The 144,179-nt window shown below is 42.9% G+C and overlaps 1 long non-coding RNA gene and 1 other non-coding gene across 2 annotated transcripts; one reads left to right on the top strand and one right to left on the bottom strand.

The window, feature by feature from the left end:
• Positions 1-52,757: 52,757 nt before the first annotated feature.
• LOC103219051 (uncharacterized) lies at positions 52,758-111,970 on the bottom strand. The gene is made up of 3 exons (XR_005235159.2): positions 111,737-111,970; positions 109,477-109,637; positions 52,758-55,333 (listed from the first exon to the last, which is right to left on the bottom strand). It is a non-coding gene; the product is annotated as an uncharacterized lncRNA (long non-coding RNA).
• LOC119619260 (U6 spliceosomal RNA) lies at positions 68,024-68,127 on the top strand. Its single transcript, XR_005235662.1, has one exon. It is a non-coding gene; the product is annotated as a U6 spliceosomal RNA (small nuclear RNA).
• Positions 111,971-144,179: the final 32,209 nt, after the last annotated feature.

The raw sequence follows: 144,179 nt of genomic DNA, 5'->3' as shown, positions 1-144,179 counted from the left end.
AGCAGGAGTTCCTCCAGGTGTTTACTTTTGTGCAAATGGAAGAAGAATTATTCAGTTCTACTGAGAAACCAATTTCTCTTTCATTTTTTATTATTACTCTCCTTGATCTTAAGGGTGAGTTCTGACAGGTCCACTGAAGCTTCTGGTAATGGATTCTAAAGTGCTGAGCAGTCAGATTATGACCACAGTGTCTGTGAAGGCTGCTCAGGGAGAAAAAGTTACAGGAAATCTTTGGCATTCTTTCCAGGTAGCTGGGACTACATTCCTTGACCAGAAACCTCAGTTGCTGTAACCCCTGGAACCTCCAGTATCTCAGAAGAGTCTGGGAAAAGTCTAAAGCGCTTGGTTTCTGGGAAGACATTTGGATGTCCTAAAAACACCTGATATATAACTGAAGTCTGGGCCTGCTGTAAGGCTACCCTCTGGCCAATCTGTCAAAGGTGGGCTTGCCCAGAGCCATGTCAGAAGTTCTGTGCTTGCTGCAATTATCCCCTCCCCAGATCACCGTCTGGCCATGCTCTCTTTTTGCACTGCCCCATGTTGAGATCTTAGGGACGTTTTCCTCCTTCATTTCAATTCAACATTTGTCATCCCCAAGTAGTCTAGATTCTAGATTCTTGCTTCCTAGAAACACAATCCATGGCCCTAGGGAAAACCTGAGAAGTAGGAACCTGGGGGAGTTGACATGGACTCACAGGTAGACTCTTCGTGCATCCTCTGTAAGTCAAGTCTCCCCTTTGATCTTTGGTTTCTAAGAAAGAGTATAGACTCTCAAGGAGATTGAGGGAATTAAAGATGATGGGCAAATACAGAATGACCCGTGAGACACTACTCAGATGTGAGATGCATATTTCTACCGCTGGTGCTGGGATTTAATCAGCTCTGTATTCTCCCATCCTTATGCCTAATACAAAGTAATGGATCAAGAAACACTTGGTCTTATTAAAGTGAATTCCTGATACTCTTCAGAAGAAAGCATTTATCCGCATACACAAAAAAAATATGGCATTTCAAATCTTCTGCCTGTTTGATACTTTGAATAATGAGATCCACCCCCTTGCGTGAGTCTAGGAGACACGTTCTCCTAAATGGAGAGTTTACCTGGTTAGAAGTCCTTCTCTGGTGCTAGTTTTCTGGTACACGTGAGTAAAACATGAAGGACTGCATTTTACTTGGCAGCATAAATGATAAGGACAGGACCAGTGTAGCTCAGTCTTCAGTGTGACTGGAAGGAGCTGTAAATGTGCATGAATTTATTCCTCCTCAACAGATCAATTAGCCAGAACTTTGTCAGGCTGAGAAGCAAATACATAAATCTAGAAGCCTCTATTGAAAACACGATGCCCTGGTCCCTTAAGTCTTAAACGTCTAATGAAGCCGTTCCTTATATACAAAGAATCCTTAAGTGTTATTCTCAGAGGAACATTTGCACTCAAGGGTAAGTATAAATAATATTGCTTTGGCATTTAAAATTTTCCAGTGCACCAAAGGATCCAAAGATCTACTCTTTATAGACATACTTTTAGACGTGGGATGGAAGCGTTCACGAGGAAACTTTGAGGCAGGGCCACGTGAGATAACTATTTGCAAATTCCTCGAATTTTGAGGTTGAGGAACTAGACTGGCAAGAAATATCACTCCTTTAGAAAAAGTTGTGAAAGAAAAGGAGAAATAAAGAACATGGAGAAACCTTGGTCTTGTGCAAGCATTTCAATTTGAGACTCCTCTTAAACTGTGCTAACGGGGTCTGTATTCCCCTAGTTCCATCTGACAGGCCTTCCTTGAGTATCACCCCATTCTCTCCAGAGAGCCCAGGCTAATCCTGCCCAAGAGACAGTTGACCTCCTAGAACTTAAAGCCTGTCCGGGACCACGGCTGGCAATGCTGCCTCCTTGCATTTTTCTTGGAGTTTGGAGAGAGAGTTTTCTCATCCATGAGCTCAACTGCTTCTGTCTGTCACTCTGGGAAAAAAACATATTACCATGCCCATACCACCAAAAAGAAGACCAGCCATAGCCTGCCTATGCAAGAAGTGGGGAAAAGCCCATTTGCAATTATGAAATAATATTTAAACTACTAGGGATAAACGGAGTGAAGAAATTTCCTGTCACATTTATGCTTTTGGAAAACAGACTTTCCAGAGAGTAAGCAGAACCAAAACTAAGTATTAATTGCCTAATAGCCACAGTTTTAACTGGATGGAATTTTATGAGTTGCTCAAATTGAGCATGCCATGTTTTCAGGCAAAAGGACTGAAAATTGTTATTTTGATTTGTTTTTCTCAACCAATTCTAGTCTTCTCATTAATCTTTATTAATGGGATGGGTAGGAAATGGAAATGGAAAGCAAAGAGGATGCTTAAATTCCTTAGAATTAGAGAAATGTGACATGTAAATAAAAGTTCCCCCACTATCCATCTCAACTCCTACTAAAGTCTGTCTTGTTTAGGCAATAGAGTCATTTTTCTCTATTAAGCCAGGCTCCTCGAAAATGTCAGCATGGAATTAGAGCCACTGTGGGCAAAGCTGCATTGTGAGTAACTGCAAATAAATTGCTTTGACCTCAGGTGCTTTTTTTTCTACTTAGAATAGAATGAAGAGGCTGTGCTGTTTGCTGTACCAGTGTGGGCACATATTCATGGTGTACACTTCCCCAGAACTTCAGAATAACTGAAGTGCTTACCCAACCCCTGGTTTTACAGATGAGGAAATGTGATTTGAGAGGGTGGAAGGTCTTGACTGGGGTCATTCAGACCATGGCAACTGTGGGCCAGAATTTAAGGCTGCACTTCTAGCTCATATTGTGGTGTGTGTGGTGTGTGTGTGTGTGTGTGTGTGTGTGTGTGTGTGTGTGTGTCAAGGTGAGGCTGAAGCCAGAAAAGGATTTCTCAGGGGGTCACACCTAAGCTGGGTGTCAAATGGTGAGCAGGAATGACAAAGGTAGGGCAGGGTCAGAGTAGGAAATTTACCGCAAGAGAATAGCAGTGGCAAAATGTGACTGGGCTAGGGTTTGAAAGAATTGCAAGTTCAGTTTGGAAATGAGTAGAGATTGGGAGGGAGGAGGGCAGGAGCCAGATCATAAACTTTCACATGTATTCTAACCACCTCTACCTCCTTCATGCAAGCTTCTGACTCCTGAAGAGTGTAGTCAAATCCCCACCAGCTGTCCATCCTCATGCTGGGAAACTCACTGCCCACTCCTTTGGAATCAGCTGCCTCCAGGCACCAACACCTCTCAGATCTCTAGCTCCATCTGAACTAAATCTCCTTCTTGAGGTCTCCACGCACTTCTCCCCATCTGCTCTTTTGTAGGAGAAGAAGGACATGCTACTAGACATCTAGGGACAAAAAGGACAGGGAAGAGAAAAAGAAGAAAATGGAGGGGGAGACACTGGGGAGACCAGTGGGGCAATAAGGAGGTCTGTGCATTCCCTCCTGGTTAAGTGAGTCACGCCTTGGAGGAGCAGTCCCAGCAAACACTGGGGACCCTCTTCCCCTTCAACGTTTTCCTTAGGTGGGAGCCAAGGGAACCAAATAAGCTTCAGGCCTATCAAAACTGACTTGGGGAGCACGACTGAAGTTTGTGGGATTCTTTTCCAGACTTGTCAGTTGCTCCAACTCAGCCCTACAATACTGCCCTCCACCCCCACGCCAATGCAAGCAAGATGGTCACACCACACTAAGGTATGTGTTCAGTACTTGTATCATTGGGGTTGTGTTACTGGTGACAGATACAATGAGCTTTCTAGAGTTGATGGCTGCTTCAGAGTGTGACCTTTTATAGAAGCAAAAATAGTCCTGTCCTCACATGTGAATAGCAGCACTGTCTTTTTTCACTGTCTTCAATAATTTGAAAATTTTGAGTGGAAGACATTTGATTGCTTTGGAAGAAACAGTTACAAACTGCCTATAATTGCACTGGCTTCATCCATTGCTAGAGGGGGCTCGTGCTGGCTCTCAAAAGCTCAATGTGCCTATCTCTTCTCAATGGTGAATGACATCAACTTAGTTGCTTGAAGACAACCATGATAGGAGCATTTACACCATGGGTGTTGGCAAACACTTCAAATCATTTTCAGAGGGTTGGGGAAGGGCAGGAGTGTATGAGCCATCATGACATTTGTTTCATCTCACTCCTGGGAAGAAGTACACGAAGCTGGCACTCAGAACAGAAAACTAAATTCTTTGCACAGATGAAGTGCAGAATTATATTACTTTGGACGGAACTAAAATGTAAGAAACGTCACACCTTTAATGAGCACTCTTCTGACGACTTTAGAACAAACAAAAATCTGTTTTTTTTTTTTTTTTTTTTTTTTTTTTGCTCCAGGACAGGAATTCTTTCCAGAGTACAATGATAAGAGAGACCTGAATTCAGAATCAGAAAACATGGGGTTATGTCTGAGCTTTACCATTGATTAGATAAATGTGCTCTGGGTTAGTTTTTTGTTGTTGTTGTTGTTTTTGAGATGGAGTCATACTTTGCTGTCCAGGCTGGAACGCAGTGGCACGATCTCAGCTCACTGCAACCTCTGCCTCCTGGGTTCAAGTGATTTTCCTGCCTCAGCCTCCAGTAGCTGAGATTACAAGCATGCTCCACCACACCCAGCTAATTTTGTGTTTTTAGTAGAGATGGGATTTCACCATGTTGGCCAGGCTGGTCTTGAACTCCTGACCTCAGGTGATCCCCTGTCTCGGCCTCCCAAAGTGCTAGGATTACAGGCGTGAGCAACTGCACCCGGCCTGAGTTAGTCTTTGAATCTTAGTTTCTACATCTCTAAAATGAGGTTGACAAACTACTACCCACTTTGATTGTGAGAATAGAGCTAAATAATAGACATGAAATATAGAGTTCTAAGAAAACATCAGACAGTAAGATGAATCACAGAAGCTGGAAAATGTGAGAACCATCTCACAAACCAAGTGAAGAGCTCCTCTCTTCTTTTAAGGGGAATTGCATTCCTCCAGGTGGATTTAACATTTCTCCATTATTAACCTGGTACTTTCATCTGCATGCACTGTTGTAATCTGGACCGGCTCCAGAGAAGAGCTGTGAAAGTCTTGGGCAGGTGAGGAGTCTGCATCACCCTCCTTGCCCTCTCTGCTGGTGATGCTGGTGATGACTGTCTAAGGGCACCATCACAGCCTGATGTTGGCAAGGATGGCAGCTCTAGAAACTTCCAGCTGCAACATGTTTAATCACTGGGGATTTTCTAGATTCATTAAGAAATAAATCTAACTGTGCTGTGAATACATTTTCTTTCTCTAAGATCTCTAGAGAAAGAAGTGCCTATTGCAGTGTTCCGGTTTCACTGCTGCATGGCAAATCACTCCAAACACTTAGTGACTTAGAACAACCATTTTTATACGCTCACTGATTCTGTGGGTTGGAGATTTGCAAAGGGAACAAGTTTTAAGTTTTACCCTATTCCCCAATGTCTGAAGCCTCATCTGGGAAAACTCAAAGACTAGGGAAGACAAAGCAGATAGAGGCTGGAGGCATCTGGAAGTATATTCACTCACATATCTGGCTGCCAGTAGGGACCTCATTCTACAACTGAAGTTGTCACCCAGAGAACCTGCACGTGGCCTTTCTATGTGGCCTGGGCTTCCCCATAGCATGACAGCCTCAGGCTTCTTCAGTGTCAGCTCTGAGCTCCAAAGGCAAATGCTGCAGCCACAAAGGCAGAAGCTCCCTCCAGTCCCTATTCCTGATCTTGATGACCTAGCCTCAGAAGTCACTCAGTGTCACTTTCACAGCATTCTGTTTCTTCTGAGCAAGCTGGGAGCCCTGCCCAGGTTCAAGAGGAGAGAATTAGACTCTACTTCGCGATGGGGAAGTGCCAAGGTTCCAGAAAAACGTGGAATGGGAGGTATTATTGCTGTCATTCTTGGAAATTGCAATCTCCCACAGGTAGCAGCAGATATGTCTCATTCGAGGCCTTCACCTTTCTACCCATATAATGAAGATAGATACAGCTGCTATGTCTGGCCCAGGTCTTTTTCATAGAGGTTTGCCCTTTTCTAAGCCCAAGATTGGATCAGGTAAATTATTCCTCCATGTTTTTCCCATTAAAAACATTTTGTAAGCACCCTGGGGTCCAAAGTCAGGACTTGCTTATCTGGAGCCTCCCATCCATGTGCTGCTCCTGATACCGAATGGGACTCAGAAATATGGAATTACTGAATGGGATTCTTAAGTTATTTAGATTCTTATAGAATACAATGATGATCTGAATTAGCATTTGTATAGTGCTTATTAATGCAGGTACTGTTGTAAGTGTTTAGAGATATCAACTCATTTAATCCTCCAAGGAGCATTAGGAGGTGGGAGCTGATATTATCCCCATTTTACAGATAAAAAAGTCAAAGCACAGACAGGTTTAATGACTTGTCCAACATCAGGTAACTAATGTTAAATTATGTTTTGACTAAAGCTGCCTCCTTACATATTTTAAGCTCAACGCAAAGGTTTCTCTATATATCCTGAACTGTACAGAACTGGATGTGGGCCGGGCGCAGTGGCTTACGCCTGTAATCGCAGCACTTTGGGAGGCCGAGGCATGCAGATCATGAGGTCAGGAGTTCAAGACCAGCCTGACTAACATGGTGAAACCCCGTCTCTACTAAAAATACAAAAATTCGCTGGATGTGGTGGCAGGCGCCTGTAATTCCAGATACTCAGGAGGCCGAGGCTGGAGAATCACTTGAACCAGGGAGTTGGAGGTTGCAGTGAGCCGAGATCACACCTCTGTACTCTAGCCTAGGCGACAGAGCAAGACTCTGTCTCAAAAAAAAAGAAAAAAAAAAAAGAAAAAAAAGAAAAACCTGGATGTGTAAACAGACTGTAACCTATTCTTGTACCAATTAATTAATTACAGAGTTTCAGCCGATCCAAGGCAGCCAACTGTTTAAACTGTGTTCAGATAAGACAGACATCCAGCTGTAAGCCATCCAGCTGTTTCTGTACCTTACTTCCATTTTCTGTGCATCACTTTCCTTTTTCTGTCCATAAATGTTATCCAACCATGGGGTAGAGTTACTCTGAACTTATTCTGGTACTGGGAACTTCCCAATTCATGAATTCTTCTTTGCTCAATTAAACTATGCTAAATTTAATTTGTCTAAAGTTTTTTTTTCAACAGATGGCATCAGAAGTGGGTTTGAGGTAGAACTTCCAGCGGGCCCTAAAAGCATTGAATGACCAAGCAAGGTTCTCACTGGGCCCACTGTGTCCATTGCTCTCTCACGGCAGCAGGGAATGGTGGGTAAGTTCTCTCTTGGATTTTGAGGAGCCATAGATTTGTGTTTTGACCTATTCAAGTTTGTTTGAGTAAATCTTTTATCCAAACCGAGTTTAGTATTCCCCACAGAAACTGGCCTGGCTCTAGGATGAGATTGGATCCAGTAATTAACTAGATTGGATCCAGTTACAGGCCTAGGTATCTGACTGGGTCACACAAAAACTGGTAGTAAATGACAATCCTGCAGAAAATGCCTTGGGAACTCTAGCATTCAAAAATTTGCCGAGATTTTGTCTCCATACATCCCTAACTGTACGTAACTGAATGTGTAAACCTAAGCGTCCATCAATGAATAAATGAATTTAAAAATATATACAAGCCGGTTGCTATGGTTCACGCCTGTAATCCCAGCACTTTGGGAGGACGAGGTGGGCGGATCACTAGGTCAGGAGATCGAGACCAGCCTGGCCAACATGGTGAAACCCCATCTCTACTAAAAATACAAAAATTAGCTGGGCTTCGTGGTGCATGCCTATAATCCCAGCTACTCAGGAGGCTGAGGCAGGAGGATCACTTGAACCAGGGGGTTGGAGGTTGTGGTGAGCCAAGATCGCGGCACTACACTCCAGCCTGGCGACAGAGAGAGACTCTGTCTTAATATATATACACACATACAGATATATATCTTTCTAATATATATTAAGATATATACTAATATGGCTTTGGCCTGGTAGTTTGGGAAGGCAAGGAAGGCATTGACTCATTTTATCTTCACAGTCACCCCTCAAGGCCGAAACTATTAATATTCCCATTTTGCTGATATGGGAAGTGAGGCATACTGAGTTTTTTGTTGTTGTTGTTGTTGTTTGTTTTGACAGAGTCTCGCTTTGTCACCCAGGCTGGAGTGCAGTGGCACCATCTCGGCTCACTGCACGCTTCGCCTCCCAGGTAAGCCGCCGCACCTGGCCCCACTGAGTTTTAAGTAAGTTTTTCAAAGTCACACACAAAGTAACCTATTCTTGTACCAATTACAGAGTTTCAGCCAATCCAAGGCAGCCCACTGTTTAAACAGACATCCAGCTGTAACCAATCCTTTTTCTTCTGTGCTTAGGTAGGAATGAATTATTGGCTAAGTTGATCAAAGGGATCTGAAAGCTAAAGCCAAGATTCAATGTAAAAATAGTGAGACAGCCAGGTGAGAAGGGGTCCTCAGAGAGACCCCAGCCAGCCTGCGCACTGGGAGGAGTGCACACTGAGTTGAGCCACGGAAGTTCACACGGTTTGCAGCGGGGAGGAGCCTGGTCCCTCCTCTTCCTGTGTGGAACTTGGGATTCAAACTGCGAAGCTGGAAGCGCCCCAGCAGGGACTCTGGCTTTGCCGAGGGCCGCTGTTTCCCATTCTTTCCCTTTTCACGCAATAAAACCCTGCCTTACTCACCCTTCAAATTGTCTGCAAGCCTCATCTTTCGTGGCCATGAAACAAGAACCCCGTCTTTAGCTGAGCTAAGGAAAAGTACTGCAACAATACGACCCTTAATTTTTGAAGAACTGAGATCTCCATCTTCCAGCTATAGAAGCAGAAAACACTTACAAAGTTGATGAAATCTTACTAAAGATAATTTAAAATTACAGTAGAACATTCCAAATGAACAACGCTGCACTTTAAGAAAGGCATTTAAAAGTGAGGGCTCCTGAAATTAGGCTCATCCAGAAATGCCTAGTGATGGGCAGAAGCTTCTAAAAAGACTCTAATATTTTTATTATCTTTTTTAAAAGGCTTTTTGAGAGGCAAATAGAAAGTTTAAGCAACTAATTGATAAGAAAAATTGAAGCTGCTCACTTTTTGGCTTAGTTTCTATGCTGCCCTGAAGGTGAAAAGAAAGTTGGTTGTAGTATTTGTAAAAGGTAGGCCCTCAGGTAAAGTGGGCTCGATTCTTTTTCAGAGCTATCCTTGCTGAGTTCAGGCATAGGGAATGCTTTCCCTGCCCTATTCGTTAATGGGTTTCACCCTGAAGTCTGTAATTTTAGCTAAGAAACAGACACTAAGTTTAAAAGTCCACCTATTGAACTAAGTTGGTCTCCAAAATACATCTTTCTGGCATTTAGCTAGCTATTTTAAAACCATTTTATATTTTAAAAAATACGTCTATAAAGAAAATCTTCTATTTTAAGATTGACTACTCTGTGCACTGGGAAGAGAGGGAGGACTGAGTCTGAAAGGTGCTTTAGATTTACATAACATGTACCTTTAAGGTGATTTTCCTGGCCATCTTGTCTTAACTGGGCCCTTACCTACATCCTCCTTTGTTTATTTGAGCAAATGATGGTAGATGATTAGGCCTGAAGTCTCTGTGCTTTTGAGATACACATTTTCTCTCCTTTGTTTCACCCAAGAGGCATCCCTTTAGAAGTATAAATGTAGGGTTACGTAACTAACAATTACTTAGGACGATGAAATAGGTAATTGGAAAATGGAAAGTCTGAATAGAGAAAAGAAAAATTATTTGTAAACTGGCCAATGAAAAACCTTCATGAAAGCTATAAGACGTGCTTCTGTCTGTGTGTCTGTATATCTATGTATCTATATATGTTATGTGTATGTGATATTTCTATGTGTTCTAAAATGATACTGGCTAGATAAAACTAGTTTTAAAATTGTTGGTATAATAAAATAGGAATATCTCCAGACTTGTCACTATTAAATATAACTCAAACATTTTTGCCTGGATCTACTGATCAGACAGGTTTATGCTGTCTCTAATACATGTTTTAAGGTAACAAAATTGCTGCTTCTGTAATATTTTTGATACTTGCTTGATATTTCTGTAAGCTAAAGCTATACAGGCTGGCTGCTGGGCTTCCCTGAAGCCTTGCACACATCTTACTATGAGCTTACACAAGTATTTGGTTTTGAGCCTCTGGATACTGGGACATGGCCAAGTGGCTATTGTGGGCTTGGGGACACATCCTGTGTTCTCAGTGCCTGGGCCACCAGCTCCAAGGCAGAGCCAGACCCGATATGGCCCAGCTTTGCTTCTTAGTTATACTAGGAAGAGTCAGATCCTCCAGGCATTCTCTTTACAGCTCCATCCTGTGTTCTGACCTCTACACCTGTTGTGTAAATTCAGATTTCAGAAGGTCCCTGCCTTTCATAGCTGTCCTGCGTGCCATGTGGTACTCGAGACTCAGTATGATTAAAGAAGACATTCAGTAGTGTGCCTGTGTCATAGTTTGAACATTCTTTTCAGTAATTTAAAAATCTTAAAGACACATTATGTTAAATTAAGTAATAGATAATAAAATGTTTGAGTCATTTCTAAGTTATTATAAAATACCAAAACATTCATTATTAAACATAAGCTTAAATTTCTATACTTTATCTTATTTTACATCATATAGAAAAGCTAAATATATTTAGATCTGTTAGTAAATTAAAAAATTGAGGAAACATATCTCTTTTATTTGATTTTATCTTTATTTTTTGAAATGAGAGTCTTGCTGTGTTGCCCAAGCTGGTCTCGAATTCCTGGGCTCAAGTGATCCTCCTGCCTTGGCTTCCCAAAGTGCTGGGATTACAGGTGTGAGCCACCATGCCCTGCTGGGAACATATCTTTCTAAAAAATTATGAAATGGTTTTTATCTGTAAATACTGATATAAAACAGTTCAAATTACTTCCTAGGTTTTTCACTGGAAATTATGGTTACTAAGGGTTGAAATTGTAGTCAATTTTAATTGTAATAGTTAATTGTAGTTAAAACTACGAGATATAAAAGAAACAATTCTGTATACAGAGTGTATTAAGTGAGATATGGACAGAAGGAAGGGACACAACAGAGGCAGGTGAGAGCTGCTGCCCTGCCATAGCCATGACTGTGGTGAACTTGCCCCCCAGAAGAATATGAAAAAGCAGAGTGACTTGGTTAAGGGAAAGCACCAAGATGATGGACTTTCTGTTTCCTCCTGCAGGCAGAGGGACTTGGAGACCATTCAGCAGAAGCAGAAAAAGGCAAATGAGAAGAAGGTGGACCCATGCTGGGTACGGTGGCTCACGCTTATAATCCCAGCACTTTGGGCGGGCAAGGCAAGTAGATTACCTGAGGTCAGGAGTTCGAGACCAGCCTGGCCAACATGGCAAAACCCTAACTCCACTAAAAAAAAAAAAAAAAAAAAAAAAGCCAGGTATGGTGGCACATGCCTATAATCCCATCTACTCGGGAGGCTGAGGCAGGAGAATCACTTGCACCTGGGAGGCAGAGGTGGCAGTGAGCTGAGATCACGCCACTGCACTCCAGCCTAGGCCACAGAATGAGATTCCATATCAAAAAAAAAAAAAAAAAAAAAGAAGATGAAGAAGAAGAAGAAGGAATATCCAAGTAGGTTTGTGGCTCTGTGTTCAGCCCTCTTGCCCTTTGCCAGTGTGCCTGAAGCCAGTCCAACCAGACTCACATTTCCTCCTGTAGTGCTCACAGGTCCCAGCACTGATGGCACTCCCTTTGCCCTGAGTCTACAGGGCATCTCTTTTGTGCTTCCTGACCCTCAGGTAGCCTCTCTCCCTCTGGGCCACTCCTCAGGATCAAGTGGTTATCCCTTCCCAGTGTTTTTTATTCCTGTGGGACTCACTCCAAATTATTAAAAGTCACATTGTAATTCAAATAAATAAATAAAGTGAGATGTGTGTTTTTTGGTGAAGAACCTTATAAAAAAGACAAGAGGATGGGTATGTTGTTAAAGAAAAAGTTATTTTGTTTCTTTTTGAGGTTATGTAAAAGTTGTTTCAAAATGAAGGAAAACATGTTATAGATAAAACTAAATGAATATAAAAAGTTGGGGGGGAAAGATAAAAAGAATTATGTAAGAGATTTTAATCTTTTAAGATTATAAGATATTATGTAAGAGATTAAAATAGATTATTTTATAAAATATAAGGTGTCCATTGTATGGAAATCTTGTTTTTTGTGTTGAAAAGCTGGCTGAGATTAGATGTATTTGTTTATGAGGGGTATTTTGTTTTTGTTTTTGTTTTTAAGAGATGGAATCTTGCTCTGTCACCCAGGCTGGAATGCAGTGGGGCAACCTTAGCTCACTGCTGCCTCCAACTCCTGGGCTTGAGGGATTTTCCTTTTGCAGCCTCCTAAGTATCTAGAACCACAGGTGTGTGCCACCACTCCTGGCTAATTTATTTATTATTATTATTATTATTATAGACATAAGGGTCTTGCTATGTTACCTAAGCTGGTCTCAAACTCCTGGCCTCAAGTGATCCTCCTGCCTCAGCCTCCGAAAGTGCTGGGATTACAAGTGTGAGACACCATACCCACCCTCTGTTTATAAAATTTTCTTAAAATTAATTTTAGTATTGATAATACACTAATACAAAAGTAAAATTTGATTTTCTCCTTTGAACAAGGAGTTTGTGAAGTATTAATACACGAGACAGCAAAAGAAATACTGTTCACCCTTTAAGTAAGCTGCAAAAAAAAAAAAAAAAAAAGAGCGAAGAGAAGGAGAGACAGATTGTGTTTCATGCTATCTTTATTAGGTCTTTAGATTGTTTGGAAAATTGACTCTCCTTTCCATCAAAGAATAAATTTTTTTGCTTTTTAAAACCTTTTGATGCCTGGTTGCGGTGGCTCACACCTGTAATCTGAGCACTTTGGAAGGCCGAGGTGGGCGGGTCACGAGGTCAGGAGATAGAGACCATTCTGGTTAACGCAGTGAAACCCTGTCTCTACTAAAACTACAAAAAAATTAGCTGGGCGTGGTGTCACGTGCCTGTAGTCCCAGCTACTCGGGAGGCTGAGGCAGGAGAATTGCTTGAACCTGGGAGGCAGAGGTTGCAGTGAGCTGAGATTGCACCACTGCACTCCAGCCTGGGTGACAGAGCGAGAGTTTGTCTCAAATAAAACAAAATTCTGATATATTATCAGTCATAATTGTGCCTAATATGTTAAATTATTGTAAGCCACACAAATAAGCAAATTTTCTTGTCAATTGCATCTTTAACCATGACCATTTTAAGTCTTGTCCGCAGTTAATTGCTTAATGTTTATGCATTTTCTGAAAGCTCTTTACAAGCAAGTAAAATTCTAAAGTATTGTATCTTTGAGCAGGTTGGCTCCTGGAAAGGATGGAAAGGACCCTGACAAAAACTCTTAAATACAGATTTCTGATTACTTTAGGATCATTTGGACTAAGAATTCGTAGAACTCTAATGAAAAGATTGACTGGTTTATAAAACTGCTAACTCAAGCATGATAATAATTAAATACCAAAGAAATACTTTGCCAGATTTTCATGTTAAAGCAGCCATACCAAAATTATTAAGATATTCAATTTGAATGAGCTCCACAGTCCAAGGCAAATTACCTATGATAACCCATTTAATAAGCAATGTTATGTACCTGAATTGCAGAAACAAAGTTGGTATTTAAGAGGATATAAATCCAATGTTAAGCATGGATTAAGTGCAAATCGTTCTTTGCTCAATTAAACCCTGTTAAATTTAATTTGTCTAAAATTTTTCTTTTCACACTAATAAGTAGTCAAGCCAGGATTTGAACCTGGTGGTCTGGTACCTAAAACCCACTCTCTTAACCACTATACCACAGTGCCCCTGGGTTATCAGTAGCACCTCTTAAATACACAGGCTGTTAAGAGTCCAGTGGTGATTATGTCACCTTCTTGCACTTATTTAAATTCTTGCCCCTTTCTGAGTGTCCCTGTCTTCATCTGTAATGCAAAGGAGATGAACTAGATTTTTAGGGACCCTCCAGTCCTCCCGTGTGTGCTATATCTTCACAGGTGGACTAAACCAAAAACTAAACCTTTTGTGATGCAAGTTTTTATTGTCTGTTAGGAAGAACTTAATGGAGGCTTTCAAAGGTTATTGAGGACCCAACGTCCTGGGACAAAAAGCTGTAAACTAGAATATAACATTCATTTCAAGTCGTTCATCCTAGGAATGTATGCTGAGCACCAACTGGTGCTGGATTCAGTGTTATCCACTGGATGTCACAGTGCGTAGGAGCCACACCGGATCTTCCTTATGGAGCTAATAGCCTGGGGGTGACAGTCAGGCTAGGGGTGGGATCCACCAAACAACACAGACTGAGGAATTACACGGGAGATGAATGTGATGCTTGGGATGCCATGAGCAAGCATAGCAATGGGATCTGGCCTTATGAGAAGGATCAAAAGGACATGATCTTTTATTTTGTGACCATGGCCGGCTCTGAGAGTTTGTTCTCTAAGACTGCTGACAGCTCTGCATGAGAGACACAATGTTTTAGGCCAAACTTTCTTTTCTTGCTGTTATATGTTTGTCCAGCCTACTCTTATTGCCTGAGTAGCAATGAGAATAGGACAAATGACCTTAGGGTAATATTTGGATCCTTGCTTCTCATTTCACCAATACTGCAAAACCGCATGACAACTAGGAACACAACAGAAGGACTGCAAGTGCTTTGCCCCTCAGAGCAGTCATGACCAGGCGCCTTTCCACTCAAAAAGGGACCGAAAGAGGAGTGGGCAGGGTTGACCAGATGGGCCTGCAATAGGGAAGCAGCAGGCAGGAAGATGCTACAAATTGGAGCACTCCAGCCTGAGCTGCCTGGAGTGGGTCCTAATGCTGCCTGACTGCCCCATCAAAAGATGGTGAGGGGAGTTGGTGAAATGTAAATGCCTTCCATTTGTTTCACTCAGGGTGCTATTAGGAGCACACGGAAAGAATTTTGGTGTCAGATTTTTATCCAAAAAGCCTCACTCAGATAACGGGATATTTTCCTTACATAATAACCTGCTTATGATCAGACTTCCCTCATATTTTTTTAAGCTCTCCGACTTCAAGCCTCACTCACAAAAGCAAGCTTATCCAACCCATGGCGCACGGGCCACACATGCAGCCCAACACAAATTTGTAAACTCTTAAAATATTACGAGACATTTTTGTGATTTTGTGGTGGTGGTGTTTTTAGCTCATCAGCTATGAGTAGTGTTAGCGCATTTTTTTGTGTGGACCAAGACAAGTCTTCTTCCAATGTGGTCCAGGGAAGCCAAACAACTGGACACTCCTGCACAAAAGCAAAGCTTTGGTTTCTTTTTTCTTTTCTTTTCTTTTCTTTTTTTTTTTTTTTTTTTTTTTTTTTTGAGACGGATTCTCACTCTGTTGCCCAGGCTGGAGTGCAGTGGCGCGATCTCAGCTCACTGCAAGCTCTGCCTCCGGGTTCACGCCATTCTCCTGCCTCAGCCTCCTGAGTAGCTGGGACTACAGGCGCCCGCCACCTCGCCCGGCTAGTTTTTTTGGTATTTTTAGTAGAGACGGGGTTTCACCGTGTTAGCCAGGATGGTGTCGATCTCCTGACCTCATGACCCGCCTGCCTCGGCCTCCCAAAGTGCTGGGATTACAGGCATGAGCCACCGCGCTCCGCCCTTCTTTTTTCTGCATCCTTTCTGTCTTTCAACTTCACAACAATGGCAGCAACTCCATGTTAAGCTGCTAATGGGTGAAGATGACTCCCAACCCTCGGTACTTCTCAACAACCCTTTGACATCAGTAACATCCTTCTGCCCTCGTAGCTGAGGCTGCAAAGATTCAGAGTGACCCACTTGTCATGCATCTGGGTAGTGGTCAACTGAGCAAGGATCTTCCTGAAGCCACAGGCACCTACCAGCCCCAACACGCTGCTTCCCACCCCCATCGTAAGTGCTACAGAAATTCAAAGACACTAGAATCTTTATGGTTCTCCTGAGCTGATTCAATTTATAGTTCCTGGCCAGGCATGGTGGCTCATGCCTGTAATCCCAGCACTTTGGGAGGTCAAGGCAGGTGGATCAGCTGAGTCCAGGTGTTTGAGACAGCCTAGGCAACGTGGCGAAACATTTCTTAGCTGGGTGTGGTGGTGCATGCCTGTAATCCCAGCGACTCGGGAGGCTGAGGCAAGCCCAGGAGGCGGAGCCGAGATGGCACCACTGCACTCTGGCCTGGGCCACAGAGCAAGAGTTTGTCTCAAAAAAAAAAAAAAAAAAAAAAAAAAAGTATAGTTCCTATGTTTAGTCACTCACCACTAATGTTGTTTTTTTTGTTTTTGTTTTTGTTTGTTTGTTTTGAGACTGAGTCTCAGTCGACCAGGCTGGAGCGCACTGGCATGATCTTGGCTCACTGCAACCTCCCCCTCCCGGGTTCAAGCAATTCTTCTGCCTCATCCTCCCAAATAGCTGGGATTACAGGTGCCCACCACCATGCCTGGCTAATTTTTGTATTTTTAGTAGAAACAGAGTTTTGCCATGTTGGCCAGGCTGGTCTTGAACTCCTGACCTCAAGTGATCCACTCACCTCGGCCTCCCAAAGTGCTAGGATTACAGGTGTGAGCCACTGCGCCCAGCCTACAAATGTTTTAACATTGTTTGAGGACACTTTTAAATAGTCTTATAGCTTCTCTAAAACATTTTGAATTTTCCCCCAAAAAAGTAATTTTTCTAAGTTTAACTTGGGGCCGGAGTTTAGTTGTTGCTGTTATTTAATACATAGTGGGCTTTCTAACTGATTATCTTGTTGTTTTATTTAGTATCATGAAGAACTTGCTACATCTACTTCAAGGGAATAAAATTACGCCAGAATAGATTTATGGAAAATGAAAACAGGAACTGGCAAAGTCAATGCTATTTCACAACTATTTGCTAAAAGAGTTTGCAACACTCGGATTTAGTTGCTTTTTTAATGTTTTTTTTTCTTTTTTCTTTTTTTTTTTTTGTTCTGCTTCAAATGAATGGTTGGTATGAAATTAAAACATTTTGAATTTGCTAGAATGCCACGTGCCCAGCCCAGAGGAGGAGGAGAACTCTGAAAAAATTCAAGTATTCGAAAGCTGCTTCTTGCATGAGGCCTGCCCTGCTCCCATTTCTCCTGAATTGGGAAGCTGATTTCTCTGCAACACTCAACGAGCTTGAGTTGCCTCTTTAGAGAACAGAAAGAACAATATCCCCTTTTAAAGAGAAGCCACCCCTGCTATGGTATAGGGGCTAACCTCTGCTTGTTAATCTATGAACAAACGCTGGTGAACCTCTGGGCAAGCTGAAACATCTCTGAACTTCAGTGTTCTCATTTCTTTGACATTTCACTGTCAAAGAGTTTTAAATTCTGCAGAGCCCAGTGCATGTGAGTAACCGTCATCACAATTATAATGGAGAATATAACTTAATGTACAGGCACAACCCTAAATGCACCTCCCATGTTTAAATAAAATATTTTCAACAAAAGTCATTCTAATCCTGTCCTGGCAAACACATCATCTATGGTAAGAGTTCATTTTTATGTGTGATTCCAGGAATTTGTGATGATTCAGTCAAGGGCTTGGCTTAAACTGGCCTTTGGTACTGAAGAAAAATAAAAAACTCTCTTTGTCATTCCTTCATTCATTCAACAAACCTAGAGTGCCTTTCACAAAGAAGTTTAAGCAAAGCTTTCAGATGAGAAAGGGCTTAAGCATTTTAGAAGCACCATTGATGCAGGCTTTTCACAGGATTATTCAGAATAGGTGGGAAACTGCAACTGTTGAGATCATAGAAAGGTATATGCTCACTTTATAAATAATTTTGATCCCTTCCTTAAAGCAAGTTCCAGGAATTCTCCTCATTCACCTTTTTTTTTTTTTTCTTTTAATAGAGATGGGGTCTCACTATGTTGCCCAGGCTGGTCTTGTCTTGAACTCTCAGGCTCAAGCGAGCCTCCCACCTCGGCTTCCCAAAGTGCTAGCATTACAGGTGAGAGCCATCATACCTGGCATCATTCACCTTTTAATCCTTTATTTTAGGTCTGCATGAAGAGTTTAAAATTGTAAAGCACATTTTTGAGTTACATACAATAGTCACCTGTGACTTACCTATTTTATTCTAGTCTTTCACCAATTCTTTGAAAGTAGTAACACTTCACAATAAATGGAGGTGCAGTAGAGGGCAGGACGTGAAAGATACACACAAGCCATTTGGGGTGAAGGTGCCTGAAGGCAACTGATTCTCCCCCTTAGCAATGGCTGTGATTTCTGGAGGGTCTCCGTTTGTTTTCCTGTGGATGAAATTGTAAAAGATTAGGTTCCCTACCAGCCTCCCCCAAAGTATTCAACCAGTAACCTGGGCAGTCTGTAACTCTTAAGAGGATATTTGGGAGCCAGGCGTGGTGGCTGACGCCTGTAATCTCAACATTTTAGGAGGCTGAGGCGGGCGGATCACTAAGTCAGGAGATCGAGACCATCCTGGCCAGCATGGTGAAACCCCGTGTCTACTAAAAAAGTACAAAAAATTAGCCAGGCGTGGTAGCGCATACCTGTAGTCCCAGCTACTCGGGAGGCTGAGGCAGGGGAATCGCTTGAACATAGGAGACACAGATTGTGCCACCGCACTCCAGACTGGCGACAGAGTAAGACCCCATCTCATGGCGACAGAGCAAGACTCCATCTAAAAAAAAAAAAGTACCCGGTAGTTTTCTTGGACCCCATGAGGCTTTCTCTTCTCAACCGGGCCTCTCCCCATCCTTGTCTGCTTCCTGGGGTAAGGAATGGGATACACTGGGTGGTGCTTCCCAGCAAGCAGGTACTGACGTATCCTGCTCTTCAGGTGGTCACCTCAGAGGTCAGGAGGAGCCTCCTCCTTGTAAGGACACTGAGAATTACCAAGCACAGAGAAGTGAGGTAACCAAGGCAAAGGGAATGCAATTTTCTAGGTTTCTAGGTTTCAGCTGGGAAGCAATAAGGTGCAGGAGAAAATGAGCACACACTCTGGGATTATATAGCAGGGTGCTTTATACGGAGCATGTCATTTCACAGCTCAAGCCTCTTCACCTCTGCAAGTCTCAGTTTCTTCATCTGTAAAATGGGGATGGTAGTCATTCTTACAGGTCTGTTGGGAAAACCAAATGCAGTAAAGGCTGTCTGTAAAGTAACAAGCACTGTATCTGTACAGAAGAGTGGGCCTATAAATCATGGGTAACACCATAGCACATTGTACTCTTGGTTGTAAATGCCGATGCAGGCATGAGCCACTAGTGTCTCCCAAAGCATTGGGGACAACGGGACATGAGCCCACTGTCCAGTGAGCCTCTTACTGTTGCCTTTTTCTGGCACCTCTCTGCCTCTCTTCCCAACTCTGAAGCTCGTTCTAGGCATCATCTGCCTCCCACACGAAGAATCTTCATGTCTTCATTCTGCCTTTTCCTGCAAGTCCTTGTCCAAAAGTTACCAGACAAAAGCACCCACCCTTACCCTCAGTGAGCCCCACTCACAACTCCCCGTGGGTGCCCTACCTCAAGCCCCCTTCATCTCTCTCTTGTGCTGCAATACTGCCTCTTCTCTGATCTCATTGCCTTTAACCCTTCTCTTATCCCAAACTCTTCATCTCTATAATCCACAGAGTTTATCAAGCTTCTCATTTATAATTTCTGAAATGGGGTGCACACCCTATGTGGGGTGGTCAACCTGATCCATTGAATACAGAAAGACAACCTTAGGTTATCGTCTCCATTGTATTGTATTGTATTGTATTGTATTGTATTGTATTGTATTGTATATATATTTTTTTCTTTTTCGTTTTTGTAGAGATGGGGTCCCACTGTGTTGCCCAGACTGGTCTCAAGCAACACTCTTGGGCTCAAGCAAGCCTCCAGCCTCAGCATCCCAAAGTGCTGGGATTATGGTCATGATCAACCACACCCAGCCTCACCTCCATTTGAAAGATGAGGACACTGAAACTGGCAAAGTAGTCTCCGCTACTTAGGAAGCTAAGGCAGAAGGACTGCTTGAGCCCAGAAGTTCAAGGCTATAGTTTTCTATGACTGTGCCTGTGCATAGCCACTGAACTCCAGCCTGGGCAACATAATGAGACCCCCATCTCTTAAAAAAAAAATGATGGTGAAACTGAGGCATGGCTGTGTTAAGTAATGCCTGTGGTCACACAGCTGTTCAGTGTCTGAGTTGGTGCTATTAGAGTTATTCTGGTATCACTATTCTGCAATACATATGCATAACTTATTAACAAATATGCACAAATGGGGATGAGGTGCTCCAAATATATTTTTTGTTAGAGTTGTGTGATTTTAAGAGTTTGGATTAAATTTAAATTCTTTATCTTGGCTGGGCATAGTGGCTCATGCCTGTAAATCTAAAACTCTGGGAGGCCAAGGCAGGAGGATCACTTGAGTTCAGGAGTTCAAGACCAGTCTGGGCAACTTAGGAAGACCTTGTCTCTACAAAAAAATCAACAAGGTACCTGGGCATGGTGGTGCATGCCTGTAGTCCCAACTACTTGGGAGGCTGAGGTTGGGAGATCGTTTGAGCCCAGGGAGATCGTTTGAGATAGAGACTGCAGTGAGTGGTGATCACACCAGTGCACTTCAGGCTGGGCAAAAGAGCAAGACCCTGTCTCAAAAAAATAAAAAATAATAAAAAATAAAAATCTTTATTCTAGCCTTCCTGGGTTATTAATATGTTCTGGCAACTGCCTACCTCTCACTGTTCTAGCAACTTTCCTCCCCTTACAGAAACATGAAGCTTCATGCTTCCAGGCCTTTCCTGGTGCCGTTCTCTCTATCCAGATGCCCTTCCCTCAGGTGAGCTCAGGTGAGATTTGAACTGAAAGGGAAATTTTGCGCTTTAACGGGAAACTCTATATTGTCTAGAGAACACCTTCTAAGTTATCTGATTCTGATTCCAAGGGAGCTATTTTACAACTCTGGAAATTGTAGATAAGTGATAGTGATGCAAAATTATTCTTGTTTATGGACATGTAAATTCTCTTTTATCCACAAGGTTTCCATTGATTCCTCTTCCACTGTAAAGGAAGCTAGTTTTGTTTTCATTTGCATGTTGATTTCAATATTTCTCATGTATCCATGTGCTAGTTCTTCGGATTCTCCTTTGAAATTATTATAACACCTGCCTCATTCTCTCATTAATTAATAAGTTAAATAAAATATTTAACACGTGTTTAATTTCTACCTGTGTGAAAGTCATGATGTTAGGCCAAGAGTCGTAGCTCACACCTGTAATCCCAGCACTTTGGGAGGCCGAGGTGGGAGGATTGCTTGAGGCCAGGAGTTTGAGACCAGTCTGGGCAACATAGTGAGTCCTCATCTCTATTTTTAAATAAAAAGGAGAAGAAAAAAGAAAATCGCGATGTTATCCTTGTTTGGAAATGATTCTTTAACAGACTGAGGTCTGACCCAGAGCCCATGATCTCTACTCTCCTCCCCTTCATGCAGGAAACCTTTAGTGAAAACCTACATGGTGTTGGACCCTGTATTGGGTGAGGGGTGATAGGGATCTTCGATGAGTCAGGCATGGTTTCTGCCACCAGAAAACTCCCACCCAGGATAATGGGGAGGCATAATGACACAGACTGTTTGCCTGGATAAAGAGAAAGACAGAAGCTGGGAGCAAAGTGAGAAGAGCCCATCCCCAGTTGGGAGCATAGAAGGAGTTTCCTGAGAATCAAGGTAACAATTAATACAATGAGTTAATCACATTACAACAAATTCTAAAACTCTATTCAAAACTATTGGCCGAAACAAAATTTTATGTTGGATATTACTTGAATTAAGTGAACTAAACCTTGGCAACATCTGGTTTCTTACGAGATATGTTAGTAATAATACTTGACCTGTACTGTATTTGAAATAATGCTATATCCTACTCCAAAGAATGTAGTTCAGGGTTTCCAAATCCCATGGGCAGAACTGATTAGTTGGAGTTATTTAAACAATGTCAATCATCAAACAGCCATCCCCATGAAAAGGAAAATGCATGCATATATAACAATGGATCCAGAAGGCTTTTCTGAACACCAGGCAAAAGGAATGACAGCATATATTCGTCTCTCCACCAAGTAAACTGATTTTATTCATCTTTGTATTTCTTGCCCAATTCATTTGTTCATTCATTCATCCACCCATTCATTAATTCGAAAGTCTGCACCACCAGGGTCTATAGAAACTTGAGGGGATATAATGATGAAAGAAAGGTATAGTTCTTGTCCTCAAAAGATTTGCAGTCTTCTCACAGGGACGGGGTCAGGGCCCAAATATAAATACCCAGAATGCAATTCAATCGTATTATAAATAGGTTAAATTCAAAGTGCTATAGGAATGAAGAAGATGACAACTTATGAGATAGGAGGTGACCCATGATGAGGTAGATAAATTGTTTCTACCAGGGGGAAGACACAAGACTAGGCTAAGCTTGAAAAATCTGAAATGACAGGTCACTCCCACTTTTAGTATATATGTCATTAAAAGTATAATTGCTATGAAAGACTGTCATTAAAATATAATTTTTGAAGGGTTAGAAACATGACTCTTCTAAAAAGAAAAATAAAGGAAGAAAGGCAGGACACACAGTGGCTCACTCCTGTAATTTCAGCACTTTGGGAGGCCAAGGCTGGTGGATCCCTTGACTCCAAGAGTTCAAGATCAGCTGGGGCAACATAGCTAAATCCCAATTCTGCTTTAAGAAGCAAAACAAAATAAAACATGACTTTTCTACTTACATTTTAAAAAAACGCACACACACACACACACAAAAGTATCAAAGATTTTAATCAACTCTTCAATTAATAAGACATTAAAACCTGCTAAAATGAGAACTTAAGGAGCTAGGTATATGTGGGCAATGTAATTGCATTAGTCCGTTCTCAGGCCGCTAATGAAGACATACCTGAGACTGGGTAATTTATAAAGGAAAGAGGTTTAATTGACTCACGGTTCAGCATGGTTGTAGTGGCATCACAATCATGGCAGACTGCGAAGGAAGAGCGAAGGCACGGCTTACATGGCAGCAGGCCCTTTTTAAAACCATTGATTCACTATCATGAGAACAGTATGGGAAAAACTTACCCCATGATTCAATTACCTCCCACCAGGTCCCTCCCACAACTTGTGGGGATTATGGGAGCTACAATTCAAGATGAGATTTGAGTGGGGACGCAGCCAAAACATATCAGTAATCAAACAAAACTCACGGAGTTCATGCTGCCTGAATTGACCTCCATGGTATTTCAACAAAGTGAGCAGTGGATTTGTTCAGTTTGGGCTTTTTGGGGTCAGTCATAGCAACAGTGGTGGGACTAGCAGAATAAGCTGCTGTGCCAAATCTCACTAAGCTGCCTCCTCTTCAGAGCTTTGGGAAGACATATCCTGAATAGATGAGGAACAGGCAGGTGTTTTTAGGAAACATAAAGACATTTGTTATGACCGACAGTAGATTGGAGGTTGGGGGGATGGGTGGAGCACTATGGAGAAGCGTGTGAGTTGCGTTAAGAAGCATGCAGATTCTCAATTCTGGACTTGGTCGAAAGCAAAGATACCCCCAGAGGGGTTTAAACCAGAGAGACGCATGGTCAGTTCTGCATATTAGCAGGACCATACTGAGGAACAGATCAGAGCTGGAAGATTAGAATCAGAGGCTCAATGGGAGACATATGAACAATTCAGAGCCGAATGATGAAGGATTATGTGTTTCAGAGAAATACTGAAGTAGCAGCATTCAGAGTTGGTAACCAATTCATACGGGGAGTGAAAGCAAAAAAGTTGAGAATCTTGCTCGGTTTTCTAATGTGGGTATCTGAACAAGGCGATGCCATTTAAAAAAAAATAGGGACTGGTTTAGGGAAATGGGTTAAAGATTATGAATTTAGTTCTGGGTATAGTGAGCATTACTGGGCTGAGAAATTTCAGTGAACTGGATGGGACCCAGAAGGTCCATTGGGTCTTTGTTTTCATGGTGAAACTACCTCAGAATAACCTGTTCTTGAAAGTATTTGTAGAAGCAATGCATCTGAGGATCTCACCACAACAATTCTGGCATAATTAAAGCTTCCACCATTATTCTAGTATATTATTTATGAAGAATTGAATACCTACTGTGTGTCAGGCCTGTGCTGGGATGCAGAGGTGACCAACAAGTTCTTTGTCCTCTAAAAGCTCAAAGTATCTGAGCCTGAGAAAGTTAACAAGAGTAGGTAAGAATGGGGGGTGGGGGTGGGGGATGCAAGTCTTAGAAAAGAAGAGCCCACCCATCTCCTGGGTAACAGGTGCCCACCTTCTCTAGGGATACAAGGTCAGCAGGCCACACAGGTTATGTGCTGCCTTCATCTGATACAAGAAGTCGCTCAGAGGAAGAAGAGGAGAAAGTAACTAAAAATAACGTGGTTTCTGATTTGAGTATATTGCAACATTCTTTGGGTTGTTTTAAGGAACAAGTGCCTACGTTCTTTCAGGAAGAACTTGGAAATCAGCAAGAATAGATTATTTGAGTCATTAAATGTTTGAAGCCTAATCCAGGCTTCTAGAAATCCTTCAGACACTGCTCCTACCTAAGCTGAAAACAGAACTTAATTTTTCTTCTCCCCTCTCTCTTCTTCCCCTGCCCCATTTCTCTCTCTCATATTTTCTTGTCTCTCTTTCTAGAACGCAGTTGCTAAGAAATATTTTGTTTCATCCCTTTACTCTCCAGTCAACGGCACAATGTCACCAAAGTTGCAGGTTTAATATCAAAACCCTTTTTCTTTTCCCGTGCTACACTGATGTAGTGTCTGAACTCTTTTTTTTTTTTTTTTTTTTTTTTTTGAGATGGAGTCTCACCCTATAGCGCAGGCTTTAGTGCAGTGGCGCGACCTCGGCTCACTGCAACCTCCACCTCCTGGGTTCAAGCAATTTTCCTGCCTCAGTCTCCTGATTAGCTGGGAATACAGGCATGTGCCATCACGCCCAGCTAATTTTTTGTGTATTTAGTAGAGACAGGGTTTCACAATGTTGTCCAGGCTGGTCTCGAATTCCTGACCTCATGTTCCGACCACCTCAGCCTCCCAAAATGCTGGGATTACAGGCATGAGCCACTGCGCCTGGCCAGTGTCTCAGCTTTTTAAAAGTCTACATATCTTCTTTAAAAGCCCTTCTTATAAGGGGATAAGACTCCCCAATTACCCACCTTTCAGTCTTTCAAAAGTTGTCTTATCCATGAAGCCTCTTCCCAAGTGAACCTGATCCCTCTTTCTTGAAGCTCACATAGTGCTTGACATGCATCTTTCTCTGCTTCTGCTTTTATAACGATGACCTACATGGACAGTAACCTTCACTGTTGCATTCCTAGTGCCTGGCATAGTTACAGGAACATTCTTCGGCAGATGTAGGAATTTGTCCACTATATCCTCAGTTCCTATCACAGTGCTGAGTAACTAGCAGGCTCTTATTAGCAAACAAATACATGAACATAAACTCGTCTTTTCCCCCACGATCAGCAGGTAGGAAGGATTAGATGAGTCATTACTCTATGGTTCTCCTTATTTCCCCGGACCCTTACACTCAGCTTAGTTTACTATTTTGCACATGGTTAGTACTGGGTATACATTCCAAAAATGATTTTTGTGAGGAATTCTCAGTTTCTTTGCAACTTTTACATAAATCTGAAACTATTCCAAAATACAAATTGAGTAAGACAGTTAATTTGATCTTCCTTGGGAACTGATCTACCAGTGAACCACCGGAACTCTTGGCAAGTTCTTTTTTTTTTTTTTTATACTTTAAGTTCTAGGGTACATGTGCACAACGTGTAGGTTTGTTACATATGTATACATGTGCCATGTTGGTGTGCTGCACCCATTAACTCGTCATTTACATTAGGTATATCTCCTAATGCTATCCCTCTCCCCACCCCTCCCCACAATAGGACCCGGTGTGTGATGTTCCCCTTCCTGTGGGCAAGTTCCTTTTTATAGCTCTTTCCATTGAGAACTCTTACTTTCATCTAACAATTACACAAATTTATTTGAAAAACATTTGTATAACACTTACTATGTACCAAGAACCATTCTAGGTCCTTTCTAAATATCTTTCATTGACTCCTCATAATAATCCTATGGCAGTAGTAACCCCTTTCTACAAACGAAGAAAGTGAGGCATAGAGAAGTTAGGTAATAGTCATCAGGAGACATAAAACAGCACAAAGTCTGTTCATCACAGGTTGTAATTCCTTTTCTGGGACTTCTTTTTTCATTAGCTGAGGAATGGCTTCATTTCCATTTGGTCTGAACAAGACAGTGTATGGGATTCTGTCACTGGAGAAACCTTGGACAAGGGCAATATTCTATAGCTCAGAGAGAGCGGCTACCAGGTTTGCTTTCCCTGGGCATGTCAAGGAAGAAAGAATGATCTTTCTTTCCATTCTTCTGTACCTGAAACCAGCTTCATGTTCATCTTCAGCTGCTGAACCCAAGTCAAAGTCTAGCCAAGCTGACAGGTCAAGTCACTACTTTATTCTTTTTGTTCTTTTTTTTTTTTTTTTTTTTTTTTTTTTTTTGAGATGGAGTCTTGCTGTCACCAGGCTGGAGTGCCATGGCACAATCTCGGCTCACTGCAACCTCCACCTCCTGGGTTCAAGCAATTCTGCTGCCTCAGCTTCCCTAGTAGCTGGGATTACAGGCACCTGCTACCATGCCCTGCTAATTTTTGTATTTTTAGTAGAGATGGGGCTTCACCAGTTGTCCAGGCTGGTCTCAAACTCCTGACCTCAGGTGATCTGCCTGCCTCGGCCTCCCAAAGTGTGGGTGAGCCACCACACTCAGCCGTCACTACTTTATTCTTGCTGGTAAGATTGAGAGATGATTCATTTTTATAGCACATATACTATATGCTTTTCTAATTTTCTGGGTTAGCTTGTCCATTCCCAGATGTTTTCTCTACCTCCTCTATGCTGGCCACTCTCCCCAAACTCTGCCTCCAGGCTTCCCTTCTGAGATGCAGGCCTGCATATCCCTCTGCCTTGTACAGTGAGGGACCACCATCTCCTGGCCCTTAAGTCATCCCTATGGTCACCCATGCTGCCTTTGTAGCCTTATCCCCTGCTCCTTCACAGACTTTCTTTCCTGTCGCATCAATTCATCCGCAAGGTTTAGATGCCTCTTTTTCCTACCTGTAGCCTATGATCTTCCTTCTTTTCTTCCTGAAGTAAATTCTACACGTTGGTCCATCTGGTGGGTTTCTACTGCTTTATAGCTCATTCCAAATATCTTCTCCTCTTGGAAACCTAGGTTGCAGGTAAGTTGCTTTGCTGTTGCCTGACATTGACTGTGAAGTTCACCAATTCCCAATGCCACAAGCTTACTTACAAGTCTGGTCTAAAATGAATCTGTTAGCCAAACATGATGGTGTGTGCCTGTAGTCCCAGATACTCAGGAGGCTGAGGTAGGAGGATCACTTGAGCCCAGGAGGTCGAGGCTACAGTGAGCCAAAATTGTGCCACTGCACTCACTCCTGGGCAACAAAGCAAGACCCTGTCTCTAAAAATAAAAATTAGAGCGGGCACAGTGGTTTACATCTGTAATCCTAGCACTTTGGGAGGCAGAAGCGGGTGAATCACCTGAGGTCAGGCATTTGATACCAGCCTCGCCAACATGATGAAGCCCCATCTCTACTAAAAATACAAAAAATTAGCTGGGTGTGGTGGCAGGCACCTGTAATCCCAGCTTCTTGGGAGGCTGAGGCAGGAGAATCGCTTGAACCTGGGAGGCAGAGGTTGCAGTGAGCCAAGATCATGCCACTGTACTCTAGCCTGGGCAACAGAGAGAGACTCTGTCTCAAAATAATTAATTAATTAATTAAAATTATATTAAATTTAAAAATAAAATTAATCTTAACAACTTTTCCCAAGAGCGATTTTAATGGACAACTAAACTGCACAGCCTTAAATATATAATTAGATGAGTTCTGACAAACATAAACACTCATGAAGTAAATATCTCAATCAAGAATTAGAACATTATCATCAGCCCAGAATGTTCTCTCATGCCTCTTCTAGTCAATCTCCACCCCATCCCGTAAGTAACTATTGTTCCAGTAACTCCCACCAGTTTGACTTCAATTTTATGTAAATGGAATCATGCAATATTCTTTTCTTCGTTTTGGTCTAGCTTCTTTCACTCAACATGTTTTTTGAGTTTGATCCACGTTGTTTTCTATCTCAGTAGTTTCCTCTTTTTCATTGGTGAGTAGTATTCCATGGTATGAAGGTAACAGTAGTTGGTTTGTCCATGCTCCTGCTGATGGACATTTGGGTTGTTTCAAGTTTCATGCTACTGTGAATAAAGCTGCTAAAAATACCATTTTACACATCTTTTGTGAGCATATGTTTTTACTTGTCTTAGGTAAATATCCCCTGAAATTGACCTTCCTACTACCAACTTATCAAAGTCATTTTCTATCTCAAATGTTCTCATTGCTTCTCCATGGCTTAAAGTTGCAGTCCAAGTTTTCCCTTTTTTATTTTTTTGAGACAGAGTTTCACTCTTGTTGCCCAAGCTGAAATGCAATGGCATGATCTTGGCTCACTGCAACCTCCGCCTCCTGGGTACAAGCGATTCTCCTGCCTCAGTCTCCTGAGTAGCTGGGATTACAGGTTTGCACCACCATACCCAGCTAATTTTTTATATTTTTAGTAGAAACAAGGTTTCACCATGTTGGCCAGGCTAGTCTCGAACTCCTGACCTCAGGTCATCCACTTGCCTCGGCCTCCCAAAGTGCTGAGATTACAGGCGTGAGCCACTGCACCCAACCCAGTCCAAGTTTTTAAGGACCACCCTTTCAATAAAACTGTGAGGGAGCCCTAATGAACCCCAGCACTCAGAGGAGCCAAGAGATTTGCCCAAGATTGTTGCCCAAGGGACAAAAAAGGACTGGAAGATAAGAGTTTCTGAGCCCAAGCCTACTTCTTTCCCCTCTGGGAAGAATAATGCTACCAAAGGGTGGGTGTTTTGGGAGCAGCATCAGCCCAATTCCACCTTTGGCAGCACCTTCAGATTTGCCCACTTTTTTGCTTTTCCTTCCACCAGTGTTTCAGAGCCTCAGGCCATCCTAACAGTCCAGGTTATAAAGGGCAAGAACACCAAGCCCAACATCCATTGATCTGCTCTGTCTTCTTCTTGCTACCCCTGCAAGCAGATACTGACTGGTTTGCTACAGATATTCCGACATTCTTTGATAACCCTGCCCTGGAGGAGAGGGGCTGGATATTTGAGCCATCGAACTATAATTCACATGGTGCCAGAATCAATCCAAAGGAAACCTTTGATTATCTATTTTATACCAGATACAGGGACACAAAGATGGCCAAGGTCTAGTCATGAGCTTCAGAGCACTCACGGCCCAGTGAAGGCAGACAGATGAGGAAATATTGCAAACAAGACAGGTCTTGGCACTAGCTGTTAATGGTGAAGGGAGACTCCTTTCCCGGAGGAGTTAAGACTGCAAGTTTTCTTGGAGGTGACAGCATTTGTGATTATCCTTAAAAGTTGATTTATTAAATTTCTACACTTGGAGACAGAATAGTGTGAGCAAAATCCTAGAAGTGGAAGAGTTCAAAAAAGATAACGAAGGCAGTGCCAGGAGAGTGTGGCTGGAGTTGAAGTCTTATGTCAGTCAATAGTGGGAGGCAGAGGGGTGAGGTTGGCAACTGACTTGGACCAGGCCACTGAGAGTCCCAAATGCTGCCTCCACAGAGCTTGACTTTTCTTGATGGGGATCATTAGGCAGATCCATGCTTTAGAAAGATGCTGGAGAGTTGAGAAGATGGGGTTTAGAGGAGAAAAAAGGAGTGAAGTGTCCCCAAAAGAAAGATTCAGGTGAGAGATGACATAGCTTAGATGACAGAGACCACAGTGAAAAAGGCACAGAGGCACTTTTCCCAGCAGAGAAAAAGTGATGTTTTTAAGGACGGGTGTTAGCAAAGCAGGAAAGAAAATGACTCTAAGGCTGGGCAATATAGGTGGCAGCCTCAAGGAAAGAAGTCCTCACCATAGAAAGTGGTAGCATGGGACAAGCTTGAGATAAGTGGTGATGGAGATGTGGTCAGGGCCTGCTCTTGGGAAACTTGTACAAGCATGGGCGGTGAGCATAATTCTTCACTGGCCCCAAAGCAGCAGGCCTGGCAAAGCCAGCTAGAATGTTTTGTTTTTGTTTGTTTGTTGATTGGTTGGTTGGTTGGTTGGTTGGTTGGTTGGTTTTTGAGACAGAGTCTTACTTTGTCACCCAGGCTGGAGTGTAGCAGCACGATCTTGCCTCACTACAGCCTCTGCCTCTTGGGTTCCAGTGATTCTCCTGCCTCAGCCTCCCAAGTGGCTGGGATTACAGGCACAGGCCACCACATCCGGCTAATTTTTGCATTTTTAGTAGTGACAAGGTTTTGCCATGATGGCCAGGCTGGTCTCGAACTCCTGTCCTCAAGTGATCTGTCTGCCTCGGCCTCCTAAAGCACTGGGATTACAGGCATGAGCCACCGTGCCCAGCCTCTGTTTTTATGTTTGTTTGGTTTTTAAGCCTGTTTTGGGCAAACAGTACCTCATACTCCTGGAAGCCAAAATAAAGGGAGTCTCTCTTGAGGGTCTATCAACCACTGAAACAAAAAAAAGGGGAGGAAATACTCTTCCCCTCCTCACAACCCCTTTTCTAGCAGAGAGGGTGACAGCTGGAGCATAGGGAAACCCAGGTTTCAAGGTGACCATCTAACTATGTGATCTTGAAAAAGTCGCTTTCCACTTTCTCTGTGATCCTTGATTTCCTTCTCTGCGCAATGCCTGCCTAACTGTCCTCAAAGGCTTATTAGGAGGATCAAGTGAAAATGCAGGTGAATGCAGTTTCAGAGTATAGAGTGCTACTCAAATATAACACACTCTCTTTCTCATTACTATACTGCTATTATTACATGCTGCCTGCCAGGAGGGGAGAGTTAATTACCTGACCGTCTCTTTACGCTAGCACCCAGAAAAGGTAAAACTACCTTTTCTTGGTCCTGTTTTGCCCAAGAAAATTTAAATGCACTTCTGTGACCATAGCAGTCTCACAAATATGGCAAATGTTCCTACAACCCGCCGGACTTTCTGTAACAAGTGTAGCACCAATCCCACAAAGTGACACAGAATGAGATGGGCAAAGATTCTCCGTATGCCCAGGGAAAGAAGTGCTATAACAGGAAGCCAAGTGGCTATCATGGGCAGACTGAGCCCATTTTCAGGAAAAAGGCTAAAACTACAAAGAATATTGTGCTGTGACTTGAGTGTGTTGAGCCCAGCTGCAGATTTACGAGAGTTCTGGCTGTTAAGAGATGCAGGGATTTTGAACTGGGAGGAGGTACAAAGACAAAGGGCCAAGCGATACAGTTCTAAGTGTCATTTTTTTGTTTTATGATGAAGACAATAAAACCTTGAGTGTATGTTCACTTCAAAAAAAACAAAAAAAGAAAATTTAAATGCCTAGGGTCTATTGACCAGAAAGCATGACATGTTTTATTGCATTTTTCTCTGTAGCAATTGTCCATGAAAAAGAACCATGCCCCTTGGCTTGAGGGTTTTAAACAAGACTTACTCTTCTTTTTTCCTCTTAAAGAACTTCTAAGGGTTTCTGCAAACACCAAATCACCCTTGAATTCTTTTATTTCCTATTAATTATCCACACACACAAAATAATTCTGACTAGTATAATAGGCTATACCACTCTGGAGAACATGGAGCATTCATTCATTCAAACATTACTAGAGGATCCAGATAGAGCATGGAACATGAAGCCAAAGGAACCTCATAGGCTCCCCATCTCATCCTTTGATAGGGGTTGATGCCTCAAGGGGCATTCTGATGGAAAGGGGCTTTTCCTATTAAAGGAGTACACTTCTCATGGAGAAAGAAAACCAGACTATGTGCTGGGGGTGGAAAGTTGTCGGCCGTGTCTATAACATGGATCTGCGGAACACATACACCCTCCACCATTACCACTGCTAAAGAGACCCTATGGCCCATTCTCAGAGGAACTAAACAAGGTTCTCACATTCTCACACCAGGAGTTTGTAGAGTCCCTCGGAGTTATTGCAAAGCAAGCTGTTGACCATATAGCGCTGCACAGAAGGGCCTTAGTTGTGGGAATTTTCTGTTTAATTGTATTTTCAGTCAACAAGAATGTGACTCCATTACTTCAACATCAATTCAATAAGATTATCCTGCCTCTTTGTGTCAGATACACTGCCATTAGCCTTGCGGAAATGGGATCTATACAGCCCTGCCTGCTGCACAGTGCTTACGGCCCAGTGTCTTAGAATGACTGAGATGAAGGGCAAGATGTGACTATTGAGAGATTTCACACTTTGGAATGCTGCACGACTAACTTGTTTTTTGTTTTTTTGCTTTTTTTTCACCTGTTTGTTTGTTTTGTAACTCATGGTTACTCTTTTTCCAATCCAGAATGAAATAGAAATTGAGAAATAAACAGGTTAACTCAACCCTTGCAGACAGGGAAGCTGGTCAATGAGAACTCCCAACTGCACATGGAGTTGAGACGTTCTGTCCTGCTGCCCACAGTGGTCAGATTAACCTAAACCCATCAGAAAGCTAACCAGCCTTAGCCAGCTCAACAAAGGCTTCAGCTTGCAATGTAGGAAAATGCAGAGCAAAAAAATACTATGATAAAAAGAGTTTGGGAGAGATTCAAGGAAAAAACATGTAAAGACAGCATTGAGCAAACAGGCTTGCAAATCCACATGAAGGACACACAAGGGAATCCTTTTCAAGGTTGAATTGGTGACTAGACCAATTTTACCCTCCCTTAGAAAAACTGGCATTGATTAGTGAGTGTGACTGTATGGGCTATTTGGAGCTTTAGTTTTCATTCCAGGAAACTGGCAGCGTCTCTCACCACGGATCTCCCCAAATTGATGGATGGTAGCAATTATGTAGAGCTATTTATGTAATGTGTTGTAATAGCAGCACACGTTGGCTGTCACTTTGACCCACACACCCCCTTGCCCAGCTATAAAGAAACCCCATCACAGAGCCGCCTTCAACAAGAGGCCAAGAAAAAAAGAAAAAAAATCTCTTCATCCCACCCCGCCTCTCAAGGAAATAGAAAGTTTTAAAGCCTTCGAGAAAATAATGCCCCTTTGGTAGGAAGAGTTAAATTAATTGGTCTTTGTGGTTTATCAGTCCATCTGAGCACGTATATTTCTGCTCATTCCTAGAGCAAACAAAGGTTATTAAAGACTAAAGAACCTTCTTTCACTCAATGGATGTTTAATGACTTTTCACATTAAGGCCACATCATTGGTCTTGTCTGCAGGGGCATGCAAAGGTGAAATAGAGCCTTGGTGCTCAGGAAGCAAAGTGCCTGGTGTCCTTAAGATGAGAACAGCAATAATAATCACACCTTTCCTGTACTGTGTACCAGGCATTGTACCAGGTGCTTCAACACATGATCCTTTATAACACTCAGATAGGACGATCTCCCCTCCTGGGCCCCTGCCTCTTCTCACTGATCTCTTTTTGTTTGTTTTTGTTTTTGAGAGAGGGCCTCACTCTGTCTTCCAGGCTGGAGTGCAGTGGCACCATCACTGCTTACTGCAAACTCAGCCTCCTGGGCTCAGGTGATTCTTCTACTTCAGCCTCTAAAGTACCTGGGACCACAGGCGTGCACCATCATGCCTGGATAATTTTTCAGGTTTTTGGTACAGACAGGGTTTTGCCATGTTGCCCAGGCTGGTCTCGAACTCCTGGACTCAAGAGAGCCACTCACCTCAACCTCCCAAAGTGCTGTAATTACAGGCGTGAACCACACACCCAGCCTCTCACTGATCTCTTTACTCTTCCCTGAACACTGGATGTGCTCCTGCCTCGGGATCTGGCACTGTTTTCTCCAAGGACCATTATTTCCCCAGATATCCAGGTCTCACTCCCTCACTGCATGCAGGTTTCTGCTCCAGTGTCACCGTATCTGGCAAACCTTCTCTTGATCACTGCAGGTAAACTAGCAATGTTGTCACCTCATCCCACTTATTTGTCTTCACTGACCTTGTCCATTTGAAATTAGATATCCATTTGAAATTGATCTGGAATCAGGTAGTGGTGATGGTTGCACAACTTTGTGATATGCTAAAAACCTCTGAATTATGCACTTTCAAAGGGTAGAATTTATAGTATGTGAAGTCTATCTCAACATAGCTGTTTAATAAAATAGAATAAAAGTTGTTGCCATCTTTCTCCCCTGCCAGGAGACAAATAAGAGTTGTTTTCGTTTTGTTTTATTTTTATTTTTTTTAAACAAGTTCTCACTCTGTCATCCAGGCTAGAGTACAGTAGTGCTATCTTAGCTCATTGCAACCTCCACTTCCCAGGCTCAAGCAATCCTTCCACTTCAGCCTCCCAAGTAGCTTCAGCCTCCCAAGTAGCTACAGGTGCATACTACCATGCCCAGCAATTTTTTGTAGAAATAGGGTTTTGCCATGTTGCCCAGGCTGGTCTCAAACTCCTGGACTCAAGTGATCTGCCCACCTTGGCCTCCAAATGTGCTGGAATTACAGGCTTGAGCCACCATGCCCAGCCTGTCCTAGCTATTTTCTTGAGGTCTAGAGAATCATGAGCACAAAGCAGGCACTCAATAAATATTTGCTGAATGAGTGAACATGTGAGAAGAAACTTTGAAAACTAAAGCAACATTAATTAGCCACAAGGATGTTAGTGTTTTTATTCCACAGATACTGATAGGTTTCTTCTAGAAGTCAGAGCAAGATAACTTCTAGCACAGTTTGTCTGCTTCTCAAATAATTAGTTGGGCTTCTAGACTTTCTTCTCCTTCTTTTTTCTTTCTCTCTCTCACTATTTTTTTAGTCAATGTCATCAAGCTGAGAAGTAAAAAGAACACTTCATCACATAAATAGAAGCAAGGATAAAAAAAAAACCTTATGATCATTTCAATAGATGCTAAAAATTTAAATAAAATGCAACATTGATTTATGATAAAAGCTCTCAACAAACAGCATATAGAAGGAACATCTCAACACAATAAAGACCATATAGGACAAGCCTACAGCTAATATAATACTGAATGGGAAAAAACTGAAAGCATTTCCACTAAGATCTGGACCAAGACAAGGATTCCCACTTTCACTACTTTTATTTAAAGTAGTACTAGAAGTCCTAGCCAGAGTAATTTGGCAAGAGAAATAAATAAAGGGCATCCAAATTGGAAAGGAGAAAGTTGGATTATCCTTGTTTGCAGATGACACAATCTTATATTTACAAAAACCTTTAGGCTCCACCAAAAACCCTTAGAACTGATAAATGAATTAGTGAAGCTGCAGGACACAAAATCAACTTAAAAAAATTGATAGTGTTCCCATACACTAACAGCAATCAATCTGAAAAAGAAATCAGAAAAGCAATACCATTTGCAACAGACACACACACACACACACACCCAGGAATAAATTTAAGCAAAAAAGTAAAAGATCTCTCACTGATGAGAGAAATTGAAGAGGACAGAAAAAAAAATGGAAAGATATCCTACATTCATGAATTGAAAGAATTAATAGTGTTAAATTGTCTGTGCTACCCAAAACAATCTACAGATTTAATGTAATCTCTATTAAAATACCAGTGACTTTTTTTTTTACAGAAATAAAACAAATAATCCTAAAATTTATGTTGAATTAGGAAAGACCTCAAATAGCTAAACCAATCCTGAGCAAAGAGAACAAACCTGGAGGCATCATACTATCTGATTTCAAATTATACTACAAAGCTATAATAACCAAAACAGCATGGTACTGGCATAAAAACAGACACATAGATCAATGAAACAGGATAGATAAACAGTATACAAATCCACACACAGCCAAATAATTTTTGGCAAAGGCACCAAGAATATATATTGGGAAAATGACAGTGTCCTTAAATAAATGGCTCTGGAAAAACTGGATACTCATATGCAGAAGAATGAAACTAGATTTCTATCTTCCACCATATAGAAAAATCAACTCAAAATTGATTAGACTTAAATGTAAGAACCAAAAGTATAAAACTATTAGAAGAAAACATTGGGGAAATGCTAAAGGACCTCTGTCTGGGCAAAGATTTTTTTGGTGTAAGGCCTCCAAAGCACAGACAGCAAAAATAAAAATAAACAAATGGAACTAAATCAGGTAAAAAGCTTCTGCATAGCAAAGAAAATACTTAACAAAGTAAAGACACAACCTACAGAATGGTAGAAAATATTTGCAAACTATCCATCCAACAAGAGATTAATAACCAGAATATATAAGGAACTAAAACACCTCAAGAGCAGAAAAACAAATAATCTTCCTTAAACATGGGCAAAAGACCTGAATAGACATTTCTCAAAAGAAGAAATATAAATGGAAGCTGGAAGTGGTGGTGTGTGCCTATAGTCCCAGCTACTTGGGAGGCTGAGGTGGGAGGATCAATCGAGCCCAAGAGTTTGAGGCTAGCCTGGGAAGCATAGCAAGACCTCATCAAGAAGGAAAAAGAGAAAGGGCAGGGTAGGGAAGGGGGAGGGGAGGGAGAGGGTGAGAAGAAGAAAAAGGAGGAGGATGAGGAGACATATAAATGACTTACAGGTATATCTTAAAATGCTCAACATCACTAATCATCAGGGAAATGCAAATCAAAACCACAGTGTGATATCATCTCACCCAGTTAGAATGGCTATTATCAAAATGACAAATAATAACAAGTGCTGGTGAGAATGCAGAAAAGGGGAATGCTAGGACACTATTGATGGCAAAGTAGAACAGCCATTATGGAAAACAGTATGGGGGTTCCTCAAAAAACTAAAAATAGAACTACCATATGATTCAGCAATACCACTGCTGGATGTATCTCCAAAAGAAAGAGGATCAATATATCAAAGAGGTATCCGTACCCTCCTGTGTTTACTGCAGCACTATTCATAATAACCAAGATATGAGATCAACCCAAGTATCCATCAATAAATGAATGAATAAAGAAAATATAGTACATATACACAATGGTGTATTCAGCCTTAAAAAAAGTCTGTCATTTACAGCAACATGGCTAGAACTAGAGGTGATTATGTTAAGTGAAATAAACCAAGCACAGAAAAACAAATATTGTGTGTTCTCACTCATATATGTGAGCTAAAAAACAAAAAGTGGATCTAACGGAGGTAGAGAGTAGAACAGTAATTACCAGAGACTGGAAAGGGAAGCTGGGATGGGGAGGAGGAAGAGAAGTTGGTTAATGGGTACAGATATAAGTCAGATTGAAAGAATAAGTTCTAGCATTTGATAGTACAGTAAGGAAATTATAGTTAGTTATTTATTATATATTTCAAAATAGCTAGAAGAGAAGAATTGTAATGTTCTCAATACAAAGAAAAGATAAATATTGACTAGGTGCTGTGGCTCACACCTATAATCCCAGTACTTTGGGAGACTGAAGCATGAAGATCACTTGAGCCCAGGAGTTCAAGATCAGCCTGGGCAAAATAAGGAAACTCTGTCTCTACAAATAGTCTTTAAAAATTTGCCAGATATGGTAGCATACGCCTGCGGTCCCAGCTACCTGGGAGGCTGAGGTGAGAGAATTGCCTGATCCCAGGAGGTAGAGGCTGCAGTGATCATGCCACTGTACTCAAGCAGTGGGAGACAGAGTGAGACCCTGTCTTAAACAAAACAAAAAGATAAATGTTTGACGTGATAGATATCCTAATTACCTTTATTTGATTATTATACATTGTATACTTGTATCCAAATATTACATGTACTCCAGAAATATGTACAATTATGATACATCAATAAAAAATAAAAATAAACAAGGAACACTTAACTGACAGACATTTCTTGATTCATACACTGGCTCTGCCAATTATAGTGTATGAACTCAAGTGAAATCACTTATTTCTTTGAAACTCAGTTCCTGGATTTATAAAATGGAGATTAAAACATCTCACTGGGTCCTTATGAGGATAGAATAACAGAACGTACACGGAATAGTCTAGCACTTCTAGATATATAACAGCTAGCCAAGAAATGTCCAGATACCTGCCAAAACATCAGTGACAGATCTTGAGGGGACCCAAACTTGAACTGCAGGTTCAATAACCTCAAAAAATAAAAATCATTTCTCAAGAATTGTAAACCTGGATTTCAAAGCAATTAGAAAATGCAATGACTGCCCTTCCACAGGGTATCTGGTTACATCCCACTTCACCCCTCGTCTTCCATCTTCGTGAATGCTGATTTTTCTACTCTCGCTGTTGACTTCCCCTTCCATGCCAAGGGAATCACTTAGTACAAGAGTGGGGACACGGAGTGCTGGCTTTCCAGCCAGACAGGCCTATGTATGAGCCTGAGATCTGCCTCATTGTAACCTTGAATAAGAAGCTTAGTCACTCAAATCCTCAGTTTCCTTATCTAGTCAATAAGAATCATGTATCATGTGCAATTCTCTCATGCACATGCTTTCTCTATCTTTATCTCTGTCTCTCTCTCTGTTTCTGTAGTTGAGCCAAAGTGAATGAAGTAACAGACATGCAAATACAATACATATTACTAATAATGTAAGTGCCTCGGTCCCCTACCCCACTCACTGGATGTCAGCTTTGAGAACTGTTCAGAAATGCATTATTTCATTCATCACTCAATATTTAATGAGCACCTACTCTATGCCAGATGTCAGTTTTTTGTTTTTCGTTTTTCTGGGATGGAGTCTCGCTCTGTCGCCCAGGCTGGAGTGCAGTGGTGCGATCTCGGCTCACTGCAAGCTTCGCCTTACTGGGTTCACGCCATTCTCCTGCCTCAGCCGCAGATGTCAGGCTTTGAGGAAACAGGTTTACAAGGCGGATGTAATCATTTGTTCATTCCCCTATGGAGCACAGAGTCTGCAGGTCCTCAGGTGAAAGAACTCTCTATGCTGCCCTCAGACCACATTTCAAGAAGAGCAGTAAGACCCAGCTCTGTAAAGAGCAAGTAGCCCACTAGTACTTCTTCTTTTCCTTCTCCATAGTCCCAGAACTCTAGGAATTTGAATTCCTGGAAAGAGAGGTCTTTTGTCTCTCCCCTTGGTCACACAAATAAACTAAGGCAAACCATCTCTCTAGCTCCCAAAACATCCTGATTCCTCGAAAAGATGAAATCTGGGCCGGGCACGGTGGCTCACACCTGTAATCCCAGCACTTTGGGAGGCCGAAGTGGTTGGATCACGAGGTCAGGAGATAGAGATGATCCAGGCTAACACGGTGAAACCCCGTCTCTACTAAAAATACAAAAAATTAGCCGGGCGCGGTGGCGGGCGCCTGTAGTCCCAGCTACTCCGGAGGCTGAGGCAGGAGAATGGCGTGAACCCAGGAGGCGGAGCTTGCAGTGAGCTGAGATCGCGCCACTGCGCGCCACTGCTCGCCAGCCTGGGCGAAAGAGCCAGACTCCGTCTCATAAAAAAAAAAAAAAAAAAAGAAAAAAGAAAAAAAAAAAAAGAAAGAAAAGATGAAATCTGATTCCCAGTCTCAAAGGCCAATGATACAAGAAGCTGAGCTACCATCAGACAAGATCCCAGTCAGAGGGAGCTTCAAAGGATCACCAGATTGATCAGACTCCCTATCCACACTTGGAAGCAGTTCTTAGGTGTTATTAGGATGAGAAAGGACCTTCATGGATATACCATCTTCATTAACTTTCTTTGCAGCACTGAGGTTTTCTTTTCAAAAAGGAAGTTTCTCTTTCTTCCACAGACCAATAGCCTCTTTGAAAACAAAAGTATTAATCCTCATGGACAGTAAAACAATTTTAAGTTTTGGAGTGCAACAGGCAGGGTTTGACTCCCTGGCTCTCCTTGGGAAAAAAAAAAAAAAAAAAAAAAAAAAAAAGCCTGTGCAAACATCAGGGAACTTTATTTTATTGCTTGCCTTAATTACAATTTGGTGAGAGGAACACATCCTTCTTTCCAGGAGACACTGTCTACCCAGAGCTTGGAAAAAAAACAGAGTCCCCTTCTGACCTTTGTCATCAACTTTTTGCCTCTTCAGCGTTTTTGTTGTTGTTTTGTTTGGTTTGGTTTTTTGGGGTTTTTTTTTAGACGGAATCAGCTCTGTCATCCAGGTTGGAGTGCAATGGCATGATCACAGCTCACTGCAGCCTTTACCTCCCAGGCTCAAGCAGTCCTTCCACCTCAGCCCCCCAAGTAGCTGGAACTACAGGCATGCGCCACCACACCTGGCTAAGTTTTTAATTTTTTGAAGAGACAGGGTCTCCCTATGTTGCCCAGGCTGGTCTCAAATTCCTGGGCTCAACTGATCCTCCCACCTCAGCCTCCAAAAGTGCTGAAATTACAGGCATGAGTTACCATGTCTGGCCCATTTTTAGCCCTGGAAAGATGACTTTCCATGCTGTCACAATTCCCCCTTGCTAGGTACCATTGTATATCTATAAATTTAGACGCTTAGATCTGCTTTCACAGTTTCTGCTCACAATGTCTGGATTTAACATTTGCTACATAGATCAATTTCTCTCTTAAAAACATTGGATGCTTTCCTATCTAATAAATTATTTTACAATGCATCACCAATTGCATTATCTCATTTAATTCTTGTAGCAATTTTGTGAGGTAGGTATAATCCTTATTACAGAGGAAGAAACCAAGACTGAGCAATTTTATAGGGAGTTAGATGAAGATCCAAATCCAGGTCCTCAGATTTCAAGTTCAGTATTTTCCGTCGACTCCACAGCTGTCTTACATATATACATATATAAATATATATATTATATATATAATAAACACATATAACACTGCCCTTATTTTATAGGCAATAATAAAATTAGAAATCAGTGCACAGTTTAGCCACAGTGAAACAGAGAATAGAGCTCTCTTCTTTTCTCTACTTAGCCATTTTGCCATAATCTGGAAGATTTAAAGCAGTTTTAATGCATTGAACTTTCTTTAGACTGCTCAGTCTTTATCTGTCGATGCAGAATAAATTCTGTTTCCTACATTTATAAGTGAATCACTGCAAGGCCCAGAGAGTTGACTGAGGAGTGAAATGATCTGGGGTTCCAACAACAGCCAGAACCACTCTTGAAGGGTGAGGGTCCATGAGGATTGCCAGTAGAGCCACCAAATTCCCCTGTGGTATAAGGGTATTAGCACATACACACTCTTTCTTCATGATTTTCGGCATTAGGTAGCTTCTGGAAAGTTGTATGAAGTCACACGTTTATCAAGTCACTCAATAAGTATCTGTAACAGGGATCATCCTTTGGGGAAAATACAGAATTGTCTTTTCCTTCCCTTCTCACCCCACACACCGTTGTTCATGATTTTCCCTCTTTTTGCCTAGAGGCACATATTCCTTATTAAATTAAAAAAAAAAAACAACAATAAATTAAACCTAATTGAAAGGAGAAAATGGCTTTCTACATTGCATACTTCTCCATTACCTATCAAAACTCAAGTCTAGTGGACTTGGGATTGAGAGTTTCCTGCGAGCTATAAGGTAAAGGAAGAGAAACAGAAGATGCTCACAAGACAAAAACAAAGGAAGATGAGGGAGAAGGAGGAAGTCAAATGTCACCCCCAACTCCCTATAAGATTAAAAGCAATAGATGGGAGAAGAAGTAAAGGATAGTACCAAAACTCTTAATATAGCTGTGAACTCCAAATGTTGGCATAGCAGACAAGTGTCAGAAACGGTTGACATTGGTGCCTTGGACAAGGGAGTTGCTCTCAGACACATTTTGGAAAAAAGAAGATCCTGAGACCAAAGGGAAGAAAGAGCTCTGATAGAGAGTTTAGATTTGGAATAAGCCAAGGACATGTCTAATTGACTGTGAGTTAATCCAGATGAAAGTGTTTTAAACCAGAGAGACAGAGTTTCCCTTAACTGGCAAACTTCTCCTCCCCACCCATCCCCCAGGGAATGGGAGTGGAAGTTCCTTTGCAAAATAAGGTCATTTATTGATAAACACAGAGTTTATTTTTTAAACTGGGACACTTCTGAAGGTGAAAAGGAGCACTATTAATAATTTCTCCAGAATAGCAGGTATAAATCAGAACTGTCCCAAGCAAACTAGTTAGTAGGATCTCCCCAACAATAGAAAAACAAAAATGCCTCCTTTTATTTCGTGTCTTAGTTGTCATGTGTAAATATCTACCCCCACTCATTTAGTGTCTCTCCTGGACAAAACACAGTGGGAGAAGGGTTGCTTCTCTAGGGAAAACTAGCCCTCTACCCTGCTTTGCTGAATGTGGTACCCAAACTGTAGGGATGGCTGGAGGGAAACCACATCCTCAGGCTCTCAGATGGTAAAGGGCAGTGGGAATGTAGGAAGATGGAGACCCCTGCCCACTGGGATAAGGATGTCAGGAAACGTGCTGAGAAAAAAGGTACCCCAGAGACAGGGGGAACTTGAAATTGTGGAAATTAGAAAGAATATTAGAATGGAGGTGAAAATATTTCAGGATGAAAGAAGAGTATAAGCAGAAATGTGAAAGCGGGGTCCATGGATATGAACAGGGCACTACAAGGCATTTATTTTGGCAGCACAGCTGTGTGCAGCAGACACCGGTAATGACCATTCCTACTGCCATTTCCTTCTTCCTTTCACAGAAAACCCAACTTTGTTCTGAGTGACAATGGTCCCAGCTAAACATATGTGGATCTTCCTGGCTCCACAGTACTCTGACCAATGAGATCTCGTGGAAGTTCTTGTCCAGGACACTCTTTCCCATAGCCCCACTATGAGAAAGCCCTTTACCCATCACTCTTCACTTTTATTTTAGCCAGGCCGAAGCCATGCCTGGAAGTGCAGGAGCCATCTCATCTTCTGGGAAGAAAGTTATAGTCTGTGAATGGCAGAGCAGGAGAATAAAAGGAACCAGGGTTGCTGGTGGCGTACACACGCTGCCATACTAGCCCTAAATTGTCTACCTTGAACTTCCTGTTGCATGAGAAAAATACATTCCTTAATTGTTTGTTCCACTGTCAGTGGGATTTTCTGTTATTTTCAGGCAACACAGTTTTAACTAAATAGATGTAAAACGAATGTAAGACCAGTTGCAAATCAAATAGTGAGGGCCTTGAATACCAAGCCATGGATCTGTGGAGTGTCTTATATACCACAAATGATAAGCTTGAAAAAAATAAACAGTAGACAAGTGGAATCTGAGGACACTGTTATTAAGATTTATTTTTCATTGTTTGTTTTTGCTTATTGCAAATAGCTGGGATGGTCAATATCGTCCTTAAAGTCAGCAGCCAATCAAAACCTTCAAAAATACTTGAGTTTTGTGACTATTAAATTTTTTTAATTCCAGCATTAACTGAGCACACCCATTGTGGGCTAGTTTCCAGAGTAAAATGAACATTTTATGTCACTACTCTTAAAATGCAAAAGGTTGACATCTGTTCCCATTCTGAAATATCTTTCTCTGTTGGCTCCTGAATTTCCTGAAATGCATGATTACAGCAGAGTAAAACAGATTTTTCAATTATTATATTCCTGGTTTGAAAAGTTTAACCAGGTTTACATACTCAGGAAGTCAATGTCTGTATACCCTACCAAGATTCAGCTCAGAGAAAAGCATCACCCACAAAGTTCAAAGCTGATAAACAGCAGAAATCAGGCATCTCATAACCTAACCATCTAACTCAAACTGCAACATCTGCCGAAGAGAAATTTGCTGGAGAATGGGCTTATCAACAACCTCTCTGAACACTCCTTTTCTTCTTACTTCTCAAATACACCACGGTCAAGGCTCAGGAGCAAGAATTAACGAAAAAATCTTTTTTTTTTTTTTTTTTTTTTTTTTTTTTTGAGACTGGATCTTGCTCTGTCTCCCAGGTTGGAGTGCAGCGGCATGATCACAGCTCATTTCAGTATCCATCTTCCAGGCTCAAGGGATCCTCCCACCTCAGCCTTCTGAGTAGCTGGGACACTACAGGTGTGCACCTCGATGACTGGCTGATTTTATTTTTATTCTTAGTAGAGACTAGGTCTTGTTATGTTGCCCGGGCTTGTCTCAAACTCCTGAGCTCAAGCAATGCTACCAGCCTTGGCCTCCCGAAGTGTTGGGATTACAGGTGTTAACCACCATACCCAGCCAAAGAAAAGAATTTCAAGGAGAAGGAAATACCATGCTCACTGCTACCCTAGTGCCACATCCCATGGCTAAAGAGCATAGTCTGCTGTCCAACATACGCAACACCATAAAGTGATGTAGACAGCCATTCGTGCATGCCTTGAGTCTACAGCGTTGCCTCCAGATGATCCTTGCAAATTTCAGAGTGAGTGTGGCATGCAGTTGAGGACATATACTCAGAATAGAATTGCCTTGGTCTCAATTCCAGCTCTACAATTTATTAGCCGTTTGACCTTGAGGATAATAACAATGTCAACCTCACAGGGTTGTAAAGATTAAATAAATTAGCACGTGTATGATGTTTGGAAAAGTCCCTAATACATAGTAAATATTTCAAAATATGAGAAGATTAAAGTGGAGCAGTTCTAGGGAAGCTTGGGATAGAGCCCAGAGCTTTGTCTGTTGGGATTTTCCCCCTTGTCCCTCTCCAAGAGGCCCAGCCCCAAAGTTTACTCCTGTCTTAGAAAAGTCTCTCACTTAAGTTAACCAGATATTAGGGAGACTCTGTGGGTGGAGAGGGGTGATGACTGTTTAAGTCTCTGCTATGTTTTTATTTTTGTGAGTTCCCTCGACCAATATTCTGTATTTTTCTACTCCAATCCCCGATCCTAGTTTACTGAGAAGTGATTGTAGCTTTTTCCACTTTCCAACCTAAATTAGTATCATTTAATGTTCTTTAAATAGTTCAGAACTATGGTGATAAAAAGGAAAAAGAAAGCATTTCAATAATGCTACATTTCACGATTAAAATTCAACACGCACACACTTGTCTTTATTTAAAACCTCTTCCACAGTATATCTAAAATCTGTGACAGCTTTTCCTGCTCAGTATTTAAAAACAGTTTTATCTCCCTTTGAAAGAAAAGCTTCCCTGAGGACCAGCTATTCACTGCCAATGTCAAAACAGGTGAAATATGGAAATAGCTCTCACCAGCAACATGTTTTCTCAACATATGTTTGCTACACAGCAAAGTGTAGCAAAAAAAAAAAAAAGGTTGAAAATAAAAAAACCTGGACTTTGCAGACCATTTTTTCCTCTATTTATGATTTGTTATACAACTTTGGATAAGAAACTCTCTCTCTCTGATACTCAGTTTTTCTATTTTAAAATGAGGGGCTTAAATTAGAATGATGGTCTTTTCTTACTCCTTCTTTCTTGCCTTCCTGCCTCCCTCCCTTCCCTACCTCCCTTTCGTTTCTTCTTTCTTTCCTTTTCTTCCTCATATTCCTCCTTCTCTCCTCCTTTTCCTCCTGCTTCTTTTCCTGTCTTTCTTCCCTTTTTCTTTCTTTCAATAGTAGAGATCCCTCCCTTCCCAAAATGAGCTCCCATCCAGTTGGCCAGCATATTGCACATCAAGATGGAGCCTTCTTTAGAAGGTGCTCCTCACTGGTCTCCTCCTTGCTGTCGGGCATGCACCTGGCAGCTAACTGGCTCCCTAGGTCTCCTTAGGACCCAGTTTGGAAAAAAAGAAAAAGAAAAGAAAAGAAAAATCACCGAATTACAGGATGAGAAATCATGCCAATAGTGCAATGCACGTGCACTTTGGAATAACACAGGCTTCAGTCCCAATCCTTGTTCACATCTGCCCTTACCAGGGTATGATTGAAGAGTAACTTGACATGAATTACACCTTGGGCCCTCATTTGTTCATCTCTAAAATGGGAATAAAAACATCCACAGAATAATACTGTGAGGATTAAAGAGTATTTTAAAGCATGAGTTAAATTCCTAGCTTGTAGTAAGGGCTCAATAAATATCAACCTGTTTATTACCAGGAAGACCAAATGTCCCCCCCAGGACAGCCCTTATTTGCAGTTCTGGCATAATTATTTATTGAATACCCCTTCACTCTCAAAAGGTTTTGGTTTGGCAATAAATTATATGACTATTTATTACTATCTTCTTCTATTTTTTCATCTGTAGAGATAAATCTTGCTACATTGCCCAGGCTGGTCTTGAACTCCTGACCTCAAGAGATCCTCCCACCTCAGCCTCCCAGAGTGCTGGGATTACAGGCATGCGCCAATACACCTGGCCACCATCTTCTTATCTTCCCTCTCCAGCTTTGGTTCTAGGGCTTCCAAAACATGCAGGAGTCAGTTGGTTACGTCTTAGAATTCCACAAGAGGCCACAGGTAACCTAATGTCAAGGCACTAAGAATGTGGTTAGTACCACTGCAGGCAGCTCATAGGCAGAGGAAACATATACTTCACCAAGGGAGAGGTGCCCTCAACCCAATAACTAGCAAGTTAAATGGGCATACCCATTTGGAGTCACAGTGGACAAAAGTCCTGAAGAAAGCTAGCTCACCAGGAAAGCCAGCATTTGCTTATGTTAGAGGGCACGAGTTTAGGGGAAGCAGTCCCTCACTCACTTTATGTCTCCCTCCATCTGATGTTTTCTCTCCTTCTGAACACAAGCACACACAATTCACTCACATGGTCTGGAAAGAAAGCACTTGCATTGTAAATTCAGAGCTGAGAGTAAAAGAGCACAGATCCTAAGATGTATTTGGACACAGTGAAATGTGTGTGTATGAGTGGGTAGTGTGTGTGTGTGTGTGTGTGTGTGTATGCTTTGTGGTTATCATCAAGCAAATCCATTACAAGCTAACAAACATTTGCAAACTTTTTTTAGCCTTCGTGACTGTGTCCTCAAACCATTGACTTATTTGTGGAACTCACTAGTATCTTCATTAGAGCGAAGCACTTCAAAACTGCTTTAGGCTTCTCCATCAGCTTTGAGAACAAGAGAGTAAACACAGCATCACTTATCACTTTGGCAAGCTCAACAAACAGCATTTCAGAGTGTTAACAGCCCTTAATAAGGACTCTCACTGGTGTTAAACAAACAGCATTAAGTTGAGAGAAGCAATCAGCGGCCTGATCTCAGTATTGACTGATCATTATCAGGCTTGGCCTCAGCTGGCTTGGTGTGGTGCATGCCTGTCCCAGCACACTCTGATGAGAGCTGGTGTTACTGGCCACCTGGGAAATGGAGGCCTTATTATTTAAACGCTCAGGTGAAACTTGCGGTTATCAACAGACCTTTGTGTCACTTTCAAATGCCAGAGGTCATCTTGGAAATGGAATTTGAAGATTTAAATATTGGGATGTCTGGAATATTTTCATGACTTACTGCATCAGTGGGGCAGAAGTTTTAGAAAAATCCATGACCCTTAGTGACTGTACCTGGGAATTTGTCTCATTGGGAGGGAGGAAAAGGGCGTATGATCATGGGAAAGACAAGTAGTATTTTAAAGGCTTACAGGCAAATAACTATGTCATTTTAGAGTTGGATCTACTTTCAAAGCTGGGCTACCACTAGCTCTGTTTTAAATAACCTGGAGTTCAAACATTTGATGACTTAAACTGTCCATGTTCCCCTTTCCCCACAACTAATGAAACCCCACTCACTTTTCCCAATTTCACCCACAAAACCACTCACCTCCTCTAGGAAGTTTTCTCCTCACTCCACCTTCTCCAAACTCCAGAAGAAAATTGTATTTTATCCTCTAAACTTCCATAATGCAAACATCAGCTGGGTAAGAGTCACTGAGATGTTTGTAAAAATGCAGGTGCCTCTAATCCAAAGACTGGAAGTCCTGGCTCCATATTTCAATCACTTTGGGACAATTGAAAAACAAAACAAAACAAAAACACAAAAGCTCTCCAGGTGAATCCTATATCCCGACAGAATTGAGAACTCCTCCTCCTCCCCAAAGAGATTCTCATTCTGTTTACCTGAGGTAGGGCTCCAGAATTTTATTTATTTATTTATTTATTTATTTATTTATTTATTTATTTTTTTGGAGACAGAGTCTCACTCTGTTGCCCAGGCTGGAGTGCAGTGGTATGATCTCTGCTCACTGCAACCTCCACCTCCCAGGTTCAAGAGATTCTCGTGCCTCAGCCTCCTGAGTAGCTGAGACTACAGGCATGAGCCACCATGCCTGGCTAATTTTTGTATTTGTAGTAGAGATGGGTTTTCATCATGTTGGCCAGGCTGGTCTCCAATTCCTGACTTCAAATGATCCGCCCGCCTTGGCCTTCCAAAGTGCTGGGATTACAGGTGTGAGCCACTGTGCCTGGCGGAGAATTTTGGAGCAGAGATTCTCAGTCCACATTTGAGCAATGCTGCCATGCCCTTTGGGTGCTAAATGGGGCCTGATAACTAACACATTGCTTTATAAGGAGCATACATTCCGGAAACTGGGGGTCCTTTAGTCTTCTAACCATTACGATGCCTTTTGCATACATAAGATTAGAGGTTAAAGCTCAGGTATAGATTAATTGATCTACTTCATAAAAAAGAGTGCCGAATATGTGGGAATGGGGGAGGGAAGTGGATACTGGGATGGAAGAAACTGAGGCCAGCAAGGCTGAGGAAAAGGGAAAGCAGGAAACTCATGACACTAGCACATGACCGTGTCCCAGAACCAACCTTGAATGATGAAAATGTTGCAGAGGAATGTTGTAAATTGTTTGCTAAGGTGTGCAAAGCAATCTCCTTCCTCCGTCTCCCTTTAGAACTCAAGTAAAGAGAGGTGCTGGAAGCCTTCCCTACATTGGCAAGGGTGGGAAAAGGGAGGAGGGTCTGAAGAAGCAGAGCAAGGCGATGAAGGACGGCTCACATCTGGCTCACATGTGTGGGCTTCGTGTTCTAACACAGCCTGTTACACAAAACAGGTGTTCGACAAGTATTTGTGAAACAAATAAAATAACTACTAGAAAAAAAGCTCACAAGGAAGACTGTGGTTCTTACCACTGCAAAGGACTGACAGGGATCAAAACAGAAATAACCTTATCAGTTTGCAAAGGCAAATCCTGACCTTCTCAACCTCAAGCTAGCACAATGTGCAAATGTTTGCCAAGAAAGAGCTGGCAAGTTTGTAGCTTACAGAGTCAAAGAACTATCCGTGTGACATAAGGTAGGCTTTGGGTGTTTGGCTGTTACTGCTTTGGAAAAGTTTGGGGGGAAAAAAATAAAGGTGGCGTTCAGAATACTGGCAGAACAGTTTCCATGTGCCCTTCGATACTGATGTGCACAGCACTGGTCTTAAAGCAACTGGAGCAGGAGATTTCCATATGACACCCAGCTGGCGAAGTGAAATTTTGCCCTGAGTTCCATGTGTTTTGAGACAAAGTCACAGACTTTGCCTGGGGGTCCTACTTATAATTCAGATTCACACAGCTCAACGGCAACTTTTCCGCAAGTTATTTTACTTTGATTGGAAGCTATACGTATTTCTAAGCCAACAGAATTATCTTTAACGACTTTAGAAACAAATTTACTCGGACTAGGACTGACTCATAGGGAGACCTAGGGAGGAGTCAGGAGCAAATACCTCTTTCTCTAAGGTTCTTGAGGTAGATGTTGCTTTGTTTTTGTCTGCCCAGCATCCTTAATGCCAATGGAGAACCGCTGGTCTCCAGTCTGTGTCTTCCCAGCAGGGTTGCCAGTCTCCACATCTACCGACATCCCCTTCCTCAGCACAGAGTTGGTCATGTGACTCCAGATTAGCCAGTCTCAGTGCTCTATGTCTCTCACAACAGTGATTGGTCCAGGTGTAGTTGTGTAATCTAAGCAAGGCCAATCAAAATCTTCCCTGGATTGATAACTGGGTATTGGGAATTAATAAGCTGGAAAACATGTGAACCTGGAGCTGTGGGTGGCCACAGCCTGTCTACAGGATACAGCCAATACCCACAGGGACTGTGAACTAAGGGGTAAAGAGAAGCTGGGCCCTGATGTCACCATTGGAATCCCTGAATCCAGCTGTACCTAAAGTTGGTCTTGCTGAGTACATAAAATGTTATTTATGTGTTTAGGTTAATTTTAAGTTGAGTTTTGTTACTTATGACTAAAAATGTTGTAATGAATATACTGTGTTTATATTTCAGTAACCTTCATGTAGCAAAATGGGACAATAACTGCAATTACTTATTGAATGCCCATTTGGAGTTAAGGCCTGTACTAAGACATTGACAGCATCTCTCATGTGAACATTCTACTGAACAAATGAAGTCACCTGAGACTCAGAGAGGTTGCTTGACTTTGACAAAAATCACTGAGCTAATCAAAGGAGGACTGGGGATCCTAATCTAAAATTTAAGTTTACATTGACTCCACTCTCTGCTTCCAAAGGAAGAGTGTATAGGGAGCAACATCTCTTTTGTGTTAATTAACAAGATGTCAACACTTTCCTCCGAAGCTGAGGGCCACAGAATGACTTTTGTCCTACACAAGGCTCCAAGCTTCCAAACCGGGCTCCTGAGGGTGGCAAAACCCAGCTCAAAACTCTGGCAGCAACAAAGCCTCCCTAGGGGTTGTTTGGCCTGCCTGTGCCACATGCCAGGGAATCAGTGGAGACATGCTCTGCAACTGACACTCATGGGGCCTGAAAGCTGGAGGAAACACAAACACTAAGGCAGTGCATTTCATCCAGGACCTGCCACTTTCTTGGTCCATGGTGAGCTCATTCAAGCTAAAGTGGGGAAGTCAAGGAGCAGGATGGCTGTGATATATCAGTAACAGGAGTGGAACATATCCAAGACTGTCTCTGCACCCATTCTTTACTAACTTTGCTCATCCTCCTACACCCTCTCCTGCAGTTCCCTTGGAAGTAGCAGGGGAGTAACATCCTACATTCCCAAACCCCATTAATGAAAATGTCCTTTATTTGAATGTAAATTCCCATTCTAATTGTAAAAAAAAATGCATAATTTTTCTGATTAAGATCTCCTTGCCAAGTTCTGAAAAATGCATGGATGTAGCCCTGCACTACCATTGTCTACGTGACATGGGCAAGTCACATGGTCTCTCTGAGCCTCAGTCACCGCTTCTGAAAATGGAAATCATGCTGCCTACCTGAAGATATCATAAGAATGAAACAAGGTGATGTGCCATCACTCCTCCTGCTGCCTGGAATGCAGCAGATGTTCCCTAATTGTAAATAATGGCAAGGTTTCCTGAGTGTTCATGGGACCCAGTGCATGCCAGGCCCTGTCTCCTCTGCTAAATCTTGAGTTGCTGCCTATTAAATAGCCAGCTTCTTCCAAATAAAGCATGAAGTAATTCATAGCTTTTCCCATTTTCCATATTTCCTGACTCTGAAATCCCCACAAGTGGTGCCTGGCCTGGTTAGATGAGGCAGAGCTATCCCAAGGTCACATACACTGTGATGCTACGATTAACTATGGGTTAATCGTGGTGCTATCGTGATACAACAAGAAATACCTTGGACACCATGGATAGAAGTCTCAGGGCTCAGGCACTGTCTGTCTGCCTCCAAGTGAATCCCCAGGACCACAAACAGGGTGCAACTGATGAGATTAGGGCCCCTAAACACTTTCTAAGATCGACGCCTTCTTTGCTTCACTTTTCATTCTGTTAAGGTCTAGAGGTGTACACCACATATGCACGGCTAGGAAGGAGTGGTCACCCAGGCTCTAAGCCAAGCTTTTCCAATCTGGGGCCCATGGGCCACATGCAACCCAAGATGGCTTTCAATGCAGCCCAACACAAATTAGTAAATTTCCCTAAAACATTACGAGATTTTGTTTTTTGCAAATTTTTTTTTTTTTAGCTCATCAGCTATTTTTACTCTTGGTGTGTTTTTACATGTGGCCCAAGACAATCTTTCTTCTTCCAGTGTGGCCCAGAGAAGCCAAAAGTTTGGACATCTCTGGTCTAGATGATCACAGGTGCACTGAAGTGAAGAAACAAAAAAATGTGTTCTAGAGGTGCCCCATTTGTTCTTTGTGTGGATTCATGTAATATTGTGAAATATATATTTAATCTTCCCTCCTGTTTCTGGCATACAACTCCTAAAATCCTCGGAATCTGTAAAGTGATGTGTTTTTGTATGCTAATGAGTTGACGGATGGCTTGCAGGCCTAGGTAACTTCAGAATGAGGGCTAGTCACCAAGACACCATTAGAGGGTTGGGACTTTCAGCCCCACCCACAACCTCTGGGGTGAGGAGAAGGGTGGAAGGTCAAGTTGATCGCCAGTGGCCAGTGGTTTAATCAGTCGATCATGCCTATGTAATAAAGCCTTCATAAAAATCTAAAAGGGTGGAGTTCAGAGAGCTTCTGGATAGCTGAATGCATGGAGGATCCTGGAGGATGGTACACTCAGAGAGGGCATGGAAGCTCCATGCCCTTTTCCCCATGCCTTGACCTATGTATCTCTTCATGTGTATCCTTTGTAATACCCATTATAACTGATATGGTTGGGCTGTGTCCCCACCCAGATCTCACTTTGTAATAATCTCCACATTTCATGGGAGGGACCGGGTGGGAGGTAATTGAATCGTGGGGGCTGGTTTTTCCCATTCTGTTCTTGTGATAGTGACTAAGTCTCACGAGAGCTGATGGTTTTTTAAAGGGCAGTTCCCCTGCACATGCTGTCTCTCTTGCCTGCTGCCATGTAAGACATGCCTTGCTTCCCCTTCACTTTCTGCCATGATTGTGACACCTTCCCAGCCGTGTGGAACTGAACTGTGAGTCCATTAAACCTCTTTCTTTTATAGATTACCAAATCTCAAGTATGTCTTTATTAGCAGCATGAAAATGAACTGATACAATAATAAACCAGTAAACTTTAAGTGTTTCCTTGAGTTCTATAAGATCCGTTCCAGCAAATTAATCATACACAAAAAAGGGTTCAGGGGATCCCTGACTTGTAGATGGTCAGTCAGAAGCAGAAGTAAAACAACCTGGGGCTTTTGACTGGTATCATAAGTTGGGGGCAGTCATGTGGGACTGAGCCCTCAACCTGTAGAATCTGACACTATCTCCAGGTGGGTAACATCAGAATTGAATTGGATTGGAGGGCACCCAGCTGGTGTCTGCTACAGAACTGACTGTTCGCTTGTTGGTGGGGAGAAATCCTCACAGAGTTGGTCACAGGATTCTTCAGTGGTGATTATTTTTGAGTGAGAGAATTGAAAAAACACTTTGACTTTTTGAGTTTTTTTCTACTCACAATAAGGAAGGTAGGAGTACTGGGAGTCCTCCCAATAAGTATTTTACCAACATAGAAAAGCATGAAGGAGGCCAGGCGTGGTGGCTCACACCTGTAATCCCAGCACTTTGGGAGGCTGAGGAGGCTGAATCACCTGAGGTTGGGAGTTTGAGACCAGCCTAACCAACATGGTGAAACCCCAACTGTACTAAAAATACAAAAATTAGCTGGGCATGGTGGCAGGCACCTGTAATCCCAGCTACTTAGGAGGCTGAGGCAGGAGAATCACTTGAACTGGGAGGCAGAGGTTATAGTGAGCCAAGATCATGCCATTGTACTTCAGCCTGGGTGACAGAGTGAGATTCCATCTCAAAAAAACAAAACAAAACAAAAACAAAACAAACAAACAAAAAACAACAAGAAAAAAATAAAAAGAAAAGCATTAAGGATAGCGATTTTCATATATGCTGTGAATCACCCAGGGATCTTGTTAAAATGCAGATTCTCTGGTCCAGTTGGTCCGAGGTTGGGCCTGAGAATCAGTATTTCTAATAAGCTCCCAGTGATGCTGATGCTTCTGGCTTAGAAATTATGTTTTGAGTAGCAGGATTTGAGGACGTAGGAAGTTCACAGTAGCTGAGCACAATGGCATGCACCTGTAGTCCCAGCTGCTGGGAAGGCTGTGGTGGAAGGATCACTTGAGCACAGGAGTTTTGGGCTGTAGTGTGCTGGGCCGATGGGGTGCCCACACTAAGTTCAGCATCAGTACAGTGACCTCCTGGGAGTGGGGCATCACAGGTTGCCCAAGGAGGGGCAAATGGGCCCAGGGCAGAAATGAATCAGGTCAAAACTCCCATGCTGATCAGTAGTGGGATCACACCTGCAAATAGCCACTGCCCTCCAGCCTACGCCACATAATGGCATAGCCCTGTCTCTAAAATGAATAATAATAATAGTAATAATAAAAGGAAGCTCACAGTAAGTGCTTGCTAAGGAATTAGCAATAGATAAATTGCTCAATGAACATACAAATGAATAAAATAGGGGAGGGCACCCAGCGGTGTCTGCTACAGCTGTAGTAAGATGAAAACGCTATTATCCAAGGCTAGACTGAGGTTAGAGACTATGCTTCCAGCCTCCTATATTTGACATTTCTTCCTCCAACTGTTCCTTTTGATTTTGTTATCTCTCTCTCCTCAGTGTCAGGGCAATGAGAAGATCAAAGTCACTATATGTGGTGTACTCCCTGAGCCTCAATGTGCATATCTGTAAAATGGGAATAATACTGTCTATTGTGCAGTTGTTGCAAAACTAAATGGCTCATAAGAGGAATTTAAGAAATGATTGCTATTGAATATTTTCAAATTAATTAACTTGAAGAGACAACAGATGCCTCTCTTCCACGTCGAAGGAACAGAGGAAAAACTATTACTTATATATCTATGTGCTAGCACTGTGCTATGTGCCTGAATAAATTGTTTTATAAATTGTTTTGCTTGTAAAGCCTTTTGAAGTCCATAGTGTTATGTCTGTTTCACACGTGGGGAAACTGAGCCTTAGAAAGAATAAGAGACTTTTTCATCCAAGGTCACAAGGCTGAGTAAGTGGCGGGGACCAGTTGTGTCTGATTCCAAAACCACACTCTTTCCCCACATCCTGCCTCTCCTCTGTGCCCTAGTAGTGGGCAGCCTGCCCCTTTGAACACAGTCGTCCACAGTCAAAGGCTCTGGGTATTAGCTGTTAAGGCTCCAGTTCCGACCCACGTCCAGGGCTCATTCCTTGGCTGTGAAGCAGACAGCCTGTTTACATGACACAGGTCTGGGATGGCAAAGTACTCAGTGCCTGTTTGTCTGCTTTTGCCTTCTCCCCTATTCAGACCTTTGGTGAGTCAGTTATGGTCAAATTCAGGGACAGTTTGTGCCGAGCTCAGTCCAACTTATGGGGAAGGTGTCTTAAGCCCTGAAGTTCACTGGGTGAAAATGTCAAAGCAGACAGACAGATGACCTCTCACCTCCTTGCAGAAGGGAGGTGTTTGTTGAGCAAAGCATTCAAGAGCATCTTCTTCAAGTCCCAAACAGGCCTGAATCACCAGCCCCATTTTCCAACCACAGATGTTTTCTCACTCATAGCCAGGTTCCAAGTGGGACAGGATCTGCTGGATTGAGCTCTAGAAGAGACAGAGAGGAAAGAAATGTGAATCTGACATGTTGTTTTCACCACTATAAACCCAGCTCCCTGGCCCATATCCCAGTCCTGCCTCAGAATTCCCCCTCCTACGGTAGAGACAGCTAACTGCTTCCCTTCCGTAGTGTAGAACTGTCACTGGGAAGTAGCTGCCATGTCAGTGATTACATTTCCCAGCAGCTCTTGCTTCTCATGGGTGGTTACATGACCACTTTACAACAATGAGCAGAAGTGATGTGTCTCGCTCCTGGTCCAAGGCATCCCTTCTCCATCCTGCCTTTTCACATCTTAGGTAAGAAAGAAGCCACAGGAAGAAGGAGGCAGGGTTTCTGACTCACCATGTGAAAGGTTTTCTGGCAACCAGGAACATCCACATCAACAGCTCGGTGAGTGAAAAATAGTGTTTTATTACTTTAAGGTCACTGAAACTTTTGGATTTGTTCATTAGAGCAGCTAATCTTGCTCTCATTAGTATACCCAGGATAGAGATAGCAGCATGGACGCTGATTGGACTCTTGGCACTGGGTGCAATGCACTGTGCTCAGAACTTCATCACCATCATCTCACGGAACCTTCATATAATTTTGGCAGGTAATCAACCTCCCCAGTTTAAACTATAGAAATCTTGGTTCCAGGATGTTAAATTATTTGTTCCGGATCACATGGTTAGGAAGTGACAAACATAAGATTCAAACAAATCTCTGTCTGACAACAGTTGCAGAAAGTTCTCCCTTTTATACCCCAGCCTGAGTGACAGAGTGAGACCCTGTCTCAAAAAAAAGTAAGGAAGGAAGGGAGGAAGAAGAGAGAGAGAGAGAAAGGAAGAGGGGAAGAGGGAAGGGAAAGGAAGGGAAGGGAGAAGGGAAGGGAGAAGGGAAGGGAGAAGGGAAGGGAGAAGGGAAGGGAGAAGGGAAGGGAGAAGGGAAGGGAGAAGGGAAGGGAGAAGGGAAGGGAGAAGGGAAGGGAAGGGAAAGGAAGGGAAGGGAAGGGAAGGGAAGGGAAGGGAAGGGAAGGGAAGGGAAGGGAAGGGAAGGGAAGGGAAGGGAAGGGAAGGGAAGGGAAGGGAAGGGAAGGGAAGGGAAGGGAAGGGAAGGGAAGGCGGAAAGAAGACTGCCTAAACCCTCTCACCCAGGTGTGGCACAGATCCCAAAGAAATAGCAGCAGGTTTGGTGGAAGCATGTTTAGAGTAGTCAATGTCTTATTAAAGTGTGTCTTAAACTTGATGTTGGCAAGTCATAGTGAAATAGCATTCCAATAAATTTCCCAGCTGGGTAACTCAAAACTATTGAAGTGAAATTTGCAAAGGTGGTCACATTGCAAGATGTGAATTATGCCGTACTTAGATCCAGCTCACCGAGAACAACTTTAGAGGGCACCTATGACACTGGTGACAACCTTATACTCAAGTGGAAACATAGTGAGCTTGGAGCAAGAAGCCAGGGGTCTCAGACCTAACTCCATGGCTTGCTGACCTCATTACATGTAACTAAGACACAATGGTTATGTGTCAAGACACAACATCTCAGAGATGCAGCACCCTGGTTTCTGAATGGGGGTGGAGTAGAATGGGGAGGTGCTTCTCTGTCTTTCTCCCAATGTTGTCAGATTTCCTTGTCTTTTTCATCTTTATGCTCAGACCTCAGCCTCTTTTTTTTTTTTTTTTTTTTTTTTTTACTTTAAGTTCTGGGATACATGTGCTAAACATGCAGGTTTGTTACCTAGGTATACATGTGCCGTGGTGGTTTGTTGCACCTATCAACCAGTCATCTAGGTTTTAAGCTCTGCTTGCATTAGGTATTTGTTCTAATGTTCTCCCTCCTCTTTCCCCCAACTTCCTTACAGGCCCCAGTGTGTGATGTTCCCCTCCCTGTGTCCATGTGTTCTCATTGTTGAGCTCCCATTTATGAGTGAGAACATGCAGTGTTTGGTTTCCTGTTCCTGTGTTAGTTTGCTGGACCTCAGTATCTTATATGTGAACTATTGCAACAGACCCTGGGAGTAGGGACAGTGTGGTACCAGAGCCACATACCCCTCCTCATTATATCCAGTGAGATCACACTCCTATTGAAACCCAAGAGTTCCCTTCTATTCTCAGGATAAATCCAAGCTCCTCAAATTGCCATTCAGAGTATTCTATGATACAACCTTGACCTTCATTTCTGTTGGATATACCATGACTCCAAATCTTCGCCCTATACTGGATCCCAATGGCAAGTCCCACATTTCCCATGTACCTTCCTGCCATTTCCTGACTTTAACTCCTCCAATGTGCTCTTATCCTAATCATTATAAATTCAAACTCTACTCACCTTTCAAGGCTGATGTTGGTACAACCACTTCTAGAAAGCCTGATGTCCACAACTAGGATTTCCATTTCTCTCCTAAGAGCTCAGGCAGCAGGTCTTACTGGATTCTGATCCCTTTGAAACTTGTTGTTCATTATTTGATCCCATTTCTTATCTCCTCTCCTAGCTCCTTAGGAAAAATGACTCTACCTTCTTCATCTTTTTATATTGTCCAGCACCTATAATTTTTCTTGGTGCAAACTCGGTCTTTGGTAAGTTTACTAAGTTAACTCAAAATCATGAGTCAAGGAAAGACTCAGACAAGGCAGTTGATAAAAGGAAGTATTAGAGCAAGCCACGCTACAGTAACAAGTAAACCCTGACATTAATGACTTAACACAGTAAAATGTTATCTCTTACTCTCCTCACAGTCTTTCATGAGCTAGCAGCTGTGCTTAGCAGAGCTCTTCCAGTCAGTGACACAGGGATCCAGTCTCCTTCCATCCATTGAGGGAAGCACTCTGCCATTCCAAGTCCTTTGCTTGTAGCTGTACAGATAAGGTTGAGAAATTTTGGAAGACTGCACATGATATTTCATGGCCAGGTTGGAATTGTTGTATGTTCTTACTGCTTGAAGTGTTGTCCATAAAACCAGCAGCACTGGTATTAACTAAGAGGTTATCGAAATGCAGAATCATGGGCCTCACCCAAGACCTACTGAATCAGAATCTGCATTTCAACAAGATCCCTGAGTGATGGGATGACTCATTATACACATTATAGCGTGAGAACCACTAGTGGACACCATTTCTGTGCACATTCCATTGGCAAGAACTCCAATGCAAGCCCCAACCTAACTGCAAAGAAAGCTGGCAAATTTATCCCACCCTGATACCTAGAAAGAGGACAAAAGTTTTGCCTGCCACAGACTGCCACAAGCAGCATTTAAAATGGAACAAATCCAGTTCCACCTCCAAGTCAAGCAAGTCATACAACTCTAAACCTCATCTCCCTGCTATGCAGTATCAGGAAGGATGGAGTGTCTATGCTGGCTGAATAAGGGACAGGTTGTTTCAAGATGGTGGACTGCAGCAGAAGGCAGGGACTTTGTGTGTGTATGCAAAGAGATGGAAGCCAAGTGAACAGGGATATTAAACAACCTGTTAGCCAACAAAGTTGAAAGAACATTTAAACCATGTGCTTTGAAGAAAACAGCTCCCCCTGCTCCCACCAATATTCATCCAACCAAGACACAGGCCTTAAGGAGACACAGAAGCAAAGCCAGACCAATACACTGCTAATTTTCTGGGAAGTTTTTACCTGTTTGATCCAACTGTTTTCACTATTTCCAGTGGTCATTGTTCCTGGTTCTCATTAGTTGAAATTTATTTTCATTATTCTGTGACTATATATTTTTTCCAGAACACAAGGATTTGAGGTTCACATACTTTCATCTTTTTCTTTATGATTGGTTAATTAACCAGCACTGAGTGAGGGAGTGGGGAGTAAGGAATAGAGGAGACTTTAAAAAATCCCTTTTCATGTAAATGTATAGGCCACTTAACAAGGAACTTGGAGGTCCTTGGTAATATTTGTACTTGATGGTGTTTTACTTGGAAAATACTCTTACGCCAGCTCTGATCTTAAGTTTTAAAGCATTTCAATAAAATAAAGAGAGAATGCATTATATTTCATAATACAAATTAGCTTCATCTTGCATGTGCCAGGCATGGAAAAGAACAACCCTGAAGCAATCAAAATTTCCCCATTAGTACTGACCATCTAACTTTTATAGCAGACCATCACTTCTCCAAATAATGTTGCATGTTTGTTTTCAAACCACAGGGAAATAAATGATTTATAAACTCAATAAGAAAAGAAAGTGAATCTATAAAAACTACATATCCTGGAAAGAATTTCTAATGCCGAGTGTAAACTGGCACTTCATGTCTATTCATATGATTTAAAATTAGGTGTCAATGTGGTGTTATATAATTCACTTGTGAGCTGCATGGGTGAATGGGTAGTGTACATGTGTATGCCATCAGTCATGGGATAATTTCTGCGTTGTTAAAGGATCATACATCTCTTCTCTTTCCATTGCTGTCATCTGAGGCTAGGCCACCACTCTTAAAGAACTGGCTCTTTCCTCCATTGGCTTCAACAACTGGGTGATGAGTTCTAAACTTTCTCTCCAGAAGCTACCTCACTCCTGAGCTCCTTACTTACATAACCAATTCAGTGTTGGACAGCTCTGTTTCCAGAGGACCTCAAATTGTGCATGTGCTAAAAGTAACCGTCCGTCTTCTCCCAAAACCTTTCATTCTTTCTTGTAGTATTTCCTAAGAATGTAGGAATTCAAGTATTTGCTGAGGGAAGTGAGGATTCATTCTTTCTTTTCCTCATTTTTATTTCCACAGAATTAATAGACCCTTTATACACATTTATGTTTATCACATCCCACTCCCCAAAAAAACTTGAAGTAGCTATTTTAAAAATCTACAATACAACACAATGAAAATAGTCTTAGAAAGTAATGGGAATGGCAAAATTAAGTTAGAATAGTTGCGTGAAGTCAGAGGAAGACTGATTCTCAGCAAGGTAGAGCAGGAAGTTGGGACACAAATTAACTTGAGTTTTCCACAGGCTAAGTAGGAAATACTTATCAGGGATGTGTGATTCATAATGTCTGTCAGATTAAAGGAAATTCCAGCTGCTCAAGAGGAGCATGATTTTATTACATAACAAAAGCAGTGCCAGCAAAAGTGCGAAGTATGGACTTTCATACAAGATGACCTGGGTCAAATGAACCTCCTCGGCTGCATGCCTTGTCTATTTAGCAATAAGATGGCCGGGCGCGGTGGCTCACGCCTGTAATCCCAGCACTTTGGGAGGCCGAGACGGGCGGATCACGAGGTCAGGAGATCGAGACCATCCTGGCGAACACGGTGAAACCCCGTTTCTACTAAAAATACAAAAAATTAGCCAGGCGTGGTGGCGGGCACCTGTAGTCCCAGCTATTCGAGAGGCTGAGGCAGGAGAATGGTGTGAACCCAGGAGGCGCCACTGCACTCCAGCCTGAGTGACAGAGCCAGACTTTGTCTCAAAAAAATAAAAATAAAAATAAAAATAAATAAGATAATTGACAATGGACTTAGGTAAACACCTTAATAGCTTTTTTTTTTTTTTTTTTGAGACAGGATCTCACTCTGTCACCCAGGCTGAAGTGTAGTGACACGATCTCAGCTCACTGCAACCTCTGCCTCCCAGGCTCAAGCAATCCTCCCATTTCAGCCTCCAGAGTAGCTGAGCTGGGACTACAAGAATGTGCCACCATGCCCGGCTAATTTTTGTATTTTTTTGTAGATATGTGGGTCTCACTATGTTGCCCAGGCTGATCTTGAACTCCTAAGCTCAAGTGATCCTCCCGCCTTGACTTCCCAAAGTACAAATATTTCAGGCGTAAGCCACCACGCCAGCCCTTAGTGAATACCTTAGTTAACATTCCCTTGACGACTACCTGGAAAAGACAGTGGAGGTGGGCAAAGAACTACCTTACTTCCACGGTCTCTCCTACTTTTCTGAGTATGCAATTCTAGTGAGCATCCTAAAATGAAATGTCAATCAAATATAAAGCACATTTACTGAATAAGGGTCCTCTGTGGTCTGACTTCTATCTCATCTCCTGCCCCGTAACCTCTACACCATCCACACTTGTTATTTTCACTACTTAGTCTTGGCTGTTCCCCTTACAAAGCATACTCTTATTCTATTTCTCTGCCTCATATTCTTAGTCATCTTATGTAACCCAATACTCATTTCTTCTGTGAATCTTCCTCTGACTCCAGTATTGGAAGCTCTCTCCTTCAGGTTCCTACACTCCATGTACATTTTTTTGCCATAGCATTTGTTTATAGGGTATCAAAACTTCTTGTTTAGTGGCTATTACCACATATAACAAGTAAATGTTTATTAAGCACTTACCACGTCTTTAGCACTGAGTTACATGCTTTCATATATATCATTTTATTTGATTCCTATATTAGTTTTCTGTTGCTAAGTAACAAATCCGCAACAAAACTGAGCAATCTTAAACAACGAACATTTCTCATCTCACAGTTTCTGCGGGTTGAGAATGTGAGTGTTGGTTACGCAGGTGCCACTGGCTCAAGGTCTCTCATGAGGTTGCAGTCAAGGTGTGGGTTGGGGCTGTGGTGTCATCTGAAGACTCAGTTGGATGAGGATCTGCATTTGAGCTCACCACATATGGTTATTGGCAGGTCTTAGAAAATTCATTCCCCAGCTCACTCACATGAGCCTCTCCAGAGGGCTCCCTCAGGACAGGGCTTCCTCCAGAGTGAACAATCCAAGCAACAGCAAGAGCACTCAACAAAGAAGCCACAACTTTCATAACCTAATCTTGAAAATGACATCCCATCACTTCTGCCATATCCTATTCATTAGAAGCAACTCTCTAAATTGAGCCCACACTTAAGGGGAAGAGATCACACAAGAGTGTGAGTAACAGGAGGTGAGGAATCACTGGGGGTCATCTCAGAGGCTGTCTACCATGATCTCCTAAGCAATCCTGCAAATTCAGTCTCATAACTTGGCATTTGCAGATAGAACACTGAGGCTCAGTGAACCAAAGCAACTTAGCAGGTGAGTGTTACACTTGTGATTAGGTCTGTGGGACTCTCCAGTTTACCTTTCACTGGTCCATGATATATCTTTGTCTCAATGTCTAGCATGGTGCAAATCACGTAACAGGCATTCTACAAATCAGAGATCATGGATAGCCCACAGATTTTTGAGAGTGGACCTTCACAGAGTGTTAAAATTTATTTAAGTTCAAGTCCCTTTAGAAGTCATACATCCTCTCCACAGTCTCCTTCACTCCTTATTGTCTTACCCCAATATGATTCACCCAGTTACACTAACTGTCTGGCCCCTGAAGTCATTTGAGTTTGGGTTCGTGCTATAAGTAATTGGTGACAGAAGTGAGGTTTGTCATTCTTCATCCCCCTGTCCATTCATTCAACCAGCAAATATTTCTTGAATGCTTACGATCAGCTAGGCACTATGTTAGCCAACTGTGGGGGGAGACTAAACTATTCAATGCGAACAGGTCCATAATTCAGGAAAGTTGGTGTATATGGATCAGTATATGGATGCTTTTTACGTTCCTGTATGTTCAAAAATTTCTATAATAAAAAGGTAAAATCAAAGGTGATCCATAAAATTTCTAAGTCATATTATGAAAGGAAGGGGTAAATACTGGGAAAATTCCTTGGTGAATCCCACAATACTTATTTCAAGAAGTTTTAATATTTCAATTTACAGATGAAGAAACAGGTTGATTGAAGCTAGAAGGTTCTGGAGCTGAGATTCATAGCCACATCTGTTTGGATCAAAGGCCAACATTTTCCCCCACTGAACCACACTGCTAAACATATACAAATGTTATCTCCACATCTCAAATCTTAAGGCTGCACTGGATTCTGGAAATCAATGAGGTTGCATTCATGACCACCTAACAAATGACTCTCAGTCTTCACTGTCTCTTACTTAACATTTCCCCAGTTACCTGTGGTGTCTTCCCTGTGTTAAGCACATAATGTATGCCAGGCACTGGGTCTCAATATCAATTCACCTTCACAAGTCTCCTCATTGTTATCGTTACCTTCCTTGTCCACAGAGGAAAGAGGCTCAGAGAGATGAAGTAACACATCAAGTCATATAGCTAGACAGGGTGGAATTCAGATTGGAATCAAGGGCAGCTGGACCACAAAGTGATTGTTCTTTCTGTTAACAGGACTGTCATTTTAGAACCGATGAATAGGGAAAAAACAAAAAATACAAAACTCTAGGCTAGCCATGTGGTAGCTGATTCCTGCTGATTGCCAATTAGACCCTCCCCCGATTGTTTGCCCTCTTCAGTCACAGTCTTCACATCTATAAAAGAGAGACCTGGTCTCAATATCCCCTAAGGCGGGATTTTCAAACCATAAGTCAGACCCATCAAAAAGTAATCAGATCAATGGAGTCACCACAAACATTTTTTAAGAAACAGAAGGAAGGCCGGGTGCGGTGGCTCATGCCTGTGATCCCAAAACTTTGGGAGGCCGAGGTGGGCAGATCACCTGAGGTCAAGAGATCGAGACCATCCTGGCCAACGTGGTGAAACCCCATCTTTACTAAAAATACAAAAATTAGCTGGGTGTGGTGGCACGCACCTGTAGTCCCAACTACTCGGTAGGCTAAAGCAGGAGAATTGCCTGAAACCGGGAGGTGGAGGTTGCAGTGAGCCAAGATCGTATCACTGCACTCCAGTCCGGTGACAAAGTGAGACTCCGTCTCAAGAAAAAAAAAAAAAAGAAAAAGAAAAAAGAAACAAAAGGAAGAAAAGAAAAACCATCATAGTAAAAATGAGTATTGAGTGTTTTTTTATGACAGGTATACATACACACACGTGTGTGCCTTTGTGTATGTGTGTATGTACATTGGGTCATGATGTAAGATCAAGTTCTCACTGTGGATTACTGTCAAGATTTTGAAAGTTACTCCATTAAGGAGGATTCTTTCAGTCTAGGGACTTAGGTCTCACAATTGCAAATGCAAACCTAACAGTTTGCTGGAAACTATAGACCAATAGACAGAGGAGAAAGATAGAATCAGACAGATAGATTTTAAGGGTTTTTTTTGGCCTTTTGTTTTAGAGACAGGGTCTCACTATGTTGCCCAGGCTAGTCTCGAACTTCTGGCCTCAAGTAATCCTCCTGCCTCACCTCCCAAAGTGCTGCAACTACAGGTGTGAACCACCACACCCAACTAAGACGTGGATTTGGATCTGAACTCTTCTATTTATGACTGTATGCCCTCGAGCAAGTCATTCTACCTCTTTGGGCCACAATTTTATGATCTGTAAAATGCAAATAATAATGCTTATCTTACAGGGTAATAATGAGGCTTAAATGAGAAAACATAATCTCTTAGCAGAGTTCCAGAAACATCATAATGCTCAAAATATGTTAATTATAATAATTGTTGATTTAAATATTTTATTATGACCATTATAATTATTATTTTCAAATTGCATTGAAATTATTTATTTACATATCTCTTCCTAGACTAGACTCATAAAGAAATCCAAGGTAGTCTTTATCATTGTATATCAAAACCGTATTGAATTCAATGCAAATTGATTATGTTGACAGTATCTCCAAAGTTAGAACTAGGATCAGAAGCCTTAAAGACTGTTCCACACACCCCTCAACTAATTTATAAAAGGACTTTCATTCAGTTAAAAGCTCTTTGAAAAGAAAATGCACTGTCTTGAAAAGTAATAACAATGACTTAGCACTGCAAGGCATTTTATTATTATGAGGTGACATCACCCCACATTGCAAGGGAAATACTGTTCTCAAGCCCCATTTTACAGCATGGAAACTGAAGCTCAGAAAAGTAAAATGATGTGCCCAACCCATAGAACCAGAACTGTTGACTTTGAGCTATATGTTCTTTCTCTTGTACTGGTGATTCATAAATCTTAGGTTGTATGCAAAAATAACCAGGAAACTGGTCAAAAACAGATTGCCAGGTCACAATCCCAGAGATGGTGACTCAGTTCTTCCATTACGAAGAACAGGAATTTCCTTTTTTTTTTTTCTGATAGGGAGTCTCACTCTGTCACCCAGGCTGGAGTCCAGCGGCGAGATCTTGGCTCACTGCAACCTCCACCTCCTGGGTTCAAACTATTCTCCTGCCTCAATCTCCCGAGTAGCTGGGATTGCAGGCACCCGCCACCACGACCAGCTAATTTTTTGCATTTTTAGTAAAGACGGGGTTTCACTATGTTGGCCAGTCTGGTCTCAAACTCCTGACCTCAAGTGATCTGCCCACCTCGGCCTCCCAAAGTGTTGGGATTACAGGTGTGAGCCACCACACCCGACCCGGAATTTGCTTTTCAACAAGCATCCACAGTGATTCTGATCTAGGTGATCAGAAAATGACTATTCCCCTCATCCAGCAATCTCTTAAAAACACAGGTTGAATGCCCCTAATCTGAAAATCCAAAATCTGAAATGCTCAAAAATCCAAAATTTTCTGAGTACCAACATGAGATAGTGACACTTTTGCTTTCTGGTGGTTCAATGTGCACAAACTGTGCTTCACATACAAAATTATTGAAATATTGTATACAATTACCTTAAGGCTATTTACTGAAGGTGTATATGAAATATAAATGAATTTTTTGTTTCGATTTGTATTCCATCCCCAAGATACCTCATTACATATATGCAAATATATCAAAATCTGAAAAAACCTGAAATTCAAAACATTTCTGATCCCAAGCATTTCGGATAAGGGATACTCAACCTGTACTCACAAACAAAGGTCTTATTTCTCTAGCCTAGTGAACCCATTTGTACATTTGCCAAAGCCTGTTCTCAGTTACACTGGGCACATAAGGACCCAGGATCTGGAATTCCCAGGCTTTGCTTTGCTAACAGTTTCATTTTGCCTCCTGACAAAGCTTTATGTCCTACTGCTGACAGTGGTAAGAAGAATGTCTTTAAATCACCTGCCTATCTGACCAGCAGTGCATGCCCTGAGGATGCAGTCAGCCTGTATCTACACCACACCATAATGAAGGTGTTGTAGGAGTAAGAGCTCTAAAGGGCTTTGGGAGAGCTGAGATCCATCCCATGGAAACCATCCTCAACTTCTTCAGCCAGAGTTGGCATCCCCAGGTATGGCTCCTATAATCTTTTGTGTACAGTTAACATATTGTTAGTTTACAAGCCTGCCTCCTGGATATAAAGGTGCAGGAAAGAGAGGGCAGAGGAATCACACCTCACTCATCTTATCTCTCCACCCCTATACTCAGCTTTAGTCACTCAGCAGATGCTAAGCGTGTGAGTCGATGAATCAATCATTGAATGCAGAACAAACAATACCACAGCAGACTTACTCTTATTACCATGTTGAATAAAAGTTTTCTAGCTGCCTATGTCTCATTTTAGAATTCAAAGGTGGTTTGTTTCTGTTTTTAACCGTGATGGAAACATCTTTAATTTTTCTTGGAATACATTAAAAACATAAAAAAGAGCACTTCTTGTGAAGCAGAAATGATGAACAATAAACTCTGTGGTTTGTGAGACATGAAACACCATAACTGTTTTGAAAAGATAATTTTCCTGGAAACAATATATTTGGAAACTAATTTGCTATTTCACTGGCCAAACCTTGGCCCGCTAATCCCCCAGAGGAATATGGAATATGAGGCTTTGTGGTACAACCAACAACCAACATTTGACAGAGTGACTTTTCCAAGACAGATTCAGTGCACACAGTGCACAGTTCAATATTCTGATGGTGTCTTCTCATTCACCCTCTTATGGTGGGAGTATAATTCCTATTTTACAACTGTGATAACTTAGGTTCAAAAATCACACAGCTAATAAGAGTTAGAGCTGGAATGATACAATATCTGTCCTCCCATGATTGCTTTATTTTTCTTGGCATAATGTCCTCCAGGTTTATCCACGTCATTGCATATGAAAAGATTTCTTTCTTTTTTTAATGCTGAAAAATATTCCATTGTGTGGATTTACCACATTTTCTTTATCCATTCATTCATCAACAGACATTAAGGTTGTTTCCATATATTGGCTACTGTGAATGCTATCATTTGAATGTCCCTGCCAAAATTCATGTTGAAATGTAATTGCTAGTGTAACAATATTGAAAGGCAGAACCTTTAAGAGATGATAAGGTCATGAGGTCTCTGCCCTCATGCATGAATTAATACTGTTATCATGGGAGTGGGTTACTTGTCAAAGGAATAGGGTCCTGATTAAAAAAAAAAAAAAAAAGATGAGTTCAGCTCACTTTTCTCTCTGTCTCGTACGTTCACTCACCATGTGATACCTCCTACCAGAGAATAACCCTCACCAGATGCTGGCACCAAGCTCGTGGAATTCCCAGTCTCCAGAACAGTAAGAAATAAATTTCTTTCCTTTATAAAATACCCAGTCTGTGGTATTTTGTTATAGCCATAGAAAATAAATGAAGACAGTGAATAATGCTGTAATAAACATAGGAGGGCAAGTATCTCTTTGAGATCCTAATTTCAAATCTTTTGGATATATAGCCAGAAGTGAGGTTGCGGGTACTATAGTAGTTTTATTTTTTAATTTTTTGAGGAATCTCCATATTGTTTTCCATAATGGCTCCAACATTTCACATGCAAGATGAATAAGTTCTAGAGATCTGCTGTGCAACCTAGTGCCTATAGTTAACAGTACTGTATTGTAAACTTAAACATTTTGTCGACAGGATAAATCTCATGTTAAGTGCTCTTACCACACTAAAAAAGGGTTGAAATGCTCACTTCAGCAGCACATATACTAAAATAGGAATGATACAGAGATTAGCCTGGTCCTTGCCCAGGGATGACATGCAAATTCATGAAGCATCCCATATTTTCTAAAAAAAAAAAAAAAAAAGCATAGGGGACACAAGAAAACTTTTGGAGGTGATTGATACGGTTCGGCTGTGTGTCCACCCAAATCTCAACTTGAATTTATCTCTCAGAATTCCCACGTGTTGTGGGAGGGACCCGGGGGAGATAATGGAATCATGGGGGCCAGTCTTTCCCCTGTTGTTCTCCTGATAGTGAAACAGTCTCACGAGATCTGATGGGTTTATCAGCAGTTTCCGCTGTTGCTTCTTCCTCATTTTCTCTTGCTGTGGCCATCTAAGAAGTGACTTTCGCCCCCCACCATGATTCTGAATCCTCCCCAGTCATGTGGAACTGTAAGTCCAACTAAACGTCTTTTTCTTCACTGTCTCGGGTAGGTCTTTATCAGCAGCATGAAAACGGATTAATACAGTGATGGATGTTTATTACTTTGATTGTGGTGGTGGTTTCATGGGTGGATGCACACATCTAAACCCATCAAATTGTATATATTATATATGTACAGTTTTTTCAATAGATCAATTATACCTCAAAAAGACTTTTTAAAAAGCCTAGTGAATGTTTCACAAAAACGTAAATATACTTAACATTACTGAACTGTGCACATAAAAATGGTAAAATTTATATCATGTGTTTTTCACCACCAAAAAAAAAAAAAAAAGGAGACAAAACAAAGAGAACAAGGTAGAGCTAGATTTAAACCTAGGTCCTTTTGGTCTCAGCCCTATAGGCTTCCTGTAATACTCAGGCTATCTGAAGTTCAGCAGCATCATCATAAAGCACTTTCAATTAACTCTACCCTAATACAGGTGATATGGTTTGGCAGTGTCCCCATTCAAATCTCAACTTGAATCTTCCAGAATTCTGAGGGACCCAGGGATAGGTAATTGAATCAGGTAGGCTGGTCTTTCCCGTGCTAGTCTCATGATAGTGAATAAGTCTCACGAGATCTGATGGGTTTATTAGGGGTTTCCGCTTTTGCTTCTTCCTCATTTTCTCTTACTGCCTCGAGGTAAGAAGTGCCTTTCACCTCCCGCCATGATTCTGAGGCCTCCCCAGCCATGTGGAACTGTATGTCCAATTAAACCTCTTTTTCTTCCCAGTCTCTGGTAGGTCTTTATCAGTGGTGTGAAAATGGACTAATACACAGGGCAATGAAAATTCAGGCAGAAAAAAAAATGCCTCCCCTCTTGACCCCTTCTCCAGTCTCCCCTGCCAGATCATTCAATCACAATTTTGCTTTTTTGAGAAAAAGTCTAAAAATGTCACACATTATAAACTGTATGAAACATGCGAAATTGACTGATGGTAATGTCTTCATTATCCTGAAGCCCTAAAGAATTATGGAACATCAGAAAGATTAGACTGTAACAAATAAACAAAATGTAGTTAAGAAATAAATTCTCATACAATAAAGTTTGGAATATGTAGAAACTAAAATAAAGAATAAAGAAAAGTGCCTATAATCTAATATCCAGACTGTGAAGTATTTGATTGGCATTTACTTAAAGATACAGATATATATTTTACATATATAATCTATATATTATTTCAAATATATAAATATGAAATCAGAGTTTGTAGCATGAAATAGTACATCTTTTTGTTTTCCACTAACATTTAAGCAGACACATTTTCTCATGTGTATTCGTCCATTTTCATACTGCTGTAAAAAACTGCCCAAGACTAGGTAATTTATAAAGGAAAGGGGTTTAATTGACTCATAGTTCAGCATGGCTCAGAAGACCTCAGAAAACTTACAATCATGGTGGAAGGCAAGGGAGAAGCAAGGCACCTTCTTCACAAGGCAGCAAGGAGAAGTGCCGAGCAAAGGGTAAAGAGCCCCTTATAAAACCATCAGATCTTGTGAGAATGCACTCACTATCACAAGAACAGCATGGGGGAAACCATGATCCGGTTACCTCCACCTGGTCTCTCCCTTGAACTGTGGAGATTATGGGAATTATGGGGACTATAATTCAAGATGAGATTTGTGTAGGGACACAAATCCTAACCATATCACCATGCCTTGACACAGACTCCGTGAGTTTTACTGGATGCATAATACGTTATCAAGGAAATATTTATTTAATTAATCTTTTAAAACTATATATTTAGGTTATAACTGGTTGTTCACTTCTCTTATGGCAATTCTGTCATGAACAACTTTGAAAGTAAAGCTTTAATTAGAACATTGAGATACATCCCCAGAAATGGAGTATGAGTCTCTTAGGCATGAATATCACACAAATTGCCAAATCCTTTCTGAAATGCTGCAGTCATTTCATCTGCAGTGCATTTTCCTTCACTGTACTCAGGGTCAGCTTCACAGCAGCGCAACCTGGGCGGCCCCAGAGAACCCTTACTCAGAAGGGTTTGTTTGGTTTAACGCTTTGTTGGCACCATCATGAAATTCTTAATAGTTTGAGCTTTGAATGTGTGTTTTCTAAGCAAAGTCTGATGGAACAAGGGAACATGCAGGTTACCAGAACAGATTCAGGCAATCTGTGTGCCCCCTGTTCCCTGCTGCCATATTCACATGGAGTGCCAGCCATGCCTCATGAGCACAAAATTCCAGCAGACCCACAGTATGTAGAAGTTCAGTGAGGCTCAAACAAAGTATGAGGTAAGAGTATTATTTCTAGAACTAGGTAAGCCTGGGGGTCAAGGGGCTGGGAGCACTGGCTGTTCTAAGAGACCATACTTTTTATTGGAAGCAGAATTTACTTCAAATGGCCAACAAGCCCTATCATATGTTTTCTTGCTTGTGTTACTTTCCTGTTTCAGGCAACCATTTAGCCTGGTTTCCTTTTAGGCCATCTTTACTCATCAGTGAGCCAAAGGTAGACAGCATTGGTAGAATGTTCACATATCAAGAAGTGAATTTAAAACAATTGAGTTAGTTTTGCGCACCATTCACACTGTTCTAGTAAGAATGAAATGCATATGCATGTACAAGCTACAGAACATATAGTTCAAAGGTAATGCAAATATGAAATGTAATTTCAGTAATTCTGCACAGGAGATTGAATACTCTTGCTCAATGAATCCAATCACTTTGAGGGAGTCAGAGCAGGATTTTACTAGGAGCAATCTTCCTTCTTCCTCTTCCATACCTCCTCTAACTGCCTTCTGGCTCAACAGCAGGTTGATAGCTTTTTTGCACAATCTAATCTGTGACAAACCACCAGGCCAGCTTCCCCAGATAGTGACAGATTAACAGCAATGTTGGTTTGAGGGCTAGTCTTTGGTAAAAGGCAACTAGGCTAACATTTCTTTATTGCCATGTGCTCTATGACTCTTAGGTTCTTTATTTACTTGCTTGCTGGTAAATTTTTACAGCCTTGTTCTGCCAAATATTGTTCTCCTTTGGATTAAGGCCTCATTTCTGAAATATAACTTTTGAACTTTGGACTGCAATAAAATTACTATTGCTATTACGAGTTGAATCTTCTTTATAAAATTACAAAGTTTTTCAGGATAGAAGGTTGGAGAACAGTAAAATTAAAAAATTACGAAGTTTTCCTTCTAAGGACATTATTATAGCAAGAGATTATCTGGTATCCAGTGTGAAAAATCTTCTTAGGCTGATAACCCATAGTCTGGAGAGGCACCAACCTAACCTCTACGGCAGAGGATGCAAGTTAGAATCAACTGAGGAGCTTTGAAAAGCAAGAATGCTTGCATCTAATTCTCCAAGATTTTGACTTAATTGGTCCTTGGGTGCATCCTGGGGACTGAGAATTTTACAAACTTTGCAGGTGGCTCTTTATGCAGCTACAGTTTTGAAGCTGCTTAGAGCCACTGCTCTAATACCTCATTTGTTTATATTCAGAGAAGGAAATACACACAAATAGGTCAGGCAGAATGTCCACTTCTATATCGTCAGGATTCAGCCAATAATTCTGGAGCCCCTACTGACTAACTAATACTAGGCACTTTGGGAATTGCAGAGATGCATAAGATAACTTCTCTGTCTCAAGAAGCTTTCAAGAGAGATGGCAAGTGAGGATCAGCAAGCTAGTCTGAGAGAAGAGAGAGTGTCTAGAACAAGATATACCCATGAGCCGATAGGAGACTATACCTGTGCATTGCCTTTGGAAGGGAACTTCTGGGGTCTCTTTACAGAGGAAGTGTTGGGTCAGATACTTGTGCATTAGGAAGAAGAGCAAAAAAAAAAAAAAAGGCACTCACATCTGGAGATTTTGTCCAAATCCATCCCAAACCTTCTTCCCCATACAAAATAATTTTCACCACTAATAAAGGCAAAACACAAAATATTTGACTCAACTTTTTTATTTTTATTTATTTATTTATTTATTTTGAGATGGAGTCTTTCTCTGTCACCAGGCTGGAGTACAGTGGTGCAATCTCAGCTCACTGCAACCTCCACCTTCCAGGTTCAAGCGATTCCCCTACCTCTGTCTCTGGAGTAGCTGGGACTACAGGCACATGCCACCACGCCTGGCTAATTTTTTGTATTTTAGTAGAGACGGGGTTTCACCATGTTGGCCAGGATTGTCTCAATCTCCTGACCTCGTGATCTGCCTGCCTCGACCTCCCGAAGTGCTGGGATTACAGGCATGAGCCACTGCTCCCAGCAGACTCCACTTTTTGATAGTAATGTGCTTTTTCAACAGCTACACAGTCATTGACTATCAGTGCATACTAAATAAGGAGAGAATGATGAGGGGATGAGGATTGGAAATCACTCTTTCCCCAGCAGGTTAAATGAACAACAACAAAATCCATATCTTTGTCTAGATGTGATGGCTAATCTCATGAGTCAACTTAACTGGACCATGGGGTACTCAGATCTTTGGTTAAACATTATTCTGTGTTTCTCTGTGAGGGATTTTCTAGGTAAGACTAACATTTGAATTAGTAGACTAAGTAAAGCAGATTGCCCTTAGGCCTCATCCAACCTGTCAAAGCCCTGAATTGAACAGAACAAAATCTGCCGGATTGCCTTCCAGCTGGAACACAGGACTTCTGCCTTCAGACTCAGACTTGGACTGGAACTGATCCCATCAGCCCTCCTCGGTCTCAGACCTCTGCACTCAGACTGAACTGTACCATCAGCTCTCTCTAGAGAACTCAGACTAACACACTGTCACAAAAAAGTTTCCATGCACATTCATGTTTAATCCTCATAACAATCCTCAGTCAAGGGAATGGTGGTATAATATGTGTCTTAATTGGCTCAGGGTGCCATAACAAAATGTTTTAGTCTGGGTGACTTCAACAACAGAAAGTTGTTTCTCGTAGCTCTGGAGGCTGGGAAGTCCAAGATCAAGGTGCCAGCCAATTTGGTTTCAGGTGAGAACCCTCTTCCTGGCTTGTACATGGCTTCGTTTGTCTATACCTAATTACCTCCTAAAGGCCCTGTCTCCAAATACCATCACATTGAGGGTCAGGGCTTCAACATATGAATTTGGGAGGATGCAAAAATTCAGACTGTAACAGTATGTTTCCCATTTTACAGATGGGAACACTAAAGCCTGAAAAAGTGAAGTAACTTGCCAAAAGCCACCAAGCTTATGAATGCAAGAGCTGGAACATGAGCCAATCTCTCTCTCACATACACCATTTTTTCTACTACAGCCATGCTTTTTATATTAGTTATTCTAACACATAGCAAGATACTCATCTTTAGAGATAGCCAGTAAAGGTCTGAAAAGCTACCAGCCTCGCTAGTTATCTGGAAAGTGCTGATTAAAATGACAGCAAAATTCTATTTTTCACTCATCAGATGGGTAAAAATTAAAGACAAATACTATCCCAGTGTCAGGAAGGGAGAGGTGAAAGGAATGCTCTTAAATACTTCTTGTAGGATCACACATCAGTGGACTGTGTGGAGGACAATTTGGCAGTATCTATAAAAATTTTAAATGTGTATTCTCTTTGATCAAGTAGTTTTAGTTCTTAATACCTACCCAAGGGAAATAGTTTCACCTGGGTATGAAAAAGCATCCACTGCGTTTTCTGGTAACAGTGAAATATTAGAAGCACCATATTACCCATTCATAGGTAATGGGTAAAAGGATCATGGTGCATCTAAACTATGGCATCTGTGAAACCTTCCAAAAGAACGTGGCTGATTTGTATATTCTGACATAGAATGTTTTATTTAGCAGAACAAAACATGTGGTATGTATAGCATAATGTTACTTATGTGATAAAAATGTATTGTGTGTCTATATGTATATAATTTTATACAAAAATTCAAGGACACATACATATCAAACTGCTAATGATTACTGCTCATCATTCTGGGATTGGGACAATGGGAAAACAAAACCAGCTTTTGCACTGATGGCATTATTTATTTTATTTCTCTCACTATAACGCTATGGAGTAGACAGATTCCACATCCTAAATGAGAAATCAGAGAGTCTGAGAAGAGAGGGGACTTGTGAGATGAGCCAGGAGGGATTAATGATAAAGCTGGGACCAGAACCCAGGTTTTTTGATTCCAGTTCCAGTGCTCCATGGATGGCACCTTCCTGCTTCATTTAACTTCCAGTTTTCATACCATTTTGCCTCTTATGGAAGGAACCCATCAACCCATTCTTTCAAGGGAAACTTCAACTCTTAAAGAGTTAGATTTGAAAGCTTTTCTTCTCCCTCTTCTGTTTTTTTAAACCAGTCTGGGTCCAGGGGCCAGCATCCTTCTAATCTCTACTTGAAACCTGTAGGTTCACTGTTGCAAAAGACTTCTCTGATGTTCCGTCCTATTTCTATCCAAATAAATCTCATTTTGCTGATGTCTATAAAGTCTGACTTTATAGCAGAGAGCTCTCCTAGAACTCTGTCTTTAATAAAAGAGGAAAGAAGTGGAACTACTAATTTAGTTTCTTTAAAAGGCATGTATTTTCATGCACATTAAGTCCATCTGTTGGTGAAATGATGCCTTTGCACAGTGTATAATTTGATAAAACCCAAAAGAACTCAGAGCTCTTAGCTTGAAGCAGAAATAGAGAAAGTGGCTGGGAACCTGACTAAAGTGGAGAAATCCACCCAACACTATTTTTAGAATTAAAAACTGATTTTTGAAAAATTATCCATCATGGAGAAAGATTCGGGTTCTCAGTGTAAGCACCTCTCAGCACATTCGAACCACTTCAGAAATGGAGATCAAAGGCCCTTTGTCTGTGCAGCTCATCCATTGCGGATATCTTTTTCATGGCACTGTGTGATATGTGACCATCTCACTCCCTGTCTTCACTGTCCAGTGGGTCCCTACTGGCTACAGAGAGCTTACAAATTGGCAGCCACATGTTTGTTTGCCAGTATGAAGTGTTTTTAAATGTTAAATATTGACAACATTTAAAACTTGGCAGTCCACTTAAAATTCTGATTTCTGATTTCTCAAAAAATCAGAAGATCTGGCCATTCCAGGTCCAAATTCTTGCAGAGCATTCATGTGCTGATGCTGAGTAGTAGAAGTGTGAAAGAGACATCACTTACTTCCTACTATGCCACAATTCCACCCTCACTGCCAGGCCCCTACAATACTTGAAGTTGCAACACCCGGTCTTAAGGATTAAACTCTACACTTTACAAAAGGATATTCAAGGTTCTTCACTATTGGCTACTGGTCAACTTCTACATCTTCAGCCTCTCTCACTTCCCTATTTAATCAATAAACCTTCCTTGATCCCTAGCATGTACCAAGCAGTGTGCTAGGTGGATATGGAGATGAACAAAATGCATGCTTCAGTTAGGGCCCCAGCAGATGGCACATATAAATTAAGACAATGTGAGCAGGGTTGGTTGAAGGGTAGGAGAACCACAAAGATAGTGCAGTACTTTGAGCCTAGAAATTTTGGGACTTTTGTATCTCTAGACCTGAAGAGGGACTTCTACCTGGAGAGAAACTACAACCTTCTGTTGGGAATGCAGCCAACTCAAGATAACCCTGCAGACCAGGCACTTTGCACCTGCTTTCACTCTCATCTCTACCTCTGGTTTTCTGAGAAGGCTTCTTCTTTGGCCAAAGTCAGAAGCAAAGGAGAGGGTGTGTCTCTTGATGCAGTCCAGAGAGGTCAGTTTCCTAGACAGAAAGCAGGACAGAGATAGGACAGAGTGGGTCCAAGGTACAAAGAGATGACACTGAGCCAACTCTGCTCTGCCCTTCAAGGAACTCATAGCCTAATGAGGAGATGGGTGGGTCAACAGACAAGGCCAGCATGGTGGGGGCAGTGCTGTGTTAACTAGAATCACAGCAGGCTATAGAAACTCTGGTAACTACCTAGACAGAGGCAACTAACTCAACACAGTTGAAAGCTCCAGGAAATGGTGAACTCAAAGCTGCTCTAGAAATGACTGAAGAACAAGGAGTTAGCAATGAGGAGAGAAAGGCGGGTCATCCCAGGTGGGTCATCCCAGAAGAGAGAGCATCCCATTGCTAAGGCTTCATGGGCATCATATGCCCAACCCATTGAGTCATTCTGTTCCCTAGATGTTTCTCGCCCTTTTGTACTATATCCCTGTGCATAGACACTGCCCTCTGCTGCAATAGTTTCCCCTACCCTTTTTGGAAAGTTAAATTCAGTTCAAATTTACCTCTCCACGCAATTTTACTCCTGTATCTACCCAATAGAAATGTGGTCACACACGCACAAAAAGACACACATTAGAATATTCACAACAGTATTATGCATGGTAACCAAATGTCTATCAACAGTAGAATAGATCAATGAATTCTTAGAATAGAATATGACCCAGCAGTGCGAATGTACAATCTAAAATTCCATTTAAAAATATGAATAAATACCACAAACATAATGTTGAATTTATTAGTCCATTTTCACACTGCTGATAAAGACATACCCAAGACTAGGAAGAAAAAGAGGTTTAATTGGACTTAGAGTTCCACATGGCTGGAAAGGCCTCAGAATCATGGTGGGAGGTGAAAGGCACTTCTTACATGGTGGCGGCAAGAGAAAATGAGGAAGGTGCAAAATTGGAAACCCCTGATAAACCCATCAGATCTCATGAAACTTATTCACTACCGTGAGAACAGTATGGGGGAACCGCTCCCATGATTTAAACGATCTCCCACTGGGCATCTCCCACAGCACATGGGAATTATGGGAGTACAATTCAAGATAAGATTTGGGTGACAACACAGCCAAACCATATCATGAGTGAAAGAAGTCAGACAGCTTTAACTGACGTACACCTCATAAGGTTTCATTTATTAAAAGATCAGTCAGGCAACATCAATCTGTAGTGTTTATATTAGGCTGTTCTTACATTGCTATAAAGAAATACCTGAGGCTGGATACTTTATAGAGAAAAGAGGTTTTAGGCAGCTCATGGTTCTGCAAGCTGTACAAGGATGGCACCACCATCAGCTTGGCTTCTGGTGAGAATATCAGGAAGCTTACAATCGTGGCAGAAGTGGGAGCAGTTGGTGTCAAATGGTGTGAGTGGGAGCAACAGGTCCGGGGGAAGGTGCCACTCTCTTTTAAACAACCAGATCTCATATGAACTCAGAGTAAGAACTCCCTTATCACCAAGGGGATGGTGCTAAACCACTTATGAGGGATCTGCTCCCATGATCCGAACACCTGCCACCAGGCCCCACCTCCAGCATTGGGGATCACATTTCAACGTAAGATTTGGAGGGGACAAACATCCAAACCATATTGGTGTTAGAAGTCAGGACTGTAGTAATCCCTTAGAGGAGTAGTAAGTACTGGAAGGTAGCATGGTATGTGGAGTTCTGTGTTGCTAGTAATGTTCTATTTTATTATCTGGGGGCTGGTTGAATGAGTTCATAAAAATTCATCGACCTGTACACCTATGATATAATTTTCTGTGTGTTATATGTATTTATTTTTTAGTTTAAGTCACTTTCTCAGGGAAGCTTTCACAGGTTGTTGAATAACAAGGGCTTGCTGTCCAAAGAGCTCAGAAAACTCTTCTGTAGAACTCATCAACATGTTTGAAAACCACTGAGAAAAGAGCAAGGTCTCAGGAGCCCCAAACCTGCCTGGATTTCCCTGGCAATCCTGAGCAAGTCCTGTCTACTCTCTTGGCTGGCTCTACCTGTTCCTTTAATGATGCAGTGGAGCAGATGTACTTCCATTTCTTTTCAGTAATCAGGAGTTTTGTAGACATCAGAGATCAATTAATCATTCATCATTTTCAGAACTTCCTTGCCAATGTGGACAGTCTCTGCTCAGAAAACAACCTTGAAGGCCTGGCACGGTGGCTCACGCCTATAATACCAGCACTTTGGGAGGCAGAGGCAAGTGGATCACAAAGTCAGGAGATTGAGACCATCCTGGCTAACACGGTGAAACCCCATCTCTACTAAAAATAGAAAAAATTGTGGTGGCACATGCCTGTAGTCCCAGCTACTCAGGAAGCTGAGGCAGGAGAATCACTTGAACCCGGGAGACAGAGGCTGCAGTGAGCCAAGATCGTGCCACTGCACTCCAGCCTGGGCAACAGAGTGAGACCCCATCTTGAAAAGAAAATCAAAGAAAAAGGAAAAGAAATAAAGAAAAGAAAAGAAAAGAACTTTGAAATAAGCTGGACCCAGGGGCTTGTGCCTATAGTCCCAGCTACGCGGGAGGCTGAGGTCAGAGGATTGCTTGAGCCCAGAGGTTTGTTGAGATTAGCCTGGGCAGCATAGCAAAACCACATCTCTATAAAATAAATTAATAAATACACACATTTTAAATAACAACCTGAAATAGCTGCAACTCTCAGTTGAGTGGCTCCCAACTTTGTCATCGTGGAGGGACCCTACTGTGACTTCTTTCCTATGAACCACACGTACTGAAAAAGGATGCACCCAGTAACAACAACAAAGATGTTTACTGAGTAATGATCCATTTGTTTTAATCGAGACAGTTATATTAACGCCAACCTAACCTTGTGACCAGCATGAGATAACCAATGTTTCTCCACTGGGTTGTGTAATTTCTGCTCAAAGCACAGTAATAAGATAGTTTAGTTCATCTGGGAATATCCATAATAGGGGTCCAATGTAGGATTGCCATCCTTAATTTTATGATACAGAAATTAACTCAGGAGAACTCATTTACATTTCTCAAACTCCTCAAGGTGGCGTTCCTCGGTTAGAACCACAGTAACAGCTCCTCATCCCACATACCAAAGAGACTTTGGATTTTGTCTTCAGATATTTCATGGTACTATTTTCCTGACTTCTTTTCAATAATGATCTCAGGGTGATAAGGCCTTTGTGATGCTACATAAGCCAAGTGAAATGAAATATGATTATTTTAACAATATCAATTGTCTTGCTCTGTTTTGGCTGCTAAGAAAAATCCCATAGACAGGGTTATCAACAACAGAAATTTATTTCTCATAGTTCTGGAAGCTGGAAAGTCCAAGATCCATGTCTGGTGAGGGCCTGCTTCCTGTTTCATAGACGGAGGCTAGCTCTCTGCGACCTCTTTTATATGGGGATGAATCCTGTTCATGGGGGCTCTGTCCTATGATCTAATCACTTCCTAAAGGTCTTATTTCCTAATGCTATCACTTTGGGGGTAGAACTTTAACCTATAAATTTGAGGGGCAAAGGAGGACACAAACATTCAGATCATGGCACCAATATTGGCTTACATGTGCTGCTGTTGTCCTAGGCAACTTACATGGGTTAATGCAGGCTGTGGAATCAGATGGTGTGGGTTCAAACCCCACCTCTAATTCTTACTGTCTCAGTGACCTTAAGTGGGCAGGTAGTTAACCTCACTAAGTCTCCATTTCCTTATCTGTAGCATGAGACTTAATAGTTATTGAGTTCTTTGGAGGATTCAATGTATATAATCCATTAAAGAATATGGCATAGGGTTTGGCACATCGATATATTTAAAATAGTCAACTTCTAATAGTAATTCTGCTTTCTTTTTTTTTTTTTTTTTTTTCCTGTGGCAGGTTCTCATTCTGTCACCCAGGCTGAATTACAGTGGTGCAATCTCGGCTTACTGCAACCTCCGCCTCCCAGGTTCAACAGATTCTTCTGCCTCTGCCTCCCCAGGAACTGAGACTACATGTGTGCACCACCACACCTGGCTAATTTTTTATATTTTTGGTAGAGACAGGGTTTCACCATGTTGACCAAGCTGGCTGGTCTCAAACTCCTGACTTCAAGTGATCCACCCGCTCAGCCTCCCAAAGTGCTGGGATTACAGGCCTGAACCACTGCGACCAGCCATAATTCTACTTTCTTCACAACACTCCTTTTAAGAAAGCATCATGATCCCCATTTTATAAAGGAGAAACTGAGGCTCAGAGACTTGCCCAAGATCGCACAACAATTGAATGGCAGATCCAGAATTTTTAACCCTAGTTCTTCTTGATACCAAAGCCTGACCTATTTCCATGAGTCAGTCCTTCAACCTGGCAGATATGGGGGCTGAATACCCTCAATAGGTTCTTCTATTCCCTTATAAACATTATTTTTGAGGAAAAAAAGGACATTTTAATTATTTTAAAGAATAAAAAAATAGCTGGGCGCGGTGGCTCACGCCTGTAATCCCAGCACTTTGGGAGGCTGAGGCGGGCGGATCACAAGGTCAGGAGATCGAGACCATGGTGAAACCCCGTCTCTACAAAAAATAGAAAAAATTAGCCGGGCGCGGTGGCAGGCGCCTGTAGTCCCAGCTACTTGGGAGGCTGAGGCAGGAGAATGGCGTCAACCCGGGAGGAGGAGCTTGCAGTGAGCCGAGATTGCGCCACTGCACTCCAGCCTGGGCGACAGAGCTAGACTCCGTCTCAAAAAAAAAAAAAAAAAAAAAAAAAGAATAAAAAAATAAATTTTTGGGTAGGCCTTTTGCCCTTGTCATCATTTTTCCCAAGCTCATTTTTTTTATGGACCCATTCAAGATTGTCTGTCCTAATTTTGTGACTGTTGTCAATCTCATATCGGGCATTAATTAGCCAAAGAGAGCACTGGCCAAGCTGTGTGATCGTGGGCACCTCCTTCCATCTCAAAGCAGACCTCAGTTTCTTCTTCTGCAGAACAGGGGATTGGATGGAGGCTCTCCCAGTTCCTGCAGGCTAACCTGGAAGCTTTTCTCCTGACATCACTCCAGGGCCTTTACCCTTGTGAGCGGCTCAAACGTTTGACTCCTGCCCCGGCTTCCTGAACTATGTCAGAGGGAAAAGGAAAAAAAGACAGAGAGAATCGAACATCTGTTTTCACACCAGGGCTAGGAACTCATTCCTAAAACATTTCTCATACTTAACCAAAAGGGCATTCCGTCACGAGGAACAGGATTCATCCCTCGCTCTCTGGCTGCCTCTGCACTTTGCTGATAACACAGTAACAAATGTGCTGATGTGCATTTCCAGGAATCGAAGCTTCTCCCTGACCAGGGCCAGCGCTGCTGCGTTCGGAGGCAGGTGCCAGAACCCAGTGCCCAAAAGCCCTTCCCTTCCCAGGCGAACAGGCCAAGTCCCTGTCCTTGGGGCTGTCTTCCTCCCGCTCGGCACTTCTTTCAGGCCCTGTAGACAGGGATTGGTTGCTTGTGCAGTCATCAATCACACCTCCTTCTTCCTGGCTTCCTGGTTCAGCTGTGGGAGAAAGCCACCCCCACCCCCACCCCACCGCCTGGTTCAGCTATGGGAGGAGCTAAACGAACCCTCAGTCCCACCAATCAATGGCTCAGGGCTTTGCACCCACTCCAGTATGACCTTGAACCGGTCTTAATGTCTCTGGGCCTCCATGCTAGCTAATCTTCAAAGAACACTGTACCAGGCAGTGTTCTAGTTACTTTTGATAGGAATCAACTCCTATTTAATCCTCTCAACAACCTTACATCTCGTGTGATTAGTTTTTTGAGGTATTTTTGTTTGTTTGTTTTGTTTCTTTGAGACAGCAGAATCTCACTCTGTCACCAGGCTGGAATGCAGTGACGTGATCTCGGCTCATTGCAACTTCTGCCTCCTGGGTTCAAGAGACTCTCTCACCTCAGCCACCCGAACACCTGAGATTACAGGCACCTGCCACCATTCCTGGCTAATTTTTTTATGTTTTTAGTAGGGACGGGGTTTCACCATATTGGCCAGGCTGGTCTCGAACTCCTGACCTCAGGTGATCCGCCTACCTCGGCTTCCTAAAGTGCTGGTGAAATTACAGGCATGAGCCACTGTGCCCGGACCCCCATGTGATTAGTTTTATTGTTACCCTGTTTCACAGATGAGGACACTAAGCCACGAAGAGCTTATGTAGTTCACCTAAGAACACACACATCTCAGATTTGAACCCAGGCCTTTGGACGCTAGGCGTGCTTATGCCCTGTCAGCAGCCCTCAAACATTTGGGTCTTAGAATCCCTTCACAGTCCTTAAAAGTATTGAGGATCCCAAAGAGCTTTTGTTTCTGTGGGTTATATCAATCACCATATTAGAAATTAAAACTGTGAATTTTTTAAAGCTCAAGAATACACAAGCACACGTTCTGTTTGTCATCCGAGTACAACATCATCTCGCATCGAACAGTCTCCAGAAAATACCACTCCAAGCTCATGGGAGAATGGGAGTGAAAAAAAACAAATGACATCTTAGTATTATCACAAAAATAGTTTCGACCTCAAGGACCCCCTGCAAGATTGCCGGGGACTCCTGGGGTCCCCAGACCACACTTTGAAAACGTATGCACCACACAGCCTCCATGACCTTGCTATGGCATGCGCCTTAGAGTAACTCCTCTGCCTTTCTCACAGGGTATTAATTCAGTCAGTAAATACTAATTGACCACCGACCATGGCTCAGGCGCAATACTAGGCACTAGGATACAGCGGCAATCAACAAATACGTCCCGGCTACTGTGACGCTTCCGGGAAAGTGGAGGAGTCAGATATTAAGCCAAAATAATCACTCCAATCAGTAATTTAAATCTATTAAGATTATTAGAAAAGAGCAGGACACCAGGGGACCATAACTCAGAGACATGACTTGTTTGAGCAATCAGGAGAAACTTTCTTGAGGAAGTGGCTTATCTCCCTGAGGTTTTGCAAACCATAACTGCACTTTGCAAGAAGAAACTGCTGATGGTCTCCTTCTAATGAGGGTCTGAGATCTGTCATAGCCTCCTTTCTTACAGCCCTTTCTGTTCTTAAAACTACCCCAGGTAAATCCTTTCAGTCCAAAGACTCTCAACTGGGGACTCTTAGTTATTTTCAACTTATGATCCTTTCCCTCCATTCATTCGGTCCCAACACAGCTACTCCCAGTGCATATATACAGTGGTAGAAATTGGTGGCAAGGAAGGGAAGAGGCAACGTGGGGGAATGAAAAGACTTTGGCTTTGGCTTGAGTCCTGGTCTCCATCCCTCTCCTTCCTATCCATGGGACCCTGGCCAAGCTGCTGTTCTAGATTCTCAGCATCCTCAGCTGTACTCATGAAGAGCATAGCATCTTCCTCGTGTGGTTAGGATGACTAGCAAGTGGGTTGACGTGTATGAAAACACACTGCAAATGTAAGATACATAAGGAAATGCACAAATATAAAGTGCAATGCCAGTACGGCAATAATGACAATATTGAATTAGAATCAGACAGTGAGAGGTACTGGATAAAACAGCTTTATCTTTGTTGTTCTCAGTTACATGTTGAAATCCATGCTTAAAAATAGGTCATGTCAAAGAACATCTATAATTGAAAATACATGTTCTTTGAAGGAGGCGTGGGCTTTTTTGTTTTATTTATTTATTTATTTGGTCTGTTTTCTGAATCCAGAACCAGAAATGCAAAAAAAGCAGCTATAATTTTTCCAAGACAAAAGACTTAGTAATTCAGAGCTTTGCTTTATTCATGTTGTTTATCATTCAAAACCAAACCTTCTTGCAAGATCCACTGGGGTGTCTGGTAAAAGGTACATGGAGCTGGGAGTCAGAAGCACCGGGTTCTTAACCCAGCTCAGCCACTGATTCACTGATTGTTTTTGAACAAGTTTCCTCTCTTGTTTGGGCCCCAGTTTTCACATCTATAAGAGGGGCAGGGAGGTGGTAGGAGGTTTTAACTATGTTATTATTTCTCAAAGAATGGGCGCAAAGCAGTAGCAGAACCCTTATGAGAAAAGACTTTAAGAATCACAAGCTTAAAAGAAAATCACTAGTAAAAAGGGTAATCATGTTTTAACTCTCTTTTTATTCTTTGAATTATATGTCAAGGAGAAATTCTCATATATTGGAGCTAGCCTGTCTTTAACAGCTTTCTAACATTTGTTACTTTTCTCTTTAACTGAGCACACTCCTTAGGACAAAGCTTCAGAAGGCAAGAATGTTTAGCTAGAATTTAATATCATTATTTTGCTATCATCATGCATGTGTTTTGGTTGACTTCTGTTTTAGCAAATGACTCTATTTTTATTTATTGGAGTGATATAAAAGCTTCCTTTGTGAATAAATTCTGTTTAGTTTTAAAAAGTGATTTGTTTTTTTAAATGTAGCAGATATTACAAGAAACACATGGCTATGGGAGTAATCATAGCCATACCCACCAAGTTTTGGAGCTGTGTGCTGATGTCTGAGGTGACTCCCCTCACTGCTGAGGGTCTAGTCTTAGTCCCTATTTAGTGGTTGTAAATGGCTTGGTCACGGGATGTTCTCACTGTTGTCTGTTGTCCAGGCTCCCTGGGTGCCAAAGTTGCATTAGACTCTGGGTCAGGGGTACAGAGGTTCGGGTTGCTCAGGAATTTTGTCCTGCCACAGACAGAAGAGCAGCAGATGCACTCTCTGAGAATAATCCTACTTATAGCAAGGGGAGGGCTCTAGCTGTCATTTCAACTGTATTCAGAAGAAATTACCATAATCATGAGTTCTGGGTCGTGTAAGAGTTTATGAGGTCCTTTCTCACATACGAGCTCAGGAATCCTCACTACATACCTCCAACTTGGGTATTATTTCTGACTTCATTTTACAGGTGAGGAAACAAAGGCTCCGAGAGCTGAAATGTTGTGAAGCCGCACCCCTAGAAAGGGGTAGAAGGAGGACTTTCAATCTGCATCTTGTGCCACCAGAGCTCATTGCTCTTTCCAATGCAAATGATGCTAAAGAAAGTTTGGAAATAAATCTGAAAGACGAAGTGTTACAGGTCACTAGAAAAGCCCCCAAATAAAATAAGAAAAAAATAGAAATATGAACCCAGATTTTTTACAGTGACAATATCCTATTTTATGAATATGCTATGTAAATAGTCTCATGCTTTAGAACATATATCTTATATCTAAAAAATGAACAACCTGTGGCTAATTGTGTCCTTCTACAATATGCTTACAAGATACATTTCTAAAATTCTAGCTGCTGCATCAAAAACTGAATGTACATTTTTAAGCTTCTTGACACATATTGACACGTATTGCCAAAATGCCCTTCAGGAAGATTGCACCGATCAATTTGTGTGGTCCCTGAGAGAACGAGAGGTCCCAAGTCTCTCATACTTTCTCTACTGCTAAGCATTAGCATTACATTTGTAAAAATAGGAAAGAAATCGTACACCAGTTTTTTTTATTAGCATTTCTTTGATTATTAGTGAAGCTAAATATTTTCCCATCTGTTCATTTACCATTTGGATTTGTATATTTAGGACCTTTATGTTCAAGTCAATTATTTACTTTTTCAAATTTTTATACCTTCAGGATTCACAATAAGGGGGAAAAATTCCCAGAAACTCTCTGGGCCTTGCTTTTCCTAATTGTGAAATGAGTTTTGGAGAAAGTGCTCCCAAGGTGCCCTTGGCTCTAATCTTAACTGGGACAGAGGCAGAAGCAATGTCGCTACAGTCTGGACATGCTCCCTAGACTAGAGTCTCAGCCCCACCAGCCCCTTCCTGCTTGTGCCAGTAAAGACAGTCCAGGCTGCCAGATGTGCTGGGCCACCCCTATTAGAATCAGCACCATAATCTGGCTTCCCCATGGGGACACCCCACCCATGGTCATTTATTGAGATAGTGCCTATCTACTTCATTCATGTTAAATAAAATTGTGAAATCTCTCCTTATAATTTAAGACGTAATTTTGCTTGTGCTTGTTACTTCCATCATTTTCTTTTTTTTTTTCTTTTTTTTTTTTTTTTTGAGACGGAGTCTTGCTCTGTCACCCAGGCTGGAGTGCAGTGGCCAGATCTCAGCTCACTGCAAGCTCCGCCTCCTGGGTTCACGCTATTCTCCTGCCTCAGCCTCCCGAGTAGCTGGGACTACAGGCGCCCGCCACCTCGCCCGGCTAGTTTTTTGTAATTTTTAGTAGAGACGGGGTTTCACCGTGTTAGCCAGGATGGTCTCGATCTCCTGACCTCGTGATCCGCCCGTCTCCGCCTCCCAAAGTGCTGGGATTACAGGCTTGAGCCACCGCGCCCGGCCCTACTTCCATCATTTTTAGTTACTCCTCTCTCTTCTTACATCCCTACCAACACCACCAGCCATCGTGTCCTTAGGAAAGCAGGCATGCTAAAGGGGCACTTGCCATGGTGCCTTAACCATCTCCATGACAACCAGTGGTGATGGCCTTGACATGACTATAAAAGAATATATCCTCAGTTTATAAGAAAAGAACTGCAAAGCCTTAAGAAAAATCTCATTTCTGCCTTTACAAAAAAAGTAACTGGGAGATTAATTTCAAATTATAGATCTTCTTTAATGATGATGATGATGAAGTTAGAAAAACATTTTCATTTTCTTTTTTTCTTTCGTTTTATTTTAATATAGACAGGGTCTCACTAGCTGGTCTCAAACTCCTGCACTCAAGCAATCTTCCCACCTCAGTATCCCAAAGTGCTAGGATTACAGGTGTGAACCACTGCCCTTGGCCTTTTTTTTTTTTTTTTTTGAGACAGAGTTTCACTCTGTCACCCAAGCTGGAGTGCAGTGGCACGATCATGGCTAACTGCAGCCTCAACTGCTTGGGCTCAAGTGATCCCCCCATCCCAGCCTCCCAAGTGGCTGGGACCACAGGCATGTACCACCACGCCCAGCTAAATGTTTTTATTATTTGTCGAAGTGAGTTCTCACTATGTAGCCCAGGCTGATCTTGAACTCCTGAGTTTAAAGGATCTTCCCACTTCAGTCTCCCAAAGTGCTGGAATTACAAGCATGAGCCCCTGCACCCAGCCCATAATTTCATTTTCATCTTGTGTGGATATCTGCTTAAGATGAATTACGTTTAGCTGAAATTTTGGTTTTCATTGATCAAATGAAACTGATCATTGCTTGAAAGTGAATATGTAAGCATAGAAGGGTAATGAGGAAAGTATTGGAGGTACATATCTTAATGTCCTAGAGAGGCAGGTATAATATGTTTTATTTCACAGAGATCTTCCTGAAAAGGAGGGCATTGTGTGTTTTAACCCATGGCCTCTGTTTATGTCCCATGTCCTATCCTTTCAGCTGGACTGCTCCATCCACGTATCACACTCATGGTGGTTACTGAAAGTCAGCTGCAAACAGAGCTGGTCTTAGAGTGCATGGAGAAACTCCATTCTCTATGTGATCTCCACCTGCTCTCCCTCTTGAACTCTTGATCCTATTCACTGCTCTCCTCTGCTGACTTTCACAGTGGTGGTGCTCTTCCTGACTGCCTACTATAGGGTTTCTAGCTTTGCCAATCCTTGTGTTCTGAAAGCTCTTGATGTCCCAGTCTTCCTAATCCCCCCCCACTCCTTGCTCCTCAACTCTCAGTAGGGGGAGGAAGGGTAGAAGCCAACACATTCCTGGTTCCATCTTTGGAGAAGGGGCCATCTGGCACAGCCAAAGGTGAGTGCTCTGCTAAATCACTGCATATAAGCATTTGAACCAAATTGTGGGTTTGCCTAGTGTCTTTTCCAGCCTCTTCAGTATATTTCTGATTACAGACAATTAAATGAGGCCAGGCACAGCGGCTCAAGTCTGTAATCCCAATATTTTAGGGGGGCCAGTTAGGTGGATTATTGACCTCAAGAATTTGAGACTAGCCTGGGCATAATGGTGAAATCCCCTTTTTTACAAAATATTTTTTAAAATTAGCTGGGTGTGGTGGTTTGCACCTGTCGTCCCAGCTACTTGAGAGGCTGAGGTGGGAGAATCACCTGAGCCCAGGAGGCTGAGACTGCAGTGAACCATGACTGTACTACTGCACTCCAACCTGAGCAATGGAGTGAGACCGTGTCTCAAAAACTAATAATAATTAAATTCTAAAAACTAAATCAAAATTGTCTTTTAATCTAGAACCCATTTTCTAGAACTTGTAACAATTTTGTACACATCCTTTTCCTTATATTAAATTGTTTTTCTACCTAAACTAGCTAGGATACTTTCCATTGCCAGTCCAATACACTTCTTCTCCAATAACATACCTTAACATAAATTTTACTTTCACAACATGTTCTCTTAGAATTCTTCTCTCTTCTTTCATGGAAGCTTCATAAGACCCCAAGAAAAGATATGCATGTCACTAGACCCATTTTTTCATGGTATTAAGCTTAGGTTCTAGGTCGTAAGCACCCCATGGCTAGAAGGCAATAAGACAATGCAAACCATTTCAAATCCTAAGCTCTTTCCTCCCTATCACATAACCTTAAAGCCCAGGCATTTCAGACAGGGCATCTGGCCAAAGGTTCTACTTCGGGTGGAATTATAGACTCAATGAACACATAATAGAGCTGGTTGATTAGCCATGCTGGCACAAGGACTGGATCCTGACATGATTTGGCTCTGTGTCCTGGCTCAAATCTCATGTTGAATTGTAATCCTTGGTGTTGAGGGGAGGGACCTGATGGGAGGTGATCGGATCATAGGGGTGAATTTCCCCCTTGCTGTTCTCATGATAGTGCATGAGTTTTCATGAGAGCTGGTTATTTAAAAGTGTGTAGCACTTTCCCCCTTCACCCTCTGTCTCCTATTGCCATGTGAAGGCATGCTTACTTCCCCTTCCCTCCTGCCATGATCATAAGTCACCTGAGGCCTCCCTAGCCCTGCCTCCTGTGCAGCTTGTGGAACTGTGAGTCAATTAAACCTCTTTCCTTTATAAGTTACGCAGTCTCAGGTAGTTCTTTATAGCAGTGTGAGAATGAACTAATACAGAAAATTGGTACCAGGAGTGGGCTACTGCTGTAAACATACCTGAAAATGTGGATATGACCTCAGAACTGGGTAATGGGCAGAGTTTGGAACCGTTTGGAAGGCTCAGAAGAAGATAAGGAGATGAGGGAAAGTTTAGAACTTCCGAGAGACTTGTTAATAACCTAGAGGTTGTGATCAAAATGCTGACAGTTATATGGGCAATGAAGTCCAGGCTGAGGTGGTCTCAAATGGAGATGAGGAACTTACTGGAAACTGGAGTGAAGGTCACTCTTGCTGTGCTTTAGCAAAGAGACTGGAGGCATTGTGCCCCTGCTGTAGGGATCTGTGGAGCTTTGAACTTGAGAGAGATGATTTAGGATATCTGTCAGAAGAAATTTCTAATCAGCAAAGCACACAAGATGTGGCCTGGGTGCTTCTAAAATCCTACACTCACTTCCACAAGTAAAGATAACTTATATTTAAAAGGGAAGCAGAACATAACAGTTTGGAAAGTTTGCAGACTGATTATGTGGTAGGAAAAAAAACCATTTTCTGGGGAGAAATTCAAGATGGCTGTGGAAATTTGCGTAAGAGGAGCCAAATGTTAATAGCCAAAACAATGGGGAAAATGCCTCCAAGGCATTTCAGAGACCTTCATAGCAACCCCTGCCATCACAGGCCCAGAGGTCTAGAAGGGAAAAAATGGTTTCAAGGACCAGGTCCAGGGGCATGCTGCTCTGTACAGCCTCAGAACATAGTGCCGTGTATCCCAGCCACTCCAGTTGCTGCTATGGCTAAAAGGGGCCAATATACAGGTCAGGCCATTTCTTCAAAGGGTGCAAGCCCCAAGCCTTTGTGGCTTCCACTTGGTGTTGAGCCTACAGGTGTGCAGACTGCAAGAGGTGAGGTTTGGGATCCTCTGCCTAGATTTCACAGGATGTATGGAAATGCCTGGATATCCAAGCAGAAGTCTGCAGCAGAGGCAGAGCCCTTATGGACAACCTCTGCTAGGGCAGTGTGAAGAGGAAATGGGGGGTTGGAGCCCTGACACAGAGTCTCCACTGGGCCACTATCTAGTGGAGCTGTGAGAAGAGGGCCACAATCCTCCAGATCCCGGAATGGTAGATCCACCAACAGCTTGCACCATGTGCTTGGAAAAGCTTTAGGCACTCAATGCCAGCCCATGAAAGGAGCTGAGGGGGCTGTAGCCTGCTGAACCACAGGTGTGAAGCTTTCCAAGGCTATGGGACCCCACTGCTTGCATCAGCATGCCCTGGATATGAGACATGAGTCAAAGGAGATTTCAGAGCTTTAAGATTTAATGACTGCCCTGCTGGGTTTCAGGCTTGCATGCAGCCTGTAGCCCCTTTGTTTTGGTCAGTTTCTCTAGAAATGTCTTCTGCCAAATACACTAAAAACCCTGATTTCTCTCTGTTCCAGGTTTCTTTATCTAATGCCTGTACCCCCATTGTATCTTGAAAGTAACTAATTTGTTTTTTATTTTATAGGCTTAGAGGTGGAAGGAACTGGCCTTATCTCAGATGAGACTTTGGACTTGGACTTCTGAGTTAATGCTGGAATGACTTAAGACTTTGGGGGACTGTTGGGAAGGCATGACTGGTTTTGAAATGTGAGAAGGACATGAGATTTGGGAGGGACCAGGGGCAGAATGATATGGTTTGGTTCTTTGTCCCACCCGAATCTCACATTGAATTGTAATCCCCGGTGTTGGGGGAGGGACCTGGTAGAAGGTAATGGATCATGGGGGAAGATTTCCCCCTTGCTGTTCTTGTGACAGAGTGAGTTCTCATTGAGTTCTAGTTGTTTAAAAGTATGTAGCACTTTCCCCTTTGCTCTCTCTCTCTCCTGCCACCATGTGAATACATACTTGCTTCCCCTTTGCCCTTCTGCCATGATTGTAAGTTTCCTGAGCTCTCCCCAGCCATGCCCACTGTACTGCCTGTGGAACTGGATCAATTAAATCTCTTTTCTTTATAAATTACCCAGTTTCAGGTAGTTCTTTATAGCTGTGAGAACAGACTAATACAGACCCTGAGAGACCTGCATTTAAGCCACAGCTCAGCCCTTACGCTGCACCAGCTGCGTGACTTTACTACATTTATTTAACCTTTTGTGAGTCTAATTTTTCACTTCTGTAAACTGGAGATAATAGCACTTCCCTCAGAAGGCCAATGCAATAACTAAATAAGCTAATTTATGTGAAGTGCCTAGCACAGTGCCTGACTCCTAATAAACATTTGATAATTCAGTTAGCTCTCAGGATATGGGGCCTGTCACTGAGGTATTCTTGGTAGGAAAGCCAGCATGAGGCAGTGAGAGAACACTGGGTGAGGAGAACTGTCTATCACTGCCATGAATGCACTGCATGACCTTCACTACCGTGTGAAGCCTCCCCTGGTAGACTTGGGACTCCATTACTCGCACCTTCACAGTATCCATTTGTGTCTCCATTAAGGTATTGATCACAATGCAGTCATGGCCCATTTGCACTTGTATCTCCCCAGCAGATCTCAAGCATTGTGGGATCAGGGACTGGCCTTCTTTTCTCTCTATTTGTAGGCCTGCTACAGTACCTAATGCAAGTGCCTGTTTATGAAATGTGGTTGAGTTAATAAATTAATGAATGAAGGTTATATAATTGTGAAACTTTAAGTCAGCATCACACTGCAGAAGCAAGTTGTCCATGACCTTACTGGTAGCAAGCCTCTCAACATCCTATATTCAAAGTCACTTCTTACAGTTTTATGAAAATACTGGTTAAAGGGGACAATTTTGCATCCAAATAAATGCAAAACCTTCAAACTCATGCTCCTGGCACAATTTATAAAGAACCATTGACACTGATTAATAGTTCTAATCAAGATTACAGAAGTTTTTAATTAAGCAGCTGCCAAACACACAACATAGAATACTAATTAATGAAGTAAAATCTTCTCTTCTCTCCCTTTTTTCCTGAGGCATCTATCTAGTCTTTTTTTGACTCAGTCTCTACCTCAGTAAAATAAAATATATAAACAAATAATATTTATTCAGCACTTTCTATGTGTTATTCAGTACTCCAAGCATTTTACATATAATAATTTCTGAAGTCTTTATAACAACCTTATGAGGTAGATTTCATTCTTACTACTGTTTAACACATCAGGAAATTGATGCACAAAGAGATTAAATATCTTGCCTGAGGTCACTCAGCTAATAAGAGGGCCAGTAGGAATTTGAACGCATAGGCATATTACCTCCAGGCCACAATTTAATCCCTACTTAAGATAATATATTATTTTACTCAACATTTAATAATAGCATGCATTAAAAAGTAAACCATGTCCAAGATTCTTTATTGTTTTCATTCTCACTGGCTGTAGCCTCTAAAGGATTTCCCTTAGTATCTCTAGTGAGAGGTTTTATTTTAATTCAGGAAGGCAAAAGGTGGGCTAAGCTCATCTATGCCTCCGATCAGTTGAAGACTCTTCAGCTTTGGACTGATTGTCATTCTGGCCAGGAGCCTTCGGGCAGGGAATTAGTTCTGTCCTAAATAGGTTGATGAAAAGTGGATTTGGACACTTCTTTTAGCTCTTCTCACCCTAATCTTGCTCTGAAGAGGAAGAGAACAGGGGAGAATGACATCTGTTGAGCATCTGGTTTATTACCAAAATACATACTTTTACTAAATTCCTAGTCTTATAGCATTTGCATTATTTTCTCCATTTTATAGGTGAGGGAACTGGAGCTCAGAGAGATTGAGTGACTTACGCAAGGTCACTCAGATGAACTGTGGCACTGACCATGGAACCCTGGTCTTTCTGGCTCCAAAGCCCAAGACTACCTTTCCCAGTGCCAAACGAAGCTTTCCACAGCCTCTTGTTCCAGCAGTGTCCTGAGGGATGGAGAGATTTGGCCTGCTCATGGGGCTCCAGTCTTTATTTCCATGACAAGGCCATGTGGTCAGCACAACCCACGTGGGAGGAAGCCTGCATCTGCCAGGGTGTGAATGAGGGCTGCAAGTCAGGAGCTCAGCACCTCCCATCCATCTATCTGCCTTACCTCCCACAATTTAACGGTTACCCTCACTGCCCACCCCCAAGATCAGGGCAGGAGAGAAGATGCTGGGATTTTATGCATGCTTCTGTGTTGGCCTTGCAGTGAGAGATGATCAAGAAATACTTAGAAACTCTTTGTGTATGCAATTTGGGTACCTCCTGAGTGTGAAGAGCCCATTGATCCCATTGCAAGTGTTGGTGAGCCATCAGATGAAAGCTCCAAATTCATAGTTCCCCTAAGAAAACCACCACATTATAACACTAATGAACACACTAGCAGGAAGGGAATGGAGAAGAGAAAAGGAAGCAGATGATATTCTTTCAAAACCAAGGATTCCTCAGTAATTCTTTTCCAGGTTTCCAATTCCAGCTCTATGAGAATCATCCACTGTTATCTTGGGGAAGTGACTTGATCTTTCTCAAGTGACTTCCTCTGTGAAAGGGCGGTAGTCATACTCATCAACTGGACATGGTGGCTTATCACAGTGCCCAGCATCCAGTAGGACTTCAATAAATGGCAGGTCCTTTCATTGTCCTTCTCTGTGGAAACAAAGGCCGACAGAACAGAAGTCCTGGAGCTTACAGGAAACTCTAAAAATGAACAAATTGGAGCCAAAAGGAGGCTAGGAGAGTAGGAATCTTTTGTGCCCTGTAGCCATGATGGGGACGAAACTGGTGGGGACGAGGAAGACAATCAGGCTAATGAGGATGAAGGGATGGGAATCAGCAGCTGCAGCAAGCACCACACCTCTGGCTTAGAAGGCTCTGGCCTCTTCCTGCAGACGAAGGGACTGAGGCTCCTGGCAACCTTTGCTGCCTGTCGCACTGTGAGATGAAAGAGACACCGAGGGGATGGGAGGGGGATTGAGAATGAGAAACGGGCCCCACTTTGGCGCCAGCCTCCAGCGTGACAAGTAAGAGGAGAGGCTCTGGATTCTAGTCCCCTGCTCCCCATTTTCTAAGTTGTGACCTCCATAGCCTCAGGGAAGTCAGCTCACATCTCTGAACCTCAGATACCTCATCTGTAAAATGGGTATAATGATAATTCACAACTCAAAATGTCCCAGAAATGGTTAAATGGAGGGAAAGTTATCTAAAGCAATATATTTATTCACTTAGAAAACACTCAGAAGTTGTCGCTATTGCTCTTATTATTATTATTATATTTTATCTTAATGATTGTTATAGGGACCCTGTAAAGTCGCTTTTATGCAACCCTTTTATGCTCTTTGAAAAGTTTCTGTAACAGAATCCTGCACTGTGGCTCAAAATGAGTTAATGCTGCCAAACGTCTAGATTGGGATTGAATTCGTTGTTATTCACTGGGCCACTCTGAACCTCAGTTTCCTCATCTGAAACCCAGAATGGTCTGGACACTGTAGGGTTATTGGGAGGACTCCACAAGGCAGGAAGTGGAAAGTGGCGAGCACCAGGCTTGGCACAGAGAAAGGCTTGAGAAATGGGAGTTCCCTTTCTTTTCCTGCTGGCTTCCTGGGAAAGTGCAGAAATCCAGGTTAAGGACCCCCTGGGGCTTCTCTAGTCACCTGACCGGAGAGCTAGGGTGGAGAGCAGGAAGGGGGTGGTGTGATGTGGAACAGGTCAGTTTCTTTTTCCCCGTGACCCTGCAATTTGGAAACACACTCGCTATCTGCAGTGCTATTCTCTGGCCGGTTGGTCCCACTGTGGTCATTCCCAGAACAATGGCAGGATACAGGCCTGTGCTTACGAGCAATGGCATGCAGTCCGTTGAGCCAGGTTGCATTGGACCTGGCCAAATGGGGCTTATCCTAGGCATACAGAGGGCCGACAGAATCGACATCAAATGCAGCAGCCTCTGGCTGCGGCCCCGGAGTTTTCACCTACTGCAATTGTCAGGGAGATCCAAGAGCCGAGAGGTGACAGAGGAACTCAAGGCTCCCTGGAGCATTGATTTGAAGGGCTCCACACTTAACAGACTTCCCTCCCACTCCTATGGGCACCAGTTGGAGTTTGGATTCCTGGTGTACCCTAACAGATCTTTACCAGATTCTATACTTTCCCTGATGGTAATATAATAAGCTGCCAGTTTTTTACTGGCCAATTACTAAGTATAGTCAAATCATTATTTGCAGATTCCATATTTGCAAATTTGCTTACTCTCTAAATTTATTTATAACCCCAATATTAACTCGTGCAGTGTTTCAGCATTTTCATGGTTGTTCACAGACAAACACAGAGCAGCAAAAAAATTAGTTGCTTGATGCACACACATTCCCAGCTGAGCGAGGCCATGCTCTACCTTCTTTTTCTTTTTTTCTTTTTTTCCGAGATGGAGTCTCACTCTATCACCCCGGCTGGAGTGCAGTGGCATGATCTCAGCTCACTGCAACCTCCTCCTCCCGGGTTCAAGAGATTCTCCTACCTCAGCCTCCTGAGTAGCTGGGATTACAGGTGCCCGCCACCATGCCCAGCTAATTTTTGTACTTTTAGTAGAGACAGGGTTTCACTGTGTTGGCCAGGCTGGTCTCATATTCCTGACCTCAGGTGATCTGCCCTCCTTGGCCTCCCAAATGCTGGGCTTATAGGTGTGAGCCATCACTCGCGGCCCTCTACCTTTTTTTCCAGTTTTCATACTATAAACAGGGGTCCTTTCTGCAGTCTATTTAGCGCCATAATTTTCACTTTTTTTCTTTTTCTTTTTCTTTTTTTTTTGTTGCTTTTATTGGAGATTTTGCTGTTTGAAATGGTCTCCAGACATAGTGCTGAAGTGCTGTCTGGTGTGTTTAAGTGCAAGAGAGCAGTGATGTACCTTCAGAGAGAATATACATATTAGATAAGCTTCATTCAAGTATGACTTAAAGTGTTCTTAGCCATGAGTTTAATATTAATGAATCAACAATGATATTAAATAAGGTACCATTAAAAAGAAACACACATACAACATGGTTATGTATTGATCAGTTGACAAAGATGTTGTGATCAGAGATTTTCAGGAACCCACTCCTGTATTTCCACTAAGAGCAATGGCTCACTCTTCCAGTAATTCAGTGTTTGCAGTGGCTTTATAGAACATAATTGCCTCAAAAAATGGTATGCCACTGTATTTGTTATTTTATGTAATCCTCCAAACAGCCTCGGAAATAAATGTTATTGTTTCCATTTTACAGAGGTGCCAATTGAGGCAGAAGGAAATGGGCTTTCCGAAGGTCACCTTGCCCAGCAGTGGATTAAACTGGTCCGCCTGTAATGTTTGCATCCTTCCTCCTGCACCAGGCTGTTGTTTGAGGGACTGCTTCCCAGAGGGCTGGTGTGGCCCTCACATTCACATGAGCAGGATGTGCGAGCAGGCCCGGAGCACTGAGATACAGCCTTGTTCTCACCTTATGAGGAAACTGAAGTCTGAAGAGTGCGAGTGTTAGATCCAAGAGACTTATGGCGGCTGACCAGAGGCCTGCTGCAACATTTGCATCCTCTGTCTTTACTAGAAGTACTACATGAAGTAATTTTGGCTCCTAAAACCTCATTTTGTAAGATTCCCATGAGCCTTTCTTTGGGAGAAAATACCGACTTTTTTTCTTTTTTTTTTTTTTTTTCCCCTGATACAGGGATTTGCTCTGACACCCAGGCTGGAGTGCAGTGGTGTGATCACTGCTCACTGCAGTCTCGATCTCCCAGGCTCAAGTGACTCTCCCACCTCAGCTTTCTGAGTAACTGGGACTACAGGAGCATGCCACCAAGCCTAGCTGGTTTTTCTGTATTTTTTGTAGACATAGGGTCTCACTATTCTGCCCAGACTGGTCTCAAACTCCTGGGCTCAAACCATCCGTCTGCCTCAGCCTCCTACAGTGCTGGGATTACAGTTGTGAGCCACCATGCCCAGCCTGATTTTTTGAAAAAAACAAAGTTATATATATCAAGCACCAGGCACTTATGTCATTTATTCTCACAACAACTCTAAGAGGTACAGGGTATTACCCCTATAATTGTCCTTATAGAAGCTCTGCCCACGTGCCTTCATTATTAGCCTCTGCACACCAAAGGCTGCTTAACACAAAGTGAGCACATGTAATTTTCTTTTTTTCTGGTCATAAGAGTCTATTGGGCCCAAGCACAGCGCAAGGCAGAGGGCACAGAGTCAATGCCCCTGTGAACAGCCCTCTGACAGTACAGCTTCCTTGCTTCTCCATTGGTTCAGCCTTCAGTCACAATCCATACTGTCACCCAGGGCTCTCCATGGGACTGAGCTCCAGTAGCTTATAATAGTAACTGGCTTGATGATATTTCTCTCTCCTCTGCATCTCAGATCTACCAATATTTGTTGGGGCCTCCTTCCAAATAAACTACCTGCACTCAAATAACAGCTTTCCACTCAAAAGAACAACGTTCTTGGAACATGGACAGGAAGTGGTAGTGGTGGAAGCTCTGTTTTTTTTTTGTTGTTTGTTTGTTTGTTTGTTTTTCATTTATCCTTTATTTCTCCATCATTTATCCTTTATTTCCTTTTTTTAAATTTACCCTTTTGTTTCTCTCAATGTTCATTTTATATATTTTAAGGATTGATATGAGTGAATACAAATTTGTAAATGTTATGACTTACAACTAAATTGATCTCTTTATCATTAAAAAAATTCTTTTTTTTTTTTTTTGGTAATATTTTTGGTAACATTCCTTCCGAGAACTAAACAAGACAAGGATGCCCACTCTCACCATGCCTCTTCAACATAGTACTGGAAATCCTAGCCAGAGTAATCAGACAAGAGAAAGAGGTAAAGGTCATCTGAATCGATAAAGGGGAAGTCAAATTGTCTCTGTTTGCTGACAATATGATCGTTTACCTTGAAAACCCTAAGGACTCCTCCAAAAAGCTCCTAGAACTGATTTAAAAAAAAAAATTCAGCGAAGTTTCCAGATACAAGATTAATATACACAAATCAGTAGCTCTTCTACACACCAACAGGGACCAAACAGAAAATCAAATCAAGAACTCAACCTCTTTTACAAGAGCCGCAAATAAACATAAAATACAATACTTAGGAATATATCTAACCAAGGAGTTTAAAGACCTCTACAAAGAAAACTACAAAACACGGTTGAAAGAAATCATAGATGACACGACCAAATGGAAACACATCCCATACTCATGGATGGACATAATCAATATTGTGAAAATGACCATACTGCCAAAAGCAGTCAACAAATTTAACAGAATTCCCATCAAAATACCACCATTATTCTTCACAAAATTAGAAAAAGCAAGTCTAAAATTCATATGGAAGCAAAAAAGAGCCTGCATAGCCAAAGCAAGACTAAGCAAAAAGCACAAATCTAGAGGCATTACACTACCTGATTTCAAACTATAAGACCATAGTCACCAAAATGGTGTGGTACTGGTATAAAAATAGACACATAGGCCAATGGAAAAGAATAGAGAACCCATAAATAATCCCAAGTACTTACAACTAACTGATCTTCGACAACGCAAACAAAAACATAAATTGGGGAAAGCACACCCTTTTCAACAAATGGTGCTGGGATAATTGACTAGCCGCACGTGGGAGAATGAAACAGGATCCTCATGTCTCATCTTATACAAAAATAAATTCAAGAGGGAATAAGGACTTAAATCTAAGACCTGAAATTGTGAAAATTCTAGAAGATAACATTGGAAAAATCCTTCTAGACATTAGCTTAGGCAAGTATTCATAACTAAGAAACCAAAAGCAAAAGCAATAAAAACAAAGATAAATAACTGGTACCTAATTAAACTAAAGAGCTTTTGCACAGCAAAAGGAACAGTCAGCAGAGTAAACAGACAACCCACAGAGTGGGAGAAAATCTTCACAATCTATACATCTGACAAAGGACTAATATCCAGAATCTACAAAGAACTCAAAGAACTCAAACAAATCAGTAAGAAAAAAAACAAAAAATCCCATCAAAAAGTAGGCTAAGGACATGAATAGACAGTTCTCAAAAGAAGATATACAAATGGCCAACAAATATATGAAAAAATGCACAACATTACTAATGATCAGGGAAATGCAAATCAAAACCACAGTGTGATACCACCTTACTCCTGCAAGAATGGCCATAACAAAAAAATAAGAAAACAATAGATGTTGGCATGGATGTGGTGAACAGGGAACACTTCTACACTGCTAGTGGAAATGCAAACCAGTACAACCACTATGGAAAACTGTGGAGATTCCTTAAAGAACTAAAAGTAGAACTACCATTTGATCCAGCAATCCCACTACTGGGTATCTACACAAACGAAAAGAAGTCATTATTCGAAAAAGATACTTGCACAAGCATGTTTATAGCAGCACAATTCACAATTGCAAAATCGTGGAACCAACAACCCAAATGCCCATCTATCAATGAGTCGATGTGGATAAAGAAACTCTGGTGTGTGTGTGTGTGTGTATATATGTATATACATACATATATGATGGAATACTATGCAGCCATAAAAAGGAATGAATTAACAGCATTTGCAGTGACCTGGATGAGACTGAAGACTATTATTCTAAATGAAGCAACTCAGGAATGGAAAACCAAACATTGTATGTTCTCACTGATATGTGGGATCTAAGCTGTGAGAACCCAAAGGCATAAGCATGATACAGTGGACTTTGGGGACTTGGGGGCAAGAGTTGGAGGAAGGTGAGGGATAAAAGGCTACAAATATGGTTCAGTGTTTACTGCTTACATTATAGGTGTACCAAAATCTCACAAATCACCAGTAAAGAACTTACTCATGTACCCCAATACCACCTATACCCCAACAACTTATGGAAAATAATAAATAACAAATTAAACTAAATTAATAAGAATAAATAAATAAATAAAACTTTTAGGTTCAGGGTACATGTGCAGGTTTGTTATATAGGTAAACTGTATAATGTTTAGCATACAGATTATTTCATCACCCGGGTGATAAGCATAGTACCTAATAGGTAGTTTTTTTTTTTTTTTAAACCCTCTTGATATATCTAAGTAGAATACACCAATATTACAGATGAAAAAACTGAGTCACACAAAGATAAATATAGGCAAAAGTTGCATGGTAGTATCTGGCCTATCTGACTACTAAGCTTTTACTCTTCTCCTTAACTGCCTTGCCTCTAAGACACTAAGAAATTCACTCAGGCCAGGTACAGTGGCTCACACCTGTAATCCCAGCACTTTGGGAGGCCAAGGCGAGCAGATCACTTGAGGTTGGGGAATCAAGACCAGCCTGGCCAAAATGGTGAAACCCCATCTCTACTAAAAATACAAAAATTAGCTGAATGTAGTGGCGCACACCTATAATCCCAGCTATTCAAGAGGCTGAGGCACAAGAATCACTTGAACCTGGGAGGTGGAGGTTGCAATGAGCTGAGATCACACCACTGCACTCTAGCCTGGGCAACAGAGTGAGATTCTGTCTCAAAAAAAAAAAAAAAAAAAGAAGTTTACTCTCCAATTGCCAGCCTGCAATGGAGGGCTATTAGGGACTGGAACACCTGGTGGGATAGCACTTGCTCTCAAATCCCACTTTGTGGGTAGCTGCAGATGATACCAGCTTGTAAAGCAAGCATATCTGCAGTTTTGTAATCCTGAACATTAACTATAATAGAGTCTTCCAGAAGCAGATTCCTGCACTGCTCATTTAGGAGAATCTGTATTAGTTATCTATTGCTCTATGACAAATTATCATAAAACTGGCAGCTTAAAACAATACACATTTATTTTATAGTTTCCATGGGTTAGGAGTCCAGGCATAACTTAGCTCTGCTCAGGGTCTATTATTCTAAATGAAGTAACTCAGGAATGGAAAACCAAACATTATATGTTCGGGGTCTCACAAGTTGTCAGGCAGGCTGTGTTCTCATTTGGAGGCTCAACTGGAGAAGAGTTTGTTTCCAAGCTCATTTGAGTTGTTGGGGGAATGCATTTCTTTGCAGATACATGACAGAGGATGCCTGTTTCTATTGGCTGTTTTCTGGAGGCCAACCACTGGTCCTAGAGACTACTCACAGTTCCCTGCCACATGGACCTCTCCATTGGCAGGTCACCACATGGCAATTTGTTTCTTCAAAGTCAGCAGGAGAATATCCTCTTCAGTCCACTAAGATGGAGTCATATATAGTGCAATATGATCATGAGAGTAATAGCCCATCATCTTAGACCTATGATGAATGGATTTGTTATTTGTATTTTCATCACCACTATCATTTACAATAATTAATATTATCATTCATCATCATCATGCTAAAGTTGGTATCCTGAAATATAGTATTAAGATTCCATTTACCTTTCACATAAAAACCTTTCTTAGTTTGCATTGCCTATGGAATAAAATCCAAGTTCTATAGCCTGGCATTCATGCCTCCCACCCCTGTTATATTCCTGGCCTCATCTTTGCCCAATCCTGGCTCTTTCCCAATGATTCCAAACACTTAGGTCTCCTTTCCTCCTTTCAGCACAGGTAGCCTCTCTGCCCGGCCTGTCCTTTGCTTTCCTTTTGGTCAAGTTGGTGTACATATCTTTGCAAACTCTTTGGGAAAGTGACCTTAACTCTTCCGGATCCTGCTCAGCCTCTCCCTTCTCTGGGCTCCATAGCTCTGGGAATATGCATCTTTATACTGCTAGTCACACCATATTGTATAATTGCATCAAGCAGTGAGTTTCAATTCATCTCTAAATTCCAGAACTTGGCACAAATTAGGTCTCAACAAATCATGCTGAATACACAATTAATTTAATTAACAGCAAGTTTTCTTTTATGTCCCTTTCAGGTTTGCAAAGCATATTAAGCTGATGTGGGCAAGTTTGGAGTGAGGACGTTCAGCAAAAGACAGAGGGAACCAGCTGGATGACCCTAGCAGGCCTGGAACAGTTTGGAACCGGACGTCCTCTTCTTGTAGACTGACAGGCTCCGGAAAGAAGCCGCAGCTCCTCCGTGGAGCCCTGGGCTCAGCACTTCCCGTATTCACAACTGCTATTCTCAGTAGTCCTCTTCCCCAAAGTCTGCTTCCATATTTTCAGGTCTTTGAATGTTGCAGCCAAACCACTGCTGTAGTTCTGAAAGCAGAACCAAAACACACCCCAGGCACCGTTCCTCACTGACTTCCTACTCCTGGGGCTCCAATCCCAGCCTCCCACCCCTTCATCCTCTCCCTGCTCCCTTACCCTGGAAGCCACATCCACGTTTTGCACCCTGGCCTTGCACACTGGCCAGCCTCCTGTATGCTCTGAGTTTCCCTCTGGGATTCCTCTTCCAGCCAGGCAGGGGTCTCAGGAACCCTGCTCCTCCCCGCTCTCCTCCTTGCTGAACCACTTCCCCATTTGAATCGTTAATCTCCTCCTCCCTTTATTCTGGGGGAAGCCTGTTCCAAAAGCCAGTGGTGACTTTCTTGGGTTAAAGGCCAGGACTAAAAATAAGTAGGAGTTACCATTTCTGGCCCCAGAGTTCCTCAGGCGGGAAGGAGCCACCAAGGCAGCATGTTCTGACCCAGCACAGAGACTGCCAAAAATGACGAGGCCAGCCAGGCCCCCAGGAAAACAGGTCAGGAAAAGCCAAGGCCCACCAAAGCGGTCCAAGAATGCATTTCATTTTGTATGAAATGTAAGGAATATTCAATATGCTCATTTTAGAGACGATTTCTCTCAATTTTGATTCTAATTAAAATCCACAACCAGAATTCACAGAAGCAGGACAGGGTCGGGGAAAGATATGAAAAAGCTTGGATTTGAATCCCAGCCGTGTAACTCAGGACAAGGTGTGCAAAACCCCGAGAAGCCAGGTTTCTCCTATAAAACGAGAAGGAGAAAGTCCTCTACTTGGGACGGTTGAGAATCAAATGAGACAATATTTAATAAGTAGCACAGCATAGAATCCGTGGAAGTCTCGCCAAACAAAGCTAATTACCTTCTCCTATAAAAGTGTTGTTGTTGCCTTCAGTGGAGGCCCCTGGGAGGTTGTCAGGCTGTAGCACTGCCCTACCTGGAATGCGTTTAGTACCTGTACCTGCAAGGCACTGTCGTCACTGCCTCATGGGCCTCGCGGCAGGCCTGCCACCACTCCAGTCGCCAGTCCAGCAAGGGTGGTGATGAATGGCCCTAAGCCAGCGTCCTCAGCAACTTCAGGAGCTGCTGAGAAGAGGTGGCTTTGATGTCAAGCCAAAGGAAGACGTATTGCAATTATCTAAATTATTCAAGGCCCCCACAAATTTCAGAGAGCTGCAGGTTGCTTGCAGATGATTATAAATTCCCTGCCTACCACTTCTTTATCACACCAACTAGGCTTTCAATTCCCCATCAAGTCCCTCTGTCTTACACCTCAGTGCCTTTGTACGTACCAGAGTTTCTGCTTAGAATTCTCTTTGCTCCCCTCTGTCACTGCCCAGAACATCCCCCCTCAAACTTTAGGTCTCAGCCCCAGGGTCCTTGTTTCTGGAAGCCATCCCTGATGGTTCTTCCCCAGTGTTCTTTACATGTGGCATTTTTGAGTCTGCTATAATCACTCATTTATGTGCCTGGGTCCCCAACAAAACTGAAACCTCATCGAGAGTAGATACTGAGCTTTGTTCACATTCATGCCCGGTGTTCACACAATGCCTGCCACAGAGAGGTTCCCAATATGTGTTCATTGAAACTCACTTCTACAACTGTGTGGTAGTAGAAATAACCAAAGCTTTAAAAACTAAAATACCTCCTTTTGAATTCAGGCTGTATCACCAAATAGCTATGACATAGGTTTGAGTTCCTTACACTCTCTGCCCTTCAGTTTTCAGTTTGTAGAATGGAACTATGAAACCAGTCTCAGAGAATGGTTTTGAGAAAACACACACATGCCCCAGTGGGGCCACCTCTGCACCGCTAGGGAGAAATGGAGAGTGGAGCCATTTCACTGACACTCCAGGTCAAAGCAAGATTACTCATCACCACCTTGGGTGTTGACCTTGATGTCTTGCTCTCAGTCTTCTTCCATAATCCAGGCCTGGGAACGGTCCGCTCAGGAAGGAGTCTAGGAAATAGGAGGCTTCCTGGCCTTTCCTTTAAGGACAGAAAACAGGAGGACTCTTGGCCAAGGGCAGAGCCCTTCACACAGATCTCAGCCAGATCTCACCTCCCTGAATAGCACCCACAATGACGCTGAAAGGGGAACTTCCAGTGGGTGCTCTCTTAGGCAAGAATGGACAGAGTTCCTGGCTCCGAGATGCAGATTCTGGCTGCCATGTTGAAAAACAGAAGGACAGCTGGAAATCTCAAAACAAGACTTGTTTTCCCAAAGCATAAACCTGCATTTCAAGCCAGGACCCCTTTCCTGTCTTTAAGAAGAATGGCGCCATGAGTTGGATATTAGTTACCACAGGTTGGGTTATACTGCAATAACAGAGAACCACCAATAATCTCTGTGGCTTAAAATCACAAAGGTGTCTTGCTCACAGATTGGTTTTATGGACCTGCAGAGTTCCCAGGACAGCCATTCTCCGTAGGGGATGACTCAGAGAGGCAACTCCGCATCAGCATGAGTTTCCCCAACAGTCTGGCCAAGGAAGAGCCATCACATGCTCCACCTGGATATCAATGTGGTATAAACTTTGTGTCTGTTTATCCTCTAGAGTATGAACGCCTTCAGAAATAGAGCCATCCTTCTTATTTTCAGTGCTGTGTACCTCTTTATATGTTTATAATTCATTTACACCCACAATAATCTGTGCCAGGTTCTGGGCTGGGTGATGGGAACACAACTATTAACAGAAACAAGACTCAGCCTCTACCCTCAGTGAGCTCACAGTCTAGAGGGGGAAGCTAATGTTAAAACAAACAAACAAACAAACAAAAACTAATTCAATCCTATATAATAAGGGCCATCACGGAAATCCATGAAATCTGCTATAGGAGTGAGTTAACAAAAAAAAAAAAAAAAAAAAAAAAAAAATCTTCCCAGGAAATCTTGGAAGGATTTAATGAGAAAGTGATACTTGAGCTAGCTTTTAAAATATATTTTGCCAGGTAGAAGGAATGAGCAGGACAGAGTCAAGGGCAATAGCATGGATGTGGACATTAGAGGAAGTCTGGCGTATTCAGGGAAGGGAGAGCTTCATTCTGTGTGTTCCTGGGAAGTTGCGAATGAGATGGGGATGGTGAGGGTACAGAGGGCAAGGGGAGCAGGGGTACATTATGGGGCACCATGTATGTCTGACTAGGGAGTTTGGGTTTTATTTAGTGGGAAATGGGAGACTTTGTAGGTTCTGCAGGAGGGACGTGATGCCATCAAATATTAGAATCTCACCCTAGCTGCGGGAGAAGAATGTATTAACAGGTGAGCACCTGGAGCCATGGGACCAGTGAGAAGGTTTTTGAAGTTGACAGAGCCTCCCAAGTCTCTCTAAAAAGGGCCTTTGGTCTTGGTTGTGTAGCAAGAGGGTCCTCCTGATTTCTACAGATCAGGTAGATCTGTACATGATCTAGAGTTTGGCCACAGGATTCAATAGAAATCTCAACTTACCATCCAGAACTTTTCATGAGTAGCCACAGTGTGTTTTTCAGCTTCATTTTTCTTACAATTGAGTCAGGCTGAGCAGGGAAGGTGCTTGATAATCATACCTACCCTGAGGCACCCATTCCAAGCACATTGGAGAAACAGGATAGCCTGGCCTTTGATCAAAATCTGAAGATTTCTTCTAGATTGTTTCATTTCACTTATGTCATATATATCAGTCAAGGTTCTCCAGAGAAAGAAAGAAAACCAATAGTATCTTCTATCCATCTATTTATCTATTGGTCTATCTATCCACTCCTCCATCTATGTGTGTATGTATATACACACTTGTATATACACATATATGTGTATATGTATGCATGTATGTGTGTATGTATTTGTGTGTGTGTGTACACACACGTACATATCTCAATTGCTTCATGTAATTGTGAGGCTGGCATGTCTGAAATCCACAGGCTAGGCTGGCAAACTGGAAACTCAGGTAAGAATTGATGCTGCAATCTTGAGTCTGAATTCTGTCTTCTCCAGGAAACTTCAAGTTTTGCTCTTAACGCTTTCAACTGATTAAATGAGGCCCAGTTCTTTACTTAAGGACAAGTGATTGTAGATGTTAATCACCTCTTCAAAATACCTTCACAGCAACATCTAGATTAGTGTTTGCTCAAATAACTGAGTTGACACAAAAAACTAACCATCACGCAAAGTTTCCGCCATTTTTCAAAATCTGTGATTCGACTGAATTTAAGAAAATTTAGCCACATGAGGACAGTGCTTTTCTCAGCTGCCATAAGCTCAATACATCTACCCAAATCAGTCACGCTCTTGTTTTTTTCCTTGTAATACTGACTTTAGTGTGCCCGGATGTCTTGTCACATCAATTAGGAAGCAAAAATGTATGAGTCATGGAGTATCCGGCAGAGTGAATTTTCAAGCCCCCCAAACAGGTTTTTATGACCCAGCCATCTGATTGCCCTAAAATAAACCCAATCGCCATGTTCCGCCTCACCTTTTCCCAAATGCCCCATGGCCTGTAGATGACTCAGGGCCCAAGAATGAAGAAAATAATCAGAATCTCAATCACTTCCTCTATCATATCTTCAGTAAGCCTGACTTACAAAACAGAAACTCCCCAGAAGAATAAGGCAGGGAGAGCTGAACCCAGCTACCTTCTTGGACATGAACAAACAATTATAATATTCTTTCCCTTTCATGGAAGTAACCCATCTGGGTCAAGGGGACTCAATTTTTCTGCATTTAGCTTGCATGTCTCAGATGCCATGTTGGCACATGGACAGTCCTGTTATTTGTTGTGTGGTAGCTAATTGTACAAGATCCTCAAATGCAAAATGAAAAAGACAGGCTGGGCATGGTGGCTCACGCCTGTAATCCCAGCACTTTGGGAGGTCAAGGCGGGTGGATCACCTGAGATCGGGTTTGAGACCAGCCTGATGAACATGGAGAAACTCTGTCTCTACTAAACATACAAAATTAGCCAGGTGTGGTGGCACATGCCTGTAATCCCAGCTACTCGGGAGGTTGAGGCAGGGGAATTGCTTGAACCTGGGAGGTAAAGGTTGCAGTTTGCTGAGATCGCACCATTGCACTCCAGCCTGGGCAACAAGAGTGAAGCTCCGTCTCAAAAAAAAAAGAAAAAGAAAAAGAAAAGAAAAGAAAAAAACAGCAAACAGCTAGTTCTAAGGAGAATATGGAGCAACCATCAAACACTGCTGGTAAGAATATAAACCAAGTACAACCATTTTGAAAACCTGTATATATACACGCACACACCCTAGGAGAGGAATTGCTAGTGAATAAAGTACTTATAACTTTGTAAGTAATACGTGTGTATGTATACACACATCCTAGAAGACCTATATATATGTGTGTGTGTATATATATGAGACCTGTAACACTGGGTGTATGTATGTGTTTATATATACAGGTGTATATAGGTATGTATATAGTTGGACACACACCTATATACATACTTATATACATAGCATTAGTCTGTTCTCATGCTGCTAATAAAGACATACCAGAGACTGGGTAATTTATAAAGGCAAGAGGTTTAGTTGACTCACAGTTCAGTATGGCTGGGGAGGCCTCAGGAAACTTACAATCGTGGTGGAAGGGGAAGCAAACTTGTCCCTCTTCACATGGTGGCAGCAAGGAGAAGTGCCAAGCAAAAGGTGGAAAAGGCCCTTATAAAATCATCAGATCTCATGAGAACTAACTCACTATCATAAGAACAGCAGCATGGGGGTAACCACCCCCATTATTCAATTACCTCCCACCAGGTCCCTCCCACGACACATGGGGATGATGGGAAATACAATTCAAGATGAGATTTGGGTGGGGACACAGCCAAACTATATCATACACCTATATACACACACATACACGCCACCCCCAGGAGAGGAATTGCTAGGGAATAAAGTGTTTAAAACTCTGTAAGTAATGTGTGTGTCTGTGTGTGTGTGTGTGTGTGTATAGAAAAGTCATGGCAAAAATCACAATTACTTTTACACCAACCTAATATATATGAGACTTATAATACTGTGTGTGTGTGTATATATATCTAGATGGATATAGGTATGTACATAAGATGGACACACACCTATATACCTACATATACACACATACACACCCATCTCTCTCTCTCTCCATATATATATATGTGTGTGTGTGTTTATATATATATATATGAATATGTATATATGGAGATACATGTATATATCAAACAGAAATGTGCACATGCTGAAATATTCATAGCAATGTTATTCATAATAGCCAAAAGCTGGAAACAACTCAAATGTCTATCAATAATAGAATGGATAAGTCAATATAGTCACACATTGGACTACAATGATGAGAATGAGAATCGGTAGCTACATGCAACATTAGGGAAGAATTTTATAAACATAATATTGAGCCAAAGAAGCTAGGCTCACACACACAAAAAAAGTACATATTGTGTGATTCCATCGATAGAAGATATAAAAACAGGCAGAACCAATCTATGGTAGAGGAAGTTGACACATGGTTACCATTGGAGGGAGCATAATGACTGGAAAGGGTCAACTGGGGGCTTCTGAGCCGATGGATTATATTTACTTATCTAACACTGCCTAATACATTACCCCCAAAACTTAGGGGCTTAAAACAATCATTTCATTATATCTCATGATTTTGCGGGTCAGAAATTTGGTCAGGACTCAGGTGGGTGATTCTTTCGCTCCATGTGGTTTTGACAGGGGTCACTCAGTGGTCTTTAGCTGGCAAACGGGCTGCTTTGCAGGGTCCAAGAAAACTCTCCTAACCAATCTCCTGCTTTGGCAGGGATCACCAGAAGCCTGGGTTCTACTGGAACTGTCAACGGGAGTGCCTGTATGTGGCCTCTCCAACATGCAGTCTCAGAGTAGCTGGACCTCTTAGGTAGTAGTTCAGAGCTCCTGGAGTTTCCAAGAGACCCAGGGAGAAGCTGCAAGGTTTTTTATGATCTAGCCCTAGCACCATTTCCGCTTCATTCTATGGTCAAAGAAGTCATGAAAGCCAGTCCAAATTCAAGGGGGAAAGAGGAAGAATTCCACTTCTCCAAGAAAAGGGCATTAATATACTTGGAGGAAATGAACTGATGGCAGTCATCTTGGAGACAGGTAACCACAGGGAATGTTCTGCTTTTTGATTTGGGTGTTAATGATAGGCTCTATTCAGGTTGTGAACATTTATCAACCTATGTACTTATAGGTGCCCTTTTCTATGTGTATATACTTTTAATAAAATATTGAAATCTAGACAGACTTACCAAGGAGAATAACCTTTGGAACAGACAGATCCCATTTGGACTGGTCCTACCTCTGTGGCTGGATGAATACTCCTGCTTCACTGGAGTCCCATGGCCCCTCAGCCTCTCTGTGACCTTGGGTCACTTAGGTGTGAAGGTCAGGCCTGTTGCTCTGTCAGGGTCTCAGTTTCAAAGACAAAAGAAAACATGTATTTGGATTACTGTGAGGAAGAATGAGACAAATGAACAGAAAACTTCTGGCATATCCTAGAAGCTCAGTAAATGAGCTTCATTTCATTTCAAGCCCTGAGTGCTGCCTCAGACCCCTGACTCCTAGGCTGCCAAGGAAATCAGCAGCTAGAACCTTCTAGAAGTCCTCCCAGGAGTCCAAAGAGAGCTTGTCCTCCAGGCCTCCTTGCTCACCTTGTGAGCAGAGACGGGGGTACATTCTCAGGCACCTGTGCCCTGCACGGAGGGCCTGGGTCAGAAGCCGAGGAAAATAACTTCGCAGCTGCCAGGATCCATCCAAAGTCCCCAAGCGGAGTGACAAGTGAATCACCTCAACGAATGCTTAGTCACTGCAAGGTACTTTCCACACAGACACATGGAGATGGTTACCAAAGAAATGTCTGCTGGCTGCTCTCACATCAGCTCAAAGAAAATGTTGTTGTAACCTTTACTTTGGAGGCGGAAAAAATAGCATCACTTTCCCTTTTCCTTTCCTTTTCTTTTTTGGAGAGAGATTCGTTGGCAACATTGTTGGAGTGGTTGTTTTTGTTTACCCTGGAGAAAGTTTCCAGATAGCTCTGAATCCAGGGCTTTGTGTATGTGGCAGTCCCTTCAAGTCCTAAGCACTTAGTGTCTAAGTGTGTAAACAACCCCCTTAGAGGAGACTGTCACGGACCATCCAGATCACAGGGCCTCCCATCAAGCTCGCTGATTGCAAGCAGAGTCCTCCAAGCTTTTAAAAGTCAGAGATGGGAGGTTCAAATCCCTCTGCCCTGTATTAGCAGTGTAGCCTCAGGGCAAAGGATTCCAACTTCCTGAGCCCTCTACTTTTCTATTAATAACAATGAAGCTTCATTTTGTGTACCCACAAGGTGGTTGTGAGAATTAGATGAGGTGGTGTGCAGAAGCATCCCCAACAATGCTTGGCACTCTCATAGTAGTTGACTAGTTAAAGTAAGTGAATCTCTCCCTCTCTCTCGATTCTTCCTTTGTTATTTCTCTTGCTGCCTTTCTCTTTTTAAACTCTCTTCCTTCTCTTTCCTTCCTTGCCAAACTTAGTCAACCTTCATTCTCTCCTATTCTCTCCTTTCCTCTCTACTGCCTGCATGGGTTTTTGGTTTTTTTTTTTTTTTTTTTTTTTTCCTTCCTTTTTTGCCTTGTTTTCAAGCCTCAAACCCCCCTCTACACTCACAGCCATCTCTCTGGCTGGTACAGCTTTGGCATAAAGCTATTGAAAGCCAGCCAAATTCTGGTTAAAAACACTGCAATTCTTGGCCAGACTTTCTCTCCTTACAAATGAGGGTGATGTTTCAGGCATGGGAAGTCTTCCCATCCATTTAGGCCCCAGGGAAAAAAATAGCAACGCCTCAGTGTGTGGCCTTAGGTGGACGGCAAAGTGGGGCTCTGGGTATTGACAGAAATAAATCTGGTGTTTCTGAAAATTGTGAAACATGCGCAGTGAATGTGTCATCCCAGCAAAAGTGAGTCAGCTCCCAGGCCAGGGCCCAAATCTGGCTGCCTTTGCTTTCTAAATAGAAAGTGTATTCCTGGCCAGCCCAACCAAGCAAATCAGCGGTCAATGAGAGTGGAAAGACAGGCAGAAAAAGAGACATGCAAATGTATACTTTGCAAGAAGGTTACTGGAAAAATCAAATTCTCTCTCTGTGATTAAAAAAAAGAATCATTCATTTTCTTCTTTCCTTTCTATCCTGATATCAGCATCAAACTTTTCTTTTTCATCATTATTTTACCCCAAATTTCTGGAGTGGCCTTCAAAAATAGGAACACAGCAAAGGACAGCCTGGAGGAATTGACTGCTCTAAACTTTGGGGTGAGACAGATCTGAGTTCAAATTCTGACCCCACCTTCAACTAGCTCTGTATGTGTGTATGTGTGTGTGTTGTGGGGGGGGGGGGGCTGTCCTTGGGAAAATTTCTAACCTCTCTGAAGATTTAGCATCACTTTAATCAAATGGGAGAAATCCAGTGGAGAGTAAAGTAGGTAAAATCAGCAGTGCCTAGTTTATGGCAGGTGTTTGTTGTCTCTGACTCACCTTTCTCTTTTTTAGGAAGGCAAGTGTCTGGAACTCTGATGCCTCTTCACTCCCTAGTTTTCTGTCCACATGGGGTTATCTCTTTTAGAGGCTGTGAGCACCCAGAATATGGGAGCAGCAGTTTTGCCTCTTCCACTCCAGACACAGAATTTGGAGAAAAGAAGCAACACCAGGCTCAGGGCCTTCTGCGCCAGCATCATGGGCAGGCAGGGCTCCCCTGCATCCCTGGCAAGCCCAGATGCTAGAATCATGTGGCCTCCACTCTGCCAGAGGAAGTGATGCAACTGCCCGTTGGCTTTGGGTCAGCCTAGAAGAAAGTGTCCTGTTACAGCGTGGGTGTGGCTGGCTTCAGGGCTCCAGTCGGGTGCCCTGTTCCAAACCCATGGCAGAGGGGCAAGCAGGAGATCCTGCCTTTGTGCATAGACTGCCTGCTGTTTACCCAGCTTTGTGCACCACTATCCAGGCCCTAAAAAGTGTCCAGCCAAGCAAGTCATCTCTGGCCCTTGGCCTCTCCCTTCCCTCTGCTCTAGCTCACAAATTGCCCTCACTATAAACACCTGTTTCCTTTCTCCCAGACCTTGTGGGGTCGAGCTAGTCTATTGACCTCATATGCATGGCAGGGATATAATTGAACTCAATTATAATAACTACATCCATTAGAAACCTATGTAATGTTCATTAAGCAGCCTAGGTAATATGCAATTAATGGCATTACCATATGAATTGTGCATTGGGTCACTAATATGCAGATTATATGTAATGTTCAGTGTATTTATTAATTACAGCACATGCCAGAAAAGCACAGCACTCCAAGCTTGCAGGTCTGTCCCAGTTAGAAACCCTTTTGATCTCATACAAATCCTTTTACAGAAGAGCCTTTTTGTGAATTGGAACATTTGCTTTTCGGCTCTTTACACAAAGATGACTATTGGAGAGAAAGGACTCTGAAAAGTTGGTTAGTGCTAGAGTTGGGTAAACTTGTGAAGCCTTCACTGGAGCTGCTGCTGGAGAAGAGCCATGACCTTCAGGGCAGAATTCAGGCTTCAGAGTTCTGACCCAGCCTTTGCCTATAATTTTTCTGCTGATCACTGCCACCTCCAATGGGATGTCTGTCATCTGGGAAATGGGCATAATGGACCTTGATGATGCCTATGTCACCAGCACATTACATAGATTCTCTCATGAGGGAGACTGACATGCTTTGGAAAGACATAGTGGTAATGGCATTAAGCATCATTTCCATGAAGCTCCCAATGGAAAATTTCTTCACTAAAAAAAGAACCTGCTCCAGTCCTCCCAGCCTGCCCTTCACCTGGGTAGGTTGCCCAGTAATGCTCAACCTTAATGAGAGGGCATCAGTGATGTCTGCCCTTTAAGTGGGGTTCTTTCATAGTTTCTCTTCAGAGTATATTACTGGCATTGCCAGGGTCCTGGAGTTACCATCTCTGTTTTAAAGAATTTGGAAACGGAGGCCCTGGTGGATGAAGAGAGTTGCCCAAGTTCATGTTAGAGAGTGTCCTTGACATGAAGGAGATGATAGAAGATAGACAGAGAGATGTGCAGCTCAAGTCCTTGTAACTGGCTTCTGACTCTGCACTCAACCTTCACCTCCTCAGCTGACACGAACAAATTTCTGAACACTCTCACCCATCTCGTTCTTCTTCCCATCCGTTGTTGCCTATCAGGAAAGCCCTGGTCATCCGACCTCCAAACCATCTGGCATTCCACACTCTGCTCTCCGTACAACATTCATTTGAGCATTTGATGAATACCAACTCAAGACTGGGCACTGTGCTACACATGGGCTAAAAACATGAGGAACTTATGGCCCTGCTTTCAAAGAGCTCAGTGACAGTCTTGGTTCAGGCCTTGACCCCCTGTTCCTGAACTATGGATGGCCTAATAGGTCCTTTTCCTTGAATTGTACCTTCTTCCAATCCAACCTTCTTATAGCCACTGGAATGGGCCTTCTAAAATCCAATGGCCTGCTTAAATCTTTTCAGGAACGCTCAATGCTTACAAAATAAAGTTGAAGCCCTTCACTTAGCATTCAAGGCCCATCAGGATGTGCCTTTGTTTCTTGGGTTTCCTCTTCTCTACCATCACCATATGCAGCAAGAACACTGGATTTCCCACCTGTAAATCCTTCCCATACCTGCAGTGTGAGTTGTGGCTCCTTATATTAAGAAGTGGAGCTTATTTCTCTGCCCCTTGAATCTCAGTAGGCCATGAAACTGTCTTTGACCAATGGGACCATTAGCAAATGTGAAGCAAGCCAAAGTTTGAAAGCCCTTTTTTCCTGCCAGCCCCTCCAGAACACTATGTCTATGAGCCTTAGCTAGACGCCTTGAGGATAAGGCCCATGTGGAAAGAGATCTCAGCTGAGGCCCCAGACATGTGGGTAACACCATCCCAGACCTTCCAGCAAAAACTAAGCTCACTTAGACCAGGAGAATCACTCAGTCAACCCAAAAAATCATTCTAAAAAATGATAAATATTGGTTAAGTCACTAAGCTTTGAGTTGGTTTGTTATACAGCGAAAGCTAACTTACACAAACTCACATTGTGCATGCTCTTTTGTGCTACTTTGCTCTAGCCCATACTGTTCCCTTCAATTGGTGTGCAGTTCATCCTACTCCTGTGCCTGAACACACTTCTGTTCTGCTCACTGAACGATAGGCAGAAAAAGGGAGCAAAATCCCTATAGAAAGAAGAGCATAAAGCAAAGTTTGCATTGGCTGTGCATGCTGCTCTCAATATTCTTAGCCTATCTTACAATCATCCTTCTGGGTGGGCATACATCCTTCTCTTTCTCATGAAAAACTGGCCATCTCAGAGCATGGGCTAAAACTCAACTACTACCAACGCTGTGCCTGCACCTGACTCATCACCCTCAAAGCCCTCCTCGTCCTCCTTTCTCATTCCCTCATTTTCCTCACTAGCCTGGGAGAGCACTTTGCCCAGCATGGTGCTTGGCTCATCACTAAGCTTCTTGAAAGCACTCACATCATCATCACTTCCTCCATGAAGCCTTCAACAACATCCCAGGCTAAGTTGTTCTGTGTTTCCACCCAGTACTCCCACATCCTGTTTTACTTACCTTGTAAGGAAAATCTGTTTACCTATCTATCTTCCACAACTCTTCATTCCCAGCACACAAACACTGCCAGTCACCAGCAGGCCTTCTTTATCTTTGTGTCTCCATGCAGTAGAATCAAAGAAAGAATTGGTTGGATTAACTAATCCACCACCGAGGGTGCACAAGGAAGCCATGGAGAATTAAAAACAAGCAGCTTACAGTCAGACAGCTCTGAATGTAACCCCTGTTTTTACATTTTCAGGTCGAAAGTGACTTAAACCTTTAGATTTTCAATCACCTCATGTGTGAGTGATGTCAATTAAGGAAAGTGACCGAGACAAGTCTCAGTCATTTTAGGAGGTTTATTTGCCTAAGTTAAGGATACCCAGCCCGAGCGCAGTGGCTCATGCCTGTAATCCCAGCACTTTGGGGGGCTGAGGTGGGCAGATCACCTGAGGTCAGGAGTTTGAAGCCAGCCAGGTCAAAGTGGCGAAACCCCGTTTCTACTAAAACTACAAAAATTAGCTGGGCATGGTGGTGGATGCCTGTAATCCCAGCTAGTTGGGAGGCTGAGGCAGGAGAATCACTACAACCAGGGAGGCAGAGATTGCAGTGAGCCAAGATCATGCCACTGCACTCCAGCCTGGGTGACAGAGCAAGGTTCCATCTCAAAAAAAAAAAAAAGATACCCAAGAGATAAGTCTATGCCTTTCTCCAAAGATGATTTCAATATTTAAAGAAGAAAGGGTGGGAAATTGAGAAATACACAATTTTCATGCGAGAGGCGAGGAGGGGAAAACAGTTATTCAGGCCTTAGTCTGGCTCAGTGAATCTGCACTTTTGTATAAGATAACATAGACAATAGGGCAGAGGAAACAATCAGATATGCATTGGTTTCAGGTGGGTAGAGGATGGCTTTCAGTTCTGTCCTGTGTCGCCACACCTGTGAAGATGGCGTATCCATGTATTAATAAATTGCCATGGTGAGCTTTAACAGAAACGCTTTAGGGTAAAGATCTTGGGGTCCACAGAGAATTTCCTTGAGGGCAAAACTTGAAGGAGGTATGTAGCTTTTCGTCTTTGTACCCATTTTATTCAGGACAAAACTAGGAGGCAGGTTTGCATGACCCAGTTCCCAGCTTAACTTCTGCCTTCGGCTGGGTGAGTTTGGGGTGCCAAGATTTATTTTCCTTTCATGGTGAGCACTTTCTAAAGGATCATTGACCCTTGAACAACATAGGTGTTAGAGGCACCAGTCAAAAATCTGTGTATAACTTTTGACTCCTCAAAAATGTAACTACTAATACCCCACTGTTGACCAGAAGCCTTACCAATAACATAAACAGCCAATTAATACATATTTTGTATTTTATATTTATTAAATACTATATTCTTGCAATAAAACAAGCAAGAGAAAAGAAAACATTATTAAGGAAATCATAAGGAAAATAAAATATATTGACTATTGACTGAGTGCAAGTAGAGCATCTCACAGGTCTTCATCCTTATTATCTTCACATTGAGTAGGCTGAGGAGGGAGGAGGAAGAGGAGGGGTTAGTCTTGCTGTCTCTTGGTGGCAGAGACAGAAGAAAATTCACATATAAGTGTGGGCAGAAGGATGTGTGCAACTCAAACCCATGTGGTTCAAAGGTCAACTGTAATCCTTTCCTCACGAGATAGTTTTGAGGATTCATGAGATGGTTTTGAAGACTCATGAGAGATAATAAGTAAAACTCCCCACTCAAAAGCTCGCACATGGGAGAGATTCAAACTAAGTTCCAGTCATCTTCTCCCTTCTCTCCAACTACCCACAAGTTCTCCCACTCCCTTTAATTTTTGGTTCCACCCCTGGCTGTTTCCCTGGACCTCAGGGATGTCTTTCCCATACCATGTGGGTGTCCTGAGCTGGGAAGAAATGGAACATCCCGTCTGCTCAGCACCCTCTTGGAGCCTGGAGTTTATACACTTCATCTTAGCTTCTTTCTCCTTTATAAAGAGAAATAAGATGAGGCCTGCTGGTGTGGTTTATGAATTGTAACTCAGGATGCAAATTTCCACTGTTACCTTTCCAAGATGAAACAAAGACTTTCAGCTCTCACCTCTCCTCTCCTGACTTCACTCTCCTGGAGTCTATAGTTGCAGATGGCAAAAGTCTCTGGCCTGGTTTGGTATTAGAAATGATGTTAAAAGAGGAGGGCTACTCCATCCTCATTCATTCATCCCATTCATTCATTTACTCTCACATGCACACTCATTGATTGATTGATTCATTTATGTGTTCTCTACATAAGCATGGAGCATGTGTTTTCTGTGCCAGGCTCTGTGCTGGGAGCAGAATGAAGCAGCAAATATGACTCAGTTGGTCTCTTTCCTTGAGGAGTTGAGTCCTCTGTTGACTTCTCTGCTATGCATGTGTATGAGAAGAGATGCAGGTCATCACAATGTGCAGTGTTTCTTATGCGCCCACAGTGGGGCACAAAGGTAGAATCACCTTTTGCAAGAAGCTGGAGTGTGGGCATGAAGTGTGGTCAACAGGGGCGAGTGCAGAAAGGACTTTGGATTGTGGTAATTGTGAAGGGCACTCCAAGGAGCTCTGTTTTTTACCCCGGGCAAAGAGGAGCCACTGAAACCTTTAAAACAAGAAATAAATGGGAGCGCTCATCTAGTTACTTCTTCAACTGCAGCTTGATCTGCTTCCCAACAGCTATTCCCCAAGAAAGTAGGAATCAGAGCAATTCTACAAAGCATTCCTTTGTATGTCTTGAGCAAATTACTTTATTGTTTTGAATCTCAAAATAAGAAATACCAGAATTATTGACTTTCCTCACTGAATGGTTGAGCCTTTAAAATGGTTTTAGCTAAGCAGTTAAGTGTGTAGTCTCAGAGGTCAAACTTGGTTTGCCAACTCTGTTATTCTGGAACCAGTCAATTCAACTATTTAAATCCCCAGTTTTTCCACCTGTAAAATGAGCACGATCACACTTCCTTTGTTGTGCGAATGAAAAGGGATAACGCATGTTAAAAGATTAACACAGAGCAGGGCATGGTGGCATGTGCCTGTAGTTCAAGCTACGTGGGAGGCTGAGGGAGGAGGATCACTTGAGCCCAGGAATTTAAGTCTGCAGTGAGCTATGATCATGTCACTGTACTCTAGCCTGGGTAACAGAACAAGACCTCAACTCTAAAAAATTTTTTGAATAAATACATAAATAAAAATAAATTTGAAAAAATAATAATAAATAGGTCAGGCTTGGTGGCTCATGCCTGTAATCCCAGCATTTTGGGAAGCCGAGGCAGGCAGATCACTTGAGGCCAAGAGTTTGAGACCAGCCTGGCTAACATGGTGAAACTCTACTAAAAAATATAAAAAATTAGCCAGGTGCAAAGGCTCATGCCTGTAATCCCAGCTACACAGGAGGCTGAGGCATGAGAATCCCTTGAACCCGGGAGGTGGAGGTAGCAGTGAGCTGAGATTGTGTCACTGCAGCCCAGTCTGGTCCCAAATAAATAAATAATAAAAAATAAGGGTTAGCACAGTGCCAGCACATAGTAAGCACACAATACATGATATTATTATCTGTATTAATTGGTAGGATAGCTGCCTGACACGTGCGACTCTATCAGAACTGCAAGCTCATTCCATGTTCTTGCCTCACACACTCCCAGAGGTCTCCAGGACCACACAGATTCCAGGCCCATGTAGTGCCCCCTCCCAGAGCTCCATATTTGGAGAAGGAAAGAACTGCCAAAGAAAAATCCAACTGCATGCTTTTCCTATCAAAGAGAAAACAAAAAAATGCAAAACACTTGCCGGAACACACCAACTTTCTTCCCGGGACTTCTTAAAATTCTATGGGCCTTTCCGTCATATTCCTGGCCTATGCCTGCCACCAGTATATTTCCCGGCAGATATCTCTGGTGTCCCCAACCAGGCTCCGAGGAGAAGGAAAGGAAGGTCCTGCCAGGTACAGACGTGCCCAAGGCAGAGCTGTGCTCCTTTTCCAGGCCTCACTGGCCTGCAGGGAAGGCAGAGCAGGCTTTGGGCTGCATCCAGGGTTCTCAGGAAGAAGCCCTGTTCATCTCCAGAACAGGAGACGTAAGGCTTTCCCACTACCCTGGGCGTCCTGCCACCCAGCTCCTCTGGAGCGAGAAGCTCCTATGATCAACCAGAGCACCCACTGTTTCCCATGCCTCCTGGCCTTGTTCTGCTTTCTCATCTGGGAAAAGCCAAGGCTTTTTGCAAAACCCTCCTTGCGCCCTGGGGAGGGGCACTTAATCCTCACAGTGCAGCAGGAAGAGGATTCCCTGCTGGACTCCCTGATGGAGCTCCCTGAGGGCAGGGGCTGCTCAGAGTCATCACTGTGTGATGGGAGCTGACAGCAACCCTCCTAGCACATATGAGGTGCTTTGAAAATGGTAACTGCTTAAGCAGCTTATCAAGTTCTGGAGCAGTTAGATGGAGGAAGCAGAAGAGATCAGCCCTCAGTAAGTAACAACTGGCACTAGGCGCTGTATTTTCTCATTTAATTCTCATGCTAACCCTGAAAAGTAGGTCTTCATGGCTCCACTTTGTAGACAGGTAAGTTGAGGCTTAGAAATAACTTGAAGCCAAATTTGCAGGAGTAGAAAGTGGTAGCGCTGGAAAGAAACCAGGTTTTTCTGACCCCAAGGCTCTTTCCCACGACAGCCCCTGCCTCTCTGGAAAGGGAGATGTGGATCTCCGTGTTGACAAGCCTGCAACCTGCAGACCTTGCCCACAGCATTATGCCAGGCATGGGGAGGCGGACTGAGTTCCGACCAGGAAGGCAGCACAGGGAGAAAATGCAGAATGAGGACAACAGGAAGTGGCATCGAGGAGCTGGGAGCAGGGAGGGGCAGAGGGCACAGCACGAATGTGATCTGTGAGTCTGTGCAAAAGGGCTTTGGACATCCAAGGCCACACAAATGCCAGGCACTAACTCCCCTCACCTCTTTGGAAGTCAGGAAGACTCTACACAGGAGGGACCTCTGAAATCCAGATTGATTGAGGGAGTAAAGGAATAATAACAAAAATCAAAGCTGCCATTGATAAATTACCAATGCCGTCCAGATATTCCACTAGGTACTGTAAATACATCATTGGATTTAATTCTCACAACTCCAAGAGGTGAGAGTTATGATTCCCACTTTACACATGAGAAAACTGGGGCTCAGGTCAGGTCACTGACCCATAGCTGGCAAGTGGTAGAGTCAGAATTTGCACTCACATTTGACTGATTTCAATGACTGCCCTATTCATAAGCCCCGAAGGCTACAGATACCAGGTAGATTAAGCACATGAGGAAAGCAGGGTGGGCTTAATAGGAAGAAGTGGAGAGAACAGAAAACCCCAGAGCACATGCTTCATCTAAAGAGCAGCTGCTCCTCAGCTTCAGCCAATTCTTGCCATTTGAGAATGCGGACCCAGTGTGGCCAGATCTTTCATGTCCAGATAAGCCAGAAATCATTTATATTTCTGGGTGTAAAATCTGATTTTTAAATACTGGAGAATAATGTTTAAATTGTTTAAACACATAGAAAACTAAACAAATCCTGTCTGAAAGACAGATATGGCCTCAGGTCAACATTTTATGATCTGTTCCGTGATGTGGGGTGGCAGAGGGCACCCCATCCCTGGAGATGTCAAGCATATTCTGAGCAACAGACCACAGGGGATGGTGGAGAAGCAACTGGAGGGGGTGCTGCTGAGGATGGACCTGGTAACCTTTAAAGTTCCTTCAAAAGTTCGAGACCAGCCTGGCCAACATGGTGAACCCCTGTCTCTACTAAAATAAAATAAAATAAAATAAAATAAAATAAAATAAAATAAAATAAAATAAAATAAAATAAAATAAAATAAAATAAAAATTTTTATTTTTTTATATATATAATTTTTTGTGTATATATATATAGCCAGATGTGGTGGTGGGCACCTATAATCCCAGCTTCTTGGGAGGCTGAGACACGAGAATCACTTGAACCTGGGAGGCAGAGGTTGCAGTGAGCCGAGATCACCCCACTGCACTCCAGCATGGGCTACAAAGTGAGACTCTGTCTTCAGGGGAAAAAAAAAAAAAAAAAAAAAAAGTTTCCTCCAAAGCTTGAGACTGCATGAATCCAAGAATTGGCAGAATGGAGATGGGCGGGATCCCTAAGCAAGGGGAACACTATGAGGAGAGGCGTGGAGCCAGGAACAGTCCTTCTGTCTTCATTCACTCTCTACTCTGAAAGCCTTCATGTCTTCCCCCGTCTCCTCATTTTGGTGATGGCTCTGCCCTAAATATCTGGCCTAACCATCGGTTGCAACGGCTCCAGGAAAAGGCACCCTCAGCACTTCCTAGAGCTGCCTCCAGATCTCTCTCCACCTGCCTCAGTCCTGCCTCTCCTACTCTCCGAGTCACCTCTCCAAACTTTCATCTGATGCGTCATCTTAGCTACCCAACCCAAGTGACCCAGACGATGGTGGCCTGCCATTTGTCTTTTCTCTTCCAGATAATGCACATGCCCCGAATATTTATTCCCCAAGTACTCATTGCACCCCCACTGTCTATAGAGCTCTGTGCTAGGCATGCGGGGTGCCCCTGGGAACAAGACAGATGCCACTGTCTAGTGCAGTGCTGGCCATGTGGGACTTCTCAGCAAAGACTTTTGCTAAATGGAAACAAGTGACGATAAAGTGGAGAGAGCTATGACCTCCCCCATCTCTGGCTTCAAGCCCCTGCATCTCTTCACCCTACAGACACCCAGTCCTATCCATCCTACGTCCTTACTATCTCTCCCAGGCATTCAAGGAGGCACAGTGGGGAAAAGCCCTGAGGACCTGAGAAGAAGGTAGTTACAGGTGGCATCTTTTCTTTTTTTTTTAATGTTCTCACTCCCCCCACCCACCATGGCCAAGGCCCCACTTGCAGACACACTCCTCCTGAAGTTGGAAGCTGTCCTTGCCTCTGCTATGGCAGGCAGCCCTGAGTCAGCTGCCAGGACCTGGGGTGGAGTACAAATAGCCCCAGGCCCCTTCAGGCAGACCAAAAGCCAGCAGCTCACCCCCTGGGCACCCAGCCAGGTTTCCTTCAAGCCAGGGCCTGAGCACATCGACCCTAATCGGCAAAACCCCCCACCCTTCCTTTTGCAAACACCCTTGTGGCCAACTCAGGGCGGGCCAATAGGCAGAGCTGATCTCCCCCGTGCTCCCTGAAAGGCTCCACACGAAAGGAGCTGGCCCAGGACTGCTCAACCCTGGCCAAGAGCAACCCGACCATCTGAGAAGGGCTGGGAGCTGCCCTCCGGACAAGGAGCAGAGCTCCAGGATCTGAGTAGGACGCTGACTCTGGTGGACTCCTGCCTGCACGTCTTCCAGTCCTCTGCTCAAAGGCCCCCTCCCACCTACTGCGATTACACACATACACCCCAGCACCCTTGTCTATGCCCCTTACCATGCTTTATTTTTTCATAGGATTAAAAAAATTTTTTTGCCATTTGGCATGTCATAATTTATATTATTCCTTTGTGGGAAATTCACTAGGATGAAAGTTCTATGAGGACAGCAATGTTTCTGTTCTACTCCCTACTATATTCCATTTCTGGCTGCTAATTCGTGCTCAGTAAACATTTGAAGGAGGAGGAAGGGAAGGGTGGGAGGGAGAATCTTTAGAGAGAGTAGGTCTGGTTCGCCACCTTCTCTTCCAGGCTGGCATCTCTCCTTCAGAGCTACCCCAGACTGGTGGCCTTATAACCTTTTGGAGAAATGACTTTAGCATCCACTTTTTAAATTTCCATTTATCCCATTTATCTGGGGCTCACTCTGTGTCAGGCAGTACAGATAGATGATCTCACTTGATCTTCTCAGCAACTCTGAGGTCTGTGTCATTGCTTTGACTCAGGCTTTCTCAACCTCACCCCTAGTGACAATCAAAGCCAGACAGGTCTCCGTTGTGGAGGGTTGTGCTGCGCATTGCAGGACGTGGGGCAGCATCCCTGGCCCTGACCCACCAGATACCACCAGTACCCTTACTCCCAGTGTGACAATCAAAAATATCTCCAGACATTGCTAAGTGTCCCTTGGGGTGGTGGACGAAATTGCTTCATTTGAGAACCTCTGTGTTAACTCCACAAAAAAAGGAAACAGGCTCAGAGAAGCTAAGGAAGTTGCTGGAGGCCATGACAGAGGAAGGAATCCCGCCTAGGTCTGCCTTGTTTCAAAGCCAGTGTTCCCTCCATTCTGCCAGGCCATCCTCCCTCAGCAGGCAGGGCTCACAGCCCAGGGAACAGTTACTGGGAAGACCCAGAGGCCTCTGCCCAGCCTCTGCCCAGCCCCTGCCTGTGTCCCAGCGACGACAGAGCAAGGCCCCTGACGTGCGAGAAGAGCCTTCCCCAGCAGCCGCCGCTCAGTTTAAGGCCAGGCAGCTTGAAAAACACTTACTCATACTCTGGCCATGACGGGGAAACATCACCAATGATAAATCATATCTCTTAATTATCTGTGATTTCTGAGGCCAGCCAAAATTTCCTTTTCATGACAAATATTTGCTCTGAGATTCTTTTTCCCCTGAAAAAGAGAAGCAATGCAAGGAGAGCCCTGGGGCTGGTCTCCCAAGTGGGAATCCCAGCGTCTCTGATCAGTCCTCTTGTCCCACCCAGGCTGTCTGGAGCTGGGTTCCTGCCTGGGCATGCCTCTTCCCTCCACGCTCCGACTAGTAAAATCCCCAGGTTTCTGTTGTGTTTTATGTTTTTCGTTTCCTTGGAAGGGTGCCTGAATTGGAGATGTTTACTCACTTAGATGAGACCTATTTGAAATTACTCTGAGGGCGGGAGGAAGACAGAAAATAAAAGGGCATAGGGCCCAGGGTGAAAAGGCCAGGTTTCGAATCAACTTGAAACTGCTGCAGGAAAATTTATTCCACCAGTGTAGCACCTTTTGGCATGATAAGGAGAGTACCCAGTCTTCTCAGCCCTGCGGGGCTCTTTCTAGCTTCATCTTTCCCACTCTTCCCTTAGGATGAGCCCATTTACTAGCTTTTAAACACGATTTTTCACACGTTTTTGTCTTTGCAGAGAATGCTTTTCCCTATTTTCTGCCCATAAAACTCCTATTCCTCTTCCATAACCCGATGTAAACGTCCCTTTCGTCTCCAATCCTTGCCCCAACCCGGGTAGAATTCATCTCTTCCTCTCCGTGATTCTTCAGGAGTTTACACAGACATCAATTTTACTTGGTTTACACTCTCTTGGAGATGTGCATGTACCAGGCCTCTGGAGTCCAGGGAAAAGCTGAGTGGGCAACCAGAGCAAGCCAACTGCCCCTGGAGACAGAAAAAGACATTCAGGTCATTTCGCTCCAGGGCTTTCCTGTCCACCCAGCTTGGTTTTCCCTGGTCAATTAACATGTATGACTTTCCTGGGAGCATCTTCTAGAAGAAATTGCAGAGGAGCTTTCTAGCAGTCAGAAACTCTAATCCTACTTTGTTCTACATTCTGAAGCAGGTGACATGGACCACAACATTCTTCTCTCTTTTCCTTCCTTCCTTCCTTCCTTCCTTCCTTCCTTCCTTCCTTCCTTCCTTCCTTCCTTCCTTTCTTCCTTTCCTTATTTTTTTTTTGACAGAGTCTTGCTCTGTTGCCCAGGCTGGATGGAGTATAGTGGCATGACCTCAGCTCACTATAGCCTCAACCTCCTGGGCCCAAACAATCCTCCCATCTCAGCCTCCTGAGTAGCTAGGACTACAGCCATGGACCACCACACTCAGCTAATTTTTTAATTTTTATAGAGATAGGGTTTTGCCATGTTGCCCAGGCTGGTCTCAAACTTCTGAGCTCAAGGGATCCTCCTGCCTCAGCCCATCAAAGTGCTGGGATTACAGCCATGTACCACCATGTTAGCCAGGTCACCACCACTTTCTATGAGAACATTCTGGGTTCTGGTTACACTCATGTGCCATTGTCATGGAGCTAGGCTCATGGAAGGCACTTGACCATAGTCAATCTCAATCTCTCTCCTCTTGGCATAAAAATGTGGAGTGAGCAGAGTGGGGTGCCTGGTCCTGGCTGGAAGAAAGCAGAGAGCTGTTATCCATCTCTGCAGGTCAGCCACCCACTACAAATTCACAGTCACCCCACTGACTACCCACGAGCTCTGCTGAGACTCAAGGATACTTCTCTTCTGCTCCAGTCCTGGTGATGAGGGAAGAGCAGGTCAAAAGGCCTGCCTCAGCTGCCCAGAGCCAGCTCCTGTCCTTCAACAAATCCTGAAGTGTCACAACTTATCCCCAGAGAGTACCATCATTCTTCCTTTGACTTGCGCTTCTGCTCCCTTGCAGAAGCTGGGTTGCAGTTGGTCTGCAGAGCTCTGCTCGGCAGGCAGGCATGATGTGGGTCTGCTGGAGGTAGCACAGCGAGGCACCCTTACTCCATTATCTTCCCTATGTCCTGAGTTTATAAAACAGCAAGTAGATCTGGAATGTCACCCCACTACAATCATTCAGAAAGTGACTTCAGGACCCACCTAGGGATTACCAGACTGTTATGTTTTAATTAATAGCAAGAGATGAGACCAAGGATGAAGGTGGGTCAGTAACTTAGGGATAGGCAGCAGCAAACATTCAATGTCAAAGTCAGAAATTTGGTTGTTAATTCTTTAAACAGTTTGCAGCCAGAGGCAAATTCTAACCTGTCTCAGAAGCTCACCCAGTTGCAAGTGGAAGACGCACTTCCAAAGGGGCAATGCGGGAAGCCAGGAGATAAGAGTGGGGCTGTTGCTGCTGCCCTTGGGAGAACTGCCAGAGCCTGAGTTGCTGAACTGTGGAAACTGGGAGGAAGGGGCAAATTCAAAAAGCTTGAAATCCATAAAAATCAACAGGACTTGGTCATTTAGTAGACTGGTGGTTAAACAGAAAGAGTCATCAAGATGGGTACCCAGGATTAGGTAACTGGGTGGGTGGTGATAGCACTAGCCAGGGCAAGGAATCGAGTGCACGAGACCATTTGTTGGAGACAGAGGAGGTGGGGAGGACAACAGAGAGGTCAAGCATGTTGCTTGAGGTCTATTGAGTTAAAGGCCCCTGGCAACGTCCAAGTGAATATGAATGTATGGGTCTAACCTCAGGGAAGAAGTTGAGGCTGAAAATACAGCATAGAGGTTGTTAAATCTATAGAAAGAGATGCATCTGCCTAAGGAGAGTGTATGGAAACAGAAAAGAGGAGACCTGCAACAGAGCCCTGTGAACTTGCAGCCAGTCAGGAAAGTCAAGAGAAGAGAGACTCATGCAGAGAAGAAAAGACACTCAGCAAGGTAAGAGGCGGAGGTAGGAGACAAGGTGAGATTCTCATTAGAACTAAGTTAAAAGCAGCTAGTACAGCACCTGGCACATAGAAGGTGTCCTCAATATTGACAATTTTCTACCCAACTAGCAGGAATATAAACAATAGTAACTGTCATTGAGTTATTGAACTGTTTTTTTTTTTTTCTTGTTTTGAGATGGGGTCTTGCTCTGCCACCCCGGCTGGAGTGCAGTGGTGCAAATAGGTCTCACTATAGTCTCTACTTTCTGGGCTCAAGAGATCCTCCTACCTCAGCCTCCCAAGTAGCTGGGACCACAGGTGCATGCCACCATGCTTAGCTAATTTTTTAATTTTTTGCAGAGATGAGAGTCTCACGATGTTCCCCAGCCTGTCTCAAACTCCTGTGCTCAAACAATCCTCCCCACCTTGGCCTCCCAAAATGCTGGGATTACAGGCGCAAGCCACCATACCCAGCCATATGGAACTCTTACAAGGCCAAATACTAAGCATTTTCCCTAAATAGCTTATGCATCCTTCATAGCCTATTACTGTTATCCCTATTTTCAAGATAAAAGGAATGAAGCACGAAGACGTTCATAAGTGTAGGTAACACCTTAGTCTATAGATGGAGAAGCCAAGCCCAGGGTGATGATGCGGAGTTCATTCCAGATAAGTGGCCTTTGAGCACACGGTAAAGAAGCAAGCACAGCCCGCAGGCCCAAACCCCTGCTCCACCTACCAGTTGCTGCTGCCTCTGCAGATTTTCTCCGGCCCTGCTGGGGCGTCCAGAGCACTCAGAACCAAACTGTACAGCACATCTTGACTCCAAGTCAAAGGGCTTGGAGAAAAAAAAAAAAAAAAAAGGCCTCCAAGATCTCCTGGCTGCCAAATTGTGATTGCAAAACTACTTCTGATGATTTAACTGTAAATGAATCTGAAACATACGGACTGAATTTCCCTTGAACTACGCATTAGAATGCTCATTTGATGAAAATAAAGGCCCTGTTGAAAAATTGTAAAGAAAAAAAAAGGAAAAAACAAGGTGGTAAATACTGAGAGTCAAGGGGGTATGGAAAGTGAGGAGCTGGCAGAGAGGCAACACTTGTGACATCCCCCAAGTGCAAGGCAAGTGAGAGATTTTACAAGGGGACGGTGAATTTCTTCTGCCTCTCCAAGGGGATGCAGCTTTGCTGGCCCTGACAGTCATGTAGGGGTGTCCAATGACTGCTGAGGTATGGCAGCTTAAGAAAGAGGAAACCCTATATACAAGGTGCTTATGTGTGTCTGTGTGTATCTGCATGTGTGTGTGCAGGTAACTGGAAAAGGAGAAATATCTCTATATGTATATATATACACACACGGTGTGTGTGTACTTGTGTGTATATACATATTTATATGAATCATCTTCGCTGTATATAGATATAAAGATATATAAATATATTTAGGGGCTAGAAATACATAGATATATAGATATCTTGAGAAATAACCATTCTATGTATAAAATTTAAAGTGATAAATGTAAATATTACACTTACTTTATGTACAAATAATGTCAAGCTTAGATGTTTCATATATTCAGAATATGCATATTCTAGAAATATCTATGTTAAATACATATACTAAGTATGTATCTTTAAAATATATGTAATAGATCTGGTTAAATACAACCATGTGTATTCCAAAACTCCAAAAGGAAGGACAATGTCCTGGAGAGCCGTGGGTGCTCACAACCCTGGCCTAACTCCAATCTGAATCCCTGGATGTTGGGAAAAGGCCAAAAATCACTGTGGGGATTTTTTAGGAGCTGTGCTTCCAGTGGCCTCTGGGCCAGTCTGTTCAACTCAAGACGGTATGAGCAGCGGGCTCCGTCAGCAGGCCTGAGCTGGACACACGTGACGATACCAGTCACCATGCAGAACAAGGAGTTCCTGCCCTTGAAACCCACAGGTCATCAACATCTTTGCATCTGGCCTCTTCTATGACTGGGTATTTTCCAATCATCTACTGCCTGCAACTTTCTCTCCTGGAAGTCACCATGGCCAGCTGAAAACTTCCAAAGAGGTGAAGAGAAACCCCCCCCTCCCCGAATCTAAACAAAAACAGAAATGGCCTTTGCCAGAGAAAGGCCACCTGCTCAGAAGCTCTGATTTCAAATTACGAAGAGCCCAGAGCCACAGTCCAGGTTTAGGAGCGATGCTGGTAAATGGTGGTGGTGGTTTCACTTTGTGTTTTCCCTCCCCAGTAAATTCCACTATCCTGTTCTATTTTCTTTCCTCCCCCAACCCCTTGGTGCTGTTAGGAAATAGTTTTGGGAAACACTTGTCCAAAACACAACAGCAGAAAATGGGTGAGCTGCCAATAAGTTTTTCAAAAGAACTATTTGGCAGCCCTGAAACAGATTACAACGCTGGTACAAACCTTGACTGACTGCAGGGTTACAGATGTCAGAATCGTGTGTCTTCAGAAATATGCACAACAACAACTGGAGTCCCCGTCATCATGCCTGGCCCTACCAACATTGCAAAATGCTGGCCGGCAGAGAGGACAGAAACCATTCGCTCACAGCCTTTTTCCTGAGTCATAGTGAGGCCCTGCAAGCTACAACTCAGTTGTCAATAGGACTGGAAATTCCTTGACCAAACTCATATAAACTGGACCTTTCCATGCATGTCTCTGTCAAAAATGACTTTCTTTTAAGAGAGACCTGTCAGCAGGAGGGAATGGGAATCTGTGCCAAGGCTGCAAAGGGATGAATACACACTGCCAGAAATCTGCCAGTTCTCCTGGCACAAAGCAAGAGTTAACCCTTGACAGGGTGCAGGAAGTGGGATAATCCACTGCCGAGGTCCAGAATTCTGATGAGGGAGGGAGACCACATTAGTTCAAACCTCGGCTCTGAAACTTACTTGTTATGAGGACAACTGAACCTCTCCATGTCAGTTCTTATGGACAACTGAACCTCTCCATGTCAGTTCTTATGGACAACTGAACCTCTCCATGTCAGTTCTTCTGGACAACTGAACCTCTCCATGTCAGTTCTTATGGACAACTGAACCTCTCCATGTCTCAGTTCCCCCTCCTGTAAAATTGGCATGGAAATAATTATCACTATATCATAAAGACAGTCTGCGAATGAAATGGGTAAACATGAGAAGGACTTGGTACAATCCCTGATATATAGTAACTTCTCACTAGATAGTAGTTATTATTTGTGTTGCTTTTTTGTTGCTGTTAGTTTCAGCTCACTACAATTAAGAAGCTAAAAAAATATGCTTTGCCTGAATTGGCACTAGCAAAAAAATGTAAGTACAAGAAGTACAAATTCACGTACAAGAAGTGTGTATGTGAATCCTTCCCCTAAGTACCACAGGGATATTTAGTCACGATGGAGACTCCACCCAAAATCACACTATGCTCATTTCAATTACTTAACTAATTCACTGATTGATTGATTCCTAATCATTTAACATTAGCATGGAGGGATAGCTACTTGAAGAAGATGCAGTTCCTGCTCTGATAGGATTCTTAGTCTACTTGAAGAGATAAACATAGACAGAATGATGACACAAGACACAATCACTCACATTCTAAACAGGAGGACCCTCAGAAGCCAGAAGAAACACAGGTACACTGGGTGGCTACTTGTCAATTCTGGCTCTCGAAGCGCGCCTTTTCTGACGCTTCCTTCTGCCCTCAGCCTAGTGCGCACCTGCTTTCCTCCAGCATCCACAGCCTGCAGCTGCACTCCTCAGCCACTGTGTCTCCTCCTCTGGATTGGGTGCTCCCTGAAGGCAGGGCTGCTTCCAGTCTTGTCTACCATTGTATTTCCAGTGATAGCTACAATCCTTATTTAGAGAATGAATATATGAATGATGAGACAGAGAACGAAGAAGGGAATAAGGTAGAGTGGATTGAAGATGATAATTCTGGATTATCATCAAGAGACCTGTTAGGAGGCAGTAATGTTGGCCTTGGATAACACGATCTGCATAGTCAAAAGACCTCAAGCAGAGAAACAACTGTCTACCTTTAGGACACCATCATCTGTCTTCACCATGAAGACACGTGTCAGTGCTGAGATCTGAGCATCCCCAGGGTGAGCTAGCATTCGGCCAGAGAGCTGCTGAGCTGGAGGTCAACCTGTATCATGTTAGAGTGACAAGTACTGATATAATAACAGTGCCAATTGCCCATGGAAATGGGCCATCAGGAAACTGGCATAAGCATGACCCACACCTCTTAGCTTCGTTTTTAGAATCTACCTCAAAGTCTTTCAGCCAGTGGATACCCAAAACAGAACAGGAAAGGAAAGGAATGTTGATGATTAGAGTTCCATGATATTGCCGGTACTATTTCCTTTACATACAGTGTTGGAAGGTAACTAGTATTATTTCTATTTTATAGCTAGGGATCTTTAGGCTCAGAGAGAGTAAGTAACTTGTCTAATGACACACAGCTACTGAAACTCAAGGATGGGACTTGAGCCCAGATTTTCTGACTTGAAAATCCATGCTCTTGCTTTTGAATCACACTGTCCCTCTTCTCTTACATATTATGACAGACTCACTCTAACTCCCATCATAAGGCATTTGTTTCTCAAAGGAAATCACAAACTGCTTATTTCACTATCATTTGGCAACTGCACACAGTTCTTCAGGGAAACTGAGGAGCCCAGGATGAAAATTCCACCCATGGATTATCTTAAATTGCTTGTGTTTCCTTGAAAAATGCCTGGCGCTACCAACAGCTCTGGTTTGGTTTCCAGCAGTGACCAGAGCCTTGTTCAACAAGGACGCTCTGATAATCAATTGGCCGTGCTCTTCCTAACATTTGACACCAACAGATGCTATGAATCAGAAGCTGCCATCTGTCCATGACACTCAGGTTTATGGGGGCCTCCAGGGATTCAACCAGCCTGAAGAATCAGCCTTGGCTCCATTAGGGCACTGCCATGGCAAATCCAAGGCACTGGAGGAATGCTAGTTTCCCAGTGGGAAAGCCTTGGCAGGTTTTGGGATCCTGGGTGTGCTCAACTGTAGAGTGGAAGACAAAGGCTTCTAACAAAGAGGTCAGTCCCCAAAAGACACCAAATGTGTAAGAGATGGAAGAGTATTTAGGTGGGTCAATAGGAGCGAGGTAGCAGGAAAAATACCAGCTTTGACATTCCTTGAGAGACCAGGGAAAAGGGAACTCTGTCCCAAGCCCACTGAGCACATCATGCCAGCCACCGGGCTGGACACTTTACACAATCATCTCCACTGCTCACAGCAGCTCTTTGAAGTTGGAATGACTATCTCCATTTTACAGATGAGAAAACCGAGAATCAGAACGTGAGTTGTCCCAGGTCATCGACCTCCTATACTATACTCTATGCTAGGGCAAGGACCATGGCTGGTTTTTGCTCAGCTCTGGATTCTATACCTAGCATCATGCATCAGGACCAGCTACATAATTTGTCGGCCTCAATGCAAAATGAAAATACAGGGTTTCAGGGTTGTTTTCTTGTTTCGTTTTGCTTTTTTGAGAAAGGGTCTTGTTTGACACCCAGGCTGGAGTGCAGTGGTATGATCATAGCTCATGCAGCCTTGAACTCTTAGTCTCAAGCAGATCCTCCCATCTCAGCCTCCCAAGTAGCTGGGTCTACAGGCATAAGCCACACCATGCGTGGCTATTTTTTATTTCTCATAGAGATGGGGTCTCACTATGTTGCTCAGGCTCATCTGGAACTCCTGGGATCAAGCGATCCTCCAGCTTTGGCCTTCCAAAATGTTAGAATTACAGGCGTGAGCCACCATGCCCAGTGGAAATGCAGGGTTTCTTGTCTAACAATTATTAAGAATTTCAAGATGGTAACAGCAGATCATTAAATCAAGCCTGGGACCTTCTGAGAGATAGATGTACTCCCATGTTTACCGCAGTACTGTTCACAACAGCCAAGATGTAAAATTCATGCAAGTGTCCATCAACAGATGAATGGATAAAGTAAATGTGGTACATACACACAATGGAATGTTATTAATCCTTAAAGAGGAAATGATATCTTGTCACATGGATGGAACTGCAGGTCATCATGTTAAGTGAAATAAGCCAGACACAGAAAAACAAATATTGCATGTTCTCATGCATATGTTCGAGACAAAAAAGTGGATTTCATGGAGGTGAAGAGTAGAATGGTGATTCCTAGAGGCTGGGAAGGGTGATGTGTGTTGGGAGGGGGGAGATGAGAAATTGTTTAATGGGTATAAAAATACAAATAGAATGATGGTTTCCTGCTTCATTCACAATGTAAATGACGAGTTAACGGGTGCAGCACACCAACATGGCACATGTATACATATGTAACAAACCTGCACGTTGTGCACATGTACCCTAGAACTTAAAGTAAAATAATAAAATAAAAAAACAGAAAAAAAAAAATACAATTAGAGGCCGGGCACAGTGGCTCACACCTGTAATCCCAGCACTTTTGGAGGCCAAGGCGGGTGGATCACCTGAAGTCAGGAGTTTGAGACCAGCCTGGTCAACATGGTGAAACCCCATCTCTAATGAAAATACAAAAATTAGCTGGGCACAGTGGTGGGCACCTGTAATCCCAGCTACTCAGGAGGCTGAGGCAGAAGAATTGCTTGAACCCAGGAGGTAGAGGTTGCAGTGAGGTGAGATTGTGCCATTGCACTCCAGCCTGGGTGACAGAGCAAGACTCTGTCTCTGAAAAAAAAAAAGAAAAAAGAAAAAAACCAATTAGATAGTCCGGGAGTGGTGGCTCATGTCTGTAATTCTAGCACTTTGGGAGACTGAGGCAGCCAGATCATTTGAGGTCAGGAGTTTGAGACCAGCCTGGCCAATATAGTGAAACCCTGTCTCCACTAAAACTACAAATATTAGCTGGGCATGGTGGTGCACGCCTATAATCCCAACTACTTAGGAGGCCGAGATGGGAGAATCGCTTGAACCCAGGAGACGGGGGTTGCAGTGAACCGAGATTGTGCCACTGCACTCCAGCCTGGGTGACAGGGTAAGACTCCACCTCAAAAAAAAAAAAAAAAAAAAATAGATAGAATGAATAACTTCTAATATCCGACAGTGCATTAGGGAAAGTATAGTTTACAATAATTTGGAATAATGGTATATTCCAAAATAGCTAGAAGAGAAGAATTGTAATGTTCTCAACACAAAGAAAAGTTAAACGTTTGAAATCATGGATGCCCTAATTACCTTGTTGATTGTTACACATTGTATGCATGTATCAAAATATCACAGGTACCCCCAAAATATGTACAACTATGATGCATCAATTTTAAAACTGCAAAACAAAGCACATGCAGGAACCCCCCACGTGTGGAGTCCTGCGTGACTGCAGAAGTCATGTTCCCATGATACCAACTCTGCCCAGCATCATTTTTAGCACATAATAGCTTAAAAATAAGAAGCCAGCGGAATAAATGAATGATGAACAATACAACTGAAAACTAGGTCTGTCTGTTAAATCTCAAAGCCTGTCTAGGTCCTTGCATCATTCTTTGCTGCCTTCTCCTTAAGTATAATCTCCCTGTAATCTCCCTAGTCCCAGTTGTTTTTTTTTTTTAACTGTTAAGAGGTCAGAGCAAAAGAAATGTCAAAACAATGTATGAGAAAGCATTTTAAAATGACGATATTCTGTAAAACATTCCTGGGTTTTTTTGTTGTTTTGTTTTGTTTTGTTTCAGCTATAGGTCTTACTGTGGCTATGTTGCCCAGGCTGGAGTACAGTGGCACAATCATAGATCATGGCCTCAAACTCCTGGGCACAAGTGCTTCTTCTGCCTCAGCCTCCCAAGCAGCTGGGACTTCAGGCACACCCCACCATGCCTGGCTAAAATATTATTTTTAAAATGTCTCATTTCCAAGTTTTTCATGTTACCTTAAGTCATGACCCTGGTCAGAAGAAGAGGTGGCATAGGGTGAGTGCATATCACCCTGAAATCTAGTAGAGTCCACTTTAGCTCCCTGACACACAGTACCAACCAGATCCAGAGAGGGGCCTGCTAGCTGTGCACTGCCTTCTCCATCAGTAGCACTGATGATATCTTCTAACCTCCTGCAACTCGTCCCGGCATTGTTGCTAGCATGGTGCTTCTGTGCTAACATTTTAAACGCCTTTTTGTCTCTAGGTAGATGCAACACTCACCACTGGAGTGCAGTGGCATGACCATAGCTCACTGCAGCCTTGAACCCCTAGGCTCAAGCAGATCCTCCCATCTTAACCTCCCAAGTCACTAGGACTACAGGCATGAGCCACCATGCTCGGCTATTTTTTATTTCTTGTGGAAATGACTAAGTGCCCTCAGGATCCCAGAGTCTAATTATTGTTCTAGGAGCCAAAAGCACTGGCGATGCTGTTGAATGAATCTGCCTGCAATCTGAGGGAGGACGGAGTAAGGGGCAGAAAGAAAAGGTTGACAAGGGATGTTAGTTAATAGCTAAGGTTCCTCAGTTACAAGTAATGTGAGCTGACCTTCTTGTTTAGGCACAGAACAATGGAGGACTGGAGTAGGGGCAGCTTACAGGAAGGATTCAGAGTTGCTCACACAATCCAAGGAAGACCAAAACAACAGGCCTTGGGAGAATACAGGAGCCAGAGAAACTCACAGAAGCTCTGGAAACTTCTCTCTACGCAACATTTTTAGACATTTGGTTTAGCCCATTCATGAGTCATGAAAAGAATTTAGTGAGTTACCCTCAGTGTTTTCTTTATTATTAAATACAGAGATGAGAAAGAAAGGGAAAGGGGAGATGGGAAAGAGAAGGAAAGGGAGGAAAGAGAAAAAGGAGAGGAAAAGAGGAGACGAGAGAATAAAACAAGAAAGAAAAGGGGATGGAATGGAAGGGAAGTGAAAGAGAAAGAAAAAGGCCAGGCACGGTGGCTCATTCCTGTAATTCCAGCACTTTGAGAGGCTGAGGTGGGCAGATCACAAGGTCAGGAGTTCGAGATCAGCCTGACCAACATAGTGAAACCCAGTCTCTACTAAAAATACAAAAATTAGCCGGGGATGGTGGCATGCATCTGTAATCCCAGCTAGCTACTCAGGAGACTGAGGCAGGAGAATCGCTTGAACCCGGGAGGTGGAGGTTGAGGTGAGCTGAGATTGTGCCACTGCACTCCAGCCTGGGGTGACAGAGAGAGACTCTATCTCAAAAAACAAACAAACAACAAACAAACAAACAAACAAAAAAAGACCGGGCATGGTGGTTCACGCCTCTAATCCCAGCACTTTGGGAGGTCAAGGCAGGCAGATCATGAGGTCAGGAGACCACGACCATCCTGGCTAACACGGTGAAACCCTGTCTCTACTAAAAAAAATACAAAAAGTTAGCCAGGCATGGTGGCAGGCACCTGTAGTCCCAGCTACTCGGGAGGCTGAGGCAGGAGAATGGCAGGAACCTGGGAAGCGAAGCTTGCAGTGAGCCAAGATCGTGCCACTGCACTCCAGCCTGGGTGACAGAGCGACACTCCATCTCAAAAAAAAAAACTCCAACAAAAAACAAACAAACAAAAAAAACAGACAGGAGAAGAGTTTAACACCAATCTCCAAAAATGTATGGGAAGAAACTACAGATTTTCTAGGAATCAGTACTATGCCTAGCAGGTAAGAATATCTATCAGCATATGTAAACAAAAACATTCTGCTTTCTTGAGAAGAAATTTACCAATTAATCAATGCCTTAAACAAACAAACAAAAAACCTATCCAGGGCAACATGAAGAAACCCTGTCTCTGCAAAAAATCAGAACTTAGCCAGGTGCGGTGGCATGCGCCTGTAGTACCAGCTACTAGGGAGGCTGAGATGGGAGGATTGCTTGAGCCTGAAAGTTTGAGGCTCCAAAGTGAGCTATGATTGCCACTGCACTCCAGCCTGGGAGACAGAGTGAGACTCTGTCTCAAAACACAACAAAACAACAACAACAAAAAAGGCCTGGAGTACAAAGAATGCTGGATTTGAAATTGAAATTGGAAAATCAGACTCAACCTCCAGGCCCTACCACTCACAAGTTGGATGTCCTTAGGCAATCACATACTCTCATTACACTTCAATATCTACATAAATGAAATGGAAATAGCACCACATTACTCTAAAGAGTTCTGGTTAAAACTAGACAAGATAATGATGCAAAACATCTAGCATGGAGACTGGCACCTCATGAGCACACAACATATGCCAATTCCATCTGAACATCACCCCTTACTCTGTAGTGGAAATACAGCTCTTGAATCAGAAAAAAAAAAAAAACACCTAAAATACAATCCTGAACTAAATAGACACCCGTGATGTGGCATTTCTTTTGCACAAAGTTGTGGTCTGCTTTGTAGACAACAGTGAAATATCCATTGGCCTATGGACACCCTATCAGACAACAGTTCCAGCCCTGGTCATACACGTACATTTGCTCATGCCCCCACACCCGCCCCTAATCTGGTTTCTCTCAAGTGAATAATATCTGCCTTGGCCTGACCTCTTTGTTGCTATGCATACAACCACAGAAAACACTGTTAATGCCATGACCTGACCTCTTTGTTGCTATACATACAACCACAGAAAACCCTGGTAATATCAAAGCATCCTAGATCTTTCCCTGCACCATGTATCAAATGGAAGGGTTTCTTCCAAAGTCAAAGTTCACCTCATATCTGATGAGTCTATAGGATCCAAATTTTCCTTGGACTTTTATTGTACTGTTCGAGATGCTTGTGTGCATTTATGTAACTTTGCTAGAAATAGTTCACCAATTTCCTCAGACTTTGATTTTTAATTAATTGTTTTTATATTTCAAATTTTTGAATTTTATTTCTAACTTTTATGGGTTCATAGTACGTGTATATATTTATGGGGTACGTGAGATGTTTTGAAACAGGCATGCGATATGTAATAAGCACATCATGAAGAATGGAGTATTCATCCCCTCAAGCATTTTCCTTCGTGTTACAAACAATTCAATTACGTTGTTATTTTAAAATATATAATTAAGTTATTATTGACTATAGTCACCCTGTTGTGCTATCAAATAGTAGGTCTTGTTCATTCTTTCGAACCATTTTTTTTTTTTTGCGCCCATTAACCATCCCCCAATCCCTACTACCCTTCCCAGCTTCTGGTAACCAACCTTTTACTCTCTATGTTCATGAGTTCAGAGTTTTGATTTTTAGATCCCAAAGTAAGGAGAACATGTGATGTTTGTCTTTCTGTGTCTGGTTTATTTCACTTAACATAAGTCCTTCCATTTCCATCCATGTTGTTGCAAATGACAGAATCTCATTCTTTTTTATGACTGAATAGTTCTCCATTGTGTATAAGTACCACATTTTCTTTGTCCATTCATCTATTGATGCACACTCACATTACTCAAAATTTTGGCTATTGTGAACAGTGCTGCAACAAGCATGAGAGTGCAAATATCTCTTAAATCGCCTGATTTCCTTTCTTTTGGATATATACCCAGTAGTGGGACTGCTGGATCATATGGTAACTCAATTTTTAGTTTTTTGAGGAACCTTCAAACTGTTCCCCATAGCTGTGTTAATTTACATTCTCACCAACAGGGCATAAGGGTTCCCTTTTCTCCACATCCTTGCCAGCATTTGTTATTACCTGCCTTTCTTTAGACTTTTTGTATGTCAAACAAATCATCTGGGGCTCCCCACAACGCCCCTCCATTGGCAGAGACGAGCAGGAATCCTCTTTGAAAGGTGTATGAAATGTCTTTGGTTTGCTTTGCATGTTAAGAGCGTTAATGGTCATCAGAAGGTAGACTTTCTTGTGGGAATGTCAGTAATCAAGGACACCATCTAATGAATTTGACAAAATTTTCACACCATAATAGATGTTTGACAGTATTGTCGATTTGGTTTGCTCTGACTTGGTATGAGGACCTCAAGTTGTGCATCATGGTGCTGACAGAATCTGGTTTTAAGCCTCTCAACTATAAGGCTCTCTTAACCAGATGTCCATAACTGCTACCCAAAAGAGCTAATGCTCTGAGAAATGTGGCCAAATCTAACTGCCTTGTCATCACTACCATTCATATTCCCACTCTACCCTAAACAAGCTTGCAAATCTGCCATGGCCAGTCGAGTGTGGTAGCTCACACCTATAATCTTAGCATTTTGGGACGCCAAGCTAGGAAGATTGCTTAAGTCCAGGAGTTCAAGACCAGCCTGGGCAACAATGTGAAACCCATCTCTTAAATGTTTTTTAAAAAAATTAACTGGGCATGGTGGCATATGCCTGTGGTCCCAGCTACTCAGGAGGCTGAGGCAGGAGGTTCACTTAAGCCTGGGAGGTCACGGCTATAGTGAGCCTTAATCACACTACTACATCCAGCCTGGGCAACAGAGTGAGACATTGTCTTAAAAAAAAAAAGAAAAAGAAAAAAAAAATCTGCCATGGCCATTCATACTCCTTAGACTGGTACACACAGCCCTCATAACCTGGCCCCAATCTTCTTATTCAGTCTAATCTCTAATTTCTCATCCTTCCCTGGACTTTATTTGGTAGCAGCATTGATAGAAAACCAGAAGGAACAAACAAACTCCAAATCACAGTGATCTAAGCAATAAACTTTTCCAGCTCACGTTAGAGTCCTCTGGGTCTCTGTTCCACAGAGTCATTCAGGGGCCCTGCCTCCATCCAATGTTTGTTTCTATCATCTTCGTCTTTGGAGTTCTCTTCATTAAGCCAAAGGACGGAGAAATACAGTATGGGAGATTGCACACATTTCACTGGCCAGAACTTAATCACATGGTCCTGCCAAACTGCGAAGAGGAATGGGAAGTATAGTCTAACCATATATCTAAGAGGAAAAGGGAAAGGCGATTGGTGAGCACACACATTGTCCCTGCCACACACGTTAAGCAGTTTGGCATCTCCAAACAGCTTTACTTCATGTTCTTCTATGAGGAACTATAAACATTCACCTGTGGCCTCATCCCTATATTCCCAACTCTTCCAACCCAGGTCAATGCCATTGTCAGCATGAGAACTTCTATTCTTTTTTCTTTCGAAGCTCACCATACACCTGAGCAGCCTGTTGCCTCCTCCTCTACCCACTCATGCCATCACCAACTCTCACCACGGTACACGAAAGCACTCTTTTGATGCTTCTGCCTCCCTGACTAGACTGAGAACTCTAAGAGCAGGGAGCAGGCTTATTCCAGCGTGCGCCTGCAGCCTCTAGCACTGTGCCCAAGGTACGTTTGGCATTCTGAAAATATAGCTGAATGATGGAAAGAGAATGAAAGACATGAGTTATCAACAATACATGACATGGAGTCCACGATGATGGAAGCCTTTTCTGGATCCTCTATTCTGAAACCCTTTTAGAATAACCTCAAGAGACTGTCACTTAATGGAGACCTCTGAAAAAGTGTCTTGTAAAAGAGGTAGAGGCTGGACGTGGTGGCTCACACCTGTAATCCCAGCACTTTGGGAGGCAGAGGGGGGCAGATCATGACGTCAGGAGATCAAGATCATTCTGGCCAACATGGTGAAACCCCGTCTCCATTAAAAATACAAGAATTAGCTGGATGTGATGGCATGCACCTGTAGTCCCAGCTACTCGGGAGGCTGAGGCAGGAGAATTGCTTGAGCCCAGGAGGCGGAGGCTGCAGTGAGCAGAGATCGCACCACTGCACTCCAGCCTGGGCGACAGAGTGACATTCCATCAATGAAGAAGAAGAAGGAGGAGGAGGAGGAGGAGGAGGAGGAGAAGGAGGAGGAGGAGGAGGAGGAGGAGGAGGAGAAGAAGAAGAAGAAGAAGAAGAAGAAGAAGAAGAAGAAGAAGAAGGAGGAGGAGGAGGAGGAGGAGGAGGAGGAGGAGGAGGAGGGAAGAAGGAAGAAGGAAGAAGGAAGAAAGAAGAAAGAAGAAGAAGAAGAGAAGGAGAAGGAGGAGAAAGAGGAGGAGGAAGAGAGGAGGAGGAGAAGCAGAAGGAGAAGAAGGAGAAAGAGAAGGAGAAGGAGGAGAAAGAGGAGGTGAAAGAGAGGAGAAGAAGCAGCAGAAGGAGAAGGAGAGGGAGAAGGAAAAGAAAGAAGAGAAGGAAGAGAAGGAAAGAGAAGGAGAAGAAGAAGACAAAGCCTACCATCACGAGTTTTTGGGAGAAGTGTCCTGTCAACAGCCCCTGGCTGGTGTGCTTCAAGGATAATCTTGTGCAAACAGCTGAAGGACCCCAAGAGTCTGGGGAGGTCAACAGCACCTAATGGGAAGAGATAAAGCACTAATTGGCAGGGGACGAGAGGGGCTCACTGCTCGAGATATGCAAAGTCCCACCCTCAGGGGAAGAAGACAGATGCCATGGCACTTCCTGAAACAGAAGCATGAGTATGAATCTCAGTCCACAAACTCAGATGGGAGTGAACGAGCACAGTAACTTTACACAAATCAACTTAATTTTGATCCTGAGCTCTTTCCTACCAAAATGGAAGAAATTCAATCCTACTTTTCTTTGGATCTCTCTATCTCCCAAGGTTGCATCAGTGACTCCAGGGTGTCACCTAATATTAAGGTGTTAAGGAAGGCTCTCTATGGTTATAAGTGGTTTGTCCAAAGCAGTTCTCCTCTGACCACCCCCACCCCTGCCACTGTCCAGTCCACATGGCTCCTTTGGGCCTGACACCCTGATATGTGCCACAAGCTTCTCTGGATAGGGGAGCCCCACATGTGCTGCCAGCCTCCTGCGCGAACCAAGTAGCTTTTCCCCCTAGGGTCTTGCCATACCCCAGGGTGCAGGGCTTGCCATCAGGATGCAGATCCCTTTGCTCAAAGAGTCCCTAGAGGCCAGAAGCAGTGGCTCACCTCTGTTATCCCACCCCTTTGGGAGGGCAAGGTGACCGGATCACCTGTGGTCGGGAGTTCGAGACAAGCCTGGCCAACATGGCGAAACTCCGTCTCTACTAAAAATGTAAAAATAAGTCGGGCATGGTGGTGCATGCCTGTAATCCCAGCTACTTGGGAGACTGAGGAAGGAGAATCACTTGAACCCAGGAGGCGGAAGTTGCAGTAATACAAGATTGTACCACTGCACTCCAGCCTGGGTGACACAGTGAGACGCTGTCTCAAAAAAATAATAATAAAACAAAAGAAAAAGAGTCCCTAGAGACATCCTTCTCTCCCCATCCTAAGTGAATTTCTTTTTCATTTGGGGGATCCTTCTCCTCTCAAACCCTTTTTTCCTTGGCTGTACCAGAGAACTGCCTGCAACTGTCAGGATAAGCTTTTTTCCAGCAGTGAGTTCGCCTCCCTCTGGCTTTAAAAAATCAAGCTGAATTAATTGCTAAAATTTTAGACCAGGACATTTCACACAAATATCTTTGGAAAGTCGTAAGATCTGATATCACTGGTCCCTTCGGATAGAGTACGCATACATCAGTTTGCCCCAACTCCTCCCCCATTATTTATTACGTTTGTACCCAGCCTATTTTCTCTGTGTTTTGCTGACATTTTGCCTACCTGAACACTGCAGGACTTTGGTCTTTCAGCACTTAGCTTAAGCCACAAACCTCCAATCACAAGCCTCCTGCTATAAACTTCTGAGCTAAGGAAGCACAGACCTTATGTGTACTTGAATGGAGGAAAATGAAAGATAAAGGAAAAGAGAAAAATCCAGGCAGATAAAAACAAATGTTTTCAATTACCTTGCCTGAGAAGCATTAACTAGGATCCAGTGAGGGGCACAAAAACATGTCTCAGGGATTCTTACATCTCTCACCCATGCTTTGAGTGAGAATGTCGCAGGCCATTCCCCCTTAGAGTCATTAGATCCCCCTTACAGCTGGATCTCTAATGACATCTGAACCACTAAATGTAATGAGCTGATTGGCAGTGAAGCCCATGGGTGGTAGAAAGACTTTACAGGGTGTTGTCACGGGGCTCTTGGTGTCTGTGAAGTACTAGGATAGGGCCTGCACACAGTCGGCAACCAATCAACAGGAGCTATTTATTACTACTTGAAAAGTCAGAATAGCAGGCCGGGTGCGGTGGCTCACACCTGTAATCCCAGCACGTTGGGAGGCCGAGGTGGGTGGATCTCCTGAGGTCGGGATTTTGAGACTAGCCTGACCAACATGGTGAAACTCTGTCTCTAATAAAAATACAAAAATTAGCCAGGTGTGGTGGCAGGTGCCTGTAGTCCCAGCTACTTGGGAGGCTGAAGTATGAGAATTGCTTGAACCCAGGAGGCAGGGGCTGTAGTGAGCCAAGATCATGCTACTGCACTCCAGCCTGGGCAACAGAGAAAGACCCTATCTCAAAAAAAATAAATACAAATAAAAACGCCCATAGCCTCCTTTCATTCTCACTATAACCCTGAGTGAGCAGCAGAGATATCCTTGGGTTAGAGGTGGAGAAACAAGCCTCAGGAGACAAAGTTAACTTGTCTGAGGTTCCAAAGTTTGAGAGAAGCAGAGAGAAGATTTGGGTCAGATAGTGCAGCTGGAACTCTGTACTATATCAACCGAGTGAAGGAACCAGTGGCCACAGTGGGCTTGGGGTTCCCAGATATTCTAAATGGGGGTTGGCACCAGCCAGGGAGCCCTTGGCACCCTGCAAAGAGAGCATTCAACACGGGAGAGGCAGCCACAAGCAGCCTGGAGTGACCGGTTAAGAGTACAGACTAGTGCCACAATAAACATACGTGTGCATGTGTCTTTATAGCAGCATGATTCATAATCCTTTGGGTATATACCCAGTAATAGGATGTCTGGGTCAAATGGCATTTCTAGTTCTAGATCCTTGAGGAATCGCCACACTGTCTTCCACAATGGTTGAACTAGTTTACAGTCCCACCAACAGTGTAAAAGTGTTCCTAAAATGTCCATCAATGACAGACTGGATTAAGAAAATGTGGCACATATACACCATGGAATACTATGCAGCCATAAAAAAGGATGAGTTTGTGTCCTTTGTAGGGACATGGATGTGGCTAGAAACCATCATTCTCGGCAGACTATCACAAGAACAGAAACCAAACACCGCATGTTCTCATTCACAGGTGGGAATTGAACAATGAGAGCACCTGGACACAGGAAGAGGAGCATCACACACCAGGGCCTATTGTGGGGAGTGGGGAGGGATAGCATTAGGAGATATTCATAATGTACATGATGAGTTAATGGGTACAGCACACCAACATGGCACATGTATACATATGTAACAAACCTGCACATTGTGCACATGTACCCTAGAACTTAAAGTATAATTTAAAAAAGTGGAGGGCTGAGGTTTAACTCTTTGTTCTGCTAGTTTCTGCCTGTGTGACATGGGGCAAGTTCTTTAACTTCCCTGTGCCTCAGTTTCCCTACCTGTGAAATGGGGATAGTAACAGTATCACCTTCATAGAGTTATTATTATTATTTTTTTTGAGATGGTGTCTCACTCTGTCGCCCAGGATGGAGTGCTGTGGTGCAATCTCAGCTCACAGCAACTTCCACCTTCTGGGTTCAAGCGATTCTCCTGCCTCATCCTCCCAAGTAGCTGGGATTACAGGTGCCCACCACCATACCTGGCTAATTTTTTGTATTTTTAGTAGAGATGTAGTTTCGCCATGTTGCCGAGACTGGTCTCAAACTCCTGACCTTGTGATCTGCCCACCTCGGCCTCCCAAAGTGCTGGGATTACAGGTGTGAGCCACCACACCCAGCTAGAGTTATCATTTTGAAGGAGTTGGTGTTTGCAAAGTGCTAAGTACAGTGCCTGGTACACAGTAAGTTCTGTATGACTGTTAAATATGTGACCTTGTGTCACAGCATCTGGCAAGCCCACACCTTCGCACCTGGGTCATGTTGCTCTGTGCCATTATGATGCTCAACTGCAAGTATCGGGCCTGATGCTCTGTCAGCCTTGGGACAGAGGCTGTCTCTGGAGCATTTCCCTCTGCAAAGCCCCTGTGATGTGTCCAGGACTCCTCTTCACCATGCTCCTCCCATTCTTCTCTAAAGCATGTGCCCCACTGAAGGCAGGCCCAAAGCTGAGGCTGATTCTTGTTATTAATCCTAATGCAGCATTCAGTTCTAATTACTCCTTTTTGCGACTTGAGTGGAGCAGG

Source organism: Chlorocebus sabaeus, chromosome 12 (genome assembly GCF_047675955.1).
Source record: "Chlorocebus sabaeus isolate Y175 chromosome 12, mChlSab1.0.hap1, whole genome shotgun sequence".
In the NCBI taxonomy this organism is placed as follows: Eukaryota; Metazoa; Chordata; class Mammalia; order Primates; family Cercopithecidae; genus Chlorocebus; species Chlorocebus sabaeus.
The sequence above is the reverse complement of the archived record's forward strand: the minus strand, read 5'-3'. Positions and strand labels throughout refer to the sequence as shown.